This window comes from Saccostrea echinata, unplaced genomic scaffold (assembly GCF_033153115.1).
Source record: "Saccostrea echinata isolate AGI-Se365-2 ecotype Australia unplaced genomic scaffold, CSIRO_AGI_Sech_v1 ptg000075l, whole genome shotgun sequence".
Taxonomy (NCBI): domain Eukaryota; kingdom Metazoa; phylum Mollusca; class Bivalvia; order Ostreida; family Ostreidae; genus Saccostrea; species Saccostrea echinata.
The window spans coordinates 1,007,163-1,119,762 of NW_026889824.1; the positions used below are offsets into that span (position 1 = coordinate 1,007,163).

The 112,600-nt window shown below is 33.1% G+C and overlaps 5 protein-coding genes and 1 long non-coding RNA gene across 8 annotated transcripts; 2 read left to right on the forward strand and 4 right to left on the reverse strand.

The window, feature by feature from the left end:
- Positions 1–6,815: 6,815 nt before the first annotated feature.
- LOC133176396 (CNK3/IPCEF1 fusion protein-like) lies at positions 6,816–46,954 on the reverse strand. Of its 2 annotated transcripts, none has more exons than XM_061311517.1 (20): positions 46,840–46,954; positions 42,807–42,970; positions 40,880–41,097; positions 35,147–35,276; positions 33,710–33,826; positions 33,468–33,527; positions 33,072–33,140; positions 31,103–31,371; positions 22,361–22,617; positions 21,384–22,159; positions 20,516–20,571; positions 18,289–18,343; positions 16,985–17,027; positions 16,234–16,385; positions 15,895–15,971; positions 11,858–11,926; positions 11,438–11,514; positions 7,837–7,926; positions 7,419–7,636; positions 6,816–7,308 (listed from the first exon to the last, which is right to left on the reverse strand). In XM_061311517.1, exons 1-20 carry the CDS (start codon positions 46,910–46,912, stop codon positions 7,207–7,209), a joined length of 3,072 nt encoding a protein of 1,023 aa, XP_061167501.1. In that variant the 5' UTR covers positions 46,913–46,954; the 3' UTR covers positions 6,816–7,206. The 2 variants fall into 2 exon arrangements, with proteins under 2 accessions (XP_061167501.1, XP_061167502.1); XM_061311518.1 differs by having other exon boundaries at positions 6,817–7,308; positions 21,612–22,159.
- Positions 25,068–28,147, forward strand: LOC133176385 (uncharacterized). Its single transcript, XM_061311505.1, has 4 exons — positions 25,068–25,214; positions 25,469–25,659; positions 26,143–26,246; positions 26,596–28,147. Exons 1-4 carry the CDS (start codon positions 25,205–25,207, stop codon positions 28,100–28,102), a joined length of 1,812 nt encoding a protein of 603 aa, XP_061167489.1. The 5' UTR covers positions 25,068–25,204; the 3' UTR covers positions 28,103–28,147.
- Positions 36,070–37,657, reverse strand: LOC133176456 (uncharacterized). The gene is made up of 3 exons (XR_009719461.1): positions 37,364–37,657; positions 36,654–36,722; positions 36,070–36,537 (listed from the first exon to the last, which is right to left on the reverse strand). It is a non-coding gene; the product is annotated as an uncharacterized LOC133176456 (long non-coding RNA).
- A 3,200-nt stretch (positions 46,955–50,154) lies between the features above and the next one.
- Positions 50,155–72,317, forward strand: LOC133176398 (calcium-responsive transcription factor-like). Of its 2 annotated transcripts, XR_009719456.1 has the most exons (12): positions 50,155–50,328; positions 50,627–50,869; positions 52,466–52,596; positions 53,642–53,831; positions 54,466–54,562; positions 54,748–54,885; positions 55,324–55,521; positions 67,014–67,164; positions 67,507–67,651; positions 67,999–68,138; positions 69,982–70,916; positions 71,266–72,317. XR_009719456.1 is itself a non-coding variant. In XM_061311520.1 (11 exons), exons 1-11 carry the CDS (start codon positions 50,160–50,162, stop codon positions 70,378–70,380), a joined length of 2,001 nt encoding a protein of 666 aa, XP_061167504.1. In that variant the 5' UTR covers positions 50,155–50,159; the 3' UTR covers positions 70,381–71,123. The 2 variants fall into 2 exon arrangements, 1 of the variants encoding a protein (XP_061167504.1); XM_061311520.1 differs by lacking the exon at positions 71,266–72,317 and having other exon boundaries at positions 69,982–71,123.
- Positions 72,318–73,898: 1,581 nt separating this feature from the next.
- Positions 73,899–81,558, reverse strand: LOC133176407 (beta-1,4-N-acetylgalactosaminyltransferase bre-4-like). Its single transcript, XM_061311531.1, has 7 exons — positions 81,258–81,558; positions 79,895–80,127; positions 78,058–78,245; positions 77,865–77,987; positions 74,970–75,074; positions 74,660–74,804; positions 73,899–73,913 (listed from the first exon to the last, which is right to left on the reverse strand). Exons 1-7 carry the CDS (start codon positions 81,556–81,558, stop codon positions 73,899–73,901), a joined length of 1,110 nt encoding a protein of 369 aa, XP_061167515.1.
- A 6,044-nt stretch (positions 81,559–87,602) lies between these two features.
- LOC133176408 (uncharacterized) lies at positions 87,603–107,695 on the reverse strand (the record flags this gene model as incomplete). Its single annotated transcript, XM_061311532.1, is given in 19 exon segments — positions 87,603–87,837; positions 89,167–89,408; positions 90,565–90,703; positions 91,610–91,738; positions 91,834–92,065; positions 92,907–93,154; positions 93,331–93,760; positions 94,140–94,356; positions 95,929–96,028; positions 96,714–96,926; positions 97,150–97,380; positions 98,325–98,587; positions 98,833–98,934; positions 99,031–99,289; positions 100,022–100,224; positions 100,488–100,598; positions 106,480–106,581; positions 107,173–107,295; positions 107,386–107,695. Coding segments are annotated over 19 exon segments (3,858 nt in total), but the record flags the coding sequence as incomplete, so codon positions are not given.
- Positions 107,696–112,600: the final 4,905 nt, after the last annotated feature.

The following is a 112,600-nucleotide window of genomic DNA, read 5'->3' on the forward strand; positions in this document are numbered from 1 at the left end:
TATTTAAATCTATAAAATAGATGGCATTTATGAAAACACATTTGGTTTTTTGACTGATTTGAAGTAAATTACTAAGAGCTCTCAAATGTATGTGTCATTGATAAATTATTTACTTTATCAAAAATAAAAGAGAAGGATTCCGAGTTTCGGCCTGACTTGATAATTGATTGTAGATTGTTCCTGAGAACAAATTGTTTATTTAGGTCTGAATTCTGCAGGATCAGTAGCCGGTCAATCGGGCGTTTGTCTTTGTTTTATGTTGCCTGATTGTAAAAGTCAATTATTGTGAAAGCTTTGGGTGTCATCAGAATTTAAAGATATAACGGCCCACACTTAATTCACATATATATGGTCAAATATAATCATGACGTTCTTTAAATAGAAGTTAACGATCTAATTATGATGTGTGATCACTAAAAATATTTTTATAATAAAAATCATTAGGATTGATAGAAAGCAAAAATAATTGAGCAATCTAAAATGCAATTAACAAATTAACCTTCCAAATCAACTGAAAAAAATTACATTGCAAATTTTGTACATTTGATGACGTGTCCATCTGAACGTATATTATAATAATACCTATTGTGGCTCCACCCGACTCCTGGGGGTCATGATTTGATCAATTTAGTATCTACACTAGCTAAGAAAGCTTCCACATAAGTTTCAGCTTTTCTGACTCAGTAGTTCCTGAGGAGAAGATTTTTAAAGATTTTTCCTATATATTTCAATGAAAAACTTGGATTCCCTAACATAGCTCCATCCTACCCCGGGGGTCATGACTTGAACAATGTAGAATCTATAAGTTTCAGCTTTTCTAGCTCGATGGTTCTTGAAAAGAAGGTTTTTAAAGATTTTATTTTTCTATATACTTCAATGTAATACTTGGATTCCCTAATGTGACACCACCCTACCCCAGGGGTCATGATAAAAAGAATTTAGAAATATATTACCCTAGGATGCTTCTACATAAATTTCAATTTTTCTGGCCAAATAGCTCTTAATAAGAACATTTTAAGAGATTTTTTTCAATATATTTCAATGTAAAACTTGGATTCTCTATTGTGGGCAAACCCTAACCCCGGGGGTCATGATTTGAACAATTTAGAATCTACACTAACCAAGGACGCTTCCACAAAAGTTTCAGCTCTTCTGGCCAAGTGGTTCTTGAAAAGAAGATATTTTAAGATTTTTTCTATATATTTCATTGTAATACTTGGATTCCTTATTGAGGCCCCACCATACCCTGGGGGTCTAATTCAAAAATTTAGAATCTCAGGGATGCTTCCACATAAATTTCAGCTTTTCTGGCCCAGTGGTTCTTAAGAAGATTTTTAAAGATTTTTCTTATATTTAAAACTTAGATTCTCTATTGTGGCCCCACCCTACCAGTGGAGGTCATGATTTGAACAATTTAGAATTTTCACTATCCCAGAATGCTTCCATATAGTTTCATTTTTTCTGGTCCAGTGATTCTTGAGAAGATTTTTTAATGACCCCATCCTATTTTTGTCTTTTCTTGATTATCTGCCCTAGTAAGGGGTCTAGGCCCTTCATTTTTATAATTTAGACTCCCCTTCATCCAAGGATGCTCTATACTAACTTTGGTTAAAATTGGCCCAGTGGTTCTTGAGAAGTTGAAAATGTGAAAAGTTTACAGACGGACCGGACGGATGGACGACGGACAACTGTGATCAGAAAAGCTCACTTGAGCTTTCAGCTCAGGTGAGCTAAAATCGGTAAAAACAGTAGGGTTAGTAACTGAAATGGCCAATGATTCAGCTGCAGTGTCTAAGAACTGTCTCTTTTTTTGTACGTACTTATCATAATATAAAAGAACACAGCATCTATATACATGTAGTAAAGAGCATCTCCCCAAAATTGCAAAAATAATCTGTCGATGTTTCGGTCATGTTTAGAGTCAATATCAATAGCATAGTGGAGATGAATGCTCTGGAGTTTGAGATGAGATGTCCTGAACCCCTTCATTTAGAGATAAAAATTAGTCTTCAGAAAAAAGAAGTAGAACATGAACAAAACGGTTATTGGCATTAAATCTCACTCATATGGAGAACTTAAAACAATAGTTCAAAATGATTTATTACATAAAAATAGATTTTCATGGCGCGGCAGCGCATCAATAAAACATTACTACCATCAAAATCGAATGAAGAAATGCTATGATAATACTAGCAGATGACGATTCTGGCGGGCTATTGCTTTTATGCAGTGCTTTTTATGTACCACATTCTTCATAAAATGTTCCTATTTCATTTTTCAACAGAGAACCTCCATTCAGATTGTATGGTATATGGTAAAATACTTTGTTAATATAAACAAAATATTTAAACAAAGACGACACTCAAATTTTCCACAAAGAATCACAGTAAAAAGATCAAACTGAGAGAGATATTATTTCAACTTGTTTTATTGACTTTAATACAGGTTAGAGAGTGTAGATAATATCTTATTGTTTATCTCAATGATCTCTTAGACATAAAGACAATTTTATCTGCTTTATACATTTAGAAACATACGCTTAATTTAATAAAAGTAATTAAACTTTGATACAAAACTAAGGAAAATATAAAAAGTATATCCTTTTCATGATTTTGAAAAAAACGATATATAAGTAATGACAAATAAAGAAAACTACAAGTTTTTCAAACTACGTTTATCCCCGGTAAAGAAGTTTTTTTCTGATAAATGTAAACTGTTCTTTTTGTTTATTTGAATGAATTTATATAGGCTTTGTTCTGAAATATTTGATAGCATTAGAGATATATTATATTTAAAATTAACTTACGAAATCCCAAAACTACATATCGCGATACTTGCGAGAGTTGTCTATCCCATTAGTATATACGTCCCAGATATAATCAAATACATGTATTGAACGTAGTATATACAGCCAAGCCAACATTGGGGAGGGAATGATAGAATGGTCGACTCTAAAATGCAAATGAATTCGCTGAATTTGTGGACATTTCCCAATTAGTTATTTGGATATATCTTCAATAATCATTCAAAAAGTATAAAATTTTTATTTTATTAAGACCCATTCTGCATCAACATGATTGATATTGTGCACTAACCGGATGCATCATTCATGCGAGGCATTTATTTTCTAAGTACATTGTATTTAGGGAAACGCAGTTGCTCACAAATTTTAATTTGTTCACTGATTAGAAAAACAAGAAAACAAATTCACAAACGTATCAAGATAACAAGAGGCCCAAGGGCCTTAACGGTCACCTGAGTATAATACAACAATTTAGAGGATCCATAGAGTATAAAATGAACTGTAAGGTGAAGCTTTGTTGCCCAAAAGCAAGAAAAATAAGGTGATCAGGATCAAGAAAATAATTAGTCTAGTATTCATTAACAGTTCATAAATTAGGTTTTAACCTGTTCCCCATTTATCACTAATCACCATACAGTATATTAACAAACTATCAGTGCTTCTGTACTATTCCTTGTTGAAATCTCTTACATTGGCCTCTCTTGGTCTTTGATGACCATTTAAAAAGACAGGTTATTTTTTTTTCTCTTTTTCATTTATCTATTACTTACAAGCCTACCTGATCATTAAAACTATGAAAGTACTTTTTGTATTATACAATAAAAATTCTTGCATAATTCTCTTATTCAATTAACCTTTCAAGTACATTATTTACAGTTATTAATTATCAAAAGTAAATGGCAAAGGGGAATAACTCCTCTCAGTAGAATACAAATTAATAGAGCCCTGGCCAGGACTAGAACATTTGACCAAATGGTCCAGATGTTCAAAAATCTGGTAAAAATACTCTTCCTTATTACAACTTTTACTCTTTTTGCCCCTGATATGCCCAGGTGCAGAGAAGATTTTTAAAGAAATAATGCATTTTTATTACAGATTCACTATATTTTCAATAGACCCCCCCCCCCCCCCCAGTGAGAAACACCAGAGCCTCTCACCCTGGGACCAGAAGTTTGCTCATCATAAGTAATCACTTTGTTTATCTGCTTAACACTATGAGCAGACAGGATTATTTAATAGAATTAATGCATTTTCACTACCGGTATATTACCAAGAGCCCCACCCTTACACCAGCACATCTGACCCAAGGGTCATGCAATTCACTACTCTGGTAGAAGCACTCTTGCTCATCATAACTATACAATTAGCTTCTTTGCTTTTTAACCAGGAGCAGAAAAGAATATTTTCAAAGAAATTTTGCTTTTTCACTATATAATAAATAGAGCCCCCTCCCCCCCTTTTCACCAGAACCCTTGACCCTGGGGCCATGAAATTCACAATTTTGAAAGAGGCATCCTTGCTTATCATAACAATGTACTTAATTTGTTTAAATAATACCCAGGGGTGGAGAAGAAGACTTTCAAAGAAATAATTCACCTTCACTATAGCATCTATATAGCCCCACCCAAACACCAGAACCCCTGATCCTTGGGCCATGAATTTCACAATTTTGGAAGAGGCATCCTTGCTAATCACAACTATGTATTTAATTTGTTTAAATAATACCCAGGAGTAGAGAAGAAGATTTTCAAAGAAATAATCACTATAAGATCTATATAGCCCCGCCCTAGCACCAGAACCCCTGACCCTGGGGTTATGAATTTCACAATTTTGATAGAGTCACTCTTGCTTATCATAACTATGTATTTAATTTGTTTGAATAATACCCAGGAGTAGAGAAGAAGATTTTCAAAGAAATAATGCACTTTCACTATATGATCTATATATAGCCCCGCCCTCGCACCAGAACCCCTGACCCTGGGGCTATGAATTTCAAAATTTTGGTAGAGTCACCCTTGCTTATCATAACTATGTTTTCAATTTGTTTTAATAATACCCAGGAGGAGAGAAGAAGTTTCTCAAAGAAATAATGCACTTTCACTATATGATCTATATAGCATCGCCCTAGCACCAGAACCCCTGACCCTGGGGCCGTGAATTTCAAAATTTTGGTAGAGGACTCAATGCTTATTACAATCATGCCAACAGTTTGACTGCTTGATGTCCAGGAGTAAAGAAGAAGATTTTTAAAGATAACAATAATTTTGATGGTTTTAGCCCCACCCCTCAGGCCTCAGGGGGGCAGGGACCATGAAATTCAAAATTTTTGTACCCCTTCTTTTTCAATTGATGCAATATGCCAAAATTGGTTGAAATAGGTTCAGGGGTTCAAGAGAAGAAGCTGAAAATGTTCAAAAGTTTACGACCGACGGACGAAAACAGATAGCAATAGGTCACCTGAGTGACTCAGGTGACCTAAAAACCATCAAGATAAAGCCCATGTACCAAAAACGTAGTATTTACTGAAATACAAAATTAATATAGCTATATACAGGTACAACGCGTACAATGCACGGTCTTGAGAAGTCTCAAGTTTTATTCTCAACACTGATACAACATACTATGATGTAAACTGGTCCTGCACAGAAAGTAAATATACTGCATTTTGGCTGTCCAAATACTGTATTACATTTGTTTGACTGTTATATTATTGTCCCCCGCTTTCACTGAAAGTGGGGGATATTAATTGGGGTCTGTCTGTCCGTCCGGCATATAGTATAAAAATATTTTTCTTGTTATAACGTACGGTCGTTTAATAGTTTCAAACCTTTATAAAATTGGAATGCTCTTTTAACATATTTAATAAATAATGTCACTGTCGAGTCCAGAAACATTAAGTTGTGCATGTGAAAAAAGTCTTTAACACCATTTTGTAAATTTAAGTACTTAATTATTTTTGTAACTTTTTAATACCCTGGTGCCACACTTAATTATCGTCCGTATGTGCGCCTAATAGATAAAATCTAAATTGTCTTAGTATTTTAAGATACTTGCACACCTTTTAACCGAAACGTTGATTAAATTAAAGTCTATTTTAATTAATTGTTTTTAATAATCTGTTTCAATATCCTATATTTAATTTGTCAATTGAGATCATAACTAGTCTTACAATGGAGACGGTGTTTGGAATCTCTCACCCTTTATTGTTATACCATGTTAGCTGCGTCGTAAACTTGAAGGTTCCGACTTTAAAAATACAGATGAGTAAAATATAAAGAATAAATTAAAGAGTTGTCACCTGTAAGTAATTATTTTCAAATATTAACATACTCTTAACATTGTAAATAGCGTGAAGATTCCCATGAAGCATACAGAGAGTAAAAAAAAAATAAAAAGGGATTTTTTTTTGTATGATCATTATCCACGAATTTACGAATCCTCGAAACAGTGATTTTTACTAAATCCACGAAAATTGATGCCCACGAATATTAATGAGACCACAGTATATTGTACCTTAAAAGTTTTGCAGGGAACACCGTAACTTTAACCTTTTCATCTTCAGAGATCTTGGTTTTTATTGGCAGGTAATATCTTTTAGAACCTGTTTTGTAACTTTACACATTTTGGCATTTGTAATGCATACAGGAACACTGTACACAAGAAGACTCAACGAACAAAAGTGTCTTTACTGATTTGGTAGCATGACAGACAAAGGCTTGAACAAGATGCAAGCACTAAATAAATATTTACATAATTTCTTTGTCAAAGGCCAGATACAAGCTATGACCTAATCAAACAACATCATGAACCCAGTAAACAATTATATCATGAACATTTTTATTTTTTTATTTAGAATAATGTATTTCTACCTTAAGACAAAATAGGCATCATCATACTATACAACGATATGAAGAAATCATAAAATAGGGATGGTATATCTGTTAATTAAGAATATGTTAAGTATCCCATAATAACCCCCCCTCCCCCCCCCCCCCCCCGAAAAAAGGAGAAAAGCAAAACAAAAAATTGCTAGGTTCATATGTTCCCTCTTGTAATGCTGTCACTTTGTTATAATATTTCACAATAGTTAACAAAAGTTTACAAAGCTTAAATGGAAATTTATAAAACAATTTACATAGAAAACATTGACCAATTGACATCAAGTGCAGCAATCAACAGTACAAGGAAATTCAGATAAAAAATGTTAAATCTAATGACCGCTATTTCCATAATATAGAAGGTCCTCTCTTGCTTTTCTTCCGGAATGTAATGGTAATTAGTTCATTATTTACTAGAATATTATTTTTTGTTGCTTCATTCCTGCTATCGAGGGTGATTGCGATCGAACTAAACGTCAGAGTCCGAGTAAGGGATACAAAACAACATTGGAGCATCCCTTGAAGTCATATTGCATCTGGGTGATCTTCCTTAAAGCTACGAAGAAGGGCTTTTTTATTTTCACTTTTAAGAAGATTCTCTAATTCCTGAAGCTCCAATTCTTTCGCCTTGTAATAAAAAACATAAATTAATGTTACATAGTGTTATATAGTTTTGGCGATGTAGTAATTAACATATGTTTTACAAAAATAAAAAAAATACATTATCAAATCTTAACCTTTAAAGTTCGCATTAATGAATGTTTCCGTTTGAGCTTCTCTATACTTTCGGCAGACATTTCGTCCGGTGGTCCTCCCGGTGGTAATATAGCGCTAGTTCTCTGTTTCCTCTTGTCCTTGCCGTCAAAAGTAAGTTGTTCCTTACGAATATTATCCATAAGGCGAGTTAAATCACCCGCACTTCTGGAAATCTCTCCTGAACTATTAACCATGCTTTCTGTTAAACGAAAACAATCAAGTTATATAGCAATATGCACCGATTGTCACTTACATGTAATTCATCTTTATCCGCTGAGTACCCGAATATGTAAAATACGATAAAGTTAAGCCATCTGGAAACCTTAAGCGTTTCACGTCTACGTAATGTGTTAATGTAATATTAGCACATCTTCGGTCAATCCTTTAAAGTGAACTTACCGTTGACCTGTCCGATACTGTTCAGTGACTCCATACTGCTGGCTGTAGAGGGGTGGGATTCTTCATCAGAACTCTCGCTGTAATATTCATCTAGTGACCAAAAACAATGTGTTAGGAAAAATAAACTGTTCAGTATATTTTTAAGAAACATTCTGTGCTAATTCTTGAAATGAAATAACTATTATTTAAAAAAATACAGAGATCAAAAACTTGGGAAAATGCTTAGAAGAGAAACTTTTGTAGTCATTTTCCTACCAATATTCCTCGTGTGAGGGATCTCTTAGATACAATCCAAAAGCAAGATTTGTCAAAACTTTTCCAACGCATTTAATTTCATTGACCTTCAGCACGTTTATTATTCGTAAGGTATAAACTTTTTCTAGTATTTAATTACATTGACATTCAGCAAGCTTAAATAAGTCAGATAATCACAGAATGTATTTTGTGTATATCATCCGTGCCAAACTGGTTTATGTACAATATTATATTACTTCATAAAGGGATTACTTTAAAACTTAATATGCATTCATTCGCATATATGGGGCACAATTTCACAGTATACATGTAATAACATTCAAGATGGCGTATTACTTTAAATATTTCACCGGAAAAAAAAATAACATTAAAGATGTGGTATTACTACAGGCCTCATTTCATCGAAAGATAGCAATCAAGTTGCTGTGTTACTGCAGACAATATTTATCCGTATAACATTCAAAATGCCGAGTTACTATTTATGCCATATTTAACCGTATAATAACATTTAAGATGCTACATAACTATAGGTCTAATTTCTCCATAAAATAAAATTCCAAATGCTTTTACTCTAGACCACATTTCTCCGTATAAAAACATTCAAAATGTTGTGTTACCATGGGCCATATTTCTCTGTATTAAAAAATTCAAAATGCTGTGTAACTATTAGGGCTGTATCAATATATCGATACGTATCGATATTCAAGAATGTATCGTATCGAAAAATAACTTCCAATACGTATCGGGCAGGCAGTTTTTCTTATAATTCTGTGAAAAAGTTGGGAATTTCTATCAATAAAGGTTATATTTTAACTGTTGTGAATTAAAATTGATCAATAATGATATAATCATTACCATGATTAAGGAGATAGCACATCTTAGATAAATATTACAAAATAGATAGACAACTTTATTTTAACATGCTGATTTTGCAGTTGTTAAAAATTTGAATTTGAAGTGTAATTTGTAATGACAGCGAGACAAGAACTTCGAAATGGGTTATCAAACAATTAGTTCTTATAAAATTCATGCATTTAAACTTTTTTGCTAGACTTGATTAAGAATCCAATATATCGCATATCACATTATAAAATATCGTATCGTATCATATCGAATTTATTTGCTCAATACATAGCCCTAGTAACTATAGGCCTCATTTCTCCTTATAATAAAATTCAAAATGCTGTTAATATAGTCCACATTTCTCCAAAACATTCAAAATGCTGTGTTACAATAAGGCATAATTCAGCGTATAGCATTCAAATGATTTGTTACGAAAGGCTTTGTTTCTCTATATAATAATATTCAATATGCTACTATAGGCCATTCTTCATATAAAATGCTGTGTTACTATATATAGGAAATATTTAACCGAATACTAACATTCAAGAAGGTGTGTTATTATAGCACATATTTAACCAAAAACTAACATTCAAAATGTTGTGTTACTATAGGACATATTTAACCAAATACTAACATTCAAAATGTTGTGTTACTATAAGCCATAATTCACTGTATAATAACAAAATGCTTTGTTGTTGAAGGCAATGTTTCATTATATAGTAACATTTAAAATGCTGTGTTAGTAAAGGACATATTTCATATTTTACTGTATAATAACATTCATAATGCTATTTACTATAGACAATACTTCACCAATTAATATCATTCAAAATGCTGTGTTACCGTAAACTATAATTCACTGTATAATAATATTTTAATCGCTGTGGTTACTTTAGACCAAATTTTACCGTATAATAACATTTAAAAGGCTGTGTTACTTTAGTTTACTTTGAAACAGGCTTGGAACCGCTCATTGATAGACGCAAGATTCAGAGATTGAATACCATGTATAAAATTCATAATAATTTAGTCCCTGATTATCTACGTGAAATTATACCTGAAATGCGATGTAATGCTTCCGCGTATACAACAAGAAATTCTCAAAATTATAATATACCCGTTTGTAGACTGCAAACATATAAATCATCATTTGTACCAACTGTAGTAAACGAGTGGAATTCTTTATCGCTAGACACAAGACTCTCGAGCTCCTTATCTGCTTTTAAAAGTAAAATCACACAAAAAATACAGTAGCCCCGCCTTATTTCAGTTTTGGAAAAAGATATACTACAATATACTGCACACTAGACTCCGACACAATTGTGTGCTAAACGTTGATCTTTATAGGTGTAACATAATATCTAGTCCATTATGCTCTTGTGGGAAGGTAGAAGACACACATCATTATTTTTTCTCATGTCCTAACTACACTGAGGCCAGGAAAGATTTCTTCGATAAGTTTTTGAGATTTAATAAAGTTCATATTGTTGACACTCATACTTTACTCTGGGGTGATATTTCACTCAGTATTGCTGAAAATGAATATCTTTTCTCTATTGTTCAAACTTATATTCAGCATTCAGGCAGATTTAATTGATTTTTCTAAAAATGTGTATAGATAATAATTTAGCAGTATATGTTTCTTTGTTGTGAGTTAATTTACTCTGTACATGCTGCTGGACACGTCTGATTCAATCTTTTGTGATATAACATGTAGGGAGAGGGCGAATTAAGTTTTTAGAACTTGTGCCCAATCCCATTGTATGTATTTATTGCAATAAAATATGTTCAAACAAAAACAAATTTTACCGTATAATAACATTTAAATTGCTGTGTTACTTTAGACTATATTTTACCGTATAACATCCAAAATGCTGTGTTTGTTTACACTTAATTTTTACCGTGTAATACATGTAACATTTAAAATGCTGTGTTACTTTTGACCAAATTTTACCATATAATAACATTTAAAATGCAACATTAAAATGCTGTGTTACTTTAGACCAAATTTTACTGTATAATAACATTAAAATGTTGTGTTACTTTGGACCAAATTTTATCGTATAATAACATTAAAATGCTGTGTTACTTTAGACCAAATTTTACTGTATAATAACATTAAAATGTTGTGTTACTTTGGACCAAATTTTATCGTATAATAACATTAAAATGCTGTGTTACTATAGGCCAGATATTATGGTATTATAACATTAAGAATGATGTATTATTATAGGCCATATTTCTCCGTGTAATAACATTCATGCTTATATTGTTAATCACACTTCACCAAATTAATAACATTATCTGCTTTCATCGTGCTAAAACAGGCCACATTTATCATGTACCCAGTAGATAACATTTAAAAGCTTTTGAAATAAAAGGTGCCTAAATTACCATTTACATTTAAGTTGCTGTGCATTTTTTACAGAGGTGATGATATCTTTAATGCTGTGTTAAATATGCCACAAGTTAACTGTATTCAATATGCAGAGGTCACACTTACTTGATTTGGACTGATCTTGTTTAATTACCCTTGGAGGAGAGAAGGATATGGCAGCTAACCCCATCTTATTCATCCATCTAAAACAAAGAAGCCTATATTTATCAGATTTTGATCACAAACACTATATACTCCCAGTATAAAGTTACATTTGAATGTTGGCATGATCCATAGGTCTCTTCCAGTGTGATTACGTTCTAAACAGAAAATAAAAGGTAATCTTCACAGAGACTGTTGTAACTAATATGTTCAAGACAAACTGTTCTGGAAATCTAAAATCTGAATGTCATACTTAGTACATGACAATTGACTAGATGTTGTACCTGGGCTTGTCGCTGACAGTTATTGACAAAAGTGTGCAGATGATACTAGTATATAAAATGAATATAAATAAATTATTACATGAATTTCAACATCACTTACTTTTTCATATCTTCTTGTCGCTCCGAGGCAAAAACAAAGGATGTACCGGCATTGTGAATTTTGAACGCACTGTAAAGAACGAAAAACAATGAACTTCATTAAAAGAAGAGTCAAACGAGTCCAACCTCGTGCTAGCAAGTCAGCCGCTCTCAAAGCGGACAGGAAGAACTCAGACGTTTTGAAATTTGGATATGATAAGAATGCTAAATAATACAATCTTTCAGAGTATTTAAACAACAGGAAATGCATATATATATATACTGGATATAATATTCATCAAAATAATGTCATTGTTTAGAAATAAGTGATCAGAATTTATATAAAATGTAGATCAATCTCTGAACTCTAAGAAAAGCTGTGAAATCATACAAAGTGTTGCTATTACAAAAACAATGCTGTTAAACAGTTCTTAGAATCAATATTAATGCCTGTTAGCTACTTATAACGCACATGCATAAAAATATATTAAGATGCAGCGTGTCCCTGGAAGTGGATTATCACTTCTCTGAAATTAATTACAAAAAAGTGAATTCTGTTACTTTAAGCTTGAATTATATGAAATGGAAATGTTTGAAGATGATAATTTATATCAGCATCAGAAAATTAATTTTGAGCATGAAGTGTATGTCTTTATACACAATGCCCCTTGGTTAAACGTATCAGGTAGTCCGGTCCTCAGGTTATGAAAAATCTGCAGTTTGAGTAATTGAAAATGTTCAGAGAAATGTCTCTGAATTCCCAAAGTAAAGTGTATTTACCCACGGTATTTCTTCAAAGTTCATCATTACAGTTAATCATATAGGGAAAAAAATCATCTAATGTCAAGTATATTTTCAGGAAACGCGAAAAAAGCACCATATATACATTTTGTAATTTAAAAATTGATCAACAAGTATATTTTAGGATGAAAAACTAAAGTTATCCAAACATTCGGAGAAAACAGCGTGTTTTGCGGTTTTTTTAGTTCTTCTATTTACTTCAATTGTTATATAATACATAGAGTAAAGGTTTGTGCTATCATTCAAAACATCACAGATCAATGCTCATTTCATATCGTGATAATAAGCATTGGTATCTAAGGTTAGATGAAAGGAAATTTGAGTTCTCTAAAAATATATCCATTTTTGTACTTTTATGGAGTACAAATGTAAACTTTTTACAATATCGTTTCTAAGACTTCTAAGAATTATATTGAGATACACGAAATTAAAATTGTTACATGAAAAGATTTTAATTTCAAGCTTCATTTTGAGACTTTTTTGAATAAAATAATAATTTATTTAAGGGTTATCGTTCTTGGCTGAGGAGCCAATATCCTTAAATTGCAAATTATAATTTCAAATATTACCGCCAAATGTGTGCCTGAAAAAACAGCGGTAATCTATTTAACATGGATACAACAAGTACTTTGAGAGATGTAAAATAAAGATCAGAAGTCTGCAATAAACATGATAAAGGGAATAAGATTTTCACGTTTATGCATGTATATGTAAGTAATAATTTATAACTCTTTTATCAACTGTAAACACTTAAGAGCCATTTCTACCAATAACAGTACGTTTGAATTCACGAATAAGATGTTAAGTGACGACTATATATTCTTAAGAACCATCACCACTCGGAGAGACGCATACCCTCTATACTATCTCAAAAAACTCTTTTTAAAAAAGGCTTAAAACCTTATAAAACTATCATGAAGAAATAAGGAATATTTGTATATGGGGTAATCTTGTGTTTCAGAACAATAAGAAAACTAAAAAATGAATATAACAAAACAAAACTGAAATTACTAGGTAGACCTTCATTTGGAAATTAAAAACTTTATTCAGAATTACTCATGAGCACAGAATGTTGTCAAACTATTTCTTCTGAATAAGTGAAACAGGTATAATAACACTGTACTACCAGAAATGTTGGAATGATTTTCACAGGCTTCGATTATCAATGGCAAAAACAGAACACTGGTAATACGAATTCAATAGAACATGCAAGTACATGAAGAACGTGCAATTTCGCCACTTTGCTGAAGAAAATACTGTTTCGTGCAACAAAAGCGATCTATACAATGTTGATAGTAAACAGAAGGAGAGACAACTGACAACATTAACTACTTACAAAGGGCTTTATGTTGAAAAACAAATATGTATATATATACATGTACATAATAACAGTTCTAGTTCAATGATATATGACTCTTTAAAACTTAACAAAAGTGGCAGACAAAAATGAAATATTATGATACTTACAAATCTACTTCATATATCTTTTTAATTAATCTTAATTAAACCCCCTTCATATAAAAATACGTTAAGTATTTTTTAAAATCCACGTCATTCAAATCGTTTGGAAAAAACAAGTTTTAATGTGTTGAATCGCTTAACGCCCAAATTCAGTTTAGCTGTACCAATGACCAAGAAAAAAACGTCCATTATATTCCATACCTAATAATGAAGAGTTTTCTGTATATCAACTCTTGATGAATATTAATTAGATGAAATATATTAATGAATATTAATCCCAAACACAGAAATTTGGTCCTGGATAAGATATAATATGAATCAAATGTAACATAAATCACTGTAACGTATTTCACCAAAAAGATGATTATTTGACCAATAAACAAATTTCACAGCATTATGAAATCACTGCTAAAAAATAACAGCATCATGCATTGATGATTTGAAATTCATATAGCTGCTGTATTAAAAATTAGACCGATATGACAATGTAGGTCCAGTGGCGGATTTAAGGGGGGGGGGGGCGCCCGGCGCCCCCCATTAAAATTGTCGAAGTTAGCGTAAATCATAGTTTCGTCGAGAAAATGTAAAAATGTCTACTCGGTAGACCTCATTTTTACCCTACGAAATCTCTACAATCCAGGAGCTTCGCCCCCTGGGCCCCCACCAGGGCTTCGCCCTGGACCCACTGGGGGCCTCAAGGTGGCCCCCAGACCCCCTGCCTACTTTCGGCGCCCCCTCTAACTTCAATTCCTGGATCCTCGCCTGAGGTCACAAGACAATGGAAATTTTGAATTCTGTAGACTTCATTAGAAAGTTTTAATTTTATGCATTTGTAGAAGACAAAAAAAATTTTTTTTCTTACAAAACATTTAATTTCAAAAAAATAAATTATGTCAAACCACTAATAGTTCGTGTGTGTGTGTGTGTGTGTGGGGGGGGGGGGGGCTGACTGTTGTTTTCGAGGTATGAATTGACAAAAGAATTCATGTACATGTCCTCCATGAAGTGTAAAATTTCAAATGAATAACTCCGCATTTTTTAAACCACGAAATTGAATTCCTTTCATCAACAAATATTTTTTCCTCAAACCATGAAAATTTGACCCCATGAAAATATGTGATTTTACAGTAATTTAAACAATGAAAGTATCAAGGGTTACAGATTTCATGGCAATAGAATTTTGTACCTTAATTCACTGTACTTTTTGTGACAATGTTACAAATTTTCATTTCAATAACATTATTCTGGTAACTGCGTTTAAATATAGTATTTTTTCATATTTTCCCTCTGTGATAAGAATTGATGAGATATATTGGCTAAGATTAAATTTGTCCAACAAAGATACAATTTCCTATTCATACAGTCCGTTTGTGACACTAGTTTTCTGAGAGTTTCTTGATATTTTCATGTTTCAAAATACTTTACCTTGATACATTTCTTGTTGAAATTTTTGGCAGGTTAATTTACTTTATTCTTTGAAATAAAACATTCCTTTTGTACACCAAGCAAATTAAAAAAAAATGCTTTTTGATTATGAAAAGAAAATTTAAGATTGGCACAACTTACCCGAAATTGGACGTTTGATATAATAGTAAGCTTACATGTAATTATCAGAAATATACTGCTTAATTGGTACAATATTATTTTATATAGTGCACAAGTATTAAATGTTAATCAGTAAATGAAGTGCTTCCAAACAAACTCCAGGATGTGATCTTAGTATCAAATGAACAACTCTTAAGTTGATCTGCTTGGTTCTCTTATACTCTGCAGCTAAATTCCTTCACAATTACTCACAATTTTTTGGTTTTGACTTCTGGAGCAGGAGAAACTTGGAATGCTGGCAAATGTAGAACTCCTTCTGCCTTCAGATCCTACAAGAGACGAGAATTCATACATTGTGACTGAAGACGTAGCAAAGGATATTACCTTGTCAATCAACAATGACACAGTAACTGTTTTCCGAAGGATTGCGCTGACACAAGCATATTTACTATGCGTAACCTGTTCGCTATAGTTCTTTAGAGAGGACCTTGATAAAGAGATTATAAACAACGACCTTGATCATTAAACTATGTTTAGACTGACTACAGTGCTGTCCACTAACAAAGGTTGGGTACTATTTGTAGGCCTCACCTCCACATCTCTGTAGAAGTACATGTTGTACTGTTTTATAACACACCATCTCTTCACCCAGTGACCTGACATGAACCCTCCTTTGTCTCTTTTCTTGTACAGCCAGCCCTCACAGTCTCCAGTGCCAAGATCCTTACAACTCACTCGCCGATCTTTAAACAGTGATAAAAATGCACGTATTACGTATGTATATGAATTCTGAAAGTTTGTCTTTCCAAATATCTATTTGTAGATAATATCTTTCATCAAAACCCAAAAACTGGTGTACAGAAAATTTTATCTTAAAAATCTTAACTTTTCAGGTAATTTATTGTGAACCATGTTTGACAGAAATCGGACCAAAACTTCAGGAAACAGAGAATTTTGAAAGATTGTTAACGGATGGACATACAGCTTAACAGACAATAGACAATTTACTATTGTAAAAGCTCTCCTTATTTACAACCAGTAGAGCCAAAGATCCCAATTGTTCAAGCTGTAGTCAAACGTAAATAAATCATTATCTACTTATAATATCCGGCGTAATGAATTACAACCTATAGTAGAAACAATAATACATTACTGCCTGGGTCAACTTGAAAGATTCAAAAAGTGGCAAGAAAAAAAAACTAAGTCTATAGATATTTTGGTAGATTGATATACCGTCTTGTATTTAATTCAAATGCTGGAATGACAAAAAATATCACATGAAGCCATGTTGACAAAATTAAATCAAAATATATAAAAATACTGAAACGATAGAAATACTTGCCGACGCGTTTTGCTTTCTTTTTATGTCTCATGACAACTGCTGGCTGAAAAAAGATGGATACAAAAGATTGAGAAAATATATAGTAATCATAATTGATAATATACTATTATTGTAAAACTGCTTGTTTAACAGAGAATTCTTTGGATGTGTGTGATTTTAAGACTGTGGCTGTAATATTACTGACTACAGTGGATTTTATGGGTATTGTATATAGGCTTGTAAATGAATTACTAACAGAGGATTATGTTGATGTGTGATTTAAAGGGACATGTGCCAGTAGAAGTGATGCGCCAACAGAATAACATGTATGTTAATGGTTGACTAACCTCATTTGTGACAGAGACATTTGTCTGTAGAAGTGATGCTTCAACAGAATTATGTTAATGGTTGACTAACCTCATTTGTGACATTGACATTTGTCTGTAGAAGTGAATCTTCAACAGAATTATGTTAATGGTTGACTAACCTCAATTGTGACACAGACATTTGTCTGTAGAAGTGATTCTTCAACAGAATTATGTTAATGGTTGACTAACCTCATTTGTGACCGAGACATTTGCCTGTAGGAGTGATGCTTCAACAGAATTTTGTTAATGGTTGACTAACCTCATTTGTGACACAGACATTTGCCTGTAGGAGTGATGCTTCAACAGAATTATGTTAATGGTTGACTAACCTCATTTGTGACAGAGATGTGTGCTTGTAAGAGTGATGCTTAAACAGAATTATGGTAATGGTTGAGTAACCTCATTTGTGACAGAGACATTTGCCTGTAGGAGTGATGCTTCAACAGAATTATGTTAACTGTTGACTAACCTTATTTGTGACACAGACATTTGTTTTTAGAAGTGATTCTTCAACAGAATTATATTAATGATTGACTAACCTATTTGTGACAGAGACATGGCCTCTAGGAGTGATGCTTCAACAGAATTATATTAATGGTTGACTTACCTCATGTGTGTCAGAGACATTTGTCTGTAGAAGTGATGCTCCAACAGAATTATGTTATTGGTTGACTAACCTCATGTGTGTCAGAGACATTTGTCTGTAGAAGTGATGCTCCAACAGAATTATGTTATTGGTTGACTAACCTCATGTGTGTCAGAGACATTTGTCTGTAGAAGTGATGCTTCAACAGAATTATGGTAATGGTTGACTAACGTCATTTGTGACAGAGACATATGCCTGTAGGAGTGATGCTTAAACAGAATTATGTTACTGGTTGACTAACCTCATTTGTGACCGAGACATTTGCCTATAGAAGTGATGCTTTAACAGAATTTTGTTATTGGTTGACTAACCTCATTTGTGACAGGGATCTTCTGAACTACTCCACCCACCACGATTGTCTTGTAACTATCCGCAAAGAAACATTTCATTATCAATTTAAAAGAATACTTCAATCATTCTTTTCAAATTTTACGTTAAAGTCATTATTAAGATCTCTCTTTCGTACTATAACAATGCATGGTTAAAAAATTAAATTGGTAAAACAGCAGTAAATTCAAGATACAGATAGAATGCATTTTTGATCTGGAGCTCTAAATAATAAATTCTATACAATTGGTGACATTGAAAACATCTGATACTAACTCTCAAACAATTCGATAAAGGTTTTCTATTACTACAACTTAACTTAACACTTTATTTAATTTTCGTTCTTGTGAAGGAATAAATTTTAAACTTTGATGGAATCAACTGTACACAAAACAGACAAACGGAAAAATAATCAAAAAATGAAAAATATTCTTGAATGAAAACTGAAATGATAATCATAAAACAAATATATTAAAAATTAAAATACTAAAACTAGAGCTAAGAAATATGCAACAGCCAAATCAAGTTTCTCTTTTGAGTGCCGAGTAAATATCAAAATTTGAAGCCCTTCACCGGTATAAGGTGACGTCTCTATACGAGTGAAAAATTCTCGAATGGGACGTAAAACAGCATACAATCAATCAATCAATCTTTTACTCTTATCTTATACTTTCTGAAATAAAACGTGGCAATCAGACAAAATTACGAGCGTTTATGTTTCAGTGGGGACATATTCTTTTATAAATAAATAAATAATTTAACAATAATAAATGATAAGATTTGTTCACTTACAATTCCAATTCTTTGCCGTCCTTCATTTTATTATTATTATTTTTTTTTAGACAATTGAATTTTGTGATGGTTACACTAAAGAGGAAAGAAATATACACATATACTGTAACAGGAAGTACAAATTCTTTCTCAATCAGAATCAGTTTACATTGTCGCTTTGTATAACACATACTTGACTTAACCTTTCACTGCCCTGAAGGAAAAGGTTATCTAGCTAACTGTTCATTCTGCCCTACTTTAAATTGATAAAATCTCACTGAATACGAAAAAAACCAAGAGTGATTTCATGACAAAATCGTCTGAAGGGCACAAGAAACATTTATTAGAAAGTCTTATATTATTACACAGAAATTCCTACAATAAAGATCTGATGACACGGTGAACAGAGGTTAAGAACTTGATTATATATATATATATATATATATATATATATATATATATATATATAAGCTATATGTATTTGTATTTTCCACATTGTTCAACATGCCAAGTACTTTCTTGATGAAGTGTTTCCGCATTTATTTTTAGAAATCTATCTGACATACAGGATAGATGTCTGAAATAATTGATTTCAAACTTTTGGCATTCAACTCATCAGACAGTAATCCCAAATTTACTCAAGTGTAGCTATAATTATCAAAGAAGAGCAGAAAAAAAGTCAACAAAAGCATTGTAGTTGTTTTAGTTTTGTTTCGGGAGAAATGAAGAGGACAGAAGGATTGTTTGATAAAGCAAATCCACTAAGCATCAGTATTTTAATTTGCCCTCGTGTTTTAAAGGTTTGACATGTTTTAGAAGTTCGTTAATTTTGACACACTCGGAAAAAAACCGAATTCTCCAAAATTACTTATAACTGCTTTAGAATATTTTTGGTGTATATCAAGCTGCACAGATCCTGTCGTTAAGTGTTTTGATAAAGAAAAAATATTGAACGATTAGGTGTCATTTAGCTTCTAGGATATTTTAAAATATTTTAAATAAAAGTTGGCTGAGAAAAACAGCAAAATAACAAGTAACCACATGTATTAAATGAAGTGAATGTGGTAAACATTTAAATACACTGTATTGGCGACACAAGAGTGTTTCGATACATCTACCAACAGTGATTAAGATACGATTTATATCTCACTTCAAACAAACAATCGTATACAGTAAAACTCAGTTATAACGAAGTCACTGGGACCTATGAAATTACTTCGCTATATCCGTAATGCGTTATAACCGTATAATGAATTCGTAAATTTATATAGCTGGGGATCCAAGATAACTTCGCTATATCCGTGAATTCGCAATATCCGTGTTCGTACTAAACGAGTTTTACTGTAGACTATTTAAGCAACCTTTTATAAAACATTATACCTTGGTGTAAGAAATGGACAGGGAGAATACAATATCATAATACTTGTGCATGAAATTTACCTGACATTTTCCTCCTGTTTTGTTGATTCAGAAAACGCGACTTTTTTGTCCCGATTCTACAAATAAAACAAAAATAATTGTATCTCTTCAGTCAGGTATATGAAAATGGAGAGAAACGCATAGATTGTTAGCAATGATCGTTTCAAAGTTTATGTTTTCGTTTACCCTTAAAAAATAACATACTACAGATACACGTATATAAATAAACTAGTGTATGATTTCTAAAATTCTTTTATAAATAAATGATAAGTAGACAAATTTCATTTTTTAATAAAACCACAACAACAACAAAAACTGTTATATCATGCACAAATTAACTGAAAAATAATCTACAATTTACGATATAAGTAATGTAAATGTTAATTTTTTATTATGAGAGGTAAGAATTTATGCAAAATGATTTGTAACACACATTTCCACAGAAAAGATTTAGAGCATTTCTTCAAATAGCAAATTATCACAAATAAATCAAAAACAGCTCACGTGTGTTACTGTTCAGTCTGTTCTCGTATTTCTCACACATACACGAAAGAAATTAACAGAAGAAAAGTTTAACCTTCTTTTATATATATATATATATATATATATATATATATATATATATATATATATATATATATATATATATATATATATATATATAATGCAATGGAAAACAGCATAATCAATTGATCCGTGCTAAGTCTGAAAAATGAGGAAAAGAGGCTTTTCGAGTGTTATACTACGTTATTAAATACTGATTAACAAAAAAACAATTTGGAGTAAGTCTACACATCTCCATACTCGTGGATATGTGTTAGAAATTAGTTGACTACTATTTCTGGTTAATATTTTTTTACCCATCACCGTACCATAATATGTTACATACCCCTCCTTCAATAAAAGAGTCAATTTTTCGAATTTTCATCAGTTGAGGTTCACTCTTTTCTCTAGTAGAGGTAGCAACAGAGGAGAAAGCCATATTTTTACTGGGTTTTCGCCTATCAACATACGAGGCATCCAGATTTTGTGGAGCTGTTTTAGGCATCTGGGATAAAGGCCATTGTAGCCACTGACCACTTGTATCCGAATGTGCCTCAACTGTGTGTAGACTTACCCCAGATGAATTCTCAGTGTGGGGATCTGGAATAGCAGTGGCATGAGTAGTATCCTCCTCACTTCTGTCTGTACAACCAATGACTTCCAAACTGGGGCCCTCCTGATCATTCTCAACACTGCTGGTCACTTTAATCGGACTTTTTACTTGATGTCCACTGTCTGCCTCTTCCTCTGTGGCATTCTTCTCGGAGTGGTCAGTCAGGGTATCAGTTGATGATGGAGATGACAGACAATCTGGCTTGTCTACTTCCTCTACACTCTCTGCTGTCCGCCTATTTGGATTTTGAAATCTAGATGGTACCTCTAATAAGTCTAAAACTTTCTTTTGATCTAACAAATCTTGAAAAGTTTTCTGTTGTTCTTCACTAGCTGATTTCGGTGTTGTTATTTCAGATTTTGGTTCATGGACAATAGGAACTGGTTTCTTGACTGTAAATTCTAGAGATTGTGGGGAAGTCTTGGCTGTCTTGTAGTCCTGTCGCTTCTGCTGAGCGTTTCCTGGCTTTCCATTGCCACTTCCAAGTTTGGCTAGATTACTTTCCTCTCCTGTAAATATTGTAAATAGAATCTTGACATAAAAGTGTTTCTTGAGTTTTCTATACATGGCTCCGTGTCTTTTCATCTTGTTCTCAGTGTACATACTGCACCAGGCTATCAAATAAGTTAAAATTTCTTCAAATGAATTTCAGTTATTTATATGAATTTAACCTCGTCTGTCTTATAAAAAGGAAAAAAAAAACCACTTGCCCACTATGTCTTTGTACTCAGGTGGTGGTAAGTCCGCCGACGCCACAGTGAAAGATTTCGGTCTTGTGGGGGTGTCTGGGTCTTCAATTCCCAGAAGAGCGCGGCTGAGGGTTGGCGATCCACCGCTAACAGTGGCGCGGCGCTGTTTGGGGTCAGTGATAACCGGAAGGGAGAATTGGGGAGACTCGGATCCACTCCTGAATACGTCACTATCTGTATCATTCCCATCATCCTTCTCATCAGTCACGATCTCCTCCCTGTTATAAAATACACTGTTCTCAATAACATCCATATAATTAATCTGTTGCTAGAAAGCACATTCAGGAAGTTAAAAAAGGGATAAGTAATGAAAATATTAAATACATGCTAACTATTTAAAAGCCGAGGAGGGGGAGGGGGTTGCATCTAGCGAATGAAACAAGTCATGATAATAAGAGATCACAATTTACACAAAGGCAACGCTGCATTAAAAAAACTGACATAAGTGAGATATAGTATAACATGTCTAACAAAGAAACATTTCTTTAGTAATCAAAATGTATAAAAGTAGCTACTTCCCGGATCGTCTGTAAGCTGCCGTACATCATATATACTCTCCGTTAGGTAAAGCATTCGAATATTATTGAAATGCTTACTTCCCTATAATTTTTAAATATGGATATATATCCTTATTAATATTGCATCATTCAACATTTTTAAATTCTATTTTTATGAGTTCCCCATCTAATGAAAATTTGGTTGGAGACAGTTAATTATGATGTGCATCGTCTCACAAAATTCATATCGATAATTAAAATTAATTATCTGTCCGACAATTTTATAGACGTATACGACATTTTCCCCTAATATGAAAGGGAGAGCGTTTGTCTCACTACAGCATTTAATTTCAGTTCATCCCTGTTTAATACCGTCCACTGTCCTTAAAGAAAAGGGGAGGAAACCAAGGTCAACTGAGATGGAAAATCTGATGGGTGAAAAACCTGGCCAAAGGTGTTTTCTTTATGTATGTTTGGTAACAATGTATATGTAATACAGGAATATGGAGCAACCTTTTTTGTGTTTATCTAACAACCGGAAACATTGCAATATCATGAAACTCAATGTTTATGTTTTATAATAGAAGGTTCAAAGTGGGTAATTCTGACACACGGAAGAAATATTATATCACGATGAAAATTCTACTTTAAAAATATTTTATTTACCCTCATAGTTATGCTATTTGAGAAATCAAAGTTTTGATTTAAACTTGTTTTTTTTCTTTTTCCCTCACCCGAATCTAAGACTTCTGCGAGTTTTTCTACATTGAAGTGTTGTCTGTAAAGATTAACATTCAACATGTCCGGAAGCAGTGGACCAATTTCAACCAAACTTGTCAAAAAGCTTTCATGGCTACGAAGATTTCTGCAAGTTCAACGAACGAACCCCTACATGGGTAGATGAATTGATAGGGGGAAAAAATTTGAATGGGGTAAGACAAATTATGAACTATCAGTGGGATTAAATCAGTTTATTGAAAAGACAAACATATTCACGTACATGTATAGTATACTTCAATTCGTTCACGTACAGGAATTGTATATTTTAATTCGTTCAAGTACAGGTATTGTATATTCAATTCTTTTTTCAAGTTATGGTCCACGTGTATACAGTTGAGATACAATCAGGGTTTAGAATGGATCAGTGATATATAGAGGGACGTCGAAATTCATTATACAGTGCTACAAATCTAAATTATTCACTAATATGCTTGTGGTTGGTATGGGAAGCGTCGCGACGGGTATCTGTTTTTCGAAAAAAGAAAGATCTTAGCTATATAAGAGAAGCAAGGCTAGATCAAGACAGACCAATATAGGTTTACCATTAAGTAGTGACGAGTTGAGTTTGTCTTTAGTACCCCCCCCCCCCCGTCACCAACCACATGGGAGATTTATGATTCCATGCAAATTGTTCTTAACCCCCCCCTTCTCTCTCTCTGAACAAGCAAACAGCTAGATGGACTTTGAATATAATTCTTTATTTTAAATTGAAGAAGAACTAAAATGAACTATTTGTCAACTTGTTATACTAAATAACAATACATAATAATCATGTATCTTTTAAATAACGATCTCTGCTTAAATTTCAAGGGCGTAATTACATCTTCTAATGTCATAAAGTTTGGGTAATGTAACTAAGATTAGATTCATAATCATTCTGTCAGTAACAAACACTCCCCTTGAAGTTCCTCTTATATTGGGTCGATACTTGTAGTAGATGTATATCTTTGTTACTGATTCCTACCTGAGACTTAGATGCAGTCAACATGGGAGGACATCGCCTTGGGGTAAACACAGTTAACTAACAGCAATAGTTTGATTGAAATTCAAATGTGCTTTACCAATATTTTAGGAAATAGTTAAAAAAAAAAAATAAATGAAATTGAAAATTATCGGTGTAAAAAAAATGGAAACAATTTAATTTCAAAACTATTTAACGAACATTAAAACCAAGGAAATATTACTTGTTTAATTGTGGAGGTGTATATATGCATTTTTATTAGTATATTCATTTGAAGAGTATAAAGAAACGATTAGTCAAGAGGTTCTAGGAGTTTTCAGTGCAGATGCGTCATATGTACTTAGGAAAAGTAGACTTTGTTCCCATAGTATCATTATTGGTGTTTTATGCATTTAATTACAGGTACTTTTTTTGTTGTTTTCATTCTGTGTCCTGAAAATTCAAGCCAAAGTGCAACCTTACAATCTACCCCACAGTTTGTTTAAGTGTTTCCAAACCTTCTCTAATGAGACTTATTTTGAACAACTTCCGGCAGAGAAACTATCAGCAACCTGCTTATTGCGTTATATGTGGTCAGGTGCGTTAAAACTTACTCAAACTTTCTATGACAGGAGTTAGCGATGACGGTTATTTTTTATTCTCATTAAGATTTGACTTTTGTTCATGAGTTGTGTCTATGGCGTTAAATTACATACTAGCCTTACAGTCTTTTTTATACATCTTTATTTACACTTAGCTTCTAAATTACAAAACTTTGAAGTGATCCAACATCTTGAAACCATAAAACTTGAATAAATCATATATTTGCAAGACATTCCTTTCGTTTTTTAGATGTTGGGATAAAGTGTCGTAACATGACAAAGCCTGAATTAGACTACATTGGAGATTTACTAGGGAAGTTTCTAGATCGTCGTCGTAAGCGCCAGGCCAATAGACGTAGACGGCGTGAGTACAGGTCTCTATCCCAGGAAGACAGGACCATCTACCATAATGCCGTCAGGTCCCTCAAGTCCCGCAACCCAGTACGTACTCAACACTGTTCAACTCAATTGAAATTATTTCATAAGAAAATCTGGAGACCTCAGGCTTCCTCTTCAACTGAGTATACTAGCAATAATCAATCAATGCATGACAGATACGCATAGGATCAGAACCTTTCAGCTGCGAAACTGCAGTTTTTCAACTTTACTTTCGCAGAATGTTACAAGACTGTTGATAACGTTCTGGGTGAAAAAGGGGAGTAACTATTTCTGTAGATGGATATGTTCATACAATCAATACAATCAATACAAGTGATATATAGTAATTTAAAAGATTTACCACTTACATTTTCTTGACATTAACAGTATTAACTATATATTTAAGAATTTTTCCTCTGCGTTCTGAGTTTTGTTCAAGCTTAGCATTATACTAATCTAACCCCTCCCCAAAGATATTTTAACGGTACTGACATGCAAAAAAAACCTTACTGAATTGTACATAGATACATGTATTTTTCTATTAAGCCTCGGAACTACGACACAATAGCAAGATATCACCAAGCCAATGTAGGAAGATCTGCTCACGGAGGTCCTAATTTTCCTGGCTGGCACAGAGTATTTCTTCTTATGTCAGTAATCATCACTCAAAAGTTTATAGATACCTAATGAAGTAGTACGCAAATCACTTCTTTAAAAGATATAATAGTTATCATTTTTGTCATTCGTTTTTAATATGAAATGTGAAGACTATAACTGCCACTTTTTAAAAATTTGAATGTCAATGTTTTATCATTTAATGAATTCACGGAGAACATGCTGCTATATGTTCATCACATTAACAAATTTGCACAGGTACATTTGTTATATCAAAAGTTTTAATCTAAAGTTTACACTTATCTATGAGTATCTCGATAGTTATAGATAAGTTTAGACTTTTAATGTAACACACTGCTGAGAACTCTTGCCTTTGTACTTCAGATATGAGGAGGCCCTCATTGAGGCCAGTGGTGGACAGCTGCAGGCTCTGCCTTACATAGACTGGCGGCTGGACTCCCGTCTCAGTGACTCCACTCAGTCTGTCCTATGGACTCCGCAGTTTCTCGGAACAGGAAATGGTCTCGTAAACAATGGACCGTTTGCTAACTGGGCTGTAGATGGCTCGTCACTCATCCGAAATGTAGGAATTGGACCTCGGCTTACATCTGACGCTGAAGTCCGACGCCTTTACAGAATTCGCAGTGTCCGTAGATTTGGGACAGATCTGGAGTTCCTCCATAATACAGGCCACGTATATATAGGAGGATTGATGGCAGAGGTGGAGAGAGCTACATTTGATCCAGTATTCTTTATGCATCATTGCTTTATAGACTATCTCTGGTGGCGATTCCAGTGTCCAAATAACAGATGTAGAAGTGACAGGTTTAGGTATCCAGGCACACGCAGCGATGGATTACACGCTCCAAACAGATTTATGGATAACTTAACATTCCAAAACCTTCGCGTTCGAAACAGGAGAGGCTACGATCAAGAATGGTTGAATTATTTCACGTATGAAAACTCGCCTGCAGAATGTACAACTGGTTGTTCTTCTCTTTCAAATCCTGGGGCACTTGACTGTCCAGAGACCACCTGTAGATCTGTCAGGGCTGGTGGAAATACAGGAGGAAATGGGGGTGGAAACGGAGGAATAGATTATTATGACTATGATTATGGTGGATTTTCTCGACAGAAGCGACAAGCCATTCCACCACCTCCACCTCCAATCAAGCAGTCTTTCCTAAACAATGAATACTTCCTAGCTCGACCAGTACAAAATCTGTTTACAATTAATTGTGAAAGTAATTCATATCAGTGGGGATTCATTCCAGTCAAAGTGGTTAATGTGCGGTCCAAAAAAGAGGTCTACAACTCGTATCCAGTACAAACTGGTAAAGTTCTTGTGTCTACATCAAATGATATTTACGATCAGTTGCCAGACATAAAGAAAATAGATAGACTGACGAGGCCAGGTCAACCCAAATATTATCAAAACTGTACAACTGACGATTCCGGAGCATTTCGGGTCACTATCAACTCATACGGCTTAAATTACTACGGTTTCTATCAAGATTATGCCATTATGGACAACAGAGCACCCCTGTATTCTGCGATGACGTACATTGCCGTCAGACGTCCGACTAAAAATAAACCCAGCAAAGTCTACCTGACATCTTTTGACAACTGTGGAAGATTTTGTACTCCAAAATGTCTTGTGCCTGGTTCTAAACCTCCAAGGTACAGAACTTGTACAGGTGCCATAAAAGTTGACGACAACCTACCACGGGGGTATGGCGCTACGTATGACGACGCAGTTCTAATGTATTACAGTTTCCAGGGTGCTGGAAGTTGCCCTGGTACTATTGAGCAGAATGTTCCTATCATATTTTACTGTAAAAAGGAAGATAACTGGCTACCAAGGGCAACAAATTCTATATATTTTTCTTAAGTTTCTAAATAAATTATCAAGGCTGTGTAAAGAACATTGTTCACTAACTTACAGGGCTAGAGACACAGAATTAAATTATATACTTCAACATTTTCGGTATATAGAATTCCTGATTTACACGTCGTTAGATTCAGACCAATATATTATAAAATTAAAACGTGTTTTGAAACTTATTTTTATATGGAAATTATCAAAACTACTAATTTCGGGGTATTTGATTGTCATTAAGGATGTGACCGAGCATTCGAGCTCTCGACTGTTGCTAGTTAAGGACAGATACTGTAATCATTTTTCAGTAATCGTGAAAATAGCAACTAAGTTAATCGCATTACGTTTCATTTCTCATCAAAGTTCTCTAAAAAATGGTCAATAAAGTGATTTAAAAATTGTATAGATTTATAAGGGCAATGATGGCAAAAAGAAAGAAATTTGAACATCATAGAAAGTATATAGAGCTGCCAATATTATAAAATGAAAAATCGTAAGGAGGAGGTCCAAGAGTCGCTTATATCCAATATTAAATATGTACGGGGTGAATATTCAACATATATTCAAGAAAAAATTCCCAAGTCCACGATATTGTTGGATAATACACTCCGACAGTGCAGAGGTTTTTTTTAAAGATAAAAAACAGAGTCCGAAGGGTAATCAGGATGTAAAAGTGGAACGTGTCCTAATTTATTAATCGGATCTGTCTTTGTTTTTAATTAAAAAAAAATCAATAATGCTTTAAAAAATTGGTCTGGTAAAAATGTCTGGTAAAAAATAAACAACCATTTTTATTCGTTATTCTTTTCCTAACTTTTCATTACATCTTTCCACCACAGCTTTTTTGATATTCCTAGTACTAGTATTTGAATTCATACTTTTTTAAAAAATTACCTGTCCCAAAAGATCCCAATGCGATTTCCGTTGATTAAGTACTGCTTAGATACTAATATTTTTTGGAAAAATTCTCTTGGTAAATCCCTTTCTACTCTAATATGCTTTAAATTAATAACAGAGTATTTTATACGTAATGGATGATTAAGCGTACACAATTACATGTAGGTCCTAACAGGGGTGGAATAAAGATAGTTTTCTTTAACTCAAGTTAATGAAATTGATGGAATTTATTTTTCAGCTATAGGTCTGTTTTTGACTAAAGCTTATAGTCTTTCCTCTGATATCGTGAATCAAATTATTAACAACGATTATAATATTTGTTCTTACATGTAATTACGGAGGCAGACCTGTACGTAATTTGGCGTTTCCTTTAATATTTAAGATCAATTAATTTCTTGACAGGATTTCTTCCCAGAATTTATTAGTTTAAATTTATTGCAAGCATGTTATGTTTTGAAGAGAAATATACTTGTAAACAAAGCAGCAATGTTAGTGCGTCTTTGACTCTTTAACACATTTAACTATCTAATAAAAATATGATAAAAATGACATGCACGTGCAAGTATGGGACGCCACTGCAGGATAAAAGTGGTCTGGACTAAATAATAATATGAATAATATGAAAACACAACAGAAATAATAAAATGATAATCAAAGAACTGGTATTCAAAGAGCACTACTACGCACAGTATAACATAACCTTTTCTAGTCACAGCTGATCTTCACAAAAAAACAAAACAGAGAAAAAACATCCTTGTACTTTGATGGAGACTGCTATTTCTTCCTGAAGTTACACAATGTGTAAGTACTAGTCTGTTATACTGTCAGCTGAGTACAGATACAAGTTACACAATGTGTAAGTACTAGTCTGTTATACTATCAGCTGAGTATAGATACAAGTACCCAGCAAATGTTCTTAAGCTCTCACAATTATACACTGCACTTCCACAAAATGGATTAATACACAATTATATGGGATAAAATTTTAATTGATTTAAGTGTTAAAACAAAGTATACAAGTATATTCCCTAAAGTAAGTCATAAATGATATCATAAACATTTTAATTTCACAAATTAATAGTATTACACTGTAATGTTCACTTGTTCTTTGTATATTCTAATCAATCTTCCTGTGTTCTCATCTAACCAGACTGGAAATTGAAAATGCACTGCATGGGGTGCTTGAAAGTGAATGTGACTAATTATAATTTATATTTTGTACAGGAAATCTTTCAATAACATTACCATCTATTCCTTGTAAAAATCTAAGCTTCATTTGTAACCCACTCAAACGTCAGGTGACCAAGACTGGTATACGATTTTAACTCTGGCCTACATGAGCATTGTCTGCACGTTTTACTATTTCTGGCCATTCTATCAATAGATGATTACTAAAATTTCCTAAATATGTACATTCCTGTAAAATACTGAAATTTCTGGCCCATTTTGTCTATCACCACTGAACAAATCTGATTGAACTAAATTGAGATGCTTGAATATTTAAGGAAGTTGGAATAACTAAAGCCTTCCTCTGTTGACAAAGATACATGTACTTCCCACTGAAGAATTTTCACATATCAAAAACATACACTATATGTTAAACACTAAACACTTTATTATTGCCCCTCCTTAACCACAGGTGTCTAAATGTGAAAAAAAAACTGTATTGTAAAATTAACTGTGACCCATCCTATCCCTGGGAGCATGATCTGAATAAACTCTTCACTACATAATGAAACATTAGCTAAGTTTTATAATTTTAGTTATATGTTTCTTGAGAAGATTTCAAAACAATGTCACCCTATGGCTATTTTCACTACTTTTTTTCAAAAATTATTTCCCTTTTAAGATGGGTATTGGCTTTTCATTTGAGTGATTTAAATCACCTTCACACAAGAATGTTTAGTGTTTAGGGTAATGAGAAACAGTTATACCAGAAATACAGTAAAATGTGTACATACCATTTTACATTGATATTCTCAAACAATGCATCTTTTAGAGTTTTGTCTTTTTGTTATTACATTATTATAAGTACCTTGTTGTATAAAGAGCATCCATTGGTGTTGAGCTATATTTTATATAGATGTAGTTTGTTTTGTTTACAAATATACATACCTTGTTGTATACAGATCATCTGTTGGCACAGAGCTTGACAATTCCTGAAGTGAGGGTCTGGCCTGTTTATTGTGCTCCCCCTCTCGAGATCTCCTCTTCTTGGAGGGTAAGGTATTTACTTGAGGGGGGTGAAGGTTTGTGTTTTGATGACGTCTATTTGGAAGCTGACCATATGGACTAATATGATGAGGACGTTTCTTCAAGAGGAGATGCACTTCTTTTGGTCTTTCCTTCAGAATATCAACCAATCTCTGAAGCTGCCAGCCAACCTAAAACAATAACAAGACACAATTCTTACCTGAGTCACCTTTGCCCTCCTGTTCTTCAAGCATTTTTTATAGTTCTAAATTCCTAAGCAAAATTATAAACTGTATTGTGGCCTTACCCTTTTCCACTTATGCTCTGAGAAAGAATTTTTAAGCCCCCCCCCCCCCTCCTCCATCATGACAAACAGTAATCAAGCTCAAAAGTCCATTTAAACAATACAAATCGGGAGCTTGCAGGAATTAATCTTAATTTGAGAGGGGGGGGGGGGGGGGGATTACCCTTTCTGGAGAAATTAGGCATCCTCTTTGTGAGACTATATACCAAATTCAATGTTAAATAGGCATATAAAGAGGACATCTAACACAGTTGATATTTTAATTTCTCTCATTACTGCTAAATGTTTCATTATTCCCATACACTGATTCTTTTCACTTCTCTAACACGTTAGTAAATACCTATTATGACGTCATGTTGTGCTATGTAATATGGTTTGTGAGCGTTTCATGCAGTAATAATGTAGCTCATCTAGTTTTGAAGAATTTTAGCAAAAGGAGAAAAAGGTTCCATAAAACTTGCTCATTAGTCACTGTTTTATCATTGTCTTCTGGATCTTAATAATTGTGATTTAGATTCATACCACTGTTTTCTGAGTTTTATTGATTGTAATTTAGATTCATTACCATTGTTTTCTGGGTCTTACTGATTGTGATTTAGATTCATACCACTGTTTATGGGTCTTACTGATTGTGATTTAGATTCAAACCACTGTTTATGGGTCTTACTGATTGTGATTTAGATTTCTTACCACTGTTTATGGGTCTTACTGATTGTGATTAGATTCATACCACTATTTATGGGTCTTACTGATTGTGATTTAGATTTCTTACCACTGTTTATGGGTCTTACTGATTGTGATTTAGATTCATACCACTGTTTATGGGTCTTACTGATTGTGATTTAGATTCATACCACTGTTTATGGGTCTAACTGATTGTAATTTAGATTTCTTACCATTATTCTGTCAGTCTTACTGTGATTTAGTTTCACTACTTCTGATATCTGAGTCTTGCTGTTTGAGATATTGATTCGTTACAATTTTTTTCTTCATCTCTCTAACACACAAATAGGATCATTACCACTTCTTGTGTCTTAAAACTCATTTAGGTTATTTCCACTGTGTGTTTTACTGATTCTGATTTAGATTTGTTACCACTGTGTTTTATTGATTCTGATTTAGACTTGTTACCACTGTGTTTTACTAACTCTGATTTAGATTTGTTACCACTATATTTTACCAATTCTGATTAAGATTTATTACTACTGTGTTTTATTGATTCTGATTTAGATTTGTTACCACTGTGAGTTACTGATTCTGATAAGGATTTGTCATCACTTTGTTTACCGAATCTGATTTAGACTTGTTACCACTGTAAGTTACTGATTCTGATTTAGATTTGTTACCACTTTGTTTACCGAATCTGATTTAGACTTGTTACCACTTTGTTTTACTGACTCTGATTTAGATTTGTTACCACTGTAAGTTACTGGTTCTGATTTAGATTTGTTACACTGTGTTTTACAGACTCTGATTTAGATTTGTCATCACTGTGTTTTACTGACTCTGATTTAGATTTGTTACCACTGTAAGTTACTGATTCTGATTTAGATTTGTTACCACTGTAAGTTACTGATTCTGATTTACCACTGTTTTCTGGTCCACCTGCACCACTTCATCACCTTTTTCTATCTTCCCACACAGACCAGCTGGTGACTGACAAGTAAAATAAGTCATACAGAAATATTCAGGTCATAAGCTTTTAATTATTGGAAAAGGTGAAATGTCATTAAATCTTGTATTAATTTTCTGCCTTTAAATTTTCTTGATTACATTATGCAGGGATTTTCTTCTTTATGCTCAATAAAGTAAGAGTTTCTCTAATATATACAATATGTAGCTTATTTTGGGCTCTGTTATCATATCGGCTATGATTAAGCAATTCTTTGTAATTTTAAGGGGTTAAACATACAATTTAAATGTGTCAAGCACAATATCTCAGAAGTATTCCCCACCATGTGAGACAACAAACTTTCAACTTACCCTGTCCTTCACTTCACCAATCACATGTACACCATAGTATGCTGAATGTATTCTCATACCCTACAAAGAAAATTCAATCAAATTAAAAAATCTGTGATGTCTGTTTATTCAGTTTCAAGTGTAACTCAGAGAATTGTTTCCAAATTCACAGCCCTCCATCGGCAAGTGGTGGCATTTCTATATGAGTGAAAAATTCTCGATAGGGGCGTTAACCAACAAACAAACAAACAAAGAATTGTTACCAGTTCCTCTCCAGGTTTTTTGCGGATGGTGGCTTGTTCCAGCAGAGCTGGCTGTATCACCAGAGTCTCTGTATTGTTGACTACTAGGCCATCACAATAATCTGCCAGCATGTGACACTTCAAATATATAAAAATAACTCTTACGAAAACTACATACTAATTAATAAACAGGTAAAAACAAGACAGGTCCAATTAGCCATGATGCTAATTAATCTGCATCACCTTGGTCCTTTTGTTCTTCTTTAGACTTAAAAAAACCCACTCTATATTCATGATTTATTTTTACCCCGAAATATGCTTGTACTTACATCAGTGTAATACTAAAGCAGAGTATGTACTTACAGCAGTATATATACCTACAGCAGTGTAATACTGAAGAAGTATATGTACTAATACCAGTGTTATACTGAAGAAGTGTTTGTAATTATGGCAGTGTAAAACTGAAGTATATGTACTTGCAGCAGTGTTTGTACTTACAGCTTTGTAATACTGAAGCAGTTAGTACATTTATTATATACCCAACTGTGTATCACTAAATTTTACTGCTGATTTCACACAATCATTAATCACAAGGAAGAAAAAAAAATGTACATGTCTTTGGATAATTAAAGCAATATTAGCTGCAACTTTGATGTCCGAAATTTTTTTGTAATATTGTACTATAATTTTACAATATTTCTCGTAATTAACTATTTTAATGAAAGAAAAAAAGAACATTTATAAACTTCTTCTGTTTATATTTGCAATGGAAGAACTATTCAGAATCTTTGATTGAAGCAAATTACATAACTGTTGTCCTGTACAACATTGATTTTCTATATAATACTATACATTCCATAATACAGAAATCTTTCTTTAAATTTAATAAATAAATTTGTATCAGGCTAATTGATCATAAAGGCTTAAGACTTGTACTTACAGCAGTGTATGTACTTACAGCAGTGTATGTACAGCAGTGTGTACTGATACTAGTGTATGTACTTACACTAGAGTATATACTTACAGCAGTGTATATACTTACAGCAGTGTATATACTTACAGCAGTGTATATACTTACAGCAGTGTGTACTTTTAGTAGTGTATGTACTTACACCAGTGTGTTTACTTAGTGTGTGTACTTACACCAGTGTGTGTGTGTACTTACAGTAGTGTGTGTACTTACACCAGGGTGTGTGTGTACTTACACCAGTGTGTGTGTGTACTTACAGTAGTGTGTGTACTTACACCAGTGTGTGTGTGTACTTACAGTAGTGTGTGTACTTACACCAGTGTGTGTGTGTACTTACACCAGTGTGTGTGTGTACTTACAGTAGTGTGTGTACTTACACCAGTGTGTGTGTGTACTTACAGTAGTGTGTGTACTTACACCAGTGTGTTTACTTAGTGTGTGTACTTACACCAGTGTGTGTGTGTACTTACAGTAGTGTGTGTACTTACAGCAGTGTATATTTTCTCCTCTGGATTTGGGTCGGAAACATCTTTCTGACACGCTGATATCAGATCTATCCCAAGCTTCACCAGAGTATTGCGAAGTAACACCATGTCATAGATTTTCTCAAATGGTGCCCTGTTAAACAATAACATTATACAGTTATTGCATTATAGTGAGGGAAATATGAAGATTTATTCAGCCAAGAAAGATCATATTCCCAGAGGGCTTCACCCAAGGGGAATATGATATTTCTTGGCTGAATAAATTTTCATGTTTCCCAAACATTCATGTAATAACTTTCCATATCGAAAATGAATACAAAAATAATACAAGAAAAAAATACTAAAATAATACAAAAAAAGTATATTTTTAATGACCAAATTTGGAACCCTCTAAATCTTGGTTCCAATTTAGGTCAAAAATAATAGACTTTTTAAAAGCCAAACACAGAAAAATATATTTTTAATATACTTTATTTTTTCGAAATAATACAGAAATGATACACATGACCTGTAAAAACGTATTGTTTTTGTACTTTTGTATTATTTCTCTATTTTCCTCTCCAAAGTATAAAAATAATACAGTCCATAGAAAAGTATAGAAAAAATACAGAATGTATTAATTTTGTATTAGCATATATTATTTTTGTATTTTTTCACCTTTAAGAATTAAAATACAAAAAAAAATATAGAATATATTAATTTTGTATCACATATATTATTTTTGTATTTTTTCATCTGGAACAATTAAAAGTACAAAAAAGATATAAAATATGAAAATAATACAGTGCACAAAAAAGTATGAAAAAAATATAGAATGTATTTATTTTGTATTACTATGTATTGTTTTTGTATTTTTATCAGCATGAAGGATTGTATTTCAAAAATATCAAAAAAGTACAAGAATGATAGACAAAAAATACATTTAAATGCTTAAAATAATACAAAACAGAGTTTTAAAAACTACAAAAATGATCATGGGCAAAAATTGTTATTTGAAGAAAAGGGGTTGGAGATTGAGGTTCTTAATAGCATCTATTGATTGTTATTCAAAAATCTTTTATTTATTTGAAATATTTGTTAAAAAACAATTTTAGTAACTCAGTCAGATTACCTCAAATGTACAAATAGCTAATTAAAAAGTAATTAATGTGGCCAGGCTACTGATTCAGCTACCAATTGTAGTCTTGATCTTTCTTTTTACATATAATCTGCTCTTCAATAGTCTTGATATTTTTCACAAGTTTAACTAATCCTGTTTTCTTTGTACTTTTACCAAATGTTTCGATCTCTCTGCTTTGCTGTTTCTTTTGTATGGAAAAGGTAGAGGAGTGTTTACTTTGTTGCAGAAGTCCATCTTCAAATCACACAACCTGTCATCTCATCTGACTTCATCACTGTGAAATATAGAACAGAATGATATAATAATAAAATTTAATGAACCATTACCTCAACAAAACACACATTTTCACATCCAAAATAATTCTATATAGATTTTGTTTAGCTCACACACCTGCAATACTTTCTTGAGAGGGATCTTCTTCCTCCATGACTAATCAGCTTTTCTTCAATGTTCTGCTGACTAAAATTAACAATAATTATAAATTGAAATTCCAAAAGATCCAGCGGAGTTCACCAAATTCCATACAGTTGTACCATTGAAATTACTTTTCTTTAATCTGGGGTTTCTTAGGGGAGAACCATTTGATTTGATAATCTGGAGAAGAAAAAGTGGGGGCTGATTTATAAAATATTTTTAAAAAAATATTTATAATAAACAATCTGTCCTTGAAAATGTTGAAAGAGTAAACAAAATGTGTGCCCCAATGTTATTTAAATAAACTGCCCCCTCCCTCCCCCCCCCCCCCGAACCCAACCTACCCCCCCCCCCTTCGAAAAAATTTGAGTTTATACAAATTACAGAATTGTTTTTGAAGGGAAAATAAATAATTCGTCTCTGGCAAACTTGAAAAAATTGGAATGAATTAGAACTAGGAAGCCAAAGGCTTGAAAATTACCCCCATCTTCCACCCCTCCCTCCCCAATCGGAACTTATCACAAAAACCCTTGTTCCCCACATGGCCAATAACCGTACTATTTTATCTTTCTACAATACTACAAAAGGGGTAAAAAAAAAAAGGCATTCTTTGTTCCTCTATCTTTGTACTAAGTTATTATTTATAAAACTGAAACTTTAATGTGCTAAAATATACATAATCTTACCGCAACTGTCGTTGTTTACACCATAAAAGTCCGGATATGATGCCTAAAAAACGTCAGTCTCCTTATGTATTTGCTTTCCTTGGTTCATATATATGATCCTGTGTACCATGATTATGCTGAACTTCTGTTTTTCGATCCATTTTACTCGCGAGCAAATGAGAGTTTATTCAAAATCACCTCCAGCTTTCTCAACACGTCCCGGGAAGAATTTTCAAAATGGCGTGGGTGAAATATTGTTGACCAATCAGAGAACAGTACGGAAGAGTTTTAAAATCTGACCAATCATATTGTGTCATATATACGAAAATTACCGATGTTGAGATAGGAACAGTTAGAGAAAACATATTTACATGGTTTTAAATATCTTGAATCAATTGAACAAACCTAAAATTATGTTAGAAAAAAACGATGTTCAATTTAATCATCAGAATCATTTTTTATTCCTTACGGAATTTACCGATTACGAAACATCATTATTTCCGGTCATCATTTCCGCTGAGAGTAGCCATTTTTACATTCAAGTTGACCTGTGAAGTAGACCATAAAGTTCAAGTATAATGATCAAAACGAGCGGGAGATACATAGGCTAATATATAGCCTTTTTGACGGACAACTTAACTCATACATGCGGTACCAGAGATTGAAATAATGTTTAACAACTATCCTTTACACCAATTTCACAACATTTTCTATATTATTTTATGATATTCTTTCGTAATAATTTCTTATTTAATTTTTTTTTAAAAGCGGATAATTAAATAGTTCTATTCCATGTAATTGTAATACGTACTGAATTAAATATAATGTATACTAAATTGAGCTGTATAGTCAAGAAAACATCGTAGGTACTGTAATTAGTGGAACTCTCCATGTTGTTTGTTTTTGTTTTGGTTGGGATGTGTTTTCACGGGTAAATCATGTTATTTCTTTGAGTAGTATAACATGTACTCGTCTATTGTTAGCCTGCAGGTGGCCACCTGTGCTGTTGGCGATAGTTGTAAACACTCGGTTGTAAACCCGCTGTAAAATTTTCAACACAAAAGAAAGTCTGAAACTCTGAAACTTCAAAATTTACCGCGTGTTTACAAGTATCATGTACAGCACAGGTGTCCCCTTAGACGTATCTATCTCTTTCCAAATGACAATTTCACACCTAGTAAAGACATGTTTTAAACATGAAATTGTTTAGTTAACTAATTTAAACTACTGAAGTTTTCTGTTCTAAATAGCAATTAAATGTAAATAGTATAAAAGCAACCTTTATAGCAGTGGTCTTAATTAATAAAATCTGAGAAAAAATATTAATTCCAACAGACTTATTGCAAGGACATTCTGTAAATTTTCCTAAGTTCAAAGAAATACAAATTTCAGTAAAAGAAAACACTAAGTCCAAAATAAATATAAAAAAATACAAACTGATTGTATAGTATTTTTTGAAAAATTATTAAGTCCAAATTTAATACAAAAATAATACAGACTAACTGTATGTAAGTTTCTGTAAAATTACTAAGTTCAATTTTAATACAAAAATAATACAGATTAACTGTATGTAATTTTCTGTAAAATTATTAAGTTCAATTTTAATACAGAAAAAATACACTTGAAAAAAACGAAGTCCACAAAAATACAAAAATGATATACTGAAAATAATCTAAGTCCCCAAAAATACAAAAATAATACCCTGTAAAAAATCAAAGTCAGATTTTAATACAAAAAAAATCTACCTATTTGTTGGTGATACAAAAATAATATATTTTTTCTGTATTAATTTTAAACAATACGAAAATGATTGTATTAAAAATATATTAAAAATATACTTTTATGTATTATTTTTTCATATGGGAATTAATTGTTTATTATACCGAAACATGCAAAAACTTTAAGAATAAACACAAACTTTTGAATTCTGCCCCGCTCTTAAATTCACTTTCAATTTTAACGTTAAGTCAATCAGCAATTCTGTGACATGAACCAGGCTATTGTGACGTCTACTACACTCAGGAGTTTTCATTCAACGAACGATAACTATTGTGGGAAAATGCACTAAGTCTCCGAAGAGGTTGAATGTGATGAAAAGCATGACAGGGAAATATGAAGATTTATGGCCCTGTCACGTGATAATCTAGATTCAATCATATATGTTGTATAGAATAATTATAATGAGGTATAATAATACATATTACAGAAAGGACACTTTAAACACATACCTAAGCTTGTGAGGGTTAATTAATTGCACACTGACAATGAGCTTAACTACAATGAGTTCTTTAGGTACATGTAAGTCCCTCATCAGCTTTTGAAAAAAAGTTTGGTCAGAACCTTTTTTATCAAAATTATGAATTATAACATATACATGTACAAAGTAAATAAACAATGCAAATTATACCATACTCAATTTAAAAATTTCACAAAATTGATAAGAAAAAAGATCTCTAAGGGACTGTTTCTTGCGGTTGAAGAATATATTTAAAGAAAAAATCTCAAAATCTAACCATTTGTTTCATTCAATTTCGTAAATTTGCTGGCCCTTATTTTTTATACTCAGAGAAATTTTTCCATTAGCATATGCTAAGAATTTTCAAAGTAGGTTTCAATGATATTTTTGTTTTAAAAAAAAAATTTTAATACACTTTGCCAAAAAATTGCAGATATACTGAGCAAGTAAAGATAAAATTAACATAAATTTTGTTTTACGCCTGAAATTTGCAGACTTTTAGCCATATCACAAAATTTTCATCACTGTGCCCAACTTTTTATTTCCTCTTTTAAAAGTTGCATGATACTTTCAACAAATAATCACTCAACAGTTCATAAAAAGCATGAAGAAAATACTTTAGTGCAAAAAGTCAGACAATAATTTATGTGCATTAATTTGCAGCATTTATTCAACAATATATTTTTCCATGATTACATTTGGTAAAATATGACAAAGGTTAAAGTGATAAACCTAAAATTCACAATTTAAGTGCAAAATTGTCAAATTAATTGTACCATTGCTCAATAAGATATGATCTTTGCGACTTTGAGTTATGCTATTATTATACTTTTAAAAAAATCTTTGAAATAACCAATGTCAGGAGTGACATATCTTAAATATACATCTCATAATTCAGCTTCTGGATAATTCATATTTTTAAGGTCATTGATGATAGATACACATGCATCACAGAAATTGAACTATTCTGATACAGGGTAGTTTGTAATTCCCTGAAGACAATACTGATTTCTGTCAGGCATTTCCTATAGCGTCCTTAAATATGAAAAAATCAGTATTTTCCATCATTGTAGAATTATACCATATGAAAGGCATCTTTTATCATGTTTATCACCTGTCATGTACATGTATGCATGTATATAACAGAATAAGGCCATGTGAGGAGAGGTTGCTATTACCAGTGTATCATGTACTGTAGACTAACACCACATAGAAGTTATCTATAGTTATCCCCAGGTAATCCATAGAGAATAACCATCATGTACTCAGGTAGTCTGAGATTACGTGAGGTGAGTATTTACCTGTCTAACCACTGGATGACACACTTTAGTGTGATAATTAGGTCAGCTACAGAAGACAGGATGTCCACAGTCATGTGATGTGGCTTTGTGTGGGAGTTGTTTGCCATGTTAGGGTCATTCTCCAAGTTACGGGGCTGAACTTCGTTAAATAGACTTCTAGCTTTACAACCCAGCTGTAGAGCCAAGGACTGCAGGTTCTCGGTTTCATAATCATAACGCTGAAACAAAACACATATCTTCAAAATGTATGTTTGACATATGTGGTACAGTGGGTGTCTGATATAAATGGGGTAATTATGTGTACTGTATCATAGTGGTATAGTATGCATATGCATTTATGTCGTAATAGTGTGTAATTAAGTGGTATAGTATGCATATATGTGGTAATAGTGTGTGTTTGATATAAGTTGTATAGTTCTGTATGTGTATAATATATATGAGTGGTTTAGTGCATGTATTGTATGTGTATGATACATATGTGATAGAGTATGTGTATGATATATGTTGTATATTATGTGTATGACTATGATAGCACTGGTGTGTTATATAACATGTACGATATATGTTGAATAGTGTGTGTATGATATATGTGGTATACTTCTCTGTATGTCATATGGTATCATGTGGAATAGTGTATGTATGATATATGTGGTATATTTCTCTGTATGTCATATGGTATCATGTGGAATAGTGTGTGTATGATATATGTGGTATATTTCTCTGTATGTCATATGGTATCATGTGGAATAGTGTATGTATGATATATGTGGTATATTTCTCTGTATGTCATATGGTATCATGTGGAATAGTGTGTGTATGATATATGTGGTATATTTCTCTGTATGTCATAGGGTATCATGTGGAATAGTGTGTGTATGATATATGTGGTATATTTCTCTGTATGTCATATGGTATCATGTGGAATAGTGTGTGTATGATATATGTGGTATATTTCTCTGTATGTCATATGGTATCATGTGGAATAGTGTGTGTATGATATATGTGGTATATTTCTCTGTATGTCATATGGTATCGTGGAATAGTGTGTGTTTGATATATGTGGTAAAGTATAGGCGAACTTGATTTACTTACACCTTTTACACCGTGTACACCTTTCTTAATCAAGTGCAGGGGTGTAGACTTTTGGTGTACACTTGGTGTACACTTTCTTACACCAAATTTAGGGCATGTGTTGAAAGGTGTACACTGAATCCAATATGGCGGAGAATGGTACGATTGAAAATTTAAGAAGTGATTTTATGTAATATAAAGGATAAGAAATCACATTCAAGTTGTCTTTTGTGTGTAAGTGATGACATTGAAATTATTTTTAACCATTTTAAATAATTTTGTCAATTCTTAATGTATTTCATTTTTTTCACTTTAAACCAAAAAAAATTTAGCCATACACTGGCGATATGCAAAACATGTACTAAACTATATACACTACACCTCGTAAAATGCACTTGATTATACACCACCACCTTTCACACCGGTGTACAATGGTGTACACTAAGTTAGGCTAAATCAAGCACGCCCTATGTGTGTATGATATATGTTGTATATTATTATGTGTATGTCTATAATAGAAGTGGTGTACGTATGTGTGTCATGTGATATAGTATATGTATGATATATCTGGTGTAGTGTGTGTTTGAGTATGATACATGTATATAAAAATTGATTTGGATGAAAAATATTTACATGTAAATACACTTATTTAAAAAAGATTGTCAATCGGCATGATTTAATTGAGTCAGTCGTGTTAGGGGAATCATTAGCTACTTTTTTGTTTTGACTCAAGCTATCTGATTACAGTTTTTTTCTTAACAATACTCTACATGATGGAAATGAAATTGTGTTTTGTTGTTCTGAAATAAAAGGAAAACAATTTGAAAGAAATATGAGAGAGCAGTTGTTACCATACCAGAGACCTCAGAAGATCCACAGCTTCTAATATCAACTCTTGGTGTCCTAATTTGTGGACTCCTATTTTTTCCAAGTCATAATGTGTCAACAGCAACAACTTTTTCCCATTAATGTCTTTATCCTTGAAGTGTGCAACATACTGCTGTATCACATCATCTAGACCTGGATTAAAATATTTTAGAGAATTATTACAGACACTTCATAGTCATTTCTACTTTTCTGTAACCATGCACTGCAATACTGTTAGTCCAATTGTAAATCTGCAAATTATGGATCTTTGTGTAATCTAATTGTGTACCAAGTTTATTGAAATTGCATGAACCAATTCTGTAGGATGAGTACCATTTTGAACCAGAAGTGTCTGAATGGACAAATCCCCAATCCCCCCCCCCCCCCCCCCCCCCCCCCCCGCTGGGTTTTTTACAAAAGGTACTAAGTCAATAAAAGTAGTTTATGGAACTGCAGTGTTTCACAATGTTAACACTGACAGACAAAATTCCATTACTTATGTAAAAAAAAATTTCGTGAATGATGAACTATGCCACCGCCTAACAATTTAACATCAAAATACTAATCATTACATTATTTTTTTTTTATTATTTTGTAAAACTTAATTGAATCATCTTTCATCTTAGTGAGACATCACACTCTGCAATTTGTTTGTTTACATATAATAAATTTAAAAATAAAATAAAAATATCATAAAATATGATATCAAATTAATTTCGACAACTTTATACCAAATAAATTTTGAAAACAAAAGGTTAGCATGATCAAGAACTCTGTATTTAAATTGACAGATGCTATTAACTGCAATTAAGAGACCAGATCTTTAATTCTTCAACCTAAGTCCAGGGAGATACATGTACAGATAACACCTGCTCAATAAGAGATGCTCTAAGAGAAATGGTTAAGGCAGCCTTAATTCTTACATTGAATTCATTAATTAATCTTTAACTGGACAGATGCAATTTGGGAAACTGAAATCCTTGAGATAATTACTCCCATGGGACAAATGGACTTACACTATCTGCTGTGTAATGCACTATAACTGCAAATTTATGTCATTATAATATTAAAAAGATTTTTTAAAAAAATTTGAAAATTTGTTATAAAGCTGTATCCATCTTGATGCAATAGTTTTTAATAAAGTTACTCTGACATTTTTTGAAACTACCTACCTAAAAATTATAGAGTTTTTTTTTATCCCCAGTCATTCTTTTTTTAAAGTTTTCATGACTGTTTAAGCTGCAATTCACATTTCTCTACAGATGCACTGCTGACAAAGTTTCTTGATTTTAGGTCTCAAATCTACACAAGCCCAAAAAGGATTTTAACATATTTGGCCCAGGGATGGGTTGATTGAAAAAAGTAATTGTAATTGACTGTAATTAATTACATTTTTTGAAGTAATTGGAAGTAATTTGTAATTGAACATTTTTTAAATTACTTGTAATTGCAATTTAATTAATTACACTGAAAAAATACCATGTAATTTCAATTACTTTTTCAATTACATTCAATTACTTTATATAATACACATTCATGATATATTCATGAAATATCGTCACCACTACCTCCCCATTTTACTGGTTTTTATTTTATTGTTAAACATATCCTCAATCCTTCAATTATACAAAATCTTAGGTGAATGCTTACAAAAAAATAATTAAATGATTGGCTTGATGATAATAAACTAGTTTCTTTCTAATCATGTAAATTTTGAAACAGTTGCGACTCATTTCACTCTATTAAAATACTCACTTTTAATCAAATATCATAAGCCATGCAATTTGTGTACATGTAGGTTTTGTGTGGTGGAAACTGCATCAAACTGATCTCGGATAGTTCTTTAAGAGATTCTTATTGTTTTGTAAATAAATGTTTTAAATTAAACCAGAATGATACACAATGCTTATAGCATATTATTTCTTGTACTGTTTGTGCAGAGGCTGAGCTTATATACCGGTATACAAATAAATGATGTTCTGTATATTCATTGACAAGGATTATAAAAATTTTCAAAAAAATTAAAAATGTAATTTGTAATTTAATTAATTACTTTTGCAAAGTAATTGTTATTTAGTTAATTACATGTCTTAGAAAGCCTGTAATTTAATTGTAATTAAATTGAAGAAAAAGTCAAAGTAATTGTAATTTAATTAATTACTTTCTAAAATAATTGACCCCATCCCTGATTTGGCCATATTATTTCAAATTCAATTAACTTAAATTACAGGTTGCAGTGATCTTAAGGTAGGGTTGACACACCTTCTACCAAGATATATTTACTGACTAAGTTTGATGATTCTAAGCTAAATATTATTACAGTTATGAGCCTGACATGTTTTTACCAAATTATGTCATATCATCTTAATTAAAGGTTACAGTGATCTGACTTGAATGTGAAACACGCCATCTACCCAAGATGCATTAGCAGACAAAGTTTGATGATTCTAGACCTTATAGTAATAAGTACAATTATAACATCTAAAAAAAAATAACTAAATCTATAAAAATTAAGCAAATGCCTGTAAAATGAAGAAAAATTGTCTTATCATGACTATATGAAAATCTTTATTTGGTGAATAATGTGTGTATAAATTTTCGGACAAATTCATACAGGTTTGTAAGAACAGGTCCAGACAAAATCATGTCTACAGACAGATAGACATGCCGATTCCAATATATCCCCCATAAACTTCATGTCCTCATGGGGGGGGGGGGGGTTATAAAATATCTATATATTCTTTACAGAGGGTCAGACAGCTACTATACAAACAATAAACAATTTACCATAGCAACCAAGGGCTTCTGATCCCTAATCATTAGAGTGTAAAACAGGTCAAGTTTACAATAAAAAAAAATCACCATGAATACTGTACAGGCTAGCCAATAAACCCTTGAAAATTGAGAATGCAGGAAGATTGTTAGATTCACTATCTATTGAGGTGGAAAATGCATTTAATAATGCAAAGTAAAAAACTTTTTACTGATTGGTAAGTTGAAAAAAAAGCAAATGAAATGTGATATTAGGTCTTTACCTATTTTACTATGAATACATTTTACTTTGGAAAGTAAATGCAGTAACATGACCAAACTAGAAATGTGTTCACAGGACATGAATGCCCCATCCAGGGTTCATAAGTAAATGCAACATAAAAAGAAATGTACTTTGCTTCTTTTTTTAATACAAATAGTTTTGGAAAGCTATCTCACTTGCTACCAACTTAATTCAGGTCAACAAAAGTGAATATATAATTTGGGGTGGGGGTTGTTTGGGGGTGCAAGGGACCATCCCCCCAAAAACTTTTTTTCTCAGTGTAAATTTTTACTTTTAATTCAGACTAAAAATATTCATTGAAAGGCTGGTCCCCCACTAATAAACCTTAATCCCCCACCCCTAACCCCACCCCAACCCCAAAGCAAAATTTCTGTTTTTGTGGGAGTTAAACAAAGTTTTTTTTTTGTTTTTTTTTTTCAGCTGCCAGTTTTCCCTAATATCCCCCGGCCCCCTCCTTTCAAAATCAATCCTATAAAAGAGCCTGACATTATTTCTCTTTTTTTTTCATAGCAATTAAAGATTTTAAAAATTCCAAATTAATACGACTGGTAATGTTTATTTAATCCTGCTTCTCTCATTGCATTTGGCTAGGACTTTAGCAAATGTACACAAAACAATTATTGCTGTTCTTTGTCAGTCAATACGACGATTTAGCCAACTTCGAAGTACAATATTCAATTCGCCCACGGGCAAGTGGTTGATAAAATTTCACTTGCCCTCTCCTAAAATTCACAAGTCCCGGGCGTCGGGCAATGGGATTTATCAGCCCCTGTGTGACATCAGATGACGTAAACGTGAAATATATTCAATATACAACTACAAAATATTGAATAACCTCTAATACACAACATATTATATGTACACTTGATATATAGTTTTTTCAATAAAATGTGTGGTTAACGTTAGCAGTGGTTAGAGCCTGATTGAATTTTTTATTTATGTAAAATAAAGTTCGATAACGTATTACCTTTCAACCAGTCTGCAACTTGATTTGCAGACCAATTTTCAAAGTGAATATTATTGACAAGAGCTGTAGACATTCTTAAATCATTAAAACTCCAACATCTCTTAAATTATCCAGCCAAAGAGTGTTTACATTATTCACTTCACTTCCGGGGCCACAGCGTCAGTTAAATACCAATACATGGGCATGATCATATCACTCTCTATATACGATAATATATATTTTTTATTAGCCTAGATATAAATTTAAAAAAAAATGTATATATGAATATATATGTACATGTATATGATATTTATTATGTTTAGATTTGACCTTTTTGTACTTATACATTATATAGGTCAGAAATGCACGCATGCGTATACCATATCCGCCATTTTGATCGAAGACGAGGTCGTATGATTTCGAGGTTGGTGACTCGTTTTCACACCCTTCTGCCTCTTTTTGCTTTCCCCGCTAAATGAAAACATAAACAAACTGAAAAACACATGTTTTAAGGTTTAAAGTATTTGAAGTACGATTTTACAATATAAGGGCTTGCAAGTTATATATTTATGGTTAAACAATGAATGTGAGTCACAGTAGAGCTGTGTTATCATGGTTATGTTTTCAATTTGATCATAAGCCTTCACCCGGGTCCCCGAACCTAATACGTTCAGGTACAGTACAACAACAACAAAAAAACGAAATAAATAAATGAAAAGGAAACTCCAGTAAAATGAGTTTTAAATTTTTTGGTTGTTAAACAGAGTTTATATTTTGAAAGAATATATATATATATATATATATATATATATATATATATATATATATATATATATATATATATATATAGCCTTCTTTAGACCTATTAAAATAATTTTGTATAACCATCTATTATGCGAGTTGAAAAGGTGGATCTAACAATTTTTTAAAAAAAATTTTGTATAGCCATCTACTCTTAACTGTGTATCAAGAAGGTGGATATACACGTTTTAATGAACCTTTTGCATCAAAAAGCAACTACAAACTAATGCATGAAATTTTATTGGCAGACGTGCAATATTGTGCACCCCCCCTCTTTGATTTTTTTTTAAAAGTATGTATTGTATGCCATATTTTTCTCCTTTACAAGTATAAAGAAAAACCTGGATCCCGATCAAGGGGGTGTCTTGGATCCTTTCTAGAACAAATTATAATAGTTATATTTCCATTCATATTTCGATATATTTCAGTGAACTTGAAACAAAAATACCACAGAGTCTGATACATCTGTTTTGTATTTGGATATTTTATTAGAAAAAGATGTTAATGGTAACTCAACAACAAAACTTTATGATTAACATGATGACTTCATTTTTCTGTCGTCAACTTCCCTTACTTAAAGTCATAATTATATGGCGTATTTTTGATAAGTTCAGACTTAAACTAAAATTAAAAAGATCTTTCTATTTGTTTTATTTCTTTATATAAAGATAGGACTTTCCTGTAAATTACACAATTTAAATCAATTGCGTACGTTTCATAGATATTATAAACTTAAAACAATAACCGATTTATTTACTGACTCCACATTTAAATATCAGACACAGTTTAAAGCCAGTTAAACTATAGAAATGTGGGGTTATTCAAGTTCAAAATGGGTGAAAATTTTAATTTGAATGTAAATAACAAATATCATGTTCATTTACACTCAATCTTGTATTTTTATTTTTTTAGCTCAGATATGCCATATATAGCTTTAAGTAGCAATATACCCTTATCACCTGCCTTTGGGGTTTATGTCTCCCAGTTGATTCGGTATGCAAGAGCAGGCTCTCTATACAAACAATTTTTACAACCAGGCAAGCTACTGACAAACAAGTTGATGAAACAAGAATATCAACAGTGTCAATTAAAGTTATAATTTTGCAAGTTCTATGGTCAATACATTACCTTGTCAGCACGATCTATCATTAAGTGACTGACAATTTTCATCCTAATTGTTAGGCCATTATTTACACATTGAATTGTCTGTGGATTTTTCCATTTTCCCAATCATGACAAAGAGCAAACGGCGGGTGTGACCGGTCTGCAGGTGATGCTTACTCCTCCATTGCACCTGATCCCACCTCTGATATTTTTAGAGGCCAGCGTGTTTGGTCTGCTCCTGATTTGTATTTTTTCTATGGACTTTTGAGCTTGATTACTGTTCGTTATTTCCTTATCTGATTGCAACAGTCTTCAGTTTGTGAAGTGACAATAATGACGTCGCAATAGTCACTATAAAGTTGATGTTTCTAAAAACAGATATTTTGCAGCGGTTTGTAATTGTGACATCATAATTAATGAGTAAGGCATAATGATCATTTTATGAGAAACTGTAATGTTGAATATTACAAACACTGATTTTTTTTTTTAGACATTTGCATTAACTGATATTAAAAAAAAAATTTAAACAAAAACAGCTTTTTTATGAGTTGAATCTCTATAGACCTTAGACTAAGTTAGAGAGAGCATATTGACCTCGCACTTCATGCTCAGGTTTGAATCCTGGTCTGGTCAGTCACATTTTTCTCCCTTGCCAGTTAGTATGAGTTACACTTGGTGCCTCGTCCAGATGCGTTGGAAGAGACAGGTAAAAGACCTGCCAGGGACGGTCTTAGTTGGTGTCTTCAGGTGCAAAGACCTTTCAGGAGAGAGGAATGTGGTGGTTGGGCAGGTACTGGCCACATAGCTTAGTTGGTAGGGCATCTCACTAGTGATTCAGGGGACTCGGGTTCAAATCCTTTTCTGGTCCATCACATTTTCCTCGCATGTTACATATTTAAAAGGCCATTATATGGATTTGCATTTTTTTCTCAGGAACTGGGAATTATTGATACATATCATTGGCATTAATGTGTGTTGAGGCCTCCACAACATTTTCATTAAGAAAAAATAAGGGGAAAAAAAGAGATACTGATAATAAAAAAAACTGAATTTATTGAAATATTGAGTATTTGTAAATGTATAGCTATTTTGTTTTCTTGAGATTTAATGAATAGTTTACAGACAAAAACAATGAAAATTTTAGCATGCCTAAAAAATTGAATAAAAAATGCACCTGGTGATTAACAAATGCATTTGTACATACCAAAAATTACCTGGTTGCAGCCCCCTCCCTCTTTCCACTTCACCTGGACTCATGGAAAATGACTGAAAGTGTACTTCAAAACCCCTGTCTCATGCAATCATCCACTTCAAATGATCTCTGGCTACAACCTGCATGCCTCCAATCCAATAATATATTTTATATACATATATATATATATACGGAGTTATAAAAGAAATTATTGATCATTTCTGTAACATTTTAGAAAAAAACAATGGTGGATTGTTTAGACATGGTAAGTTCAACTTCTGAAGTCATTAACACTGTTACCATGGTATCTGGCACAGAAGCTGATGACATCATCACAATTGATCCAACTCTGAAGGATGATTTGAATGATGAAACAATTGTGGATACAGAGACAGGACTAGCCATTACCTCTAGTATACAACTTTTTGTACATTGTAGTACATGTATTATTAATTGACAACCATTTTAATTAAGTTAAGCTAACTCCATTTAGTATTAGGGTTTGATATTTTTAAATTGCTTAAAATAATGTTATAAAACTTTGTACTGGCATGTGCACCATAATATATTCCATTGATCAGTTTCAATATATGAATGTAAAAAAAAAAAAATGTTGACATTTTCTTTTACTTATAAAATATTTTGACAAGTCTTTTAAGAAATAATATGTCTGTTACTTTGGTAATATTCTGTAATTGTTCACTTTTACAGTGTCCCCTAGTCTGGCTAACCCCACCATTCAGGGCCTGCTGTCCTCTCCAGCAGGGCTTACATTGCCCAGTGGACAGCTCCTGACAACTACAGATGGCATACAGATCATTGCTGTCAATGGAACAAATGACATCACCAGGGAGGGTCAAATATGGCAGGTGGTCCACCCAGATATGGCCACAATCATTGCTGTAAATGCTGATCAGACATTTGAAATTGAACCCAAAGAGGAGGATAAACTAGGTGATGAACCCTCTTTAAAGAGAATGCACAAACATTAGGGCTGTCACGAGTAACGGAAATAACCGAGAACTGCGGTCCAAGTTGTTCGGTTCGGTTCCGGTTCCATTTTTCTGGATTTTGGTTCAGGTCTGGTTATATATTAGAGTCTGTTCATTTAAAAAAATGGCGTTGAAATCAAAGGAATGATGACGATAACAGTGATAAATAAACATCACAACTGAAATCTACTTCATTCCATGACAGAACACTTGTCACGGAAGTATTAGATTATTATCAAAACAAGTAGGAATGGTCAGGTTGTGGCTAATAGTAGGCCAAGTCACCGATGTCTAGACGTTTGCATGGTTAAGACTTATTTTCAATGTAAAGGACAAGATAGGTTAAGACCCCTTTTTGGCCCCTGGTTTGGGGTGTCTTTTAGAATGATGTCACAGTTTATCAATAAAAACCTGTTTAAGTGAGTATTCGTTCTAAATTATGGGATACACAGAGGTCACAGGAAGGTCAGAAAATATGTCAATTTCTGAATTTTCTCATTTTTACGTGAATTTCCATTGATTTTACACCACATTTTGTTTCAGAAAACATAGAGCACAAGCTTGCCTATCTACCAAATTTATATATTTCATACACTAGTATCAGATGCATCTTATGTATAAAAATCTCAGATAGGCAAGCTTGTGCTCTATGTTTCCTGAAGTGAAAAGTATCTCAAATTTGACAAATTTCCAACAGAATTGAGGAAATTCAGGAAAATGTCATACGTCTGCACCCTCTTATGGCCTCTGTTTAAGTTTTGAATCAAAATTAGTGCTCGTTTTAAAACAAGCATCGTTTTGAGTTCTTAACTATGAACTATCACAATTTTAACTGCGTTCTGATTTTTACATCAAATAAGGGGCCTATTTGGCCATTACCATACCTTGTCCTTTAATGTAACAAATAAAGATTTTTCAAGTTAAATTCATGAAATTAAGGTTTAAAATAGATGTAAATAACCGACCCAAAAAACCCGAAACTGAACCGAAAATTTACAGAACCGACCCGACCCGAAAAATTTTGGAACCGTGACAGCCCTAACAAACATGTAGGATATTAACACAATTATTCACCAAAAAATGTTTGATTAGAAAAGAAAATTATCAGAATGTCTCAATACTTTCCAAATAGCCCTTACACTACAGTTTTGGTAACTTTGTACACAGACTATACCAAGGCTCATGATTCTCATATTCCTCTAAGATTTTAAAAGAATAACCTTGAAAATTTAAAATCTATTTTCCTCCTTCAGTTTTGGTACATGATTAAGAAAGATTACAAATTCAGTAAATATTAACCTAAAGAGAAGTCTGAGAAGCCCAGGTGCAACTTATCTCTTCTACTATCACAAGTCCAATCAGTAGAGCTAAGTCTTATCAGAAACTTTTGGTTTGTAGGAGATACTGACAAATCAGTAGAGCTTAGTCTTATCAGAGACTTGGTTTGTAGGAAATACTGACAAATCAGTAGAGCTTAGTCTTATCAGAGACTTTTGGTTTGTAGGAAATACTGACAAATCAGTAGAGCTTAGTCTTATCAGAGACTTTTGGTTTGTAGGAGATACTGACATGCAGGATACAGAGAGCTGTCGCTCAGGGACTGGATCTGTCGATGAAGGGATGCCAGATAACGCTGATGTTCTCCCTCCAGATACTCCATTGTGGGCTCAGAGGATGAACAAGTGTCAGGTCAGTCTCAGCTGTTAGTGATCCTCACAATACAAGACTTGTGGATCAGTATGGTGGATAGAAGTCACTAAACTACAATGTCCCATACTTGAGGAGCCCCCAAATTGTATGACGTACAGCCCAATTCATACTTTTTCAATTAAAAGTATTAATACATACCGTATATACTTGCCTGTAAGTTGAATTTTCGGGAATTAAATTTTGACTATGTATGACTTATAAGTGAGTGCTAAAAAATTGGGTATTTTTCTGGAAGAGGAAATATAGTATTAATGTAATAACACCAACGATTATCATATATAAAGGTTGATCTAAGGTCACCACATGCATATAACACAAATGCTTACAGATTTAATAGATCTTATAGTTGTTTAATTTGTCAATAAAAGGTCACATATTGATGTCATACTCCCAAAATACACTTTGAAACAAAGGTAATTACAATAAAATATTAATCTGAAGTTGGCAACTGATTCTGGCAAAAAAAAACACACTGACATATAAGCGGGTCAATGGCAAATTCCTCCATAGTAATCTGAAAAAAAAAATAAAACCAACATGAACCAAATTAAGGGCAAGTATAGTACTAGTAGTATCTTTATTGGTGTATAAATTACATATATTTACATGTATATATGTTAGGGATGCCAAATGAGCAAATTTCATTAATCAATTACATGGATTATCATTATTTGATGGTTTTAATTGACAATTAATCAATTACAGTTTGTATCTTGTTTACTTTTTTGCAATATTAGAATTACATGTATATTGCAAACGTATTCTGGGTTAAATTAAAAAAAAAACAAATGTGTATATATTTAATACATATATACATACACAGTATTGACTTTCCAGTACAAGTACACCTATGGACATTTTATTTTACAAGCACTAAAACCATTCAACTGTTTAATAAACAACCATTTTCATTAAACAATACATGTATTGCTTGGTTATTCATAATAATCATTTTAAACACTTTTTAATGGATATAGTTAATTGTATCCATAATTAATCAAATAATTAATTTTGAATTTTTCAGAAAATAGGTGACTACTACAGAGGGTATGTTGATTCTGAAGTTGACCTTGATCTTCTTTTGACCTACCACAAGCAGCAGACCCAGAGTTTCTGGGGCACCCGTCAGTCCCCCTGCCCTGCCAAACCCTCCACCAGACTAATGTGGAGGTCACAGTATGTCCCATTTGATGGAGTTCCTTTTATGAATTTAGGTGAGGAATGTTTAAATATAAGGTTTTTAGCATCCAGACTAATAACAAGTTTTTAGAAAAAAGATAAAACAAAATGTACAAATCTTAATTGACAATTAATCATAGTTAAACAAATCTTGACAAGAAGTTTATGTCTGACACACGACATTTTTCCTGAAGATTTTGATTTTATTTAACTTGACTGGTCCAAGACCAGAAGAGCTTAATTTATTGAATGCTTGAAAGTAACAATTTTTCACAATGGTCCTCCCACAATCCTTTTATTTCCAGATTTCAATAATATTTGAAAACTGTATTAAAATATGCAACTTCAGTGTTTTTAAAATTTTTATAAATTACATTTTTTACTTAAGAAGTAAGAATATGCTTCAATACTTCAAGTAAGTTTCTGCTTATTTTCAGTAAAACTTTGTACAAGTGTAGACCATACTTTTTGTGAAAATAATATGCATAATATTCTATTTATTAATATTAAGTTGCAACTTTTGTTAATGTTGCATCTTGTGTTACATACTGCAGTGATTTGACTAGAAATACAGTATTAGTAGAAGGAATTACAATCTGTTATTTACCAGTCATATTGGAAATGTAATTATATGTTTGTCATATAAATTATCATATGTTAAATGTACAGGGAGTAGGGCAGTGGTCATGGAGTGCCAGTTTGGGCCGAGGCGACGAGGAAATGCCAAAAACACATCTACAGAGTACAAACAAACGTGTCCTGCAAGGTATTACCTAGTAACATAAAAAGCTAGACAATTGATAAAGATCTGGGGGGAAAAATGAAAATGCATATAGTTAAATATTACTAACAGAACAAAAGGGATGCTAACTTTGTGTACTTACTACAGAGATGTAGATACAGTTACAATATAAATATACCAAATCTGTAGATTATCTGTATTTTTGTCAGAATATATATCAAAAAGGTCAAGAAGTTTCCAGAGTTTGCTGTAGATTTTAATCAAGATAAGAAATCCCTCAAAGCTGCAATGGACAATGCATTTCATCAGCTGAAGGTTTTGGGAACCAATGATATTGGCAAAGAATTGTAAGTTAATACAGTCATTATTTAGATAATTTCCTTTTCATAACTGATCTCTTCTGCGTTTCTCAGTTTTTGCCTGATAGTGAATATGCTGTAAATTTAACTGCTACTTTTGAGGGATCAATTGAAAAATTCAAATAGAATTAACCTGTTATACAGTAGTTACTTACTTCACCTGTCACAAAGATCTGATGGAGAATCAATTAAAAAATAATGAAGATGTGCAGGTATGCAGTGTTTAAGTGTGCAATATGTGACCATTAAATAGAATAAATGTGATGTAAATCAAAATACATTTCTTATAAATGTATCTGTAGGGTCAGATGAACATATGATATTAAAAAAAGAAAGCATTGCATTTATCGAAAAGAAATAAAAAAAAAACTAAGAATGAATTCAAGCTATTACATGTAAGTACTCATAACATTTTCTATTTTTTAGGTATTATGTCCAGTTACCTATAGAGAAAGCCCATGAATTTCATGGAGAGCTGCAACTGAACACAGCTGAAGCCCCCACTACTTCACTCCCAGACCCAGAGTCCACCAAAGAGAGGCTGGACCCCCGAGTCCGACAAAAAATCCGAGAGCTAGTAGCAGCAGGAGAAACCAGTGTGTATGCTGTCAGAAAACAGCTAAGGTCAGCAGGTTATACTTTGATATGGTCATCAGGTGAGGTCAGCAGGTTATACTTTGATATGGTCATCAGATAAGGTCAGCAGGTCATACTTTGATATGGTCATCAGCTAAGGTCAGCAGGTTATACTTTGATATGGTCAGCAGGTTATACTTTGATTTGGTCATCAGGTGAGGTCAGCAGGTTATACTTTGATATGGTCATCAGCTAAGGTCAGCAGGTTATACTTTGATATGGTCAGCAGGTTATACTTTGATATGGTCATCAGGTGAGGTCAGCAGGTTATACTTTGATATGGTCACCAGCTGAGGTCAGCAGGTTATACTTTGATATGGTCATCAGTTAAGGTCAGCAGATTGTACTTTGATATGGTCATCAGCTAAGGTCAGCAGGTTATACTTTGATATGGTCATCAGGTGAGGTCAGCAGGTTATACTTTGATATGGTTATCAGCTGAGATTTATTTCAGTAGCTATTCCATTATTTCATACAGCTTACCTGATCTTATCTGGAATCCAAGATTGATAATTTTCTACTTGAAACTAGCTCCAGCTAAAAGTAATTTAGAAAAAGAAGACAATTTTTGTAATGAATCAAACTAGCTCCTTGTCCATATAATACAAAGTATAGAGTATTCATGTCATCAAATTTTGTAAAGCCCCAGGGATCAACATTAACTGTTGTCCATTTGCCCAGGGCAAGTAAATTCTTAATTCAGGCAAGTGAAACTTCTGATGTACTTGTCCGATCGGGCAAGTGAATATTTCTGATAGATTTTTTTATCTTACATTATTTTATAATCAAAACAATAAATTGAATGTTTGATTTCTACCAGGAATATGACATTGTTTTTGCATTTGGAAAGTCCTTTGTAGTGTTTCTAGATCATACCATTTATTAAAAAATCGGGTTCATCATTCCGCTTTTCTTTCGTAGTACATGTAGTAGACAAAAATACACTTTCCTTCTGACAAATTTCTTTACATTCTTATTATGAAATTAGATATTATAAAATAGTTCATTTATTTACTCACAGAATATAAAGAACACCAGTTACAGTCCCTGAAACGTTCTACTTTCCCACTTGAACGATGAACGAACGCAGAGCGAACGGTGAGTGAACGATGTGTGAACGCTGAACGCAACTTGGTGAATGGTAGGTGAGCGAACGCAGAACGCGAACGGAGCGCGAACGCGAGCGCAAAGTAAACGGTGAACGAACGGTGAATGCAAGGTGAACGATTTATTCGGAATGCCTCTGATCTTTTCCATGCATTGTATCTATTCTATTGTATTCTAATGTCAGGCGGAAAATAAATAAATAAATAAATATTCAAAAATTATCCTAAGAAAGATGAAACATGCGCCTTTAGTAAAACTATTAATTAAGTTTCTTACAATATTTTCTGCACATATGTATGATGTTTTTATTCAGCTGTTTAATCACACGATTTTTATCGCTGTAAAACATTGTCGTTGTTACCGAACGCTGTAGTTTAAAAGATAAAATTATTCTACTTGTAAAATAAATATGTTTATTCTTATTTTTTTTTTTTTATGATGATGATTTATTCAGCAGACTTCTACATGTATCTGTAGACAATTCCCCGTGATTATACTCGGACAAGGTGATACAAAGAAGCATTCATATTATTTGTTATAGATTAAAATTTCAGAACTTGGTATTTAAGTAATACGTGTCATAGTTTTGATTAAACGGACAAATGAGAGAGAGAGAGAGAGAGAGAGAGAGAGATTCTGTTTTAGCCCCCCTTTCCACAAATGCATCTACATGTACATATGTACCTGTATAAACAAAAAATCTTAATTTTTATCTAAATATATCAGGCAGTGAAAGTAACCTTTTTTATTTATCAACAAATTCACTTTGTTTGACAGTCATAATCGGTTTTTATTTTCCTGCTTCAAGTTCACATGAAGTCCATGTGCTTGTCCTGTCAATCAAAATCATTTGACACTGTGCAGGTGTGAAAGTCTCGTCACACCAAAGGCGAAGTGCTACACTGTAGTATTTCCAAGACGTTTTAACATGCTTTATCATTTCTAGATCTGATTCCAATTTTTCCAATAAATAAATAAATAAAATAAATTGGGCATAAACACTTCGAATGAATTTGAAACATACTCCCTGGCCAATTTAAAATACCACCGTCGGCGCGTGTATATTTTGAACTACTATTGTTTAATGACATTTTTAGATGCATGTTTGTTTTGAGACTGAAATTTTTGTGCTACAAAACGCGTTAACTCCTTTGTAAATATTACTTTAAAATATTCTGGAAATACTGACTAAGTAACCGATCTACGTGGAAAAAAAAGGGGGGGTGTCTTAATCATATTGAATGGCAAACACATTAAGTTATTGTGAAGAAAGGAATTTTTTTCTCTCTAACAATAGAATTTATGTATGAATTGTAGCATATTACATTTAAATAAATATTTTTTAACCATACTATCAATTTAATTCTTTCCAAAGATATTTAATTAACTGGATATCCGCAGTACTATTTATAATTCTCAGAACTAGTTCTAATAATGTATTTCTATAATAATTGAAAAAAAACGTGTTAGTAATAAATACTTTCGTAATTTTGCTGCAGTTGGTAAATTAATTGACATGGATTATTATCTCTCCATTAACGACTTGTCGTCTTTAACATAACAACAAAATGTTGCAGTGCTTGAAGTACCTGTATATTGCCTGTATTTAAATTTAATTTTTCAGCATCGTTCTACATAGGTACATACTTATAACAACATTTATTTTCAAAAGTAATTTAATTAATAACCTAACAGCTAAGTTAGAATAATAATAAAACATGTTGTAGATAATTTATTCCCATAAAATAATGATCCTTTAAACATGATATGTTAATTATTAAATTTCAAGTCCCGTAAATCCTTACTTACAAAAAGATAAGTCCTTTCACTTCGGAGTTCCGAATGACAGTGAAGACTGAACAATAAGTGAACGCTGAACGCAAGGTGAACGCAAAGTGAACGAACGGAGAGCGAAAGGTGAACGCTTTGTGAACGGTGAACGCGAGCGCACGGTGAACGCAGAACGCAAAACTTGAACGTGAACGGTGAACGAACGGTGAAAGCACGCTGAACGAAAGTGAGCGAACGGAAAAATGGGAAAGTAGAACGTTTCAGGGACTGTATTCTCGAGGCATGATGTATTCTGATCAGGAATGTATGTTTCAAAACATGACAACTGCTTTCCTTTAGCTTTTCAGGGGAAAAAAATCGAAATTCACAAAAAAAAAAAAATCGTACAGAAAATAATTTTCAAAAATATGATGTTTATTTTAAAGGAAACTAGATGAAATCCCGCGCAAGCGCAGGGAATTGAATTTATACCACTACCGACAGAAAATATATTGTAGTTCATACTGACAACCAACAGGGTTATAGCAGGAAGAAATACTTTGTTCCAAATCCCGCATGTGCGTCTCCACCCCCCCCACCCCCCCCCTCCCACCCCACCCCCTTTTGCAAAAACTTGACACACAATTTCATTACTTTATGTTTATTGTGAAACCTGTTATACTATGTTATGGATATATTGTATGCTCTTATTTCATTTCCGTCAAGGATAAATTAAAAGCAGCGAATATGCACATTTTACTGATAAATTGATTTTTTTGGGGGGGGAGGGGGGGTAAAAATTCACAGGTACTCGTGTCTTGGTTTATAAATATGTATGTACCTTATTGATATGTAAAAAATGTACTTTACCTTTTTTACATATCAATAAGGTTCATACATATATATAAACCAAGACGCAAGTATCTGTGTAAAAATTAGTTTTTAACGCCCTATGAATAGGCCGAGTATTCAAAAACAAAAAACAAAACTGAAATGTATTAATTAAAGCACAAAATTTTACAGCTTTAATTGTATTTGAACAATATCTTATTCATTAATTTTCTCTTTTCATGTAAGCAGTGAGGAATATATACACATTTTACAGACAAATTTATTAGGAAAACCTACTACATATATGTAATAGTCTTTCGATATATAAATATATTCACAACTTATAGTGTTATCAATGATTTACCATTATTTCAATGACCATTCACACATTAGCTTTTGTTATGTTCCTACAGCTATAGTTGTCTTGTTTTTCTTTTAAACATTGGATTCGATGCTATATGATGTTCTAGAACCTTCCGTCAATATCAAGATCGGTGAATGACAAAAATAATTTGCACATTTTCCTTTTTAATCGGTTATCACAACTTATTTCTTTTATGTCATTTAAATCAAGTTTTGATTGAATAATTCAGTGATGACGTTTTATGAAATAAATACGCAATTGATTGTTGTCGGTTTCATAAAAAATTGCCTGAAACTTAGATCCGCCAACCGGAAACGCCACCATACTCACGTTTTTGCTATTTCATGGCTGTTTATAGAAAATAAAAGTAGACTTTTAATTTAATGTACGATACTTACAATGCGAGTGAAATCTAAATATAGTTTACGGACATCATATTGTATCTAGTGTATTCTTAGAGGAGTAAGTGAACACTATGGTGCATCCGTTTCGGACTTTATTTGCAAAATTTATTAATTTATAAGTATAGATATTGCTGCATAGCAGTGTGAGTTTCCAAATATTTAAAATGAAGCATGACCAGCACATCAAATTTTTTTCCGGCACTTAACTTGCTAAATATAAAGTAATATCTCACTTTATTTACAATAGTTACCAGTTTTCTCTTCTTTCTAATTTTTGGGCAACCAAGTTTGGAATTCGGACAAGTCAAAGTTTGAGTCCACTTGCCCGAAGGGCAAGTGAATCTGAAAGTTTATGTCTATCCCTGAGCCCAAAGGCTTTATGCTAGACTTGATCATGTATAGTACCAACCTGTATCTAATTCTATATTGCAATAGATATTTAAAAGTGATACCTTTTTACTTATATTTACTTTTAAGATCGCATCGTAGTAATATATTTGTGGAATGTTTTTTTTACTTCCTAATGTACATGTAAATGCAAGGATTCTATTAATTTTTGAAAATAGATAATCTTAGGAAAAATCTTGAAATTTTATAAATACAGTTGCTGTTTCAGATTATTAGTCATATATATTCTTAATTTTTTTTTTTCCTTTTTTTTTTTTTTTTTTGTAATCAAGAAAAGTTATTCCCTGAGCTTCACCTTTTAGATTTCTATCCCTCTGTGGGCCCCTTGCTGACTGGTCAGTTATCTAGTTTATGTAAGGTATCTGCTTCTGAACAAAATCAGCAGCAAAGTGAAAGGATCATTATACCCCCCGCAAACGAAGTTTAGGGGGGGTATATTGGAATCAGCTTGTCCGTCTGTCTGTACGTCTGTCTGTGGACGAGAATTTGCCTGGACCATTTCTTGGAAACTGTTGCAAGGATTTGTCTGAAAATTTGTACACTTATTATTCGTCATATGAAGGTGTGCACCTGGTATTTTCATCATGATTGGATAATTTTTGTACATTTTACAGGTGTTTTTATCATTTATATTATGTGGTTTTGTCCAGATCTGTTCCCAGAGACTATTGCATAGATTTGTATGAAAATTTGTACACTTATTATTTACCATATGAAGATGTGCAACTGGTATTTTCATCATGAATTAATTTTTTTGCATTTTACAGTTTTTATACGCCCGTCTTAAGACGGGACGTATTATGTTATAGCCTTCATGTCCGTCCGTCTGTTAGCTTTTTCATGTCCAGCTCATAACTTTAATACTATTAGGCCTAGAATTATCAAACTTTGTCAGCTGATACCTCTTGGGTAGAAGGTGTGTCACACATTAAAAGTAGGTCGCTCTGACCTTTAATTAAAATGCTATGGCCAAATATGGAAAAATCCTGTCCGGCTCATAACTAGAAAACTATTAGACTTAGAATCATCAAACTTGGCCAATATATGCATCTTAGGTAGAAGGTGTGTCGCAACCTTTTTCAAGGTCACTGTGACTTTTAATTTAGTGAATTTTTTTTTAAAAACTTTGTCTCTATACTATTAAATTACACAGTCCCCAAAAATGTAAGAATGTTCCAGTATCCTTATTAAAAAAATGTTAAATCAAGAAAATACTTATTTTTTTTCATTATATACTTTACAGCAATCTATAACAAATGTAATGTTATAAGAGAAATTCCACCTCTCCCATGGGTGTAATCATCAAGCAATAGTCAAGGAGAATTTTGATAACAGAAAATTACATGTCAAATTAGAGAGAAATTAATGACTTTAGTGTGAGGAACTAACTGGTAGAGCATCTCTGATCAAGCAGGTGTTATCTGTTCAAGGTATCACACTGGTAATTGTTTTCACTATGTATTTCTATATAGAATAAAAAATCATTAAAAATCAGGTATTCGAATTCATGAAAAAATATTTAGCAGGAAGTGTTAGACGTTACCAGTCACATCAGCTGACACTAAAAAATAGGGTATCTACACGGCATTTTCTGATTTTTTCCATCCGCAAACAGGAATACCCTTAAAACCACGTGTATTCAATGTGTTTCTAAACATCCTGTGTGCACCCCAGGAAGTGGCCTCCTATGCCCCGAAAGAAATAGTTCCTGTCAAAAACCTTTAATATTTTACAAAGTACATAAAATATCCTAGGCACAGATACCAAAAATGTAAAAATAGAATAAGGGAAATTAAAAAATTTCTCACAATAAAAAAAATTTTCTTTATTATGTATGGAACTACAATTGACTAAGTTCATTTTGATTGGTCAATTACCGGTGTGATACCTTGAAGGACCTTTGAAGTTGTCAGATTTTTTTCATTTTTGCACCTGAGATTTCTAAAATAACTGTCACTAACATCCTGAAGTCTGGGGATCTAATTCCCATTATTGCTGGAGATACGATGCATTTATCTCCCTTACTCCAGAGCAGTCAAGAATACACACTGAGCACTCTGACAGAAGTTTTTTGTGCATATCTTGAAGCAGAATTTCATCCTTAATAGACTAAGCCTGGCAACCAATTTTGTATCTGTGGAGAGTATATGCACTGTTCTTCACAACAAACAAAAAATAATTCACAAGTCTGAGACCATTATGCAATTATTACATAACAAAATTGCATTTTACCCTCCTAAGAATGATAGAATTTACAGAAATTGTTAAATATTAGGCTGATAATAAAATCTGCATCTGGTCAATTTATGTTCCAAATAAAGCCTAGGTACTTGTCTACAACCTGCTATGCAGAAGTTTATCAAAAAGCTGTGTTGTAACACAGGGCAGTCCAAATGATATCAGCATCTGGGGAGGTTCTGGACAGCTCTGACACTCCATTAAACTTGCTTTGATGATAAGAAAATGGAGAAAACAATTCAGATGTAATTTATTGTTGTGATTTATGTAACTGGCGTTCTCTGCAGACACAAATTAGCCATGAAATTCCAATTGAACATACATAATTATCCTCTTTTCATTGAATTACTCAGGAATTTCAAAGGTGTTTGATGAATTTGCATGATTAATTCAAGATTACAGCTTTTTGTTTCACCAAATTTACATAAAAATTCAACATTTAAATTTAAAAATATAAATCTTAAACATTTTTATGAGTCCTAACACTTTTAAATGTGAATAAATGAAACAAAGAAACTAATATCAAGCCATCCTCCATGATTCTTGGAGGTGGGTGGGTGTACAAAAACTGCTGATAAAATTTATAGGAAATGACAAAAGAAGAACAGGGCACTTTATTAGCTGAATTATGGTTATTCTGATATTTTGATTGTGTAAATATGTCAAATTTCTTCATCACTTTAATTTGTAATTTTTTAATATTTCAGTACATTAATGTGCTTAACAAATCATGCTAAAATAAACATCCTGACTGAGACTTAATTTAAAAGAGAGGGTCAACACCTACATAAAAGTGGTAAAATGACAAAAAACATTCTCCGGCAATCTGAAAAATCTTGAATGTCAGCTACGATCATCAAGTATTTTTTTAAGAAAAATGTTTTATGGTAGATAGTTCCTACAAATCTAAGAGTCATGCAGTAATCTTATTAAAAATATTGCATCAAGATAACACAAGTTTTTGTTTCTTTTTATAAATCTTTGTAACAAGTTAAAAAAATCTCTGTTTTCAACGGAATGACATAAATATGCATTTTTAGTACAATACAGACTATTAAAGCAGATGGTGCAGATCCATTCATCCCTTGGGAGTAATGAATGGACATGCATCCAGTTAAAGATTATAATTAATGAGTTCAATGTATAGGAAGACTAGCTGTCTCAATCATTTCTGTTAGAGCATCTCTGATCAAGCAGCTCTTATCTGTATCCTTTGGGAATTGCACAGAGAAAAACTGCTTGTTAGTTTATAGCATATGTCATTTGATGGCCAGCGTTTTATTTTCAAAATTAATTTGGCATAGATTAAATTGTTAAGACTTTTTTGATATTCTTTAATATGATATTTTTATTTAATTTTTTGAAAATATCAAATAAATGTGAAAGATGGGGGGGGGGGGGCTTCAGATGGGCATTTGTCAAGGTCTAACACAACCAGTTGAGAAATTTATTATAATTAGTGCCTGCACTACAGGAAATGTATAAACATCAAATATTATAAAGGAATGGAAAAATCATGGAAATCTTTGAATTAAGGTTGACATGATTTTCTTACACCCTAAACTGTTTATGATAATTGAACAATATTTGATGGGCGTATCATGCTGTGGCGGGGCACTTTATTTATTTATTTATTTTTTTTTATTGACTTAGTCATTTCAGTTTCATGTCTAAGGTTTGAGACAAAGAATCTAGAACATCTGTACAAAAATGTGAACTACAGCTTAAAACTAGGGAAGTTTCTAGTATGCCGGTCCCCAGAATCACGCGATTGCGCATGAGCAGTTATTTCCCTTGCCGTTGCTATGCAGAATGTAAACAAACCGCCATTTTCCCCTCGCTTCAACAAGACGCATTCGATCGAGTGATTAGGGTTAGGGTATTTTGTCTTAAGATTGGAACTGTTTTATAAATCCACTCTTAAATCTTCCTGACTTAGGGCTAATTCATGTAATTTTTGCTTACAAAAGGCACTGCCAAGTGCCTTTTGTGACCAAAAACTTGCATGAATCAGCCTTATGTCAAACTGCACTGTGCCGATATACCATCTTAGAGGAGTAAAGCATGAAACATGCAAAACTTAAACAAACCGTTAATTAAATATGGCATTGTATGCGATCTACGGATTAGGGTTAGAGTATATATAGCTCAGATATTGTAACTATTTTATATTCACCCATGTTCGCATCTTATATCCGACTTTGGGCTTATTCATGCAATTTTTGCTTACAAAGAACCGGAAGAACAGGAAAGTTTTGCGAAACTTGGATGAATTAGCCTTGGTCTAATGTTGAAACATATGCGATATTGTACGCTAAGTTTTGGCAAGTAATTGGTATTATTATACTTTCATGTTAAATACTAATATCTGATTGGTTTACACGCATTTAACAATCCGTAATGTTACCCTCAGCGTTAGCAACACACTTAACAACGGGTAACATTTCGAAAATATCACATGCGTTCAAATCATGCGCGTACGGTTCACCGTAGAATTCTCAAAGCGTCAGTTGTGCGTTTGAAAGAAGCCGAATAAACGACGTCAATAAAAGCTTGCGTCCGATGTAGCTTACTTGAAAACAACAAACGACAGACGAAACATCCTTGCGAATGCAAACTTTAGACGATAAAGGACTTTTTGAGTAGCGAACAAACAATAAAAAGGTTGGTAAATCTTTTCCGAAGCTTTCTTATTGAGAAAAATAGAAGCGGGGAGTCTGAAAGCTTTCTAAGCGTGAACTCAACGATCTCCGAATTTTTCTTTTGACATCCGAAATCAATAAGACATTCAGTATAATAAAATAAATAGTACACGTTTTTGAGGGTAACAGTTGAAATTGACACCCCTCGGAAAACCATTGTCAACCTCCGCTGACGCGTCGGTTGACAATGGTTTTCCTTGGGGTGTCAATTTCAACTGTTACCCTCAAAAATGTGCACTATTTATATAAAAGCGACTTACCGTTTAATTAAGCTCGATATCCTAACCTCCTAATGTCCATATTCAGAATATTTTTTCTTTCAAATCAATGGTGATGCACAATTCAATCAACCAATTACTAGTAATTAGTTATCACTTGTTAAATCCCTGCATTTCTCACAAAAATCTCGCAATTTTAGTAGCATTTCACTTTGAGTCCTATCAGCTACTTCTTCATAAGTCTTCATTACGTCAAAACACAAGTGACGCACGTCATGAATATTTATGAGATTACGTCAAAAACTGATCATGTGACTACATTCCTAAACAACGCAAAATGGAGTTTTATCTACTAAACAAGTACGTTATTTTACGAAACCTTTTAATTCTCATTTAAAAAACTGTGTTTAAAAACCAGTTTTTTAAACCCAATTTTTCACAAGGAAAACGATTTTTGGCTCAAATTTGCGATTTGTGGCCTTTTTTATCGATTTTGTCGATCGCTCACGTGATCATATTATATTGTACACCGCCTTCGGTGGCACCCATTTTAGCGCCATATTTATAGGGACCGGTGTACTAGAAGTGTTCCTAAAACTACTCATTAGAACTAAAAAAAATTACAAAGTATTAAAAACAGTTTTTACATATTACACAGCAGATAGTGTAAATCCATTTGTCCTTCGGGAGTAATGAGTGGACATGCATCCAGTTAAAGATTAATTAATGAGTTCAGTGTGGGAAGCTGTTAAGGCATCTCTGATCAAGCAGTTCTTATCTACATCTCCTGGGAATTGGGCAGAAAGAAATTAAAAAAATCTCTGTTGTCTAAGTCTCTTAATTGTAATTTATGTCTGTCAAAATACATAGTTACTGGAACCAGCCTTTTATTTTTAAAATGAGTTTGATCATGTTGATATAAAGGTATTAAGATCACTTTGATTTTGTATAATTAATTATGATTTTTTTTTCAACAATCAATTTGCAGAGTATGTCTCACAAAGATGACAGATAGTTGCAAACTATTTTTTCAATGTAATAAAAAACACTGTAATTATTAGTATTGATGTTTTATTAGGTTATACCTTAGTTTCATTCATTAACAAAATATATAATGAGTAATTAAATTTTCACTCTAAATGTTTAGGCAAATTGTGAACACCTCTCACATCTAGAAAACATTAGTGATTTGGTACCATCTCTGAAAAACCCAGCGGGGGTTATTTGTCCCTTTTGGACAGTTCTAGTTTTTCATTCCCAACATTGTCTAATGAATGAGATATAAAACTTAAATAATTAGCATCATCTTCATCATTCTTTTTCAACATTATGGAAGAGGGGGTGATTTACAAAGAGAAGGCTTTTTTGGTGGTCATTTTGGGAGCAATTGATGTTGATTAATTTCAGAACCTATTAATTTCATGTTGATTAATTTCAGAACCTATGTGTCCAAAGTGTTGTACCTGGGTACAGAGGTACCAGAGAGACATGACTTGACCCTGTTTCCTACAGTCAACGACTTAAAGAATCAGATCCATCAGGCAATGGTAGACGTGGAGAATGGGACTCTTGCCGTTACCACTCCTCAGGTGGCACAGCAGTCAGCTTTCTTAACTGCTCTATCCTATACACAGATTTATGAAAAAAATAATAAGTTTGTCATTCTTTCCTCAACATGATGTCTCACTAGGTGTACAGATGTGTTTCCATCATTTAAATATTCCTGCATTGTAAATTAGTATTCTTTAAGAGGCAAATAATGTTCTGATAGAAAAAAATAGATGTAGAAAAAAGTATGTTTGCACAATGTCCACATCTGTGCAGCTGTTATCACATAATTTTCCATTCCTTGTCTTCATCTATTGACATTAGAATAATTGTGATTTCTGTGTTCGTGGCTTTTTATTTATCTCTGTTTATATTATGGACAGGTTAATGTGGAGATCGTTGGTCAGTCCTCAGCAAGCCAGACTACAGAGTTCTCTTCTGTAGTGGATGGTTCCGTGTGGTCATCTGATGGGGTGGAGCCTGTCCCTGAGACGGTCACTGTTACCCTAACTCAAAAACCAGGAGATGGTAGGTAGCAGGACAAATCATGTTACAACCATAATTAAACCAGGAGTTTATTTCATGAAACAGTCATAAACTAAAAGATCATGGTAAATAGAAGTACAATACATGTAACAGCCATAAACTATAAGATCATGATAGATAGAAGTACAATACATTTAACAGCCATAAACCAGGAGATGGTTGGTGCTGGGAAAAATATTTTCCTAAATATTTAGATGAAACAAACTTAGTAATGGAATTGTATTTTATATATTGACATTTGATGAGTAAGCAAATACAAAAAAAAAAGTGAAATTATCATAGCCAAACCTCTCCATATAAAATTGTTAATATAATCATTCTTTTAACAGATGGACATCATGTGATATCCCGCATTGAGACACACTTGAGTGATGGTTCTACACGGATTAGCACACATCTAACTCCAGAGACAGCCCAGCTATTGTCTCGACTTCATCCCAACATGTTCCCTGCAGGATGTCTTTTACCTGTATGTAAACATCTAATATATAGTTTTCTTGACATAATTTGTCATTTTATGTTATTTTCGGTTTTTGATTTGTGACAGAACATTTTACTGATACAGCTATTCCATAAAAATATATGGGGGCAGGAGAATTTCTCTTTTTTAAAAATCTCCATTTATAGAATTAATATAAATGAATAAATTCCACTACTTAGAGACTTCATGCTTAGAACTTGAAGTGTTTATTAATCTTGAATCCCCCAAGCATGGTTTTATTGTTATCGGTTTGAATTTGACCTTGTTCAGGGCCATGTCACACATTGTGATAATAACCAATCTTAAGCCAAACATGTTCTAATATTTTTCTGTTGCAAAGGTATGATCCACACAAAAATTTTACAAATCCAAAACCAGTGACCCCAACCTTTAAATGACCTTGGATCATGGTTTTGTCACCCCCACCCCCCACCCCACCCCCCGATCATAAAACAATAGTGTTAATTTTTAATGGTTCAGAATTGCAAAGTAATGGTCTAGACAAAAATTTGAGAATTTAAAAATCTGTTTACCCTTAATACTTTTTTCATATGATTGGGGGTCAGGACACACCCTGAAAAAAACCTCCATGATATTTACATTTAAAAGTTATGAGTAGAAATAAAATACATGGATATACATTCAGGATGGATAATCTTTAAATGCTAAATGGTTTGCAGGGCATGATTTTGTCTCGTTCCTTTAATAAGCCAATGATCATGCACAACAATCATGATGACTGTAGCCATTTTCAATAGTCAAAAAATAGCACTTAAAGGCTAATGTTTTTTATTAACAAAATCTGACTTTATTTATGAAAAAGATTATCTTTTATATCTATCTAGATTATCTTATCTTATGACATTGTATGAGATTGTACTTAACCAATTTTGCCATTTTTAGCTCTACTGGTCAGAGACCAGAAGAGTTTATGCGATAGTAAGGTGTCTGTCATTCATCTGTCTGTCAAATCTGTTTGTCTGTAAATACTTTAAAAACTCTACTCCTCTTACAGCTTTGGTCCAATTTCAATATAACTCGGTACACAATTAGACTACACTAAGATACTTCTACTTTTCATCTTCTAAAATATCACTGGGCTAATTTTAACCAAACTTGCCACAAAACATCCTTAGGGGAAGAGGATTCAAGTTTGTTCAACAGTTCAAGTAAAGGCTTTTGAAAATTGAAATTCAAACTGAAGTGAATCTTTTAAAAATCTTTTTCTCAGGAACCACTTGGCCAGAAAAGAAGAAACTTATGTGAAAGCTTCATTATGTGCAGATTCAGATTTGTTTAAACCACCCCTGGGGGTAGGGTGAGGCTACAATAGGAAATCAAAGTTTTATCTAGGAATATATAGGAAGAAATCTTTTTAAAGAGTTGCAAACCACACTTAATCATATTGATAAGCAAATGATCGGAAGTTGTGTAAATCAGATGTTTTTAAAATTATGAGCCCTGAGATTAGGATTGGGCCTAAATCAGAGATCCAAATTTTATATAATGCATGGGGGTACTGGAGAAAAAAAATCTTTTCCAGAACAGAAGGGCCATGTTGATCATATTGATGTTGAAACATCCCATTGTTGTGTGGCCTGAACTTTGATCAAACATAACTTCCTTAGGCCTAGATTTTGGTCCACAATTAATAAGTAGGTCAAAATTTTTATGAAATTAACAGGGAAATTAAAAAAAAAGTCATCCAATGAAGAGCAGCAGGGTCATAGTGATTCAGATGAGTGTTGTGGCCCATGGGCCTCTTGTTTTTGTCTCTAAGTGTTCAAATGTATGTATGTGCTATTTATGCCGACTTCATATTTTGTTCCAGTCTAGTGATCCAAATGAATCTCAGCAGTCCCTGATAGAGTCTAAAACAGACGACTTCCCCTTGAAGGAGGATTCTTCTGACACTCTGTGTATCAGTGCAATCCCGCCCTCCTCCACTCAGAGCCCCCCAATGTTGGACAGTGCGGAGACACATGACATAGAATCTCTGGCTGTGATCGTTAACAGTGACGAGTGTGGTAGTCAGACAATGATGGTGTCTATAGACAATGGTAACCTTGACAACGCATCAGATCCCCCATCCATTGTCCATCACGCAGAGGAAGAAGATACCTCTATAGAAAACCAGCTTAACTGTGTTGGTGTTTCCATGGCAGCAGACTCAGAAATCATTCTCAGTGATACACCTGTGTCAGAATTTCAACCTATTACAGATTCCTAGTGCAATATTTTTATTTATTTATTTATTTGTTATGTTACTGAGCTTTTCATTTTGATAGATGGATTTATTTATATATGTTGAACTTTGCCTTTTAGTTTGTTTTTGGGATCTCTTGTGAGAGGCAGAGATATGGTCAGTAGTGTGAATCAGTCCAACTATTTTTTTTTAATTTTCTCTCTAAACATACCAATTTGTCAGCTTGAAACATTTTCACAAATTCAGTTAATGTTGATCTAGATAATCAATTCTTAGCTTGTTTTGCATATCTTTATGACCAGAGAGTTCGAAAAATTCAAATAATGATATTTTTGTATAAGGTACAAGACTGATTTTGAAGTTTAATGTCTCAAGTACATGTGCATCAGAAATTTACACTTTAACAGTATCATTGAAAACTACCAGGTATGCATTTATGATTTCTTGATAATTTTGACAGAACTTGCAATATGCAAGTTTCGAGATTGTAACTCTCCAACGATAGAGGTGCAAAAAGTATCCATATCAGCATGCAGTGGGACAGGTTGTTGAACACAAACGTGCATAAATAAATATTTACATTTCCAATGTCTTTGTCCGAGATAAAATTACAAATTGTAAAAATACTTTATTTCTACATAAATCTACTGGTTCATCGATAGGCGCGGTTAAAAAAAAATCACGTGCGGGGCGGGACAAATAGAGACAGAAGCGGGGCTATTAGCACGGGAATTTGCAGAATCAGGAGCATGTAAATATAAAGAATAACTGTCAGATTTTTTGGATTCATGACGATGATCAATCGATTGGCTTGCGTGATAATTTTATGCATAAACGCCTTCGGCGTTTATGCAAATTATCATGCAAGCCACTCGATTGATCACATCATGAATCCAAAAAATTAGACAGTTATTCCTTAAATGAACAATGGCTTGGGCTTTTAAAATTCATTCACTCCTCCATGGCACATGATCCCACCTCTGATGTTTGCTCTGCTCCAAAATTTGTATTATTTAATGGACTTTTGAGCTTGAATACTGTTCGTTATCTCCATACATTTCATTCAATTTTGTAGAAAGATGATAATGTCAAGCATTGATGATTTTGATTAATTTTATTGAGCTCTACTATAGATAATTGAAATCATTTTTTGTGAAAGAGATGCTTCCCTGGTTGTACAAACCTTTTATAAAAAGAGTGCTCTTAGAAATTACACGTACAGTATATAATGAGGGAAAGAATTGGTGTGTCATTTGGGATGCCAATGTGCAATGAACAGATGCGTGTGTATTTATTAGAGATCCATTTCTTTTCCCTCGTGTGATAAGTCTTATCCACTGACATTTTCTTTTGTTCCATTTTTTTTGTAGAAAAAAATTGATGCTTTTACTTAAATTTGATAATTTTCGAGTTGAAAAATGCATCCCAATAATCAGCTATGACAGACCACATATCAATAATGATATCATAATGTCCCACCTGCCTGTTTAGGTGGAAACAAAACTAACCTCTATAAGGAAAGAGGGCACCAAGGGAGATAATCTTGAAAATTGTGCATTGTTAATTCCCATGAACATGACCTCCATTAATTTGGTCATCACTAAATTCCCAAATAGGATATCTATCAGTGTTTATACTGATCTACACGGGGCACAGGGCTGTGAACTGTGTAGCCATTTCTGATAGCCATGTTATTTTATTTTGGCAAACAATCAGCAAACTGTATGTTTCTACTTATTTCATACAGCTCTATTCTTTTTTATATTTGGGCAGCAAACCAGTGCATTTTATAAGATGATATCTTAGAGAGAAATAAAGACTTTTTATGGATTCTAGGTTTAATTCACAGCTGTCTCCTTGTACTTTCCTTCATGTAAACTTCACTTTTAAGTAGATTTACTCTGCTGTTTGTTCCAAATAATTGTATTTCATGTGAACCATTAAAGTCATTTGACGTACTCTTTATTGTGTCTGTTCCCTGGGTTTCCATTATACTTATAGTAAAAGCACAGGTATGTAATTATCTATCTGTTACATTGATGCTAATTCTCCATTTGTTGTAAACATTTTAGAAGAAAATTGCATGTGCTGTGCAAATGATCCACATGAATTTGTTAGGGCATATAACTAAAGATTAATGTTACAATAGCATATATAGTGCATGAATAAGTAATGTTTATATGTTTTACAAAGAACAGTGTAAAAATATTAATGCAAAATTTTAATTTAGGCCAAACAAAAAAATATGTGTGGTTCCGGTTACACCTCCAAAAAAATTAGGATAGGTAGGTAGGGATTTTTTTTTTTTTTTTTTTTTGACAAAATGATTTTCTTAATTTTCTAAATAATACCTATTACTGCTTTGCAAATGACATTTAGATGTGGTGTGATAATATACATTGTACTAGTCAATATTGGTAGGGGACATGGTCACACATACGTGCTAGCTTGCTTTGGATTTAACACTATTAAACACTTGCACTATGTTGTGCAAGGAGGCCATCATTGCTAAAACTTAAACAAGAGCCATTGATGGAAATTGGGGAAAATTCCGGAAAAAATATGAAAATTGCCCAAAAAAAGTTTAGGGTCGGGGGTATAAAAATCGGGTAACCGGAACCACACCTATTTTTTTATTTGGCCTTATTACAATTTGATCAAGTTTGTAGGGTTCTTGTCACCTTAAATTTTTTCTTCAAGGTAGATGCAGGAACCTACTCTAGCTACATGATCATGGGAGGGAGCTTGTCAATTGTTGCAATTTTAGTTCTTCATGGTTAAATTTTTTGAAAATATCGATAAAAATAAAAATTCCTGCAGCCTGTTTCATGGAGTATGTGATTGAATTAAAAAAGCTGAATGGAATTTTTTTTAAGGATACATAACACAAACAAAAAAAACTGATGCATGGATTGATAACTGATTTTGAATAAAAATGACTTAAATAATAAATGCCTAAATATTAAGAAATCATTAGTTTTCTTTGATGCTGAAATATGTGACTGTGCCATTTTATATGTAAATCCATTCAAAATTTTGCACATATTTTTTAACATTATCATATAATCTTACAAAATTTTTACAATTACCTTGGCAAACGTTATTCAGATTACCTATATCAATATTAATCTATGTGATGCATTGGTGATTTCTGAAAAAAGAAATTTTTGTTATTTATCCTTATATACTAAAGTGATCGTCTTTGGAATTCAGAAGAAATCCAAATATTTGTTCACTGCTATCAATAATGATGTCGGTACATTGTGGTGCATATATGTGCTGCTTAACTTTCATAGGAAGATGTACGGAAGTTGTGAAAGAGTGTTTGACAGTAGCGATAATAGCCAAGCAATTCAAAGTTGACAAATTGTCTTTATGCTACTGAATGATGTATAAGAATATCATTACATTGTTGACCACATTGAACTGAGCTTAAGGTTCCTTGACCCACTGATAAGAGAGATAACTGTCACTGTTTTTTCCTATTTTGATAACCATTTCTGTTAAATATTGCCTGGCAAGGTATGCTGAAAGTTTAAATATCAATTGGATTTCTCCTGGAAAATCATCAGTATATACAAAAATTAAGGGTTACAACATCTACAGTTAATGACTTTAGAGTCCTTGTCATTTAGATCTGCCATTATCAAATACTAGTATAGAGATGACAAACATTTTAATATGTAAATGAGAGAGACCCAGTTTCACAACTGAGTTACCATGATTTATTATTAGTGATAATTAAATACTCAATAGGTAACTGCTCCACAAATGCTTCTTCAACAGATGTATGGCTAGTGGAGGAGATGCGTGGCTCGTATACAGTTGAAAAGATGCATGGTTTGTAGATAGTTGAAGAGATGCATAGCTGGTAGACGTTTTGAAGCGATGCGTGGTTTGTAGACAGTTGAAAAAAAGTGTTACTAAGCTTGTAGACAGTTGAAGATACGTATTACTAAGCTTGTAGAGATGCGTGGGTTATTCGAAAGTTGAAGAGATGCGGGGTTTTTTTTCTTGTAGACAATTGAAGACATACGAAGTTAATATGAAATTTTAAGAAAGTCAGTTGAAATTAAAAAGGTGAGTGGCGTGCATGTTGGTTGAAAAGCGGCTTGGAAGTGGCGGACTGTCCGCTGGTGTTTTTTTGTAAGAAGTTGTACACAAAAACACTGTGTTTACTTCTGTAGAAAAATTATAATGGAAATACATGTACTTTAAAACCAACCAATCAATAGCTGTATCTGTAAGTCAAAGTTCTAAGCACATTCAGCACATTTTAAAGAAAAAATAACATTTTACTTACATGTATACGCATGACTTGAGTCTCGTTGATGGACACTATGATTCTTGTATGTAGTTGACGGAACTCAATTGCCAGTCTACTGTATAGCAGTTTATTGATTCCGTCATACTTGTATCTTCTTTTACCCGTACTAACCAAATTATGCCTAGTATAAAATCAGAAGTTAAAATACTTACGTCATCTCGAATCTTTTATGGACCGCACATTTGTTCCTATTTAATTGTCTGTGATTGTGAAAACTTAATAAATTCTAGTTTATGTCGTACTAATTTAATGAAGAGAAATAATATTCTGGTAGAAAAACACTTGCCTTTTTTTATTTGCCCGGTTGCCTGCATTTTTTCGATGTTTGATCATTTTGTATCTGGACATAGCCATTGGATATCTTGATATATTAAAACCATGATGAACCAACCTATAATGATACATCAACCTGTAGCGATATACACCGACTTTCTTGATACAGTTTATAATGATACATTAATCCAGTATATTTTTATACTAAGCTTTATTGATACATCAAACTTTATTTATTGATAAACGTATCTATATGATACATCAAATAACGTAAATATAGTTATTAATGAGGACCTTAATTACGTCAGGCGATGGGCCAGACATGAAAAAGAAGATCTTGACACTTTGTCAGAATGGATTAAATGTATCAGATGTATGTTAAAATCTCGCATTAAGCGATTGAGGGGCAAAATGAAAACCGTCTATCCTTCTGTGTTCAATAATTCAGAAGTGAAAAAAGAATTAGATTACACGATCAGTATGTACTGGTCCCAGCTGACAAAGCAGGTAACAACATTGTCTTAGTATGTAAGGCTCATTATTTCAATTGTATTTTAGAGGAACTGGGATTTAATTCTACAAGGGGTAATCCAACTTACACCAATAGCTCCCTTTCGAAGGAGAAATTTCTTCAAGATCATATGTCAGTTTTGAATAATTTTAATATTTCCGACAACCAAAATGAATTTGAATTACCATATCTATATTGGATTCCGAAACTTCATAAAAATCCTTACAAACAAAGGTACATAGCGGGTGCGAGTAAATGTCTACCAAGCCTCTTTCTTTACTCCTCACTAAAATATTAACAGCAGTGAAGGAGAAACTTCAGAGGTACTGTGCAACAATACCGGTATATTCGATAAGTGGTGTAAATCAGATGTGGATACTTAAAAATTCAACTTGAAGGAACTTTTGGAAAATTTGAAATCGCAATATTTTACCAAAATCAAAAACGAAATAACTTACGACGTCTCTACTCTATATACATGTACAACCATTCCCCACAATAGGCTTTGCAGGCTTTTTGACATTATTGACAGCTGCTTTTTCAATAAAAATGGTACTCGTAAATTTACTTACCTTGTAATTGGTCATTTGTAAAATTATTTTGTTAAAAAACATTCTGATTGTACACACAAGTACTCTGAAGTTGATAGTAAAAAGATGCTTGAGTTCTGATTGACAATATCTAAGTGTTTTTTGGAGACCAGGTCTTCTAACAATCAGTTGGAATTCCCATGGGTACCAATTGCGCCCCGTTATTAGGAGACTTATTTTTGTATTCATATGAAGCAGAATTTATTCAAAATCTTATACACGAGAAGAAGAAAACACTTGCTGTTTTCTTCAACTCGACGTTTAGATATATTGACGACGTATTTTGAATTAACAAAAGCTATTTCCATTCATATGTCGACGCAATATATCCCAGTGAGCTTGAAATTAAAGATACCACAAAGTCCGACACATCTGTTTCATACTTGGATATTTTACTAGAAAATGATGATAATAGTAACCTAACAACATAGCTTTATGATAAACATGATGACTTTAACGTGATAAGTGTATCAATAAGTTCATGAAATATATGGAGAAAACAAACAGTTTTCAAGCTCAGAAGTCCATTCAAACAATACAAATCAGGAGCAGAGCAAACACGGACCTCTAAAACATCATAGGCAGGATCATGTACAATGGAAGAGTGAGCATCCCCTGCTGACCGGTCACGCCCGCCGTGTGCTCCTTGTCATGATCGGGAAATAACGGAAATTTAATACTGATATCCAATAATAAATTTGTGATTTACAAGATCCTTTCAACATGAACCTTAAAACACATAACATCCCAACCTTCTGATATGAACCTTAAAAAACAAGACATAACAAGAACTCAACCTTCTGATATGAACCTAAAAAGACAACACGTAACAAGATTCTAACCTTCTTATATGAACCTTAAAAGACAAGGCATAACAAAATCCTAACCTTCTGTTATGAACCTAAAAAGACAAGACATAACAAGATCCCAATCTTCTGAGATGAGCCTTAAAAGACAACACATAACAAGATCCTAACCTTCTGATATGAACCTTTAAAGAAAACACATAACAAGATCCTAACCTTCTGATATGAACCTTTAATGAAAACACATAACAAGATCCTAACCTTCTGATATGAACCTTTAATGAAAACACATAACAAGATCCTAACCTTCTGATTTGAACCTTTAAAGAAAACACATAACAAGATCCTAACCTTCTGATATGAACCTTTAAAGAAAACACATAACAAGATCCTAACCTTCTGATATGAACCTTTAATGAAAACACATAACAAGATCCTAACCTTCTGATATGAACCTTTAATGAAAACACATAACAAGATCCTAACCTTCTGATTTGAACCTTTAAAGAAAACACATAACAAGATCCTAACCTTCTGATATGAACCTTAAAAGACAAGACATAGCAAAATCCTAACTTTCTGTTATGAACCTAAAAAGACAAGATATAACAAGATCTCAACCTTCTGGTTTGAACCTTAAAAGACAAGACATAACAAGATTCTTATTTTCTGATATGAACCTTAATAGACAAGACATAAGATCCTAACCTTCTGATATGAACCTTAAAAAGCAAGACATGACAAAATCCTAACCTTCTGAGACAAGACAGAACAAAATCCCAACCTTCTGATATGAACCTTAAAAGACAAGACAATAAAATCCTAATCTTCTGATTTGAACATTAAAAGAGAAGACAGGTTCCAAATCATCTGACAAAAACTTTAAAATACAAGACATAGCAGGATCCCAGCCTTATAACATGAACCTTAAAAGACAAGAAATAACCGGATTCTTTACATGAACTTTATAAGACAAAACATACATATAACAGGATTCTAACCTTCTGAACATGTCGTCGTCCTCTCCACCCCAACCAAAGAACTTATTAGAGTGTCCATTCACCTTCTCGAAATGTTCTCGTTTTATGGCAGTCACCCCACCAAACAAGGTGACATATGGTAACCTAAAAAAAATTATGAAAATCAAGCTTCCAAAGACGCAAATACGAGTATTCCTTGCTTTGTTTTACTTACCTATATTTGAATTTGTCCACTGCACATGACAAATGCCGAGGGCTTCCGATGCAATCGTACATAATGCGATCATTCTCTGGAATCAAGTCAACATCATGAAAAATAAAGCAGGTGTAGTTGTAGAGTTTAATAGATTCGGCATACCCAATGTTCATCAGCATTGCCCTATTAAACTGTGTACCATTTGTCTGCAATAAACGTATGATTTCATTTATTTTGCGAGTATCGGATAGAAATCAATGTTCAGAAACACTTGTTATTAGGTCCTAGTTGACGTTTCAAATCTGATAGAATAGATATTTAAAGTGTTTGATTTGTAACCTAGACCAGAAGTGCAAAGTGTAAGTTTCATGTCCTTCCTTACATGAATTTCATACATTAAGGCATTCTTAAAGTAAAATTAATCTATATGAAATTTTACATAGAAAAAAATCTTCCATGTTAAGTTCACACCAGGTAGTTTTACCCCCCCCCCTTTACTCATTGCTGTAAAGTTGTGTCTAACAATATTGGTCTGCTATTGGCTAAAGTTCGATTGTATTAAGTTTAATGATGATCTTTCTAAAAACATTAGTGATATATACACATTGATTTCATAGGCATAAAATATATGGAAATAACGAACAATGTTCAAGGTCAAAAGTCCATTAACGATACAAATCAGGAGCATATCAAAGACGGACCTCTAAAACATCAGAGGTGGGATCAGGTGCTATGGAGGAGAGAGTATCCCCTGCCGACCGGTCACACCCGCCGTGTGCTCCATGTCATGATCGGGAAATAATGGAAAAATCCGTAGACAATTCAGTGTGTAAATAATGGCCTAACAATTAGTATGAAAAACGTCAGTCAGTATTTGACTTAATGATAGACTGTATTTGTTGACAAGGTCATTGTATCAACCATAGAACTCACGAAATGATGACTTTAAACGAGACTGTTGATATTCTTGTTTCATTAATTTGTTGTCAATAGCTTGCGATTGCCTCGTTTTAGAATGTGTGTTATATGATTTTTACACTGAATTGTCTACGGATTTTTCCCTATTTCCCGATCATGACAACAAGCAAACGGCGGATGGTACCGGTCGGCAGGGGATGCTCACTCCTCCATGGCACCTGATCCTACCTCTGATGTTTTGGAGGTCCGTGTTCGCTTTGCTCCTGATTTGTATTGTTTGAATGGACTTTTGAGCTTTAATACTGTTTGTTATCTCGATATTGCATCAACTCATTTAAAGTCTGTAAAGCAGTTTGTCGTTTTGATATTTTTTTAATCATTTATCACAATTTCTCATATTGTCTTGACTTCAAAATATGATAACATGTATTTGCTTATGTAATTTAAATTTGAAAATGTATGTTTAGTGATAAAAACTTTTCTGTGAAATGACTTTAAAATGTCAAAAATGTCTGTAATTTGTTGTCAGTTACACATAATGAATTCAACTTTAAAAAGTATGAAAATTATTATTATTATTATTATTATTATTATTATTGTTGTTGTTGTTGTTGTTGTTGTTTTTATCATTACAGCATAAATATCTATGTTTTGATAATAGTTTTTCCAAGTCTCGGGACAAAACTTCAAATGTTGTACTTTTGATACATGTATGGATATGCACGGATACTTGACTATCATTAATGCTGCTTGTGATACATATAACACTATTAACTTTTTAATATAATGGAATATCAGTTATTGCATGTTGCACAATTCTTTTTTGACTTAATTGTCATAAAATTTTTAAAATCAATGTTTTTGGGCAACATTATGCATTTTTTCTGTTGCACCTCTGACAAGGAACAACATTTTTTAAATCAGCTGTATAACTTACTTGTTCTATCACATATATCCCATAATCAAGTTGTTGTCTTTGTAGAATAGGGTGTAGGTTATGAAGTAAAATCCTGAGGTGTTCCTCACGATCCCTAAAAGGAATTATGATTGCCACACTCTCGCGGGAAATACATTCATACGGAGTATACCGGCCTCCTGGCTTGACAAGAGGGTAAAGTTTGATCATTTCTTTATAGGGTGGTGCACTTTTATATGTTTCTAGTTGTCCAACTACAAGTAATTATTGATAACATTACATTCCACTTTATCGGTGCTATATAAGCTAAGAAAATTTATCATGGGTGGTTTTGACACACACACACACACAGAGACAGAGAGAGAGAGAGAGCAAATAATCTGATAATCTTAGAAAGACATGAAACATTCAAAAAGAAAACACCTCTACATAATTTCTTTTCCTTTTTTAAATTTTATTTTACATTTATGGGGATGGGGTGAGGGTCATTTAAAAATGTCCACTGGGCGTAACGCTCATCTGAAATACATTTTTTTTCGTCCATCATATGATGATAAAATGGAATCTAAAATATGGGGATGCTTAGTTACCAATTCAACAAATTTTAAAGATTCACAATATGACGATTTACACTATATTGAAATAACTGTAGCCTCACCATAGCTCTGGGAACAATGATTTGAACATTTTGAATTTACAAAATACTAGGTGATTCAGTATTGTAATTGCTTACTGTTGTTCTTTACAAGACGATTTTCAAAAATTCTGCATTGTATTATGGAAAGCTTATCTGATTGTTACGTAGTGAGGTCTGGAGGACCTATAGAACACACCTTGACTGACTGACGTTTAATGTCCACAATAAATACTGTACTCACCGAGGTCTGGTGGGCTTATAGAACACACTCTGACTGGTGTCTACTGTCCACAATAAATACTGTACCTACCGATATCTGGTGGACTTATAGAACACACTCTGACTGGCTGACGTTTACTGTCCACAATAAATACTGTACCTACCGAGTCTGGTGGACTTATAGAACACACTTTGACTGGCTGACGTTTACTGTCCACAATAAATACTGTACTTACTGAGGTCTGGTGGACTTATAGAACACACTTTGACTGGCTGACGTTTACTGTCCACAATAAATACAGTACTTACCGAGGTCTGGTGGACTTATAGAACACACTTTGACTGGATGACGTTTACTGTCCACCATAAATACTGTACTTACCGAGGTCTGGTGGACTTATAGAACACACTTTGACTGACTGACGTTCACTGTCCACAATAAATACTGTACTCACCAAGGTCTGGTGGGCTTACAGAACACACTCTGACTGGCTGACATTTACTTTCCACAATGAATACTGTACTCACCGAGGTCTGGTGGACTTATAGAACACACTCTGACTGGCTGACATTTACTGTCCAAAATTCTCTGAAGGTTTTTAATGGTAGCATTCACCATCCAGTCACATTCGTTACGGGACTCCAAAATCAGAGTGAAACGAGAAATATCCCATTTTTTTAAAAACTCGTATGATTTTAACAATCTGTAAGTACCTTGTTTAAGAAAAGAAACACTTATTGATATTTCTAACAAAACAAGGAATACTACAGCATACACACAGGCACGAAAAATATTCCCACGTGACAAAAGTGGATCGTCGTGCCTCATTTTAAAAGAATAATCAACATTTTCCGGATATATTGTATATAAAGTCCATCAAGAATTACAGTTGAGAAAAATATTGCTTAACGTATGGGGCATTAGTACTTCTCTCTGGGGTTTCCTTATCAGCGTAAGAAGACTCAGTATATTGTATAGATAAGGACAGCTATTCAATGCTACAATCATCCATTCCATTCTCTGATATAACAAAAATGTCTGTTTAAATAACAAAATAACTAGATGAACCATGAACAATTCCTTTAAGTGCAAAATACATGTAAATGTCAGAGAATCTTCTTCCCAAAGTAAAACAAAATTAAAATCAATTTAAAAAATCCTACTTTGCATGAACCGAATCAACTCCTAAGCTTTAAAATTATAGTCCGAAGGGAAAAACGTGGGCTTCTATAAAAGATAAGACTTTACATAGGAATATATAAGATAAATATATGTATCTTTGAAAATTCTTTGTAAAGAACAACAGGGGATTGAAACAAACCTGAAGTTACATGGTATGACCAACATTTCTATCTCCCCCCTTTTTTGGCCAATTGGTTGAACCAAATAAGAAAAAAAATTTTATACTCATGCAAACTGCTTGTCAAATTTAATAGTCAGGGTAAAAATGAGGTATTGTACAAAGATCGCTTCGACATGAGTTCAGGATATTGAAACTGCGCAAAGTCTTTGAAAATCTCTTTACACCTTAATTCATCATGGACAGGATATTCTAGATTATAGCGAGCGATGTTCTATTTTTACCCTTGGGTTCATAGCACAAAGGCGGGGATTCATTGTTCATTTATAGAAAATATACAATGCCTTTGAAAATATTACTCTATACTCCTGCACAAGACGCATGCTGTTCTGCTAGGCTATTATGAACAAGCTATAATAATTTTTTTTACTATTTATCAAATGTGTGAATTTTTTTACCTCTCTTATTGCTCCTAAGTCGTTTATCACGAGATTTTAACACCCTCAAATTAACAAAATAATATTTCCATGACTTTTTCACATGGACTAAAAATGCATGATTTGATGTTGAAAATGATATTTGGTTTGTATTAGAAATATGATATGTATGAAAAATATTTAGATTTAAAAATGTAACATATATTATTAAACATCCTGTAATAGCAATCTAATTCCTAAATGCTTTTTGCAATTTCACCTTAAAGGTCATACGAAACGATTCTTAACACTAGGATTTTACTATTTAAACATAAAGATTGGTATGAAGGAAATGACAAATAGCGTTAAATATATGAAAAATTGCCTTTGCTTATCTGGGAAATGAAGGTGTAAACTTGTGCACTGGATAAATTTTTTACTCGCTTATCGTTCTTCGTTTTTTGGTTTTATGACGTCACAAAGACCCATTGATGTAAATAACGCATTAGACCTAGTGTAATTTTACCATATTTTACTGAGTTAATTTTAGCCATTTTTTGTGGATATAAATGTGACTGTTTTCAGATGACATCCGATTCCGTAGTACAGTAGACTCTTTTGAATTAGTCGTTAATGAGGCACAGCAACTGAAAACGAGAGCTTTTCATCGAAGGATGATCATGATGAATACTCTACAGAATTCAAGATTTTCACCCTCCAACTATGACTATTTATTCTAAATTCATACTTTAGAAATAAAAATCTTCTTATTCTACTTATTTTATTTAAAATACATAATGTAATTGATGTGTAACGTGTTTTAAAATTTTAAAAATGTGGTTTTTCATTCCAAGTGAAACTGTGTAATTTACATCGACTATCGTAATTCATTAACCTGAATAATGCTTTAGGACTGAATAAGGTTTTTTTTTACATTAATAATTAAACATTAACTATTTGAAATAATTATGCAAATTAGCTATTTCTAGTTTGTAATTGCAAGCATCTGGCACTTTTTATGTGTTCTTAAAGTATGAATTTTGGAGCAGAGCAATCACAGACCTCTAAAATATCAGAGGTGGGATTAGGTGCCATGGAGGAGTGAGCATCCCCTGCCGACCGGTCACACCCGCCGTGTGCTCCTTGTCATGATCGGGAAATAACGGAAAAATCCGTCGACAATTCAGTGTGTAAATAATGGCTTAACAGTAAGTATGAAAAACGTCCGTCAGCATTTGACTTATAATACATGTAATTGGATTTGCTGACAAGGTCTTTGTATCGACCATAGAACTTACGAAATGACGACTTTAAACGACACTACTGATATTCTTGTTTCATCAACTTGTAAGTCAATAATTTACCTCGTTTTAGAAATTGTTCATACGAAGAGCATGGTCTTGCGTATCGAATCAACTGAGAGATATAAACCCCGTATGCAGGTGATGAAGGTATCTTGCTGCATAAGTAAGGGAAGCTGACGATTGAAAATTTGAAGTCATCAGCTTGGTTGTTAGATTACCATTAACGTCTTTTTCTAGTAAAATATCCAAATATGAAACAGATGTCTCAGAATCTGTGGTATCTTTTATCTCAAGGTCACCGGGATATATCGTATCGACATAAGAATGGAAATAACCATTGTTAATTAATAATACGTCGTCGATATATTTAAAAGTCGAGTTGAAGGCCACAACAAGTGTTTTCTTCTTTTCACGTATAGGATTTTGAACAAATTCTGCTTCATATGAATACAAAAATAGGTCTGCCAATAACGGGGCGCAATTGGTACCTATGGAAATTCCAATAGATTGTTGGAAGACCTGGTCTCCAAAAACCACATAAATCTTGTCAATCAGAAACTCAAACATCTTTTTAATATCAACTTCAGAGTACTTGTGTGTACAAATAGAATGTTTTTTAACAAACTAATTTTGCAAATGACCAAGGACAAGGTAAGTAAATTTACAAGTTCCATTTATATTGAAAAAGCAGGTGTCAATGAGCCTGGACTTTACTTTATCGTTGGGAATGGTTGTATATATGGTTGAAAAGTCGTAAGCTTTTATGTTGTCGATTTTGGTAAAATTTTGTGATTTCAAAATTTTCAAAAGTTCCTTGGAATTTTTAAGTATCCACATCTGATTTACACCGCTTCTCGAATATATTGCTGAACAGTACTCCTGAAGTTTCTCCTTCACTACTGTTAATATTCAGTAGTATATTAACTACTGTTAATATTTTAGTCAGTTGTAATGAAAGAGGCTTAGTAGAACATTTACTGGAACCCGCTATGTATCTTTGTTTGTAAGGATTTTTATGTAGTTTTGGAATCCAGTATAGATATGGTAATTCAAATTCATGTTGGTTGTTGGGAATATTAAAAATATTCAAACTGAAATATGATTTTGAAGAATTTCTTCCTTACAAAGGGAACTATGGGTACAATTTAATGTATCGTCAATTCTCATTATATCGCGATATATTCCAAAAATTAGGATATGTAGCTCATCTCCTTTTTGTTGATGGACTATCTGTCTGTCGTCTGAATGTTGACTTTTGTGATGATTAAAAAGCATGGAACACCCTTTAGAATTTTTTTAAATTTAAATAAAATGTTTAATTTTACAGATTTCAATTCCCGTTTTTGTTTTATTTAGACCATTTAAGTTATATCCTAGTAAAACCAATAATAAAGTTCATATTTTGAAAGTCTTAAGTTTGTATTATTGTTTAGTTTTTCTGTAGATTTAGATCGTAAATTTTAAAATAAAAATTGGTCTTCGTGACAGCGCCAAGCTTCCCCGTTTTTTCAGTACCGCGATACAATGAGACTCTCCGCTTTAGGAAGTAAATAAGACTTCCTGTCTTAAAAATAGACCAAAAATTAAACGAAGCAAGCTTGGGAAATAATTAGCCACGACAAAGTTAGGCTATTGTTGGGTATATGAATAGCTTTTGATGAAAAGTTAAACTAAGAATTCGGAATAACTTTTTTTACGCAAAAAAGTACCTCGATATAATGAGACACCAGTATAAAATGAATACAATACAGCAGCGACAATTTATGCTAAAAATAATTTTTAAAAAAAGATGGACAAAGAAGGCGAGCAAAATGCCTATTGTGTGACAATTAAGAAATCTATATTATTTCTTGAATAAAAAAATATTTTATTAAACATTTACGCTTACATCATTTAAAATCTCCACGAATCGCAACAATGTCACAAAGATTGAAATTATTTAGCTAAGAAATAGCATAAATGTACCAAAGAGAGCAAAAATGATCAATTCTTCATAATAAAACACAATTTTTCCATATGAATTGGTATTTGCTCCATTTTCTGAAAGATTAAAATCAAGAAATGCTTAGAACTATTCATATTTCGGCTAACAAAAAGATGGAGAAAGACCCACAATACCTAAAAAATACACATTCGTATCTTTCAAAACACATTTGATGTCCATTTAATTAAGAGTCATTTCACAAACTAGATTTAAATGCCACTATTTGTCATGAGCTGTGAAGCCTAGTGATTAGCGTGTTAGGGCCGGTACACACGGTAAGGCTTGCCTTATAAGTCATAAAACTTAAGTTCTAGCTTTACCGTTTATACACCCTTTATACACGTTTTTTGAGCCTTACAAGTCTAACTTATGAATAGAGCACTGCTCTATTTCTTAATACAAGACTTACAATTTAGCTGACCTTTCTTTTCAACCAATGAAAACCATTCTTCCAAATGTCAATCTATTTTTTATTAAACCATACACCTGGGTAGAATGAAGTGAACACACAGTATTTTCAAATGAGATAATGAATGTTTCTACAAATGCTTCTGTTCAACCTCTTCCTCTTTTTTAGAAGTGTGAATGCACTGGTTGGTAAAATTACAAAGTCCTAGTATTCTAATCTTCTATTTTAATGACTTAATTTACTGTTTATGGCTGAAAACAAGTGGAATTTATGTAAATGTTGCTTATAACCTTGTAAGTCTTGCCTTAGCTTGTACAGTCTGCAAAAACGTTAGGTTTTAGACTTATAAGGCAAGCCTTACCGCGTGTACCGGCCCTTAGTCAACCAGAAGTCTCTGTCGAGACTGTAGCTCTCCTGGTTTGTACTTGTAACAGTTAAGGAAGAGAAAAGTAGCACTTGGACTTGAAACGGCAATGAATAAATAGTAATCCTTGTTTTACTCTCTTTTTGTGAAAAGATGAATTGCAATCAGATTAAAATTGTAGAAGGAGTAGCCATTTAAAAGAATTTAGAGAAATTTCGATTTTAGTTACCATGGCAATATTCATCAAAATCAAAAAAATAATTAAGACAATTATGTATCTCAGTGTAGTCTTCTTGCATGCCATGTAATATTAAAATCAGACCAAACTGTAGGCAATGTAATGTTTTGAAAGTATATAAAAGAAATTCAATTTTTTGTAACCATGGCAACACTTCATCAAAATAAAAAAAATGATATACAGAATTATGTATCTCAGTGTAATCTACATGTGTGCCAAGTTATATTGAAATCAGACCAAAACTGTAGGAGGAGTAGCATTTTGAATGAAATTTCTATTTTTAGTAACCATGGCAACAACATTCACCGAAATCAAAAACCAATAAATAGAATAATGTATCTCAGTGCGGTCTACTTGTGTGCCAAGTTTTATTGAAATCAGACCAAAACTGTAGGAAGAGTAGCATTTTGAAAGTATTTCACAGAATTTTCTATCTTAAGTAAAAATGGCAACATCGTTCATCGAAATCAAAAAATTGATATACAGAATTATGTATCTCAGTGTAATCTACATGTGTGCCAAGTTATATTGAAATCAGACCAAAACTGTAGGAGGAGTAGCATTTTTAAAAAAAAAATGTTTACAGACAGACAGACGGACGGACGACGGACACCTTACTATCGCATAAGCTCTTCTGATCTCTGACCAGTTGAGCTAAAAACAAACAAACAAAAACAAAAAAAGAGACTCAGTATTATTATTGGGTTAAAACCACAAGAATACCAATTTTTTATGAATGAATTTTCCGCAGAAAAGTTCTAACATTTTATTCATTTCAATAATAAGAAATTTACTCTCAATACTAAATTGAATATGACTTTTATACATTTGAAGTTATAGACATTTTTTCCGCCTTGTTCGCCCATCTCCGTATAAAAGTGTTTAATTTTATTCGTTTTCAGCTGATATTTCACAAAGTGTCCAGCTATACGATCTATCATTACTGGCCATGAACACATAAGCCACGGAACATAGGGGGCCCTCACAGGGACAAAGGTAGATACAATGACCAGGTGATTCTCCATTACGTGGTAAACAATACGTCACTTCACCGTGAAAATCTAATGACGTAAGAGATGTCTGATAGTACACCTGCAACAAAGATTAATCAGTCATAAGTAGCTAAATAATGAAAGTTTAATGTTAACTATACAATAATACCTTAACACGGAAACACTGAGTAGCAGATGACGTATTTGGTGGCGTCACCCAACATAAAAATTCTTCAGAAATAAAATAGATTTATATATATATATATATATATATATATATATATATATATATATATATATATATATATATATATATATATATATATATATATATATATGATTCATTGGTAATTAATCCCCCACAAAGGATTTGTTCTTACTGGAATTCAAGATTTAAAATTTTTTCAAAATTGAAGTAAGTCAAACTCCAAGGTCAAGGTTAAAAGGTCAAACTTGTTGGTATCCAAAGAAAGGTATTGTCACAAGGAGTACACATATGAAGTATGAAAGACCTAGCACAAATTGTTCAAAAGTTATGCCCAAGGTTAAAGTTTTTTCAACAGTAGGTCAAACTCCAAGGTCAAGGTCAAAGGGTAAAAAAAATGTTGGTACCCAAAGGAAGGTCTTGTCACAAGGAATATACATGTAAAGTATGAAAGCCCTAACACCAACTGTTCAAAAGTTATGGCCAAGGTTAAAGTTTTTCAAAAGTAGGTCAAACTCCAAGGTCAAGGTCAAAGGGTCAAAGTTGTTGGTATCTAAAGGAAGGTCTTGTCACAAGAAATGCATATGTGAAGTATGAATACTTCACATATGCATTCCTTGTGGCCATAACTTTTGAACGGTTGGTGCTAGGGCTTTCATACTTCACATAGGTAATCCTTGTGACAAGACCTTCTTTTGGATACCAACAACTTTGGCTCTCTTGACCTTGGAGTTTGACCTACTCTTGGAAATCTTTAACCTTGGTCATAACTTTGGAACGATTGGTGCTTTGGCTTTTCTATTTTACCTGTGTATTTCTTAGTAGAAGGTCTTTCCTTGGGCTCCATTAATTTTGACAATTTGACCTTGACCTTGATTTTGACATACTTTGAAAAAAATTAACCTTTTCCATATCTATTCAATGGTTGCTGCTAGGCCTTCATATTTCACAGGTTTATTCCTCGAGACAAGAGCTTACTTTTGGTACAAACATATTTGATTTGCATTTGAGAAAGTTTAACCTTTGCTATAAGTTGCCATACGGGGGCATCAGTGTTTTACAAAGACTTCGTGTTTTTTTATATATAAAAAATTATCAATCGGCAATATTGATACTCGACGCACCACTGTGTTTTTTAATGATGAAGTAACAATGGATTAAATTTTCCTATTTAGGATTTACGTAAAACTGTCTAGTTACAAGGTATATACAATTGAAAATTACCTGTAATACGGATTTTTTATTATGTTTATCACATTTTATTCCGTGTCCTAAAACGCTCAGTATGAAACTGGAAGGAGTCAAACCCCATAACATTGATATATTTATCTGCATCCATAGAATGGGCGGAGTATGCCCCTGGACAGGAAGTTGCATACATGACTCGTTGTTGTTGTCAAACACTGAAGGTAGTTCAGAGAGTAATTGTTCACTGACATCTCCAAAAACCTGCAAACTTTCTTTAACTGTAAAATAGAAATTGATAATGCATAATGAGTTGGTATATACTAGAATTATGGTAAATGATCTTGAAGAGTTAGATTCTCTCTTTATATTATTAAAACTGACATTGTTTTAATAAATCTGGGTTTATTTTAACAGAGATAAATACTTCACAAACAAGTGTTGTTTTCTTCTTAGAGATGAAAACTGTTTGAATACAGTTCTTTATCTTCATACATTTCATCATTTAATTAAAACCTCAGATTTCATTTTAACAAGATGTATTTGTGAAACACTGATGCTCCCGTATAACAGCTCAAAGCAAAGGTTTAAATGTTTCAAAAGTAGGTCAAACTCCAAGGCCTAGGTATATGGTCAAAAATATTGGTATCCAAAGAAAACTCTTTCACAAGGAATGTGAAATATGAAAGCTCTAACAACAACCGTACCCTAGTAATTGTTAAGGTTAAAGTTTTTGCGGACAAATAGACGAACAGACAGACCAAAAACTTTTTGCATCCGAATCTCCAAAATGCAGGGACATAAAACAGGAAGTTAAATCAAAATTGCGAATTTTGGAATAAACAATTTGAAAAGCAGATTTTATGCTTCACCTATTGGTCGGCACTCTATCACGCATGGTCACCGTTAGCCTTCCCATGGTAAATACTAAATGTGTACTTAATAAGGCGGGCTACACTTTTTAGCGGCTTTGGCACAAACAATGATGCGCTGATTCGTCAATACCGTTAAGAAATCAATTAATGAATAGAATAATGGAGGGTATGTTTGTTGCGCTAATTCATGATTACGCAAACCAACCAATACCCAGTAACTGAGCTAAATTCTGAGTACGTCAATTTATGTACACGTACAGTATATTTATAAAATACTAATAATGCATTTAATTGAACAATTTTTTTTTAGACTTAATTCGCAATGAAGCTCAGCAAAAATTTCAATAGCATCTTATTGTCAAAGATGAGCAAAATATCATAAAGATTAATCGTGTTTAATCTTTGATAGCGATATTTTACTCAGTTTGTCTTTATGTTCCAAATCCAAAAAATTATAATCTTTAGGGTTTTTTCACAAGGTTTATTTTTTATACTATGTACAATAAGTGAAAAAAAAATTCTGATCCCAATAAATATCCATAGTGAAAGATATTAAACATACTATTGAAATAGAGGAATTGGTGTAGTACACAACACGTTGAATTTCCTCGTTCAGCTTCTTCAAGTTGCATTTTCACAGCAAGAGATCTACTACCAAGGCCATAAACCACGTGGGAAGTGTTTTCACTTATATAAATTAACTGGAATAGATACTTAATATGAAAACATATCATAATATTAATCAAATATAATGATAGAAAATGGGGTATCTAAAAAGACATTGAAAGGTATGAAATTGTGACAAAAACATTTCTGCGGAAAAATTCTCTGGGCAGAAAATTATTCTACGGTAAGAAAATATTAAAGATTTCTTGGAATTTCAACCAAAAACTAAAACTTTGAGTATCAGGGGTTTTTTTTATATTAGAGAGTGACACGCTAACCACTACACTAAACAACTCATAGAAGGTAGAGGCATTTCAATCTTGTTTGTGATATGAACTTTGTATAACTTTTGAGATATTTTTCAGAAATATGTAAATTTTGTGTTATAAAAGTGTATTTTTAAAGTAAAGTGTGTCCTTGCTACGTGTTTTTAAAGGGGAAAAAATGTGTACTTACATGTATATAGAAAAATTGTGGTAGTATGAAGAAATGATATATTTGCCCTCTTTGTTGTCTGCACTTCATAGACAAATAATTTTAACACTTGTAAGATTGTTCTAAATTGTGTAGATTTTACATAAAATATACATTAATATTAACTGAAATATAAAAAATCATTGTGTTATAATTGAGACGTTTTTATTTTTTTTACTTTCTTATTTGTTGAACCATAGGCATTTTCTTGGCTTGTTCGCCTATCTTCTTTTCTTGATTTTTAGTTTTATTCCTCTGGTTAAAGTCGATTCGAATTCTGTAAATCATTTTTTGATATTTAAAACCCAACAGTTATTCACTATAAACCTTGTGTTATATCAAAATGATTTCTTAATTAATAATTAAACCATAACCTTCAGTACAAATTATTCAATCGAAATATGATAATTCCAATGAAAAAAAAATCAATTTAACTTACAGCTTAACATTTTGTGGTGAGTACTTACATTATTTGTTTGGTAAATAATGCCATCTGAGCTATATTTAACGTGACACGTCGAGGCAAAAGGAGTTTCATCCAACGCGGTTTTTAGGACTTCAATTCCATAGACAATCAAAGGCCTAAGTGAAACTGTCTGAAAAAAGTATTTTTTCATCATTAAAAATTGACTGTTTTAAAGGAACAAACATATTAGCTAACACCTCCAAGATTTCTTTTAATCAAACAAACCGTTTTTTGAACTGTAAGAAGAATTGATGACATCACGTTTTGTAAGAAACCAGGTGATCTGATCAGGACGGTAAAATTTCCGACTGACGACGCGCCTAGTTGTGCATCCTTGTGGAGACTGGTCTCCACCCTTATAGTAAGAATATCCCCATTAGTATCACTGGTGGCCTCTTGATTACATAACAGAGGAAATTCTAAGCTAATGTTTCCAAAGGTACCGTCATCGTAAATGCTACAACACAAACTCTCTGTATAAGTGATCATAAAGATACAGAAAACCATTATAGAAATCAAAAACAGAAAAGAAGTTCAGGGCTCACTTCCTAGACCTAAAATTCTGGAACCTAATTACTGATCATCCAGTCACAAAGTTCTATTATTGAGCAAATAAAGTAATATACACAAGAATGTTTCCACAGTATATGATTGATTGATTGTATGATGTTGTACGTCCCATTCGAGAATTTTTTCACTCATATAAGAGACGTCACCATATGCCGATTAAGGGCTTCAAATTTAGACCTTTACTCGGCACTCAGGGCCATTGAACAGTGAGGGATATTTATCGTGCCAACGCCTGCCTTGACACGGGGCCTCGGTTTTTAAGGTCTCATCCGAAGGACCCGCATCTTTCACTTCAAAGTGTCGAGCGCATGGCGAAGGAACAGTTGCTACCTATTTTTATTGACTTAGGTCAGTCCCGGCCGAGATGCGAACTTCCGATCACGGATAGAGCGCTCTCCACAGTATGTTGACTGACTTGGCTGATCTACAATATTGTTATTTCCAACCTGGTAGAGAGAACGCTCTTTTCATTAGGTTTCGAACCATTCTTGCCAATAAAATCAATTAATTTCAATGGAATATTTCAAGTGTAAGCTATAATAATTTAAATGTTTTACCCATACGATAATGTAAAAATATGGCCGAAGTCCATTACTTTCTCAAGAAAACCATCACTTGATAACGAAAGACACGTTTCAACATGTATATCAAGAGGTTTTAAACAATAACCGTGATTTTGGATAAGAATGGAAATACATTACAATATAAATACATTGCCTTCATCTTACATGAATCGATCAAGTGATCCATCAAGTTGCATCGTCTGGAAACATGGCAAAAGATTATCCCCGACATGAACAATCTTGTATTCTTGTACAGAGAACACAGTTTCACCAACGGGAAAAGTAATAAACATAGGTCCGGGAGTTTTATTCCTCACTGTGGTAATGTTGACGAAAAATTCAAAAGTCTGGTTTTCAGAAATACATGCAACTGGCTTATCATGGTAAATATCCACTGAGAACATTATATTTTGCTGAAAGAGACAAAAAAGAGAATAGATTCACGTTACACAATGATAATGGTTTTTAAAAGGATTTTAAAGAGGCATTTTGATTTCTAAATGATGTAAAAATAATACGATTACAATACATCAATTGAATTATTAAATAATTCTAAAGGACTTATTTGATATCATATTTATAAGCATACATCATAAGGAATCTTTCCTTGAATAGTGTAGTTGTATTGGGAGCTGACAGAACTACTGTTGATTCTAATTGTGTGGAGATCCCCTATCTCTGTGTACACGGGGACGGGGACAGCAGTGAGCTTTAGCACCAGCCAATCCTTGTTCTCTGTAAGTGACGGAACAGGAAATCCAAAGTTTGTAATATTCAGGATCACTTCTGCCACATTCTGAATCCTTGAATTGTTTGATCTCCTAAAGGAGACACTTACAGCAGCACAATGGATATTACTTCCAGTGTTACCAATGGTTACAGAGGTGATAATAAGCCCTGTCTCTCCTCCACCTCCAGACTTTAGTGACGTCAGAGTCACGTTAACCTGATACACACCAAATTGTGGTGTCGTCAAATTAACGTCTGTAGAAAACTTTTGCCCAATTGAAATTATCTCACTATATGGTAAAGTCTCCATTCTCTTTAGAACCTGCATTACAAATGGTGTTTTGATTTAAAATATTTAGACATTACTATAAAATAAGTTGTTTTTAACATCAATTTGTGTCGAGATATACATGCATGAATATACGCACGAATATTTCATGAAAGTGTAATTTGAGGAAAATTAATTTTGAAAAAATGGACAAAATGCAGGTTGATGCCTGTGACAATGTATTCATGAACATAAACGCGTAATTTTTTAAAAAATTATATAAAAAGTTAAATTGAGAGAGAATTTTTTTTTAAATATTAGAAACGAATTAGTTCCACATAAATCAGTGCACTGAGTTTTATTCTATAATGTTGAAATTAATTTTTAAAATAATAAGATACACAATAATATATTGCTAAGAATTATTAGGATTTACCGGAAGGTTGACAAATTTCGAAGAAATAAAATTTAACGTCGAATTCCATAAAAGAAAACCATCGACATGGATAATGAATTCCAGTGGATAACTGGTGTCCAGCTGAGAATCTCTGTCCATGTACACGGCAGTCTCTAACTTGATCAAGTCTTTGCTTGAAACTGGGTTGGATTCGAAGGCATCTTAAAATGAATGAATAAATGTTGATTACATTTTTAATATTGAAATACTGTAGTTTATTTATTGAATAAAAGTGATATTTTGTCACTGTGTGAGTGGATATCAAAGTGATATTTTGTCACAGTGTGAAAGAATATCAGACTTGCGGCAAAAAATAGTAAGTAGTAAAAATACTCCCTGGTCTATTATAAGAAAGAGAGTAAATAAACCAGAATAACAGATACAAAACTGCCAAGGTTTACCCAAATATGCTATGAAGTCCATGTTAACAATTTTTTCATTCTTACAATCGCCATGACGAATCAACCACTCAACTATGACGTCACAGCCTATGACACTATGTTAATTAAGAAAAGACACCGGCAAAGGAGAGATCAAAGAAAATATAATAAACAGAAAATTCTATAGTTTGTAGTAGATTATAGAATTTATTTCACTCGTGAGGCAGGATTTTTTTAAAAAAAGATTATTGCAACGGAATAATGAGTGGGGTCTTTTTTTTAAATGCTTCCTCTCCTACAGTTTCGATACGACTTTAAAAGTTTACAAGTTTACAAAATGTAATACATGTACGTTTCAAGTGCAACTTTTCTTTTCCGTTTTTTTCAAATGTGAAATTGTGTCATTTGAATTCAAGTTTTGTGAAAACTGAGTTTTGAGTATTGAAATAATGTATATTATTCATGGATTTATAAGGGTAAAATCAAGTGGATCCTTTGCAGACATTGTGTTCTGGATTAACTTAGATCTCCGCGTTCTTTCTGTTATTTACATGTAAATTAAAGGGTATTCAATGTATTTGTTTTTGTTTCCCTCTTGAACACATTCCAAAGTTTACCTGTAACTCTCCATTCTGTTTGTTTTAACTGTCCATTCTTTTTGAAAAAAAAAAAAAAACCTGTCCACTCTTAAAAAGAATGGACAGTTTTCCAAAAAGAATGGACACTTACAGGTAACTTAATGGATTGTTTGAGGAGTTAGCTCAACATTAAGCTATAGAATGGACAACACAAACAAAAGGTTAATGTCACAATCATGTTTTAATTTTAATTAATATCTCAGAAGAGCTGAAAACTGAGGCCCTGTGTCACAGCAGGTGTTGGCACGATAAATATCCCTCACTGCTCAATGACCCTGAGTGCCAAGTAAAGTTCTAAATCTGAAGCCCTTCACTAGTATATAGTGACGTCTCTATTTGAGTGAAAAATTCTCAAATGAGTAATAGTCTTATAAAACATTTTAATTTTCATCTGGTGTTGATTTTCAAGAATCGCATTCGGTAATATTACAAAAAATATAAGACAAAACTGTTAAGAAAATATTGATAAAATCAAATGTCCTTGTGTGTTTATCTTTACAGGGAAACAAGCCATGAAATCCAAATCTCATAAACAGAAGACTCACAGAATATGATCATTTTATAATCCATAAACAATATATACCAGCAATTTATTGAGCGCGTTATCAATAAATTTTATAAATTATATACCTAGCTACAATTTTATACTGTCGTATTTTCGTTATTTATATATAAACATATTGAAACGATATCGTGTTTAGAAATCCATACCAACCTTTGTTAGCAAAATGTGTAGGAAATATTAGGTCAAGAGTATTGTTGCCAATGACGTCACCACATACTGCACCAACAACATTATATCGTTCTAGGATAACCTGAATGAAAAAGTATTCGAACAAGAGGCCCATGGGCCACAACGCTCAAATGACTAATGTTAACTCTGCTGGTCTTCAGAAAAATCCCATAAAAATGTAACTCCATTTTGTGCTCCCATCCTTACTCTAAGAGATCTCTGAATTCAATAGCATGAGGATGTTTCAGAATCAATATGACTAACGCAGCCTTTTTTTGTATTCATGTCTTTTGTAAAGTTGATCCTCAACTTTAGCGGGGTTTTAGTTGTTGTTTTCTCTTGAATGTGACGTATGATAAAATGACGAACATTAATCATTCTCAAAAGTTGTAAACAAACACGGACCTCTGAAAACATTAGAGGTGGGATCAGTGTCATGGTCGGTTAAAAAGAGAAATCTGTTGACAATTCAAAATGAAAATAATGGCCTTACAATTTAGGTGAAAGGTGTTATTCGACACTCGACCTAACGATATACTGTATTAGCAAACAAGGTCATTGTATCGACCATAATATTAGCAAAATGTTGGTTGTAAACAAAATTGTTGATATCCCTGCATCATCAATTTATTTGTCAGTAGTAAACAACAAACAAAATCAATCAGATATATAAATTTTGTCAGAGTTTAACTAGAATATTAAACTCTATGAAATGAATATATTTTCTTAATGTGTGACCATTTTCACAAGCTAAGGAAATATCTTACAGGAAGTTGATAATTTTCTCCAACTTCTATGACAGCCACGCGAAAAACGCGAAGTTTGGATTCCTCCCCACCCAGCATACTCCTGGAGGTCACCACAATGTCAGGGTTAGCCAATGGCATCCACAGATCAACAATGACTCGAGTTATAGTACCACGCTCTAGGTAGGAAGTTGATGGATAGCGAGGAAATATTTCTGGTGTCTTTATTGGGGTCTGAAAAACAAAAATAAGAAAGCTTTGCAGATTGTCATGACACATGGTTTATCTTTGCAAAATGCTTTAAAACTGCAGCATTTGTTACCATTGTTGTGATATTTTTATTTCAATAAATTGTCTCTATGGTGTTTTTTAAATATTAATTTTTTAACCCTTGAGTTATAAATAATAAGTTGTATATATACAATGTATGTTTGATTTTTTTATTTAAAAAACAAACCAGGAGATCTGTGTTGATGATGTAAGCAATGTCTTTTTTCCAGATGCTGACTCCATCCATTAGAATCTGGACACACACTGTGTGTTGCTCTCCATTAGAAACATAATCAATGGATTGTAAGAAAATTTCGGAATTTATACTAATCATGTTGTCTTTGTATATGTTTGAAGATCCAGAATTTATAATATCTCCCAAGGACAAGTTGCCAGATAAAATAAAGTAAAATCCGGACTAAAAATTATCAAAATATGAATTAGCTACATGATGCAGAGGTCTTTGTTTTACTTTTCAAACATTTTAAGATGTCAGCTCAAAAATACAGAGTTATAATTATCGAACCATGAAATTTTTTTGTGAACAATAAATAAACATTTATTTGTATGCACGACACTGTAGCTCATTTTCTCAGAAATTTTCATCATACAGTTTAGAATTAAATTTGTTTTAATATATGACCTCTTGGTCAGAATAAAAGATGTGGGTTGGGATAAGGATCAAAAACTGATTTTTAAAAATGATCTCTTTTACGAAAACAGAACTCCAGTCAATCAATCTTTCATAAGACTTGCAGAATTTCATGCTTGCAAAAATGTTTTAGTGTGAAGTAGCACAAAATGTCAATATGCAATACTGTAGAATATCATGTCCGCCATGATTTCAATTTTGAACAATGGTAAACGTCAGCAATGCGTATTTGTAGAAACTGTTTCAAGTTAACAACAACAAAATTAAAAAGGTAATATTGCAGAAAGGTGCATTATTACAGAAATTAGTGTCCTTGATTTTAACATGTTTGATACTTATAAAGAGACCCATGGCCTAAATTGTTACCTACTGTACATACAGACATATTTTTTATTAAATGAAATGCATAATCAAAACAATGATCCCAATGTGGTTTTTGGTATTTGGATATATGATTCAAACAAACTGTACTCAGAAAAGGTTTTTTTTCAAAAGATTGTTCTATATACATGTGTAAATTGTATTATATTGCAAACTTTTAGCCCTGATGCAATACTAAACAAATTTTAGACATTGTCTGCAAATAGTGGAAAAAATAAATTATTGCTTGGGAACAAAAATAAATTGTAGAATTACTTTATGTAAATATGAATCATTCCTGTCAAAATTGTTTTTTCTTTTTATTTTTACCCCAGTTAAAAAAATCTTACAATCCTTGATGGAGACGAAAAGCTGTAGTAAAACCTCTGTGAGAAAGATTGTATATTGTTGCCTTTTTCCGTTACACTGGCGCTCGCCAGTGCCATGACTTGTTTATAGGTCGAAGCTTTTATAATCACGACTAAATTCGGTGTTGTTCCGGCGGGAAATTCCAAGTATATCGTCAGATTTCTCTTCGATCCAAGATGTAGGTTCCTGGATTCATCTTTGTCTTTTAGCCCTGCCTGTAATGAACTTGGAGGAGGGAAGGTGTCTAAAATGTATTAAACATGTAATTTAACAAAGGGTACTGTAATGGATTATATCAAAGTGACATGATGAAATTTCACGTATTTTATATAGGTTAAATAACATATGGTTCAGTTTGTTTCCTTCTGCAAGAAACCCCTCACTAATTTCGAGATGTATATTGAGATATATGCATTACAAGTGCATTTCTGAGATAATCAATATAGTTTTACATTAGCCTGAACAAAAACTGATCATCATTTCCCTTACCTGTTGTACAGTATTGACCACTAAGTCCAGTGCCAACACAATCACAAACAACGATTATCTGGCTCCAGTTACCGATGCATGTTCCAGCTCCACAATTTCCCTCTTGATATACAAAAATGATTTACAAAAAACTTCTTATAAAAATGACACATTTCTCCGTACTTCAATATTAAAGGAAACATTGGTTAACTGATTTACCGGACGGTGTCACTGTTCGTATAATGCTGACAGTGACCACACCCTGTGTTGACTTTTGTGGGTAAACCCCGCCTCCCAGGTCTCCTCCCATGTACAAAATAAAGCCGTTGGTATTGGCATTACTTGGCCGCCATAGAAGTACCTCGGATTCGTGATAGGCATATATCACTCCGCCGTAATCTGTCAAAGAACCGTCAGTTAATGATGTTCCTGCGCCGTGGAATACAAACCCTTCATTGGTTCCATCGGTGGCTTTCACCTATTTATAAGGAGAGGGTTCAGACTATGACCTTTGAATAATTGTCTATCATAGATAATAATTTTAAGTGTTACTGTCACAGTGTGAAATAACAAGCGGAACTACACATATATAAAATGTGAAGATAACGAATAGTAATTATGCTCAAATGTTCAACTAAACAATACATATTTTGAGCAGAGCCAACACGGACCTCTGAAAACAGAGGTGGGATCAGGCGTCATGGAGGAGTAAGCATCCCCTGTCGACCGGTCACACCTGCCTTATGCCCCGTGTCATGATCGGTTAAGTCAAAAGCACAGTATCACACATCGAAAATCTTTTACTGGTTTATTAATTCCTTTATGTTTCACCGTTAAAATTACAATCATAATTAGAGTTAAATGAAAGTTGCTTTATTGTTCAATCCTATCAAGTTCTTTATGTTTATTTGTATCATTCTTATATTTACTGAGTAGTATTGTATTGAATTCCAAAAAACAGACAGCTAAATAGGGAGAAGGAAAACCGAAGAAAAATATAACAAACAGAATCTCTGTCGATTTGTATAGTTGGATATGGTATTATTTCACTTGTGAAAAGGATTGTTTATTGTTATATTTTCACTCGTCTACGCACTTATAAAATTAATATTTACATTGTATATTTAATAAACAAATCCCATTCCTGAAAATTAATTCAATATCTAACTACAAAACATTTAATTTTCTCTATATATCAAAGACAAATTACCCTGACAACAACTAGATGATTGTCCGTTGATAAGTCGGGAGATACTGGAATGATATTGGGATGAGCCAAATTTTTGGCAATGGTCATTGTATGGGTGAACACTGTGTCCTCTGGTGGTAGTATCCAGGCGCTTATAATAAGCAGGGCCACACTGGCCGCATAACCTGTCCCCCATCCTTTATAAGCACATCCAACATACCCAACTGTTGTTTTTAAATGCAAATAAACAATTTTACAAATATTTATTATAACTTCTGACATTTCTACAGCTACAATACAAAGAATAAGCATGCATTGTTTTAAAATATGCTCCCATTTAATGTCAAGCATCGAAGATTTAAAGTTATTTTCAAATTTCTTGATTATTTGGTGTTAAATTTAAAATCATTTACATGTACTTAGTATCTTCCATTAAAGGAAAATGAGTTTTATTTGTGAATTTTGTTTGGTTATTTTAAGTTCTTACCAATCCCTTGCCTTTTTGCCATTCCCCATACGCGTATATAACGGTCATTATATGCTACCACCGTTCCACAAGCTCTATCAGAAGATAATCGGCCGTCTTTAAATACGGCACCTAAAATAAGAATTAAATTCTTTTTTTTTTTTCGGAATATTTATTACCGCCTTCCTTGGAAGATGCTGTACAGAGTTGGTTACTAGTAAGTGTTAAAGTCTTTGAAGTAGGCATTTCCTCTCTTTTGTGATTGGTAGAAAATACATTATGTGAAATTTTCACTTTTTTCATTGGTTAAAAATGCAGTTCAAAGCAAGGAAGAAAATTTACTGGTTATCTAGTTTACCAAATAATAAAACTGACATTTTAATATTTTATAAAGGTTTTCAATATTTTCGTATTTTCATATTCAATCATAATTATTATAATTTTACAAAATAAATGATCTTTTATGCAAACATCAAAATTTGGGATTTTTAAAAAAAATATGGTTAGGTTGATATCTATTAGTAATCCCTGTGATGTTTTGAAAAATTCCTTTAAAAGCAACTTCACACGGGACAAAGTTTTAATACCAAAACTTCTGAAGATCTGAGTTGTATTACAGTCATCTAGCGTTGTCTATGAAATTAAATGCAATCTTTGTGGCGTTATTTATATTGGAGAAACCAAGGACTCCTTCAAAAGAGAATGTCGGGAAATAGGTTTGAACATATCAATCCCCAATCTATTCTTTTTATGATGATTAGAATTTGGGGGAAAAAATGTACCATCTCACAAATAGCCCTTAATTAAATACTCCATTCCATACAAGGAGAATGCTGGATTAAGAAACTAGGCGCTGGATTTTCATATGGTTACAATGACCACATCAATAATGTCGAAAGCCCGCAGTGTGCCAATGTGAATGTGATTAGAATTTTTTACCAGTAAAACTAGACGTATAAGCGCAATCATGGACATCGTTCATACAATAAGCCAGATATACACGACGTTTCATTTGATTTGCTATTACCTTTCCTCAGTAAACGACTAGGTCTACATCGTAATCACACTAAACTTTATTGTGCCCTTCGAAACTTTTTCTGGATTTACCCAACACAAACTCTTTAACTGTCCCGTATTACGGAAGATAATAACTTCGAATTAATTCGTAGATTCCTTAAACCTAAATTTGCAAACAAAGGTATAGATGCTGTAAACATTGGCAACATTCTTAATCATAAAAAAAGTTCGGTCTTGTATTCCACCATATTTTAAATTAAAGAGTGCACCTTGTATTTCCTACAGATACTCCCCAACCGTTAAATTCAAAATGTTCGATAATAAACAAACACTACGGTGCGTAGATATTGATCCTCTAAAACAAAATCCTTCTATAAGTATTCCTGTTCTTCCTCTATGTTTAACTATAGTCCACCTGGACACATCATTACTGGTGATGTAATGAAAGTATAATTCAAAATAACGACCTAAAAGCTACCATTTTAAAAGGTCCTAAATTCAGGATGCCTAGTTCTTTCAATTGGCTATAGAGCTTCTTTTCTATTATGAATTCCGTTCAGGCCGGAGTATTCTAGACGATGAACGGGAAGACCACTCTGTCAGAATGAATTTTGAGACATATATCAAAAATCGCCTTAGAAAGTCAAAGGGCAAAATGCGAACTAACTATCTTTCCGTTTTCTGTAGACCTGAAGTGATAACACCATTAGAAAGACTACATGAAAAACATGTTTGGTTCCAAACTGACAAAGTTTGTATCTATAAAGTCTTTGTTTGTAATGCTCATTATTATAACTGCATTACTTTTAGAATAACATGGATTTAATTCCACATCACAGTTCTCTTTCAGAGGATGAAATTCTTCAAAACCATCTTTCAGTTTCAAATTCGTTTTAATAGTTCAGTAAGTTTGATTTACCGTACCCATAATGGATTCCAAAACTTCATAAAAATTTATACAAACAAATATATATTGCAGGGTCCAGTAAATTCAACCAAGCCCCTATCTTTACTCCTCACCAAAATATTAACTGCTGTGAATGAGAAAACTAAGACGTATTGTTCTACAATATATTCAAGAAACCAAATGTGGATTCTCCAAAGAACTTTTGGAAAATTTAGAAATCTCAAAACTTTTCAAACATCGATAGCATCAGAACACATGACTGTTCTATCTAAAATGATAGGCCTTATGACTTTATACAACCATTCCTCACGATAAATTAAGAGCAGGGTTTTTGACATCATAAACAGCTACTTCCTCATTTAAATGGAACAGTTAATTTCCCTATCTTGTGATTGGTTATCTACAAAATTACTTTGTAAAAAGTCAATCTGATTCTACATACCAGTATACTCTGAAATTGATATTAAAAGATGTGTAGTACCTTATTTACAATATCTACATAGTCTTTGGAGGCCAGCTCTTCCAACAATCTGTTGGAATTCCGTTAGCACTAATTGTGTGCAGACCTATCCTTATATTCCTATGAAGTAGAATTCATTTAAAAACTCTTGCGGTGGCCCTCAAATCACCATTTAGAGATATCGACAACGTTTTGTCAATTAACAATAGTAACTTATCCATATGTCGACTCAATATATCCCAGTGAACTCGAAAGAAAAGACACTACAGATCTGTCGCATCGGTTTCATATTTAGGTATTTTACCGACTAAAGACGAAAATGACCAATTAATAACTAATCTGCATGACAAACGGGATAACTTTAACGTTTCCATCGTCAACTTTCCTTATTTATGTAGCAATATTCTAACATCATCTTCCAACTGATTTAAAAAGCAAGAGCATGCTCTGAATACCATCAATTGTTAAACCGAATCAACTACTCAAAATAAGTTGATGCTACAATGATTTTAACAACCCCGTTTAAGGACATACACAACGTAGTTTGAACTTTATTTTCTTATTCCCTGTATAATTTAAGAGTTCCAATAATTGAAAGAGCTTTTTGCGATTTTATGATGCCTCGTAATGCTGTACACCTCCTCTGAATCAAAGATTGAGGAATGCCAGCTAAAACTATATTTCTGTTAATTTTTCTTTAAAAAGCACAAGGATTTTCATTATTCGATACTTGTTCAGAAATACTCGTAATGTATGCCGATTTTTTTTTTTTTTTTTTTTTTTGTCTAAGAACATCTGATGGTACTATGATTTTAAATTAAGAATATCGTGGAAAATCATCAGTAGGAAATATATTTACATTGTAATGTACATGTACGTTGTGTATGACCTAAAACTCAGCTTTCCGCAAATTCTACGGTCGTTATAATGACCTTGTTTGTAACTGCAGTCATTCGTTGGGTCGTACTTAGTCTCATACCATTTGTTATGTCATTGCTTTTATACTAAATTTGACTACAGAATACTCCGTCTACCTGATCAATACATAGGCGGGACTGATCGATCGACAGGGGATACTTACTTCTCCTAGGCACCTGATTCCACCTCTGGTTCTTCCAGGGGTCCGTGTTTACTGGATTTATGAGATTGATCAGTTCGTTATCTTCACCTTTTACAGCGCAAAACTGTTGAAGTAATACAAAGCAGTAAGAATTACATAAGAACAAGCATTCTGAGAGCGTTGCATTAGCAATACTAGTCCCCTACCGGCAAGTGTAATCTGGTTCCCCTTAAAAATTTATATAATTGAAAATGGCATAATTCCGTCAAAAATCAAGGAAATGAAGTGAAATGCAAACTTGATCTATAACTCTTCAAGGTAAAGTCACATACCAAAAATCAGCTTAATATCTGCAAGCGTTTAGATTGATTGATTGATTGATTGATTGTATGTTGTTTTACGTCCCATTCGAGAATTTTTCACTCATATAGAGACGTCACCATATACGGGCTTCAAATTTTGACCTTTACTCGGCACTCAGGGCCATTGAGCAGTGAGAGTTCTTTATCGTGCCAACGCCTGCCGTGACACGGGGCCTCGGTTTTTAAGGTCTCATCCGAAGGACCCGCAACTTTCGCTTCAAAGTGCCGAGCGCATGGCGAAGGAACAGTTGCTACCCATTTTTTATCGACTTAGGTCAGTCGCGGCCGAGATTCGAACTCACGACCTCCCGATCACGGAGCGAGCGCTCTACCTACTGAGCTACCGTGAACGGTACAAGCGTTTAGAAAAAAGTTGCGGAAAACCCTGAAAAATTGAAAAGGTCGTATTTCCGTCAAAAATCATTGAAGCGGAACCAAATGCAAACTTGATCTGTAACTCATCAAGATACACTCACATACCAAAAATCAGCTCAATTTCTACAAGCGTTTAGAAAGAAGTGTGGAAAACCAAGTGGGACAGACTGACAGATAGACAGAGGGACAGACAGACAGCCGGACGGACAGACTCAGAGGAGACCTATAGTCCCCTCCGGTTTCACCGGTAGGGGACTAATAATACAGCCTGTTACTTTAAAGGTTGTTCCTTTAAATTCAAAAGAATAATACCACTTTATACATTTAAGGTTGTTCCTAAACTTTGACAAGCTAATTCAGAGAATTTGTGTCCCCCGCTTAGGGAAAAAAGAAGAGCATGCGCAGTTCTGCCCCCCCCCCTCCCCCCCTCTGGATTTGTAGAATTATTAAATGTATACATGTATATTGAAGCAAATTAAAATAATGTCAATATTGATATAAGATTTGATTGCTTATTCTTTAATATGTGTATAGAAGATTCTTTTTAATATATACAATATTTATCACACTGTAATAATGATTTTATGAGTTTGTACACGCCAGACATCATAACTTTCTCATTTCACATGTTGAATAGTATCATTTCGTAAATCCAAAAAAAAAAAAAAAAAAAAAAAAAATTAAAAAAAAAAGAGAGAATCGTTCGGGGATTCGAACCCGGGCCTCTCTCTTGTGAAGCGAGCAACATTTTTTTTTTTTTTTTTTTTTTTTTTTATCTTTTAAGCGAGCAACATACAACAAGACCACGGAGGCACTTGATAATACAGCAAATTAAAGGCAAACAGGAGGTCACACACAAAAGTCAGTAATGATAATGTCGTAAGAGTTATGCTTCTTTGACTATGTAACAAGAAGATGCAATCGCAACTTCTCGGGCCTTTCCGACTAGCGGAAAAACAACTGTTTCCGACCTCTTACGGAAAGACCCGAGATGAAGAAGACGATCTACTCATTTCCATAATATGACTCATATTGAGTTAAGTTTGATTAAATGCAAACATTAGGTCACATATAATGTTTATATTCACGTTCGATATTGTAAAAATTTTACACATTACATATTGTCTAATTTAGCCTTTACTAAACAGTTCTAATAGATGTAATTAGAATATAAAGTCGGCCGACAACCTGTATTATACGTAATAACTCTCCACATGCCCCTGTGCTGAAAATAGTGCCAATCGACTTTTAAATATACAATAAATAAAAAAAAAAAAAAAACGGGGCGGGATATTTTGAGAGGGGCGAGATATGCCATAGGGAGTTATAGTATAAAATTTCTTTGCAAAAGCTCAAAAGCTTTTGAGATATCGCCCGGAAACGAAAGTGTTACACACAGACGGACTTTGTGAATTTACGACCTTGAACTTTGACCTTTTGACCTCAAAATCAATAGAGGTCTTCCTTAGGCCACAGGGAGTTGTTATGTAAAATTTCATTGCAAAAGCTTAAAGAATTCGCGAGATACCGCGCGGAAACGAAAGTGTTAAAACAGACAGAATCTATGAATTTATGACCTTGACCTTTGACCTCAAAATTAATAGGGTTCTTCTTTAGTCCATAGGGAGTTGCTATGCAAAATTTCATTGCGAAAGCTCAAAGGGTTCTCGAGATATCGCGCGGAAACGAAAGTGTTACAGACAGACAGAAATACAGACGGACGGACGGACGGACAGACAGGCCCAAATTAATATCCCCCACTTTCAGTGAAAGCGGGGGACAAAAAAGATATACTTGTAAAGCATCGTTTTGAATTAGAAGGGGACACTCACCGTCCGCCTCATACACAAAGCCATCCGCCATTTTGAGTTGAACAATTACTAAGTCAGGGATGACGCCCAAATTATGGGTAACGGTTCCTGCTGGGGAGTAGCCTGCAAATCAAATACAAATGAGATATTAGAGACACTGTATGCATGGAGATTCGTTTATGTAAAGGAAAAGCATACTCAATTGCCTTCTGTAATGAAAGGAAAGATGTTTGATCCTAGATTTCCTATTTCTCAGACAATAATGTCCAGTTCCTGACTATTCTATAATCCTAAGATTATTATATCTGATCACTCGTGAATGTGCAATCGCAAGGAGACAATACTTTAGAATTGCCTTCAATGTAACCACCAGTTTTGACATCGGTATGAAATGATAGCCACAGAAGACTCTTTGGATGTCCAAGATATATTTGTTAGGTATTGGTTTTAAAGTATATTCAGAAAAGATAACTAATGTGTCTTCTTCACATTAAGATGATAAACTATTTGAAGTGGAGATACGTTGTAATTTACATAAATCGCCCAATCCGTTTTCTCCGGTTCGGACATGCTGTTCTATTTCTCTTTCAAGCTGTTCACATTTATTTTATTTATGAAAATTGTTTCACGTGGTTGTGTTAAACAAATTCATTCAAATTGCAAAAATTCTGCAAATGCTATTTACCGTATAATTTTATTGGAAATGAGACTTACGTGGACCCCCGACTCCATATAAATTTGTGCTGAAATTTGCAGGAGGGAAATCACAAATACGCCAAGCCCTAATCCTGACGTCAGCGGCGAAATAATACGCATCAAATGGTCCAATAAAACCTGCTGTTGATTGCAATTCAAAACGTTGAATATGCATAAGAAAACAATCAGCTCATTATTATAGATACGATTTACGAAAAGGCAGATACATACCAGTATTAATAAGGCCACCTTTATTTGTGATGGTGCTGACAGGAACATGAAGGCGGACATGAGACTCGTTATAGGAGTATAACACAGCACCATACTGGGTATCCCCTTCCTCCTCTCCTCTCTGACCAGCACCAAATCCCGAGAAGATATAGTTACTTCCGTTTTTGGAGACCCGGATCTGCAGGTCCACTTTTATTGGCATTTCGCCAAATGGATGAGGAATAAAAATTGGGCTGTAAGTCTGGGCTTGAATGGACTTCCAATTGCTGATAAAAGGGGAATTGATGCTGAGAGAAATTTTTACTGTAAGATAAAGATGACGGAAAATGTATATTCAAAATTTAAAAGATACAGATTAGAAATGTTTCTAATGGCTAATGTGTATCGTCCAGTTAATTATAAATTAGCCTTGTCAATTATGAAAAGTGGGAAACGAACAGTGATCAATATCAAATCCTGTTAAGAATACAAAGAGTGAATTGGGCAAAAATACGGACCCCTTAATTAAAACACCAGGGTTGGTATCATGTGCCTTTGATGAGTAAACATTCTCTGTCGAACAAGGCACACCCATCGTGAGCTCTCCGAATTGATCAGGCAAACAGGGTAATTCGTACTCAAAATCAGAATAAAACAATGGCTTATCAATTGATATGATTTATATCAGTCAAAATACGGTCCAACGACAGGTTGCATTTACAAACAAGGTTAATTACTATGATCACCAAAGAATTTGCAAAAGCCGACTTTTAACAATATTGTAGAATGCCCTGTAACATCAACTTTCAGTATCCTGTCACGGCTTTCAAAATTTATCGTACTCTCAACATGCTTTTGCGTACCGAATCATTTGAGAGACATTAACTCCATATGCAAGCGATAGTACAATATATGAATAGAAATTGATGGAAAAGCTGAAGCCGTCCCAATTTTTATATAGTCCAGTTCTTAGTTTGCCATCAACATCTGTAATTAGTAAAACGTCCAAATATGAAACATATATTAAAGATTCTATGATAACATATATTTCGAGTGAACTGGGATATACGGAGTCGACAAGGAATGAAAATAACTATTGCTAACTGACAGAACGTCGAAAAACAAATGAATGTATTTGATCGAGTTACAAGTAACAAACAGCTCTAGAGACAAGAAACAAAGCTCAAAACTACATATGGCAAAGGCTCTAACTCAAAAGAAGTTCAAACTTATATGTATTAATGATAGAAGTGTACAATAAAACACACGTTTCATGCTCGAACTTATTTAAAGGTCAAGATGGTTCAGAGAAACATCCTGTTAAAGTGACATCCATATGTCAATCATTATGAACTTGAAAAAAAATGACGAATAATTTCTATCTCGGATAAATTTTATTGCATGATTCCAAAAATATGGCTTGTACGTGTTTACTGGCCGGGTATTTGAGGTCAAAAACGATTGTTAAAAGCAGCCATCCCAAATGACTGACAAATTACGAGTGTGTGTGTGTGTGCAAAATAAGTATATCTTTTCGATTTTGATTACACTCGTGGATTTTACCATAAATATATTACCTGGTGTTTGACTATGACGGGTCGATCTTTATCTTTTTTATATATTTGTAATATAATACAGGATTTTTGCATCCCTGATATGAACACAGGCACGCTGCCTTTAATATACACCCTGTATCAGCACCCTTTATTTCACCCTTTATCATACCCTGTAATACACCTTTCCGGAACATCTTTGTATTTTTCATTCGGAGTCTTTTCCGCTTGGGAGCAGACGATAGTTATGTAAACAATGGACAGACGATCACCAAGAGAGATAGAAATGGGGGACAGAATTAGCATCATTAGCAAGGAGAATTGGGTAACTAGATGAACCGATAGAATCAGAAAATTCAAAGAAAACTTTGTCATGAATATATATGCGGAACCCAAATACAGTACGGAAAACATCCACAGACGTAAACAAGATCCTAACCTGGTTACGAAGCAAAAATGAAATTCGAGACATTTGCGATATTCCTGCAGCGGATTCCGCCAACTCTAGTGCAGCAACATTCTGGCCATAAAAATATTGCCTCAATTAACAACTACAGCACTGCATCTATCAACCAACAAAAAGGTATGTCAGATCTATTGAGCAACTTTTCCAAGGGAAAAACAACGGATGTAGCAGAGGAAATCAACGATGATCTTGGTGGGCTTGAAAATGTTCTCCAAGAAATTGGGAACTATGAATTCATTAATGATATTATTAACAATATGTCTGCAAGTGCATCAGTTCCATTTCCCCAGCTTAAAGGTATCTTCACCAGTTCCACCATTAATGGAAATGTAACAATTAATTTATATAAAGAGTAAACTGAAAACAAAGAAACGTCACAGAGAAGAGTTGAAGCAATATCCTGTCTTACTGTTAATGTTGTTAATTTAATTCTTCATTGAATATGTTGTCATTCAACATTATGTAGTTATTATTACTTTAATTTTTATTGGCCATTAAACTTTGAAATATTTTAAAAACAGATACACAACAAAAACAGATGAGAAATGCATATCTATTTTAATTACGGGCAAATTTTGAAATTTTCAAATATACATGTATAATAAAAACAACAATACATGTCAAAATCAGTACTATCACACCCCATATCAACCCTCGACCAATATCAGCCCTCTGACCTTCGACCCTCGGGCTGATATTGGAGTCTCGGGTTGATATGGGGTGTGATACAGATTTTGCCATGTATTATTCTCTATTTATTAAGCAATTTAATAAAAAAAAAGAGCTCTGATAAAATTGTCCTCTTAGACGAAGACTATTGAATATGTTTACGAGGGCAACAATTGTCCTCCTCAGTTTGTGCTGTCTATTTATTACCTGTTTAAGGACATACGCAACGTAGTTTGAACTTTATTGTCTTTTTCCCTGGAGTTGAAGAGTTCCAATACTTAAAGGAACTGTGTGCTACATTTAAATGTCTATATATGCTGTTGTGCACACTTCTTCTAAAACATGTTTGGATAAACAAAACATCTAGAATATATGTTTGGTAATTTTTTGTTTATTTTTCTTTGAATTATACAAGAATTTTCATCAATTGATATCTTTTCAAAACCCCTGGTATTGCATGCTGATTTTTCGTCTACGAATATCTGATGGCACTATAATCTTAAATCCAGAATATCTTGAAAAATTATCAGTAGGTAAGGTACGTTGCGTATGTCCTTAAGGACAGATGCTACGTTCAGAACTTATTCTGGTTGTAAATTATGCATGTATCAAATATTTAAAATGTTAATAAACTGAAGACTTCCTATGATGTTCAAATTTTTTCTTTCTTTTTGTTATCACTTGTCCTCATTTGTCATCATAAATCTTAACATTTTCCAGTCATTTTATAGGGCATTATTGAGAAACTGCGAATAAAAAAAATGATACTACACGGCTAAATTATTCAAATTACTTGTATAAACAGATTCGTTTAGATGCTATTTTCATGATTTATGAAAAAAAAAAAGTTTTTATCATCTGCTATTAAACCCATGTGATATTTCATCTGGCTTAAGCTTTTTAAATTATCTAAAATTCCATTAAAGGTGCTTAGACACAGATTTGAACTTAATATTTTCTCAAATTTTCTGTATAATATCACGACTTATATATTGCAATAGCATTTCACACGAAAATATAATTAAAAACTTATTTTATCTGGAAAATTATTGGAACTACGAATTCCGGGACGCGTTTGATTAACACATCTTTGCACTTACACAAATTTTAGCTTTATCCTTAATATTTAAGAAAAGAAGCGATTTTGTTATGTATTAATGAAAAATATTACATCTATAATCCAGAAAATTCAGAGTAGAAATGTTCGAAAGCAAAACCACCTCACCAATACTGTCAGTCCGTGCTCTGTGATGTGTACAGAGTTTAACAAATTGAACACACCCGTGAAACGTAAACTGTTTTTGTCAACAGGGCACGAGCTCTGTTATTGTTAATGTTTAAGATTCACCGGGTGTGTTCAATTGTTAAACTCTGCACAAACCACTGAGCACGGACTTACAATACTGTGAGTGGGTTTTGCTTTCGAACATTTCTACTCTGAATTTCCTGGGTAATAGTTTTAATATTTTTCATTAATACACAACAAAATTGCCACTTTTCTGAGTATTAAGAATAAAATTAAAATATTTGAAAGCGCAAGGATGTGTCAATCCAACGCGTCCAGAAATTCGAAGTTTTAATAACTTCGAGATGAAATAAGATTTTTATTATGTTTAAGTATGAAATGCTATAGCAACATATAAGTCATAAAATTATACAGAAAATTTGAGAAAATATTAACTTCAAATCTGTGTCCAAGCACCTTTAATATCGTTGTAAAACAACATGTTTTTAAACACAAATGAATATCCATTTTAAGAAACACCGAGATGACATTGATGACCACGTGCTTAAACGATGTTATTGTCCCTTATGGCACTGGGAGAGAGGATTCTTTTCCAGTCTGGCTGTTTGTCTTTTTTAGCTATAACAGTGATCATGAAATTTAATTGATATCAGAAAGATATTAATTTTGATGATGGCTGATGACAGTTAAGGCGAAGGTGAAATCCATGAAGGTCAGAAATCATTTAGAGCTTAAAAATTTCCTGGGGCATTTGTATAATGGATTAAAAGGTTTCTGGGCAAAGTATGTCAATTTCTTACCTAAAATCTGAATCAAAAGAGAGTAAATTATCACGTCCTTTAAATGTTCCATGGATACTCCAAAGCTTGCTTCAGTTTGTACTTATTTATTACTGACGCTTCTTAGCAATCATCATCTATTGCAATTAAGTTAAAGCAAGCAAGATAACATCAGTCAACCTTCAGGTATGTCTAATTTGAACGAAGCGTTAATTAACTTCTTTAGTATGCATAAAATTAGTATGAAATTCCTTTAAAGTAATTGCAGATCCATTCCCAATGGCTTTAAGTTCTACCTTGACGACCTTTGTTTAGAGAAATTATAGCGAGTATTTGATTGGTTGCCATAATCCTAAAAGTAATAATGTAGTTTAAAGAAAATAAAATGTGTGGAGTAGAAATATACGTACTGGTTTTTCTCCAACTCAGTTTCGTATTTCTTAGATTGTCGGCGGGTTTCTCGTCTTGTGATAATTGATAAACTGAAGGAACTTGAGTTTAAGAAAAACTGGATTGATACGAG

Bases quoted from the DNA above. Each gene is read 5' to 3' on its own strand.
- LOC133176398 (XM_061311520.1), top strand. From the start codon at position 50,160: ATGGTGGATTGTTTAGACATGGTAAGTTCAACTTCTGAAGTCATTAAC. The intron at 67,165-67,506 runs GTGGCACAGCAG...TATTATGGACAG, and splicing joins TTGCCGTTACCACTCCTCAG to GTTAATGTGGAGATCGTTGG. The intron at 68,139-69,981 runs GTATGTAAACAT...ATTTTGTTCCAG, and splicing joins CTGCAGGATGTCTTTTACCT to TCTAGTGATCCAAATGAATC.
- LOC133176385 (XM_061311505.1), top strand. The intron at 25,660-26,142 runs GTACGTACTCAA...TTTTCTATTAAG, and splicing joins CCCTCAAGTCCCGCAACCCA to CCTCGGAACTACGACACAAT. The intron at 26,247-26,595 runs GTCAGTAATCAT...TTTGTACTTCAG, and splicing joins CACAGAGTATTTCTTCTTAT to ATATGAGGAGGCCCTCATTG.
- LOC133176407 (XM_061311531.1), bottom strand. From the start codon at position 81,558: ATGAGGCACGACGATCCACTTTTGTCACGTGGGAATATTTTTCGTGCC. The intron at 78,246-79,894 runs GTAAGTTATACA...CGTTTATTGCAG, and splicing joins GGATATATGTGATAGAACAA to ACAAATGGTACACAGTTTAA. The intron at 75,075-77,864 runs GTTAGAATCCTG...GTATCATTATAG, and splicing joins GACGACGACATGTTCAGAAG to GTTGGTTCATCATGGTTTTA.
- LOC133176396 (XM_061311517.1), bottom strand. From the start codon at position 46,912: ATGTCTACAGCTCTTGTCAATAATATTCACTTTGAAAATTGGTCTGCA. The intron at 33,141-33,467 runs GTAAGTTGAAAG...TTTACTTGTCAG, and splicing joins TTGGTGAAGTGAAGGACAGG to TCACCAGCTGGTCTGTGTGG. The intron at 18,344-20,515 runs GTAAATTTCATG...CTTTGCGGATAG, and splicing joins AAACAGGAGGAAAATGTCAG to TTACAAGACAATCGTGGTGG.